The sequence below is a fragment of the Chionomys nivalis genome, chromosome 9 (assembly GCF_950005125.1).
Source record: "Chionomys nivalis chromosome 9, mChiNiv1.1, whole genome shotgun sequence".
Taxonomy (NCBI): Eukaryota; Metazoa; Chordata; class Mammalia; order Rodentia; family Cricetidae; genus Chionomys; species Chionomys nivalis.
Genome location: NC_080094.1, coordinates 47,617,188 through 47,728,247, shown reverse-complemented (window position 1 = coordinate 47,728,247; position 111,060 = coordinate 47,617,188). Strand labels below are relative to the sequence as shown.

Below are 111,060 nucleotides of genomic sequence, written 5' to 3'. Positions count from 1 at the left end.
GTGCGGCCATAGGGAAATTGTGCACCCTCTCTATGCCTGCTTCTTCATATGAACAACAAAGATCCTATGTGGGACTACAGGATGAGGACTGGCTGGATCCCGAAATGTAAACAACAGTGCCGACAACACTCAGTGAGCTCCGACGATTCCCATCCCTGGAACTGGCGAGCATCCTGGGGGCTTGCCAGGTTCTGTATCACAATCAAGTTTAGCTTCCTATCTGGAGAGGTTCCCCATGTCATTGTTAAGAATATTCCCAGTGCACTCCAGGTCTGTTCTTTCCATTACTCACCCCCCCCCCATACACACACACCCTGTGCGCTTTCTGGTACCTTCTGCCCCACCCAAGCTTTGCTGACTATTCCCTTTGTAGTCTTCTCCCCGCTCATAATTTCACGTTTTCTTTCTTGCCTGTTAGATGAGAAGCCCTGCAGACCTAGCAATCATACCACCTTCTTCCTACCCCAGCAGACTCCTAGAGAGCGCTGTTTATGCTTACTAAGAGGTTTTCATTTGGTGGAGAGCTGGATTTAGGTGCCCTGGAAATTAATAACTTAGATGTTCCTTAACTTTATGAGTGATTCTTTCCTGGCCACTGGCCATGCCACTGGAAACCACAGGGCAAACCACAGCTTTAAGGTGCACTGAGAAACATCAGGATATACTAGCTAGAGCTGTCAGAGAAACAAGAACTTCTTGGGAGAGATATGGACGAATGTTGTGAGTGAACAGATTCTAATTCATACAGAGAACAGCCTCAATTTTTATTGGCGTTAAGACAGAAGTGGATAGTTTTCTAAAAAATATTTGGACATTTGAAAAACAGAACTCTGACCTGCACAGAGCCAGCCCCACATACTCTTACCTGGAAAGCAGGTAACATGGGAGCACAGTACCTCTCTGTAGCAAGAACTTCAAATATTGACTGACATCAGCTTTTATTTTTGCTGGGGTGGGGAGGGTGTGGATTCCTCAACAGATGCCCCTAAGTCTAGCATTTCATACCCCCTTCCTCACCAACTGCAGAAGGCAGGGCAAACAAAGGGCCAGGGTCTCCTTCCCAGCAAATTTCCTGGCAATGTTGGGCACAGAACAACCTTGATGTTTCAAAAACAACCACACCCTTGGCTATTACTTAATACTCAAGATGCTGAAGGTTTAGAACAAGGAGAGAACACGCCAATCATCCTCTAGAATCAGAACTCTTAGGCCTGAATTGCTTCACAGACCTTCCTGTCCAGCCCTAGCAATGGGCCTAGATTGTGATGATCCTCTTTTCAAAATCACAAAGTTGAAGTAATCTCTTTGTCATCTCTGAAGAGAGAATAGAAAGTCATCACCAGAAGAGTACATGTGGCAGCTCAGCCTTCCCACTGAACAGACAGGCAGCTCTCTCAGATTCAGACTGCTCCTCTCAGAGCCTGGGAGAAAGCAGCAGCAGAGCTTCCCACACTGCTCCAGGCACAGAGAGGTCATCAGTTGTTGGCTGAGGTTATCTCAATTATGGGACGGGTCACCATTAACTTAACACTTATGAATCAAAAGCTAACAAATATTTGGGTAGTACTAGGGCTTTCCTCAGATACATAAAAACAGCTATGAATTTGTATGAAAATAGGGAGACAGAGGCAGGCAAATCTCTAAGTTAGAGGACAGCCTGGTCTACAAAGTCAGTTCCAGGACAGCCAGGGCCACACAGAGAAACCGTCTCAAAAAAAAAAAAAAAAAAAGAAAAGAAAAGAAAAAAGAGAAAAGAAAGTAGGAAAAAACAGAAGAGAAGAAAAGAAAGAAGCCAAGCAGTGGTAGTGCACGCCTTTAATCCCTGCACGTGGGAGGCAGAGACAGGCAGATTTTCAAGTTCAAGACCAGCCTGGCCTACAGAGCAAGTTCCAGGTCAGCCAGAGCTATGTGGAGAGACCCTGTCTCAAAAAAAAAAAAAAAAAAAAAAAGAAGAAGAAGAAGAAGGCAAAAAACAAAAAGTAGAAAAGACATATTTATAATTTCACACTAGGGAGGTTATGAAAACCTCCATCCTGAAGTATGAGCTGCGTCTGTCGATTCGAGGGAGGAAAGCTGGATGTAACGGTTTGAGTGGGAATTAAGCTAACAATGCCTTTCAAAGGGACAGCGGAACAAGTCACAGAAAGAAGCCAGCTAGGATGGCGGTCTCTCTGGAGCTTGTGCTGCCAGTGGTGACGCAGAAACACAACTGAACAGGATCTCCTCAGCAGCAAACTCCTCCCATGACAGCTGCTTCCATGTACTTTTACTTTCTTTGGGTCCTGACTCAAGTCAGGAGACTAAAAACATCAGCCACCCCTGCCCTCAGACTAGGCTCCATTGGCTGCAGCCTTCTTCACAGGCTCCTAAGAATGACTTACTCTCCCGTGGTCCCCACGGGCAAGGTGAAGGTCACAGACACCTCTGGCTGTGTGAGAAATAAGCTTTCGTAGCCCAAGGAATCAGAAAGAACTTCTTTTTTTTTAATGGCCTTTCCATCAAAGTCCTCCATCCGGTGGGGAGCAAGGCAGAGTTTTCACCTGGGCCAAAAGGTTGTGGAATTCCTCCATGGCCTGTGTGTGCGCCACTGGATTCAGCACCAGGTGTTGGAAAAGATTGACGGGCTCAGCATTCCGGAATGTCTTAGGGATCGGGATGGTCAGGGGCAGGAAGGTGTTGCCAATGAGGAAATGATGGAGAGACCTTTGCTGGAGGCCCTGGCCTAAGAAGCAGAGAAGGTCCTGGAGCCGCCGGGACAGCATGCCGTGCTGCCAGTCTGTCAGAGGCCTTTGGAGCAGCAAGTGCATGAGGGCTGTTTTGAAGTGGTAGGAGGTAAGGATGGGGCGGGTCGCTCCCGGGGGTAACCTCTTGTGGTCCTGAAGACTCAAGATGATCTGCAGGCACTTGAGGTGGCAGGTGTTCTCAGGGGCAAAGCGTCCCACCAGCTTCAGAAACAAGTGCTCACAAGCCGCGAAGGACTCAGGCCAGTCCACGCTGGTGAGCTGTTCCAGCTCTGGGGCCTGACTCACCAGGTAGACCAACGTATCTTCCCGTTGCACCCCAAGAACCAAACTGATGGATAGGAAGCGGCCTGAGCGGTAATCCAACCTGAGCTTGCAGGAGGTGGTAGATGGTGGGAGGGTGAGCTTGAAGTCGTATTTGTGGGCCACTAGGGCCCAGGCGTTGCCCACCATGTTGCGGAACCACTGCACGGTCTTACACACGTCCAGGTGCGAGCCAGTGCAGAGAGCCGCCTTGATGGAGCTACACTCGTTCAAGATGGCTGAGTGGTCCCTGCGGTGGCACACCAGACACAGCACATCCCCCAGGAGCTTCTCCTGTTTGCACCTGCATCCCGAGTCCACCCTCACAGAGCCGCAACGACGGCCCAGGGCCGGATCTCTCATCTCCAAGACAAACCTAGTGCCCTGCGGAGGGGCAATGGGCACCAGGACACCAAATTTCTGCGTCTCGTGGAGGGTCCCCCACTTCTCAAAGGCAGCTCCAATGCCCTGGCAGTCCTCCAGCTGCGGGTGAGCCTCCTGGCGGCTGAGCACCCGACAGGCCTCAATGAGATCGTCCACAAAGCTCTCCACAAACTCACAGGTGCAGGGCAGGTCACGGATGGCATTTTGGATATAATGTTTGTAAAAGGACTCCAGGGCTTCCTGGGAGGGAAAATCAGAGAGCCAGGTGTAAGAGGTGGCAGGCACGATGCGGATCTCTTCCTCTTCCTCCTCGCTGCTGGAGTCAAAGGCTGGCTCGTGCTGCATGTTCTGTCGCAGGAGCTCAAAGATGAGAAAAAGGCAAAAGAGGCCTGCGTTCCACAGGTTCCCCAGCATCCAGCGCAGAGGCCCCCCATCTTGGTCACTGGCCTGGAACGGCCATCCCATGTCCTTTTTCCCCAGCACTAACTGATCAGTGGATGTGTCTCCTCTCCAGAAGTTCTCTGCTTTCTGCTTCTGCTCAGCGGCTCGCCTTCTCTCTTCAAACTCTATTTCTAGCTGCCGCATCTCCTCGCTCATTCGCTTCTCCAGCTGCCGGCTCCTGGCCAGTGTGTCCAGGTCCATCCGGTCACTGACCATCAGGGGGTGGTGAACAACGTACATCACTGCCAAGAAGAGCAGGCTTATCACAGCCATGGAGGCCTCTGCATCTGGAGAAGAAGGGTGGGGGGTCAGTGGTGACTTTCTGGCCCCATCAATTATCCAGGACATAGTCCCCAGAGCCCTGGTCCCTCAAATCCTGGATGCCAACTACTCAAGAGGAACAGAAAGTGCATAGAGCTGGGTTTGGACGGAGCAAGAATGGTCGGCCTCAGACGAGGTTTAGGGAAGGGGAGACTGCAGGATGTACCCTGCCTGAGTCAACTGCTTTCCTTCCACATCCTGTGGGTGCTATTTAGGCTGCCAGAGGGTGAACATGAGTCTGTTTTTTTTTTTTATTCCAGTATAATATGGGGAGGGGGACCCTTACAGTGGGGTGGCCTCACCCGACTCATCAGTCCACCTTGGGCACCAGATATGCCCTGCCAGTCCCAGAGGCTCCCTTCCACAGGCAGAAAACACAGAATCTGTCCGGGCAATATCTTCCCCATCCTTGGGTAGCCAGCCTCAGTCCCTAGCTGCAGCATCCCACTTCCTCTGTGACTTCACAACCCTGCCCTGTGTCATTAGACCATTCAGCCTCAGCACTCTGCCCTGCAGGAGCCAGACAGGCACGGTGCTGAGGTTCTGAGGCAGGCTAGCTGATGGCCATCGGTCCAGCCACACTTCCCAGCCCAGGAAAGTACCTGCAGAACCGAGTGGCCAAGACCCAGCTGACAGACAGTAGCAGAGATTCCCTGGCCCTCCCACCAACCACTGAAGCCTGAAACTTCCGGCCTTCACCCCAGTAATTCACCAGCCACTAGGCTTCCTGAGCCATGAAGGGCAGGGCACTGTGGACACGGAGTTCAGGTGAGGGGCTCTTCTCCCTTTGGAACTGAGCCCAACTGCCCTTTCCATGAGCCCTGCTCAAAATTACCAGGGCCGCAGGGATCTGCCTAAAAGTGGAGTCCCCTCTGCCCTCAGTAACTTCCCCAAATTCCACGCCCAGACAGTGCATTCTCACCTCTCTCGTGCCTCAATTAAACACCCAGACTAAGGGCTTCTCTTGGGATTAGGGGCCACCTTACTCACGGTCTCTGTTAAGAGCAAGAGAGCATTCTTAAGGACACAGCGCGGCCTGGCCCCCCCTGCCTTCTTCCGGGCGTGCACGATGCTCCCAGTTCATAGTCGGCACCAACTACGGGAGTGTTCCCGACGTGCTCTTTCTGGGGTACAGACTATGTCTCCGACAGACCAGAGTCTGCGGACTGTGGACTGCTGCGACTACCACGCGGTGCCAGTCGCGAAGAACTCGTGCAATCCACAGCGGTTCCCGCCTCAGGGGTTCCGCCCCGGCAAGCTCCACCCCTTGCTCAAAGCCACGAGGCGGGGCCTGGGGCAGAGGCTCAACGAGAGCTGAGGCCCTCCTGCAGAGCGTACACCTTTCATCCCTAGCCGGTCTCCCTTGGGTTTGAAGGGACAGAAGAGCATCTGTGGCTACCCTCCCATAGTTGCTCTACTTCGTTCGGTGGCACAAGGCTGAACTGCCTGCTGCCACCCTCACCAAGTTCCTTCCTGGACAGTGTATACTTACTGAGAATTTGGGTGGGAAGACGGTGGAGACAGAACTAGGAACCACGCGGGGGGTGGGGGTGGGGGGTGAAGCTAGTCTCACTTCCCTCTGGCTTATGCAAGGTGAAAAAGGAGATGTGTTTAGGCACCCGGTAATAAACATCATTTGATGGGAAAGATGACTCAGTGGGCGGACTGCCTGCTGCCCAAGCTTGAAAATGTGAGTTTGGGTCCCCAGGCATATACCTCTAACCCCAAAGTTGAAAGGACACACTAGGTAGGTCCACTGAGCTTAAGTGGCCAATGAGTGTAAGGTTTAATTAAGAGACCCCGTCTCTTGCCTTTAATTCCAATACTTAGGAGGCAGAGGCAGGTGGATCTCTGTGAGTTCGAGGTCAGCCTGGTCTACAGTGTGAGCTTATGATGTTGACCTATGGCCTCCACAGGTACACAGGATGCAGGTGCACACACCCATGCAACACCACACAAACATGCACATACACAGGTATATGCATACACCACTACAGACCTCACCTCCAGACCATGCCCAGAATCATGAATCTTTCCCCAATCATAGTGACTCTTAGGAAAGGAGATCTATCGCTCAAAGGCCTGCCTTGGAGCTTTGTTTGCCACTCACTAGTCCCATAAAAGTAAGAATCCTAAACCCAGTTAGGCAGTAGTGGTATCCACCTTTAAACCCAGCCCTCGGGAGCAAGAGGCAGGCAGATCTCTTGAGTTCAAGTCCAGCCTGGTCTACAGAGTGAGTTCCAGTACAGCCAGGGCTACACAGAGAAACCCTGTCTCAAAAAACAAAACAAGCCGGGCGGTGGTGGTGCACGCCTTTAATCCCAGCACTCGGGAGGCAGAGGCAGGCAGATCTCTGTGAGTTCGAGACCAGCCTGGTCTACAAGAGCTAGTTCCAGGACAGGAACCAAAAGCTACGGAGAAACCCTGTCTCGAAAAATCCAAAACAAAACAAAACAAACAATAACAGTAAAAGAATTCTAATCCTTTGATTAGATTTGATATGATCATACATCATATCAAAGAACGTCATAAAGTATAAAGGCTAGATAAGGTTTAGTACACGTTAAAAATGCCAACAAGGGGCTGGAGAGATGGCCGGATGGTTGAGAGCCCTGACTGTTCTTCTGAGGGACCCAGGTTCAATTCTCAGCACCCACATGCGCTCACAACTGTCTGTAACTCATGCATGCTGTGCATAGACATACATAGGCAAAACACAAAAAATAAATCTGGGGAGATGGCTCAGCTGTACAGGACACTTGCCCTTCCAGAGGACACTCGTTTGGTTCCCAGCACCCTTAAGGGGGCTCTGTAACTTCAGTTCCCGGGAACCCAACAATCTGACACCCTTTTCTGTCTCTATGGACTCTAGGTGCAGAATGCCTTTCCACACAAGTGGGCGAAACACACATAAGCAGCTTTTAAAAGTAAAGCAATCTTTTCAAAAGGGAGATGCCAACAAGCTATAAAACTATTATTCGCCGGGCGTGGTGGCGCACACCTTTAATCCAAGCACTCGGGAGGCAGAGGCGGGCGGATCTCTGTGAGTTCGAGACCAGCCTGGTCTACAGAGCTAGTCTCCAAAGCCACAGAGAAACCCTGTCTTGAAAAACCAAAAAAAAAAAAAAACAAAAAACAAAAAACTATTATTCTACTTAAAGATCATACTTGACCCCAGCACTCGGGAGGCAGAGGCAGGCGGATCTCTGTGAGTTCGAGACCAGCCTGGTCTACAGAGCTAGTTCCAGGACAGGCTCCAAAGCCACAGAGAAACCCTGTCTCGAAAAACCCAAAAAAAAAAAAAAAAAAGATCATACTTGAATTGACAAAATCTCAGTGTCAAAAATCTTTGGGTTTGTTTGTTTGTTTTTGTTTTTTCTTTTAACTTTGTTTCCCAACTTGTTTTGTTTTGCAGACAGGGTATCACTATGTAGCCCTTTACTGGCCTGGCCCACAGAGATCCACCTGCCTCTGCCTCCCATGTGCTGGAATTAGTCTGTGTTGCCATGCCCAGCTCCAAGATGTATTTCTGTATTTATTTGTTTGTTTAGAGACAGGGTTTCTCTATGTTGTCCTGGCTGTCCTAGAACTTGCTCTGTAAACCAGACTGGCCTCAAGTTCACAGAGATCTGCCAGTGTCTGCCTACTGAGTGCTGGAATTAAAGACATATACCACCACCACTTGGCTCTATTTTTAATTTTATTTTATTTTTTGGTTTTTCAAGACAGGGTTTCTCTGTGTAGCTTTGGAGCCTATCCTGGAACTTGCTGGCTATAGTCCAGGCTGGCCTTGAACTCACAGAGATCCAAGTGCTCCCAAGTGCTGGGGTTAAAGGTGTGGGCCACCACCGCCCAGCTTATATTTATTTCTTATGTGTGTGAGTGTTTTCCTGTGTGTATGTATTTGCACCATGTATGGTGCCTGGTACCTAAGAAGATCAGAAGATCCCCTGGAATTGGTGCTGGGAACTCTTCTCAGATCCTCTGCAAGAGCAACAAGTGCTCTTAACAGCTGAGCATCTCTCTAGACCCCTCCAACCTGTACTTTGTAATTTAGGAGTGAGGAAAAACAGGAAACCCTTCAGAGTTTGTGCTGATGGCCGATGTCACAGGAGTGACAAGTGAAAGTAGCTGTAACGCGGCTCCTTTAACAAACCAGCTCTAGCACTGTGGGTACTCCCCCTTGCTAGGCAAAGCAATACGGCAGATTTTCTGTGGAATAGATTTAGCTGTAGCCTTTAAAAACTTTTATTGTAAGCCAGACATCTTTCACAGGAATATAACCCCAGAATTTTGGGAGAGTTGAGGCAGGGGATAAGATCAAGGCCAGTCTAAGCTACGTGAGAGACTCTGTAAAAGCTGGGCAGGTGCTGGGAGCACAAAGATCCCCATGCTCACAGATAAGCATTAGGGAAACCAGGAATGTTAAACAGACAGGGCTGTCTCTTCTGTAGAAGAGATGTATAATTGATTTCTGAACAGAAGGCTGGGAATGGGGGTGGTTAATAACCCAGATAATCCTTGCTCTGTTCATATTGGTTGGAGCTCCCCCAAGCTCCGACAACCAGCACCAGAGGCAGCAAATAATCCAGATGACCTCTGTGCTGTCTGTCTGACTGAGACTACACCAGATCCTCCCCTAGGCCCTGATAGCACCTGCAGCCTATCGCTAAAACCCATCTTCGTGGAAGAAGTAACTCGTGCTTTGAGAAAAGTTCCTGTGTAATCTTGCCTCCTTGTGCACAGGGAATTGTGTTATACCAGGAACTCCCCTGCCCCCAGATTGTACCGTACTTAAATATACCTAAAATAAACTGCCTGGTGTCAGACGCTAGAAGTTTGAACCAACACCAGATACTGAGTCGTGTTAAACCGGATTTCCTTCTTATCTCGCATGGATCCTCATTTTCGCTGGTGGTGGCGTTTGCAAAGACCCCCTCCCCGCCGCCACACATACACACACACACACACACACACACACACACACATATACACAGAGAGGGAGAGAGAGACTGAGCAGATGGTACATTTGGTAAAAAGTGCTTGTTGTGCAAGTATGATGATCTAAGTTCAAATCCCAGTACCTTCCCTAAAAAGTCAGAAAAATGGGAGGTCTGGAATCCCATTGCTCATTCATGGAGATAGAAAATAAGAGACAGAATCACTGGATGCTCAGGGGCCAGCTAGCCTGGTGAACACAGCACAGAAAAGACCCTGTCTCAAATTTGTGTAGTGGCCCACATACACAAAACGCACAAGTAAACCACACCAGAAAGTTAAGAAATAGCCGGATATGGTGCTGTGCAAAAAATATAAAATTAAAAAATTTAAAAAAGACTAAGAAGAAGAAAGGAGGAAGAAGTGTGGTGGTATATTATTTGTGTTTTTAATAAATAAAGCTTGCCTGAAGATCAGAGAGCAAAGCGGCCATATTAGTCTGCCATACAGACCGGGGAGTGGTGGCACACACTTTTAATCTCAGGACTCAGGAGACAGAGACAGACTGATCTCTGTGTGTCCAAGGCCATCCTGAGCTATACAAGATTGAATTTGTCTAAAGGAGAATCAGAGCTCGTACAAAGGTGATCCCAGAACTTGGAATCACATGCCTTTAATCCCAGCACTAGGGAGGTGGAGAAAGAAGCAATATGACTCTGGAGAGAGGGAAAAAGGGGAAAACGGGAACTCAGTGTAGTGTGGAGTTTGAGGATTTGCGGAGACAGGATTTTTCTCGCTCCTTCAGTCTGAAGATTTGGGAGAGGTAAAAGGTCTCTCTAGTAGTTGGCTGCTTTGCTTTTCTGATCTTCAGGTTGAACCCAATATCTGTCTCTGGGTTTTTATTATTCGTGCTACAAATAAGAAAACTTATGAAATGATCATTATAAACAACATAGGAAGTCGCTACCAACATAAATGCCTTGATTCCGCCTGTTTGCCATCAAAACCTTAAGCTTGTTTAAAACCTTTCTCCTTTTGGTGAGAACAGTTGCTTAAAGACTCAACATTAAGAGAAATATCAAGAAGCATTGCTTAAAGATGATTTATTTCCAGTTTTCCTTATTCTCAATGAAAAGATTATTGGTACACTTCAGTTGTTGCTTTTTATCCATGAGACCAGAGTTTATAATTAATGAAAAATTAAATGTTGCATATAGTCTGTGTCTGAGCCTGCTCCAACAAAGTCAGCTGGGGTACCTGGAAGGGGGCACGAGGTTGAGGACATGGCAGACTGAAAGAAATTGAGACAGAAAACACAGAATAGTTCAGGAAGTCTGTCAATCAATGCTGACCAGCCCAGAGTTTATTTCAGAATTTGCTTTTATATGGATTAAAGTCAGAACAAAGAGCAGTACAGTCAGCTAACCACCTCCCTGCACTGTCCTCGGGAGAAAACGCAAGCAGGCTTGTTGCCTATCATATGAGTCTTGCTAGCAGCAAGCAGTTTCTGTATCTATCCGGATGTGCCTTCGGCTGGCATTCACCAGCCTAGGTCTCCGTAAATAATGTGTTCTTTCTCATGGGCAAAAATGCTCTTTCCCATGGGCTTAATCAGAACATTTTCACAGCCCTCGATACTAAGTCAGAGTTGACTCCAGATGGAAACTGAGTCACATGTGGGCTCCCACAGGTCTGGAGGAGTTAAAGAAAAAATTCCAAGATTTTTTTTTTAAAGCCCACCCAAACTCAGTAAGATCTGTTGTGGAATGAGCTAAGATACATTGTAATTAAGAATATATGAGAAGCAGCAGAAGGTTTAGGTGGGTGAATTCCCCAGGTGATGAAAGTGCATGTTGTTTAAAGCCTCGGGTTGTTTATTGTAGTATTTAGCAACAAATATCTTGTGGGAAGTATTTGAGAGTCTTTCATGAGTCAATGGTGAATTTCATAAACTCTCGTGGACTTGAAAATCAACAGACTCGTACATTTTTGTTAGAAAGGAAGCTGAGGGTGCTGGAGAGATGGCTCAGCAGTTGGGGGCACTTGCTATTCTGGGAAAGGGCTAGGGTTTGGTTCCCAGCATCTACACTGTGGCTTACAGTCATCTATAACTCCGCTTCCAGAGGACCTGACACCCCTCCTGACTCCGTGAGCACCAGGCACACACATGGTGCACATCCATCCAAGCAAAACATTCATATCCATAAAACACAGAATAAACAAATCTAAAATAAGGAAGCTGACTGTCCTCACTTGCCATCACACAATGTTTTAGTGACTCAGTAGTTTTAGTCTTGTGTGTCTGTGCATGTAAATATGGAGATTGAATACGGGGCCTTATGTTCAGAGAGCACAACCTGTGAGCCTCACCCAGTGCTGTGGTGCTGCTGGTGGTGGTGGTGGTGGTGGTGTTTTTTATAGTTTTTTAAATTCACAACTAAGAAGATAAGCGTTTCCAACAAACACTTTTGGAAATTATGTTTTGTCATAGAATTGATACTTTTCTTGTTTGAAACTCTGTAGCCTTGATTGTCTCTGAGTTCTCAGGGTGGAACAAGCTAGCCTTGAACATATCATCATTTTCCTGCCTCTGCCTACCAAAGGCTTGCACCACCATACCTTGCCAGGTTTGATACTTTTTTTGGGGTGGGCAGGATGTAGACAGGGTTTCTTTGTGTAGTTCTGGCTGGAACTACAGAGCTGGAACTAGCTCTATAGACCAGGCTAGACTTAAACTCAGAGATCCACCTGCCTCTGCCTCCTAAGTGCCTGAGAGCTGGGGTTCAGCCCCAGTGCTAGAATTCAGCTCAGCTTAGACTTGATACTTTTTAATGTAAACAAATCTCAAAGGATAATGCTACATGTAGGTGAAATTTATTACTGGGATGTCACTTTCTTTTTTTTATTTTAGAATATTTATTTATTATGCATACAATATTCTGTCTGTGTGTATGTCTGCAGGCCAGAAAAGGGCACCAGACCTCATTACAGATGATTATGAGCTACCATGTGGTTGCTGGGAATTGAACTCAGGACCTTTGGAAGAGCAGGCAATGCTCTTTACCACTGAGCCATCTCTCCAGCCCTGGGATGTCACTTTCAACATTAACTTTTGACTCATAATATCAAGCTGCTAAAGGCATCAGCCACACTGTGGAAAGTAAAAGATGTCAGTTTGTAGCCGATGTTTTCTGAGGTCAAGCCTCCGTCCCAGACAGATGTGTCCAATATCACTAAAGTGAAAAAGGATCATCCTGCATTCTAAACTTAGTTTTGCAATCATGGGGATTCCATCAGACCTTCAATTAGGAACATTTAATCTGCAATATAATAACATATTAAAACAGTGCTGGGCATGGTAATGCATACCTTCAAACCCAGCACTTGTGAGGAGGGGAACAGATGCAGGCGTATCTCTGAGTTTGAGGCTAACTTGGTCTACAGAGCGACTTCTAGGATAGTTTGGGCTACACAGAGAAACCTTGTCTCGAAAAAAAAAATTATATAAACACTTTCCTAATGGAAATCATGGGTTTGAGGATTGATACCAGTTTTGGTAGTATTTATGGAGACACTCCTCAAAGAATAAATAAATAAAATCTCATTAACATAAATGTTTCCAATCAATTTAGGTGATAGGAATGAGTAGAAATCCCCAAAATAAACCACATCTGCTCTGAAGACGCTAAAAGGATAAATGACTGGATTGAATTTAGTGATTGTGAAAAATTCAAATGTTAAAGAGCCAGAGCCAAATCATGGCGGGCCATTTTTAGTTCCTTTGAATGACATTCATTTCTCATCTCTGTATCTGACCTAACATCCTTTTGTCTATCAAACCCTTTAAAATATAGCTGGCCGGTGGTGGCGCATGCCTTTAATCCCAGCACTCGGGAGGCAGAGGCAGGTGGATCTCTGTGAGTTTGAGGCCAGCCTGGTCTACAAGAGTTAGTTCCAGGACAGGCTCCAAAGCTACAGAGAAACCCTGTCTCGAAAAACAAAACCAAACCAAACAACAACAACAAAAAGAGTTTATGCGCCTGACTATCAGGTCCTAAGGAAGATGCATTTTCTCCAGAGACATCATCCAGATTAGCACCAGGTACCAGCATGGGACTCTCTGTGGCCATTCATTCTTGAATGCCCCATTGGTTGGATGTTGGTGAGGTCTTTCTGGGGCTTGGGGGCCAGTCAGTTTAATTAAAGGGCCACTGATTTATCCTGAGCTGGTTGTTTGAATATTCTATTTTTTAATTTTTTGTTTGTTTTTTAAGACAGGGTTTCTCTGTAGCTTTGGAGCCTGTCCTGGAACTAGCTCTTGTAGACCAGGCTGGCCTTGAACTCATTGAGATTGTGTGCCTCTGACTACCAAATGCTGGGATTAAAGACGTGCACCACTGCCTGGCTGAAAATCCTCCTTGAACTCATTGAGATTGTGTGCCTCTGACTACCAAATGCTGGGATTAAAGACGTGCACCACTGCCTGGCTGAAAATCCTATTTTGTTTTCAGCTTTTTTCCCCCAGAGCATTCTATTATTTGGAACCTGTTTTGTTTTCAGATAATTTTGTTTGCTTTTGAAAAAAAATAGACATAATATACTTACCAGTACTCAGCTTCTTTTTCCTGCCACTCACCCATTTTCTAATTCTGAATTTTTCTGATTATTGCAACCTTACCACTTTTAGTTTAGGAATTCTATGAACAAATGATCATAAAGACATGAAAGATGCATTGTGCCCTCCACCCCAGTAGGGCAGAAATATCACAGAGAACATTTCGGAAAGTGTAATACCCTCGTAGGAAAACCCAAAACTATATGGTATTTCTTGGTGGGAAGGCACCTTACTAACTCAGCCAAGAAGATACTAATGAAGGTTGGTCACTCAGCCTTCCCGTGTTGTAAATGTGTAGGATCAGCCAGAGACACATTAGGAGGAAGCAACCTCTAGATGAGAGTCGCTCTTCTAATGAGAAGCACAGAAATCCGATCCACACCACAAATCCCATTGTTAGCACAGGGAAGTTTTTCCAGAGAAAAATGCTAACTGAAGGAAGGAGTGACTATTTGAAGAAATTTGGTCCTCCAGCTGTTGGACAGTTATGGTTAATAAATCTACAAGTATTTGGGGAAATGGGAAAACAGAACTAGAGGTCACTTGGCTTTACGGTTCACCCAATGAAGAACATTTGATATGTCTATTTTTCAAAGATTATATTTTATGTGCATGTGTGCATGCCTAAATGCATGTATGTGCACCATATGTGTGCACGTGCCTGTGGAGTGTAGAAGAGGGCATTGGATCCCCTTGAACTGAAGTTCAGAAGCAGTTACAAGACTCCTATGGGTAAGCTGGGGCCTTTGCAACAGCAGCAAGTGATTTTAAACCACAAAACCATTTCTCCAATCCCATATCTGATTATTTTTTCTGCATGTTATAAGCTGGAAGACCTAGACTGGAGCTAAAGATTATAAAGGCCTAGTTTAATTTGAATTTTAAAATGTTTAAGAATAAGAACAATGAAATTTCTAATTTACAAAAAATAAAAATTGAGGTTGGAGAGATGGCACAGTAGTTAAGAGCACTTCTTATTCTTCACCTGGGTTCAGTTCCCAGGACCTACCTGGCAGCTCACAACTGTCTTTAACTCCAGTTCCAGGGGATCCAACGCCATTTTTTCTACCTCTGCCAGGCTCCCTGTAAGAGCACATCCGTAATGCAGGCAGAACACTCACACACAAAAATAATAACAAATTAAAAAAAACCCAAAAATTTTGGAAACTATAAAATTAAGCAGATATTAAAAATAGGAAATTAACCAAAAAAAGCCTTACGGGTTGTGTCAGGAGTGAACATAAACTGTGGAGCCTCTAAGTAGTCCCCCCCACCAATCCACACTCCACTGGCACAGCTGTCTTTCCTTCTTTACCTCCAAGCACAACAGAATTCTAGATCAGGGAGAAAGATTTCTATGGTCTGTTTTAAGAGGGAACCCTGAGGGGGAAGCCATTCCCATACTATAGGAATCCTGAGAGGAGGGTAGAAAGACAGACTATTACAGACTGTTTCGTGGGAGAACAAGGATCCTCTTACCCCAAAGTCTTGAAGACTCTAGCTGGCTCAGAGTGAAGAATTCCAACACAACCTGCATTTTCTGTGATCATTGCCTATCTAGACACGACGCTCACTTCAAACAACTTTATGTCTTTATTTGTATTGTGTGTATATATGTGACTGACACATGTATGTCACAGTGTTCGCATGGAAGTCAGAGGACAACCTGGGCGCGTCTATTCTCTCCCTTCCCCCGTGTAGGTCCTGGGGATTCACTCAGGTCTTCAGGAACCTTTGCCCACTGAGTCATCTCACCAGTCCACAGTACTACTTTCTTAGATGTTTCAAACAAGGATGCTAAAACATCAATGAACCACATTTAAAGGCTAAGTGTAAATGGCTTCCTTCTTTTCCCAGGTATAGCCTGCAATTTCCTAGGCCTCTTATGAGAACCCATATTTGTGATAAAAGACAGATCTTAAACCCTTGTGCGATCTTTTTGAATGCGTGGTTTTAACTTATCAGATTGCAATCCTAACTAAGACACCAGTGCAGCTAGCCTATAGTTTATCAGAAAAGATGGAGAAAATGAAAAAAAAAACAAAACTTAGCAAGATGTTGAGATTTTGCTTATGATCTAGAAAAATTGTATTTACAGCTATTGCTAACAGACACGTAAGCCCAACTCTGTCTTGAGAAGCCCACATCTATGCTTGTGTCTGACTTGTCCTTTCTCTAAGGACCTGTGCGTTACTCTCTATGCTTAAGTCTTTTTTCAGATCTCTTCTTCATGAAAGCCAGTACTGTTTCATCCGGAAATTATTTTCTACAGGAAAGTCAAGAATACTCAAGCAGTGACTTCCAAGAGATCTCCTCAGGTTGCTAAGATGACACAGGGAATCCTGTCACCAGCCCGTGCCCACCTACTGCTGATCTCATTTGTGGAGACCATGAAGGGACAGTTATTGAAACGGTGAATTTCCTCGAATTGCGATTGGGTGCCCCACCGTGCTATTTCTGAAAACTTCATACGTATTTACGATATATTGCGGTCATAGTCACCCTCCCCCATTAGGAAGGATGACCTTGAACTTCCTTAAAAATTTCACTTAGTTGACTGTGGTGATATCTTGTTTGTACTTTAACAAATAGAGCCTGCCTGAAGATCAGCGTTTTATTAAACCAATACAAGTGACAAATTTTTGCAGTGTACAAGAGTATTATCCCACAGCAATTCCCCTTTTTTCAAAACAAGACCCTGAATCTAATCTTTGTTTAGTTTATCCCTGACTATTACCTATAACAACTTGTAACTTACATGCTAAACAAAGACAAACATCCATAATCAATTTTGGGGGGGAGGAATGTGGGTGTATTTTTCTAGGCTACTTCTTACTGATTGGGGGCACAGATTCTCTGTGTATTTTCCATGTCGTATGTGGCTTTTTATTTTACTCTATTTTTTTTTTTTTTGGTTTTTCGAGACAGGGTTTCTCCGTGGTTTTGGAGCCTGTCCTGGAACTAGCTCTTGTAGACCAGGCTGGTCTCGAACTCACAGAGATCCGCCTGCCTCTGCCTCCCAAGTGCTGGGATTAAAGGCGTGCGCCACCACCGCCCGGCTTCTATTTCTTTTATTTTAATTTTTAGTTTTTTGAGACAGGGTTTCTATGTATATCTTTGGCTGCCCTAGAACTCACTTTGCAGACCAGGCTGGCCTTGAACTCACAGAGATCCGCCTGCCTCTGCCTCCCAAGTTTTGGGATTAAAGACGTACACCACCACTGCCTAATTAACCCATAATTCTTACCTATGTTTAGCCATGTGGCTTGGTACCTTTTCTCATCTTGCTTCCTCTGCATCTTTTTGTTGTTGTTGTTGTTTTTGTTTTGCTTTTTTAAGACAGGGTTTTTCTGTAGCTTTGGAGCCTGTCCTGAAACTAGCTCTTGTAGACCAGGCTGGCCTCAAACTCATAGAGATCCGCCTGCCTCTGCCTCCCGAGGGCTGGAATTAAAGGCGTACACCACCACTGCCAGGCACTTCCTCTGCTTCTTGCTGACGACTATGTCTCTACCTTTCCTCTTCCCAGAATTCTCTTAGTCTCATCACCCCACCTATTCTTCTTGCCTGGCTCCTGGACAATCAGCATTTTATTAAACCAATACAAGTGATAAATTTTTGCAGTGCACAAGAGCATTATCCTATAGCAAGTTACTGCTTACTGTGGGGAATGATAAGGAAATATTCATGATGGCTGGGGCACTATCATCTTCTAGGTAATAAAGGTACTTTTGCATTTCATATCATAGAAAAAAAACTTGCATTTACACATTTAAGTAGCTCAGCATGTACATTACTAACCATGTTTGTTCTGAGTTAACCAGGAATCCAGATGGCATACCAGGAGAATGCAAGTCACTGTGACCTACAGAGCATGTGGTCCTTGTCCATGCTGCATGGAGAAATACCATAATAGGAAAAGGTGCAGGAGACCATAAGGAGAGAAGTGGCAACATGATGAATCTCAAAGCCAAGGTTGGCCACCTGGCCACTGGGACAAGAATAAACTTTGGAGTGACTGCTTTGTGTTCACTCAGTAAAACTTGCTAACTGGAGAGGAGATGTAAGTCAGAGGCTTTGGATGTTAATTCATTGTATTCTCAGATATTTGGCACTTTGAATAAAGTCCTATTTTTTTTCATTTAAACTTACTCTGTGTGTATGGGTGTTTCGCCTGCATGTTTATCTGTGCACAGCATAAATGCCTGGTGCCCTCAGGAGTCACAAGAGGGCATAAGATCCCTTGGGACTAAAGTTTCAGATAGTTGTGAGTTACTGATTGAATACTAGGGGTCAAATCCAAGTCCTCTGGAAGAGCAGTCAATGCTCTTAACTACTGAGCCATCTCTCTAGCCTCATAAAGCCCGTGTTAAAGATTCGGTCCCTGTCTTTGCTCAGTGGCACTTGTGAAGACAGGCAATGCAAACTCTGATGTCTCATTTTCATGTGTAAGAACTAAACTATGGCCGGGCGGTGGTGGCGCACGCCTTTAATCCCAGCACTTGGGAGGCAGAGGCAGGCGGATCTCTGTGAGTTCGAGACCAGCCTGGTCTACAGAGCTAGTTCCAGAACGGACAGGCTCCACAGCCACAGAGAAACCCTGTCTCGAAAAACCAAAAAAAAAAAAAAGAACTAAACTATGAGCTGTGCAGTGGTGGCGCACGCCTTTAATCCCAGCACTCGGGAGGCAGAGGCAGGCGGATCTCTGTGAGTTTGAGACCAGCCTGGTCTACAAGAGCTAGTTCCAGGACAGGCTCCAAAACCACAGAGAAACCCTGTCTCGAAAAACAAAACAAAACAAACAAACAAAAGAACTAAACTATGTGGGAAACAGCTTGTAAAATAATTACTGAGTGCCCTATAAAAACAAAACCCTACAGAAGCCATCTCTGCTCAAGGGAGACCATACACACTTACATGGGGGCTTTTAAAAATCATAACTAGTGCCAGAAAGCTGGCAAGGTGTTTGCTGCCTGGTGACCCGAGATCAACCCCTAGAACCCACAATGTGAAAGGAAGGAATTTATCCCTGCAAGTTTTCTTCTGACCTCTACACAGGTACCGTGACCTGTAGGCACATGTGCACACACATGCACACATGCACATACAATAAATAAATGAAAATGTAAGTTGTTTTGTTTTGTTGTTTGAGAGATGGTTTCTCTGTGTAGCCCTGGCTGTCTTAGATCTTTCTTTGTAGACCAGGTTGTCCTTGAACTCACAGAGATTCACTTGCCTCTGCCTCTCAAGTACTGGGATTAAAGGCATGCACTACCATTACCGGGCAAAAATGTAACTTTTTAAAGACAAAAATATTATAAGTAGAAGAATTAAAACCATGGCCTCCTAAGAGACAGGTAAGTAATGAGCCATGTGACCTCTGATGATTTCATCAATTTACAAATCAAAGAGTCCCACACCAAGAGTCCCTTTGGCCTGGATAGAAAGGACCCCTTCAGGTACTTCTAATCACGTGTTCTGCAAAATTGCAAGAGTTAACTCTTAGATTTCTCAATCTATGCTTGTACGCACTTTGGCGGACACATCCAAATGAGCCCCAGAATAGCTGGGTAATACCCACTTTCATCCACAGCAATGACTGAGCACCTGACTGACTCAAACCACTCTCGCGATATTTACATCTCTCTTCCTATATTTTTCAAGACCCTTTATATTTTGATATTTAAAAAATATCTAAGCTAGTCTGGGTAATGGTGGCCCATGAGACTTTAATTCCAGCACTCAGGAGGCAGAGGCAGGCATATCTCTGTGAGTTTCAAGGCTAACCTATTCTATCAAGTGACTTAGAGGGTAGCCAAGGTCACACAGAAATCCTGTCTCAGAAAATAAAATGAAAATTGTCTAAGTTGTTTGGAATTTTCCTTGCTGTGTTTCCTGAATGATGAAAGCAATGCGATGCTGGTGGGCTGGCTCAGTGGCTAAAGGTGCTTGCTGTAAAATCTGATGACCTGCGCTCAATGACCAGAGGCTACATAAGGTGAAGGGAGAACTGACCTCACAGTGTCCTCCTGCTGCCAGACACACCGCAGTATCTGCACCCCACACCCCGCCTCACACACATCATATACATCTATAAAAAATCTTCAAATCGCATAAATTTATAAATGAAATATAAAAATATACACACCACAAAGAAATTTAAGTAATACTAATCTTTTTCTTTTTCTTCAAGATAGTGTTTCTCCATGTAGCCGTAGTTGTCTTGGAACTTGCTCCGTAGACCAGGCTGACCTCGAATTCACAGATATCTGCCTGCCTCTGCCTCCCAAGTGTTGGGACTAAAGGTGTCGTCTTGGGAAATAATACTAATCTTGATTTTAGAGAAATTACATATGAGAATATTATCTCTTATTAGCCATGGTTATGAACACTTGGGGCTCTTTCAGAGGACCTGGGTTTCAACCCCACCACCCCCATGGCTACTCACGACCTATCTGTAGCTCCAGTCCCAGCGGATCTAACACCTTCTTCAGACCTTCTTGGGGTCTGCCTATATATGATACACAAGCATACATTCAGACACAGACATAAGTAGCTAAAACACCCATATACATAGAATATAATGAAAATAATGATAAACCAAACTAAAAAAATGCCAGCAAGATGGCTCAATGGATTAAGACATAGACTTAAGGCTCACTCGTGCTTACTAAACGGAAAGTAGAAATCGCTGTTTTGTTTTCGATGTAGAGAATTATTAATACTAGATATGACCATTACATAAAATGTACCACTACTGCTTAATAAATCAAAATAATATATCCAGGCATGACTTATTTTTCATATATTTCTTTAGTAAAACAGCCGTCTAGATGTAGCATTTGTGCCACATTGAGAACAAAAAAAGTGCTCATTCATATATAATTGTGCACACCTATAATCCTGTCACGGTCTGTGACAGATCATTGGGTGCCAATATTTCTTCCTTCGCCCGCTGACATAGGGATTGAGTCTTGCGTATTCGGGTTTGGGGTAGGTTGAATGGGACGGGGGACATTTCCCAATACGGAAGAGAAATCCAGCCAGTTAATAGACTCTTATGTTAACTTGCTTTTCAGTTTCCTTATCCTTTTTTTGTTTTTGTTTTGTTTTTCGAGACAGGGTTTCTTTGTAGAGCCTCTCCTGGAACTAGTGCTTGTAGAACAGGCTGGCCTTGAACTCACAAAGATCCACCTGTCTCTGCCTCCCAAGTGCTGGGATTAAAGGCCTGCGCCACCACCGCCCGGCCAACTTCCTTATCCTTAATAAACGGAGCTCCTGAGCTTCCGTTGTCTACATTCCTGCAGGACGGCTAGTCTGAGAAAAATAAAAGTACTACAGAAAGGGACTTTTAACATCATTCTGTAAAGGGTTTCGGTCTTAGCCCTGCCGTACGTATAGCTGCTCGGTACCATAGTACTCAGGACCGTGTGTTTTGTCGGTCCACCGGACCCATGAACCGGATGTACTATCGTCCGCAAACTCCGCCCAGAAGCCGTGCGTATTCACCCGAAAATATCACTTTCAGCGTGCGTCCCGGAAACGGAAGGAAGTCCGTTTCTTTTCTCTGTCCCGTACGTCGGTCCTGCGTCGTTCCTGCCGGGCCGGAGCGGTTTGTCGAGGCGGTTCGCAGCGTGTGGAAGAGTGGAACCCTGAGTTCCAGGAACATCGGCAGCCATGGCGGATGTGACTGCCCGCAGTCTGCAGTACGAGTACAAGGCGGTGCGTGAAGTCTCGGAGGAGGGTTGCGGGCGAGGTAGCTTGTGGAGAGGCACAGACACGGAGGGGAAATCAGGTCTGGGTGAAGCCTGGATTAAAACATGACCGAATAACCCCAGTGGAGTTTAGGGCATGTGCGGACTCAGGAGATTCCCCTCCAACACACACACACACCCCAGCTCCTGAGCGCTAAACCGTCCCTTCTACTTGTTATCCCTAAATGTGGGTTATTATGGATACTGTTAGGAACGTTGTTCGTTCACTTTACCAGACAGTCCAGTGCTTGTATATAGCGTTATGTGATACTGTTTCCCTATTAAGGAGATTTTATTTATTTATTTTGGTTTTTTCGAGACAGGGTTTCTCTGTGTAACAGTCCTAGCTGTCCTGGAACTAGCTCCTGTAGACCAGATTGTCCTCAAACATACAGAGATCCGTCTGCCTCAGCCTCCCAACTGCTGGGATTAAAGGCGCGCGCCACTACTTCCCGGCTAAGGGGATTATTTTTTTATTCCAGTATTTTCCCATCTTCCAGTGTTACTGTGATAACAGGAATCAAAAATATATATCAAAGTTTTGATTAAGGTTGATCTTTTCAGAACTCAAATCTTGTGCTCCAAGCTGACCGCTCTCTCATTGACCGGACCCGCCGTGATGAACCAACAGGAGAGGTTCTGTCCCTGGTTGGGAAGTTGGAGGGAACCCGTATGGGAGATAAGGCTCAACGGACCAAACCACAGATGCAGGAAGAAAGAAGGGCCAAGTAGGTATCAGTGGGATGTTGTATTTTCTCCTAACCTAAAGCCCAACTTTAACTTTTGAACAGTTTTTTTTATTGAAATTCCTGTGGAAGATCAGCAGCGTTTGCCTAAACACACTGAAAACCTCTTTAAGATTTAAAGCTTTTTTGGACTTGGGTGCAATGAATCTATTGATACCTTTTGTTTCTGATTCATGGGTAGATGCTAATTTTCTTCAAGCTATTTTTTTAAAGGTCTGTTTTATTTTTAATTATGTGCATGTGTGTGTGGGTATGGGCACACGCATGCAAATGCCTGTGGAGGCTAGAAGACGGTTTGAGATCCCCTGGAACTGGAGTTTCAGGCAGTTGTGAGATACCCAGCTTGGGGCCTCGGAACTGAACCCTGGCCGTCTACAGAAGCAGTGTTGCTCCTAACTAGCCTTCTCTCCAGGCCATCACCAACTAGTTTCAAGACTCTTGTTACTCTTTTGTTTTAGTAATTCAACCCCACCATCCCTGTTACAAACTTCTTACCCTGACTCCCTGCGGTTGTTGCCCACTTTCTGGTGCTTTTGTTTAGCTGTTCTTCCTTTTTTCACCTTGGTAGATTCATTTCAAAAGTTATATATTCTCTGACTGTGTTTTCTTTCTCCCTTTTCTTTCTGTGAAGTCTCAGCAGTTCCCAGGCCCTGTTTAGTTTGAGTGGTTATAATCGAGAAGAGTTGTTGAAATTTGAGAGAAACAATGTTCCTTGGTCCTTTGCTTTTTAGAATCTGGCTTCTTTTCTATTTATTTATTGGTAGTCACTAGTAGTAGATTCTTCTGGAGCATAGCCTCTCTGGCTAGTAAAAGGTTAAAAAACCAAAACAAAAACCAGTTGAAATAGCATCATATAATCACCTCCCGAGGATAAAGAAATGCTTCTTCAAATGATGAAGAGGTCAAGCGGGAATTACTTCTGTTGACTTGTGTTCCTGCCTCTACATATCGGAAAGGGGAAACTTGGCTCAGGAGCGGAAAGTTCTCCCATTCAGCATCATATTGTATGTCCACTAGGAGGCGAAAGCGTGACGAGGACCGGCACGACATCAACAAGATGAAAGGCTATACGTTGCTGTCGGAGGGCATCGATGAGATGGTGGGTATCATCTATAAGCCCAAGACTAAGGAGACTCGGGAGACCTACGAGGTGCTGCTCAGCTTCATCCAGGCTGCTCTTGGAGACCAGGTGAGTCTGGAACCAGAGGATGAGACCTTGTGTTTGGAAAGAAAAAGGGTGGTAGCACAAGACTTTTGGTGATGTTATGAGTTACATGCATTTATCCTATGTGTGTGCCGCAGGATGCATGCGGAAGTCAGGACAGCTTTCAGAGTTGGTCCTCTTTTTACTCTGTGTGGGACTCAGAGATCAAACTTAAATTGTTGGACTTGGTGGAAAGTACCTTTACCTGCAAAGCCATCTTTTTAGTCCAACTAGAAGAATCTTAATCTGAATTTTCCCAGCAGGGTACAGAAGGCAATACCATTTTGTAGAAATGGCTAATACTTCCTGAGCACTTAGTGTATACAGAATAGAGTGTTAACCATGAATTTGTGCTATTAACATTCATTTTCAATTTCATAGAAGAGAGACCTGAGATGCCTAAGTCAGAGAGACAGCATTTGTCAGTGAGAACATAAATTCAAGTGGTCTCTACCCCAAATCTGCCCTGAACCATCGCACACTTAGGATTAGATTGGGAGTCCCTACGAGTTCTCTAGTGAGGTGAGGAGTAGAGGGTGTGTGAGCAAAGAGTTAGTGAAAGTGTGACAGGATGGGGAAGGTTGCTGAGTGCCTCTTTCACATGGAGATTTGTGGCCAACTGTTCTGCTTTTGAAGACCACCTTACTACCTAGTGTCTCACCCCACTTTCTGCGGACCGACTCCAGGATTTCATCCTTAGCAGATACCTATTAGTCTTTTTGTTGTTGTTTATTTGCTTGCTTTTTTCAGTACAGGGTTTCTCTGTGTAGCCTTTGCTGTCTTGGAACTCACTCTGTAGACCAGGATGTCCTGGAACTCAGAGATCCATCTCCCTCTGCTTCCTGAGTGCTGGAATTAAAGCTGTGTGCTACTACTGCCCTGCTGTCTTTTTTTTTTTTAACCTAATTTTTTTTTTTTAAAGATTTTATTTATTTATTATGTATACAGTATTCTCAGTACTTTGCCTGCAGGCCAGAAGAGGGCACCAGATCTCATTATAGATGGTTGTGAGCCACCATGTGGTTGCTGAGAATTGAACTCAGGATCTTTGGAAGAGCAAGCGGTGCTCTTAACCACTGAGCCATCTCTCCAGCCCCTGCCCTGCTGTCTTTTTAATTTTTAGTTTTGTTTGTGTGAGACAAGGTCTCACGTAGCTCAGGCTGACCTCAGATTCACTGTGCATTCAAGAATGACCTTGAACTTCTGGTCCTATTTCTTCCCAAGTGCTAGGAATACAGGCACAGGCCACTGTATCTTGTTGATGAATGTTGTCAAAGCCTAGGATACTGCAGATTTTCCTTTTTTTTTTTTTTTTTTATTGTTTACATTGCTTTTTATGTGACTGTATCTTGTTGATGATGTCGTCAAAGCCTAGGATACTGCAGATTTTCCTTCTTTTTTTTTTAATATTTATTTATTTATTTATTTATTATGTATACAATATTCTGTCTGTGTGTATGTCTGCAGGCCAGAAGAAGGCACCAGACCTCATTACAGATGGTTGTGAGCCACCATGTGGTTGCCGGGAATTGAACTCAGGACCTTTGGAAGAGCAGGCAATGCTCTTAACCACTGAGCCATCTCTCCAGCCCCCTTCTTTTTTTTTAAATTGTTGTTTACATTGCTTTTTATGTGTATGATTGTTTTGCTTACATATGTGTGCGCGCGCGTGGCGCCTGGTGCCCTTGAAGATCAGGAAAAGGCATCAGATCTCCTGGAACTTGAGTTATGATTTTTTCAGCCTACAAGAGCAACAAGTACTCTTAATTTTTGAGCCACCTCTCCAGCGCATGTAATTTTGAAGATATGTTTCTTTATTTCCTATTGCCACAAATCTGGTCAGTGACCTTCTATATATCATTGTAGTAAATGTCTGTATTTTTTTCTTCAGCCTCGTGATATCCTTTGTGGGGCGGCTGATGAGGTTCTGGCTGTCCTGAAGAATGAAAAACTTCGAGACAAGGAGAGAAGAAGAGAAATTGACCTGTTGCTGGGTCAGACAGATGACACCAGATACCATGTGCTGGTAAACTTGGGCAAGAAGATCACAGACTACGGTGGAGACAAGGAGATCCAGAATATGGGTACCTGAGCCCTCTGTGTGCTGATGACATTTTGTGACTGTTGGTCTTTCTTAGTGAGCACTCAGTGTCATTGTTAAAATTTCAGAATAGCATTGTTTCCATAACCTATTTTATGCTGGCATAGGTTTATAATCCCAACAAGTCAGCTTGGTCTACATAGCAAGTTCTAGGCCTACTGGGGCTCCATAGGAAGCCTCATCTTTGCTGGGCTGTGGTGGTGCATGCCTTTAATCCTAGCATTTGAGAGACAGGTGCATCTTTGAGTTCGAGGCCAGCCTGGTTTACAGAGAGAGTTCCAGGATAGGCTCCAAAACTACACAGAGAATCCCTGTCTCTAAAAATACAAAACCAAAAAAACCCCCATCTTTAAAAATAGAGAGACAGTAATGACTGATAGGCACTAGAATTCTTTGAGTCCAGCAGCCATTTCTTGGTTTTGGTTGTGAGTCTTAGTATTTAGTGGTTGAGCTATCTATTCAACGCTGGCAGCCATTTTTTAAAAAAATTTACTTGTTTTTATTTTATTTATTTATTTATTTATTTTTAAAGATTTATTTATTTTTTATGTATACAACATTCTGCTTCCATGTATACCCACACACCAGAAGAGGGCACCACATCTCATTACAGATGGTTGAGAGCCATCATGTGGTTGCTGGGAACTGAACTCATGACCTCTGGAAGAGCAGTCAGTGCTCTTAACCATTGAGCCATCTCTCCAGCCCCCTGCTTGTTTTTATTTTATGTGCATTGGTGTTTTGCCATGGGCATCGGGTCTTCTGAAACCCAGAACATAAATTATAGACAGTTGTGAGCTGCCATGTGGGCTTTGGGAATTGAACCCAGGTTCTCTGGGAGAGCAGTCAGTGCTCTTAACCATTGAGCCATCTCTCCAGCCCCCAATGGCAGCCATTTCTTATTCTGAGATTTATTATGTAGAGTGTGGGAGAGAGCAGGGAGGGTTTAGGAGCTGAGCAGGGCAGAATCCAGGTTGGCAGGTTGGAGAGGCCTGGGTGCTGGTTTTCATGCTCTTTAAGTCTGTGTGTCTGACCTGAGAGTAAGCAAACCAGGCAGTTGAGAAAATGGGCCCAAGTGTCTCCACTATTCACTGCCCTCTCTTTGTAATTCCTTATCTCCTCAGATGACAACATTGATGAGACCTATGGTGTGAATGTGCAGTTTGAGTCTGATGAGGAGGTGAGTGACTAAGTAAATACATCCCATCTGTTTTGCTTTGTGAAGTTACCTAGGTGATGGGAGCCTGTCTCGTGTACTGAAATCCTTAGCTTAATATTTTATAGTGTTTTGTGTTCAACTTAGAAAGTTTGTCTTATTTTGATTAAAAAGTTATTGTGGTTAACTTTAGTTTTTTGCTTTTTTAAAAAGTTAATTTAAGCCAGTAGATGCAAATTAACAGCTTATAATAAATCAGATAGACCAGAAAACTAGGGAGAAGAACTGAAAAATGCCATCCTCTCGGCACAACACAGCTATTGGAATCATGAAGTCAGCCAGCGATGGGGCTTCTCTGTCCTGCCTAGCTATTGGTTATTGATAGGTGATGGAAAGGAGGTCATTGTCTTCAGTTGTGTAGCCTCTTCTGAGCCTCTGGCTTTCGATGGATAGCCTCAAACCCATGGCTACAGACAGCCGTGATTAAATTCAATGGGGCACAAAATAAACAAACATGGATGTGAGAAACAGATGTGTAGGAAAGAGGAGGATAAGCGGAGATGGGAGGATGAGGTACGATTAATCAATATCATCTACACGTGTGAAATTGTTGAGAACACGATAGAGAAGGAAAAAAAGATCTAGCACATCTTCAGTGAGGATGTGTCCTGCTATAGTGTTTTTGCCTGATTGTAATAATTTGTTACGTTTTTAGTACTGTGTGTTAAAGGCTAGTTTCAAAAGAAAGCATGATTCCCTACGAGTATGGACCTAGTTTGTACTTGGCTATTTAGCTGTTACAGCAGCTGCTGGGGTTAATGCTTGCCACTTCTAGATTATAACTAAATAGGAATGAGTGGGGTGGTTAAAAAAAAAACACAAAACAGCAAAGTTAAACCAGGAATAGTAGCAAGATGCCTGCAACCCCAACAGTCGGGAGTTGAGGCTAGCTGGGCTACATAGTGAAATTCTGTCTCTAAAATGTAAAAACATTGTAGTTTAGAGTTTTCATTGGATGAGTTTGGTTTCTGAAATTTGTAACCAGAGAGGAAGAAGGGCTGACACAGGAGAGTCAGAGGGCAGAGCACTGAACTGAGAGTCAAGCAATCTTGAGTTTGAGCCTGTATCTAGGGGCAGGTCATTTTGCCTCAGTTTCTCTTTTTGTAAAACAAAATGATTGCTATAGATGGCTATGTCCCTTCCTATGGAATAGTTAATTGGTAGTTTTAATTAGGAACAACCTGACACAGGATTTTTTGCTTACATTTATTTCATGCTAATTATTGAACATGATGCTATTTTAAGTACACACTCCGCGATGTGAGTATATGCAGTGATGAGCAAGTTAAGTATGGTGTCTGCAGTGCCGGCTCAGTCTGTTTCCTGTGTATCCATCTTCACAGCTCTTCTGCTAGCCAGTAGTCTTAGTTTGAGATTGTCTGTGTCCGGGTGTTTGTCACTGTGGCAGCTAAGGTGAGAAGCAGAAAAGAGGACAGACACATCTAACAGGCCCATTCCAAATGGTCGTTCCTCTAGTGTTCCTGGAGTTTGGGTGATCCTGCTTTCAATACACAGGTGGTTTCACTCCAAAGCCATTGTTATGACCCCAGAGCTCACGTAGAGTGATAGAAAGACAGGGTCTGTATGACGCAGAACCTGTCCCACATCTGTATTGAGATGGAGTTGTCTCCGTAGGAAGGCGATGAAGATGTGTATGGGGAAGTCCGCGAAGAAGCTTCTGATGACGACATGGAAGGGGATGAAGCTGTTGTGCGTTGTACCCTCTCGGCTAATGTAAGTACAGACTCTGTCCTGCTGTGGCCGGCTTATTTCTGGATGTAGCACTTCCTCCTACTGAAATACTCACTGGGCCGTGGTTGTTTTTGTTTTTTTTTTTTTGGTGGGGTTGAGGGGCGCGGAGGGGGGTACTGGAGACTAAACCCAGGGCTTTGGGCATGCTGGGCTCTGCCACTGACTGATTCTCATTTTTCTCATCTTTTTGAGTTGTTTAGAGTTTTATTGAGACAGGAGCTTTCTCTGCAGCCCAGGCTAGCTTCAAACTTTTAATATGTCTTGCTCTCAAGTTCTGGGATTATGGGCATGCCTGTGTCTGTTTTCCAGACTTCCTTTTGATGGATAATTTGATTTTTAAAAATTTGATATGTAAATACCACTGCAGTGACAACACTATTCGAGTATCTTTGTTTGTTGTCTTAGCAGTTAAACTTACTGATTTATGCATAGTGAGTGCTAAAGAAACTTTTTTTTTTTTTTTTTTTTTTTTTTTTTTTTTTTGAGAAAGAGCCTGAGTTGCTCAGGCTGGACTTAACACTTACTGTATAGTCCATGCAGGCTTGTACTACTAGCCTGTGTGTGTGCGGTGTGTTTTCTGAGGTAGAACCTGATGGACAGCTCAAGCTGATCTGGAATTTAAAATTTTCTGCATCAGCCTCCTTAGTGCTGGGATTACAGATGTTCCACCAAGCCTAGTTTGAGCCTTAAACAGTTAGCATTTTGATTTTTTTTTTTCAGAATTTTAGTCAGTTGTTACTCTTCCCAAAGATGTGGCCTAATGAAATCTTATTATGGTGTGATCCTGAATTCAGTGTTATAGAGCTGTTTCCTTCTGGAAAGGCCTTAGAAGGCAATTGTAGGTAGCTTTGTTGCAGCGTTCTGAAGAGCCCTAGTGAGCCGAGTGCCTGCTCTCCTCCTTAGCTTGTAGCCTCCGGAGAACTGATGAGTTCAAAGAAGAAGGATTTGCACCCTCGGGATATCGATGCGTTCTGGCTGCAGCGACAGCTCAGTCGTTTCTATGATGATGCCATTGTGTCGCAGAAGAAGGCAGATGAGGTGCTGGAGATTTTGAAGGTATGGCCTAGATGATATTTCTATTTCATGTGTCTTGTCAGGAAGGAACAGTGTTTGTTCAGGGATACCAATGCAAGGACAGTGTTTGAAGAAGCAGATGGCTCTATTCTGACTGTTGGTGTTATTTGCTCTCTCTAGACAGCAAGTGATGACCGAGAATGTGAGAACCAACTCGTTCTGCTCCTTGGTTTCAACACTTTTGACTTCATTAAAGTGCTGCGGCAGCACAGGATGATGAGTGAGTAGACCGTGCTCTGCTCTTGCTTGCTTGGAGTGTGTGTGTGTGTGTCTGCATTCAGTTGTGGCCAGATAGTGTGTGTGTGTCTGCATTCAATTGTGGCCAGATTGTGTGTGTGTGTGTGTGTGTCTGCATTCAGTTGTGGCCAGATTGTGTGTGTGTGCCTGCATTCAGTTGTGGCCAGATAGTGTGTGTGTGTGTGTGTCTGCATTCAATTGTGACCAGATAGTGTGTGTGTGTGTGTGTGTGTCTGTGTCTGCATTCAGTTGTGGCCAGATTGGTGTGTGTGTGTGTCTGCCTGTCTGTCTGCATGCAGTTGTGGTTGGATAGTGTGTGTCGTGTGTGTGTGTTTTCATCTGCATGTTCAATTGTGAATGAATTGTGTTGCTTCTTTGGCTTCAGCATTTAATTATCTTCTTTATATTTAGAAATAAAAGTTGATTTTTTTTCATTTTCTCTTTTACACTTCCTCTCTGTGCCTGTTGTGTTTGGCAGTTTTATACTGTACCTTGTTGGCCAGTGCTCAGAGTGAAGCTGAAAAGGAAAGGATCATGGGAAAGATGGAAGCCGACCCAGAGCTTTCTAAGTTCCTCTATCAGCTCCATGAGACTGAGAAGGAAGACCTGATCAGAGTGAGGGCTGGTTTGTTTTCTTTCTCCTTCCTCTTTCAGTGTCTGAGGTAATAAAGCATATCTTTGGGTTCTCTGGAGCTTGTCAGGGTGCAAAGTAGAGTCAGCACACTCATTGCTATGGTTGTGGCACTGTCTTCACCTAGCACCATGGGGGCCTGTTTATTACCATCCAGGAACGGAGCATGTTTGCCTCATAGAGAGCACCATACTTCAGGCTTTAGGTGTAGCCTCGGCCGTTAGTTGTAGGCTGTCTACTACTGACATCCTGGTCAGAACATTGCACCTTCATTGTGTTTGTTCCTTTTTTTTTTTTTTTTTTTTTTTTTTTTGGTATTTGTTCGTTTGTTTTTTGCAGTTTCTTTCAGGTTTCAAAATAAAGTGATATTTTGGGTCTGGGGACACATGAGTTAGCGCCTGTGAGTGAAACCCAACCCAGAAGAATTTAGAAGGGACAACAACCCAGGAGAGTGATAATCATTGTGCCTTTTCTGTTTCCATGCTTCAGGAAGAAAGGTCCCGGAGAGAGAGAGTCCGTCAGTCCCGAATGGACACAGATCTGGAGACCATGGATTTGGACCAGGGTGGAGAGGTGAGTGCCCGGCTGATCCCAGGCTGTGGTGGGTGGAAAGCTCACCTGCTCAGCCTGTTACTGTTTTACCTGTTCGCAGGCTCTGGCTCCACGGCAGGTTCTGGATTTGGAGGACCTTGTTTTTACACAAGGAAGCCACTTCATGGCCAACAAACGCTGCCAACTCCCTGATGGGTCCTTCCGACGCCAGCGGAAGGGCTATGAAGAGGTGCACGTGCCAGCCTTAAAGCCTAAGCCCTTCGGCTCAGAAGAAGTGAGTGAATTGCTTTTCTCAACTCTCTGTCTTTCTCTTTTCCAGTTTGGCTTTTAGCCATTGACTAAGATGTCAGCTGTCTCGAGGATACTTTATTTTAGAGGTGGAAACTGTTCCAGTGTTTTCCCGTTCTGAGACGAGGAAGCATTAGTGATCTCTCTGTACAGGTTTATAATAGAGAATTATGAACAGTGCTTGCCAGAGAATGAAATTATGGGGAATCATGTCATGATATCATGGTAATCTTATAAGAAATCTTACAAGAATGAACAGCCTGCCTCTGGAACATTCCTTCTAGCAACTGCTTCCTGTGGAGAAGCTGCCAAAGTATGCCCAGGCGGGATTTGAGGGCTTCAAAACACTGAACCGGATCCAGAGTAAACTCTACCGTGCTGCCCTGGAGACAGATGAGAATCTGCTGCTGTGTGCTCCTACTGTAAGCATTGCCCGCCTCCTTTTTCTGTCCTGAAATGTTTTGGTGGCAAGTTGAATCTTAATCTTTACACCAGGCTTTTCTTTATGGTTTTTTTGAGACATGGTCTTACTATGTAACCCTGGCTGTCCTAGAACTCATTGTGTAGACCAGGCTACCCTTAAACTCACAGAGATCTGCCTGTCTGTGTCTCTGCCTCTGACTCCCAAGTGCTGGGATTAAAGGGGTGGCATAACCATGCCTGGCTATTCTCTATTCTGTTATGGAAGACATGGGCAATCCAGAGGTCAATTCTTTCTCTGTTTTGGTTCTAGCCCATGGAAGTCAGGGCAGTAGCCATAGCAGATGAATAAACTTCGTCTCTGACCTGCCTCTAGGGTGCTGGGAAGACCAATGTGGCCCTGATGTGTATGCTCCGGGAGATAGGGAAACACATCAACATGGATGGCACTATCAATGTGGATGACTTCAAGATTATCTACATAGCTCCCATGCGGTCCTTGGTGCAGGAGATGGTGGGCAGTTTTGGAAAGGTACGTCATAGCTTCTCTAGAAGATAGTAGCTGCAGCTGTCCATATCGGGAGGGGGAGGGTCTCTGTATCACTGTTTTTTTTTTTTTTTCTTTTGGTTAGGGAATCTTTGGATTTTTTTTTTAACATTTTTACCATTCCCAAGGTAGAACTCAACCCATGTAATTTCTGAAACAAAAATGTCTTGGTCTCTCTTACACGGACTCCATCTTTCTTTGATCATCTCCATAGTGGTTTTGGAGTGATGCATCTTGAAGTATTTCTGGCACATGAATATGTTTGATAGCTGTGGGCTGTCACTCCAGTTCCATTTTCCTACTTCGTGTAGGGCTCCTCGAGAGCCTTTGCCTCCTCCCCCCGAGTGGAACTGAACTTGTTTAATATTTGTTCACCTTTCCTGATTCTTTGGATACTTACCTTCTACTGGTCCCCAGCCCTTCAGGCACCATCTAGCAGACTTCTGCACACAGTAGGCAAACTCCCTGCCCCTGAGCTGACCTTGCAGCCCATCACGAGTTTGTTGCTGGTGTCTGTTCTTCCAGCGCCTGGCCACATATGGCATTACTGTTGCTGAGCTGACTGGAGACCACCAGCTGTGCAAGGAAGAGATCAGTGCCACACAGATCATTGTCTGCACCCCTGAGAAGTGGGACATCATCACACGCAAAGGCGGGGAGCGCACCTATACTCAGCTGGTCCGCCTCATTGTCTTGGTGAGTGGAAAGTGAAGGGAAGGAGAGATCACCTATGTCAGGGAACCTGGTCAGGCTGGGTGAACCTGGGAGAACAGGGCCTAAAAATGAGACGGACTAAAGCCAACTTTATTCACAACATCAGACAGTTTATCTGAGAGTTAAGAAGATCACATGACTAAGGTGTTCAATCACCAGGATAAGCCACACGTGGCAAAAACATGTTTTTCCATAGAGGTATATAAATAAAAACAGCTGAAGTAAGCTTGCTTCTACCTGCTACACATGGGAGGAGCATGAAAACACATTCCAAGAACAATTCCATGTTTTTGAAGAAACTGAGGGCACTGGTGTCTTGTTTCCTTGGAGTTTTTTCACCAGCGACTCAGAATTCTCACATGACTCAATTATTGTATTGGACTGTGTTCCAACAGGGGAGGATTTGCTGTGTTTATCAGTTCTGTTCCTCAAGGCCTTTCTATGTGCACATTCCGTCATATGAGCCATTAAGAGCTTTACTTTGACCATTGACCCAGAATCTGCATGTCCCAGAAGCTTCCCTTCCAGTCAGTGCGTGATGTTTGCCTTATTTATTTATTTATTTATTTAGAGACAGGTCTCTCATGTTCTGGACTCACTCTATAGAATAATCTGAAATAATTTGAATCAAATGGAAACACAAAAATAATTTTTCCTCACAAAAACATTGAAATGCTTTATAAATAATCTATTGTCAGACAGAACAAGTAAGAAATTGGGACATTGCTTTCCATTTACATAGAAGGATCTATAGGAAATGAACTTTGAGCCAAGTGTTGATTTTTTTTTTAATTGCATTTTTTAAATTTTCTGTGATGTTATATAGTGTGTGTGTGTATATATACACGCGTGTAGGTTGGTCAAAATACAACTTGTGAGAGTCAGTTCTGTCCTTCCATCATGTATATTCTGGGAATCAAGTTCAAGCCATTAGGGTTGGTGGTAAGTGCCTTTACCCACTGAGCCAATTCACTGGCCTCTGAAGGTTGCTTCTTTATGGTGTCTAAGAAAGTAGTTCATGTTCTGAGTTCAGAGTGGGAGTTAGCAAATTGTGGCTACAAGTTTTTGTTTTATTGAACACAGTTGTGTAGATTGGTTTATGTACTGCTTCTAGCTCCTCTTGTCCTGCGTGTTGCTTTGGCAGAATTGAGTATTGTAACAAGAGTTGCATGGCTCACAAGCCTGTGGTACTGCATGTGTGGTACTGGATGTCCAGCCCTTGAAGAAAAGTTTGCTGACCTCCTTTAGAGCTTCGCTCCTCCATGCTTCTACAGCAGCCCACATAACTGCTTCCTAGGAGTGCCGAACCCCTGGCCTGCCCATGCCTTTGAATTCCATTTTCATTTCCATAAAACCTTCAGGTCTTCAGTGCTTACAGTATCTGAGAAGCACTGTTCTTGGCAATGGGAGCTTTATTGTAAATAAAGCCTGATAGTTTTTGTTCTTGTTCTTTTTTTTTTTTTTTTTTTTTTTGGTTTTTCGAGACAGGGTTTCTCTGTGGTTTTGGAGCCTGTCCTGGAACTAGCTCTTGTAGACCAGGCTGGTCTCGAACTCACAGAGATCCGCCTGCCTCTGCCTCCTGAGTGCTGGGATTAAAGGCGTGCGCCACCACCGCCCGGCTTTGTTCTTGTTCTTGATGAAGAGTCCTGTCCAAAAGTGAAGACCTGTTTGATACAACCTGGTTAGAACCATCATATATGTGTAAGATTTATGGTAAAGTTGAGGACTCACTCACAAGTGCCTAAGCAGTCTATACTCAATGCTAATTCCTACTAAAAGCTGTGTTAGTTCTTTAGGACTCTGGCTTGAACTTCTGTTTTTATCTTCACTAGGTATCTTAGGCTATATACTTCTATAACAGACTAATCTCAAGGGAGGATGCTATATCTCTGCTCTAGCTTTCTGTTTCGCTTCCTTAGGATGAGATCCATCTTCTACATGATGACAGAGGTCCTGTCTTAGAAGCTTTGGTGGCCAGGGCCATCCGAAACATTGAGATGACCCAAGAAGATGTCCGACTCATTGGTCTTAGTGCTACCCTCCCCAACTATGAAGATGTGGCTACCTTTCTGCGTGTTGACCCTGCCAAGGGCCTCTTCTACTTTGACAACAGGTAGAAGAGACAGTCTTCCTGTCCCCTTCCTGTCTCTAAGGAGCATACTAAATGAGTTTTAGGGGTCCTGTGTGTATTCTAAAAAGCATTGTTGCTTCTAGATCAATGGAAAGTTAACTTCTTTCCTCACAGTATTCTCTGCTGGAAATGTCATTTGTCTAACTGTTGAACTTTTAGCTTCCGCCCAGTGCCTCTGGAACAGACATATGTGGGCATCACAGAGAAAAAAGCTATCAAGCGTTTCCAGATCATGAATGAAATAGTCTATGAGAAAATCATGGAACATGCTGGAAAAAATCAGGTCTGTTGATGGTTCTTGAACTTTTTCTGTTTTTGACATAAGCAAAGTTGACAGGGTAATAGCATGAATCACCAATTGTCATAAATGACATGAATTATTACTGCAAAACTTGCCTTCAAATATGGTCAGGAGCTAGCAGAGTTGGTACAATCCTCTAATACCACAACCTAGGAGGCTGGGGCAGAAAGACTTCAAGCTAGCTGAAGACCAGCTTGGGTTATACAGAGACCCTCCCCTCCAAAACAAAAGAAAATAAAAGAAAATCAAAGGAACAGTTGGGGACTGGGGTAGAACACAGTGGTAGAGCATAGACATAGCATGTGCGAACCCTGGGGGTTCAATTTCTATTACTGCATAAATAAGAGATGGAATACTGTGAATAATTCTGCACTCAGAAATTGGCCACCTTCTGGGCTGGAGAGATGACTGGCTGCTCTTGCAAAGTACCCAGGTTCAGGTCTTATCACCCACATGGAGGCTCTGAGCAGTCTGGAAACTCCAGTTCCAGGGGATCTGACTTTCTCTTCTAGCCTTTGTGTACATCAGGCACTTACATGGTGCACTTACATACATCCATACAAAACATTCATATACATAAAATAAAAATAAATAAACTGGTAACTTAGAAGAAATGGATCATTTCCTGAAAACAGCTATTACTGTAGCCTAGATGAAATACCATCTGAATAGTACTGTGGTCATTAATGATAGTTTTATAATTAATATTCCTCTCCTTTAAGGTAGTGGAACTAGAAAAATTAGTCTGTCTATAAGATAGTAAAAATAAAGCTGCAAATTAAAATCTAGTGAAAGCAGCTGGACAGTGGTGGTGCACACCTTTAATCTCAGGACTCTGGAGGCTGAGGCGGAGGATCTCTGTGAGTTCGAGGCCAGTCTGATCTACAGTGTGAGTTCCAGGACAGCCAGAACTAAACAGTGAAATTTTGACTTGAAAAACTGAAGAAAAAAACAAAAGAAATCTAGTGAAAGCAGGCCAGTGAAATGGCTCTGCAGCAGACAGTGCTTGCCTCTAAGAATGGTGACCTGAGTTTGATCCCAGAGCCCACTGGGTAGAAGATAACTCCTCTGACCTCTACAGGTGTGCTGTGGCATGCATGCGTGTCTCTCTCTCACACACACACAATAAACAATTAAACGAAAAAAACCCAACAAACTGTGGGGCATGATGGTGCATGCCTTTAATACCAACTCTTTGAGTTCAAGGCCAGCTAGGGGTACATAGTGAAATCCTGTCTCAAAACACTAATGAACGCACATTGTATTTAGAAGTTGAACAAAGGTTAGTAGGTTTAATACGGCAAGATGTAAGAGATTATGCATTTCTTTTTCTGATAAAAAACACAGGAATTTATATGACAAGACTTCAGAACACTAAATCTTAGGACTGTGTTTCTTATAATATGGTACTAGTTTCAAACTTACTTCCTAAACATATTTATAAATAATTGTTTTGCTATTATATTTTTTAAAAATTCATTTTTATTTTATGTGCGTGGTGTTTTGCCAGCATGTATGTCTGTGTGAGGATGCCAGATTCCCTGGAACTAGAGTTACAGACAGTTGTAAGCTGCCTGTGGGTCCTCTGGAAGATCACCCAGTGTTCTTAACTGCTGAGCCACCTCTTCAGTCCCATAGTTTTACTATTATCTTGCAAACACATCTTTATTTGGCTTAGACTTGGTTTGGCTCTGAACATATCTTATTTAAGGTCTCTGAATCTTCACACACTGTATACTTAAATTTGCTGTTCAAGGTAGAATTCTAGGGTTAGTTTAGTTTCTCAGCTGAAGGCTGTATCACTGTCCTTGGTAGATTCCTTCCCCTTGAATTGTTCCGTTTTGTTTTTTGAGACAGTGTTTTGCAATGTATCCCTGGCTAGGCTTGAGCTCTCTGAGTAGTCAGACTAGCCTGGAACTTGGCACAGCCTCTAATGCAGGGATTATAGGTGGAGTCACCATACCCGCCTTCCCTTTGGGTACCGTCAGCTGTGTTAGACTTCTTTCCAAACTAGCATGGCTTCTAGTTATAGTGGAGCAGCCTCTGCTTCCTACAGCTAGTGCCCTGGTGCTATGAGAGTAGCTGCTGAAGGTCCATCCCTTAGCTATAGTCCGATTCTCCGTAGGTTCTGGTGTTTGTCCACTCTCGCAAAGAAACTGGGAAGACGGCCAGGGCAATTCGTGACATGTGCCTGGAGAAGGACACCTTGGGTCTGTTTCTTCGAGAAGGTTCTGCCTCCACTGAAGTCCTTCGTACAGAAGCAGAACAGTGCAAGGTAAGAAAGGGCCATTTACTTCTTGGGGCTTGTGCCTGGTGACTGGTTCCATATTGCTGGGTCGATTGCTTTGGGACTATGCACCAAGTGCTGCTGTTTCTAGTAGGTTTAAAAGTAGTTGGGGACCAGGGAGATGACTCAGATAAAGATGCCTGTGCCAAGCCTAATGGCCTGAGTGCAATCTCAGAGACTCACATAGTGAAGGTTGTTCTCTAACCTCCACATGCATGCCACACACAGGCACACATACAAACCTAAGTACATAGATTTTTGTAAAAAGCCACAATATGTGATTATGGGGACTCCTGTGGAAAGGTTTCCTTTGGCCCTGGAGGAGTTCCACAGGGAGGCTTCCTCATTTCAATGGTCTTTTTCTGTTTACAGAACTTGGAGCTGAAGGATCTGTTGCCTTATGGCTTTGCTATTCACCATGCAGGCATGACCAGAGTTGACCGAACACTGGTAGAAGATCTTTTTGCTGACAAACATATTCAGGTGAGGAGGGGTAAAACTCGGAAGAGCAGGTGATGTAGACTTTAGAGCATCTGAAATGTCAATAGCTCTGCCCTTAGTAGGATTCTTAGACTTTTTTCTTTTTTTTAACATTCATTTATGTGTGTGTGTATGTTTTTCATGAATTTATATACACCACATGCAGGTGCTCTCAGAGGCCAGAAGTGGACACTAGATCCCCTGGAACCTGGAGTTAGACATTGTGATCAGGTGTGGGTTCTGGGACCTGAAACCCAGTCCTCTGCAAGAGTAGTCCATGCACCAACCACTAAGCCACTCTCCATCCCTAGACTTTTTGATATCTGGACCAGCTAGCCCAGTCTGGAAGGTTGTGGTAGTTATGCTGTCTCTCCCAACACCTCATACACTGCATGAGGGAAGATGGCCAGATGGGTGCTTTTTAGAACTCTGCAATGTAATTCACAGGGTCAGGATCACAGGATTTTTTTTTTTTTTTAACACAAGACAGGGTTTCTCTGTAGCTTTGGAGCCTGTCCTGGAACTAGCTCTTGTAGACCAGACTGACTTCAAACTCAAGAGATCTGCCTGCTTCTGCCTCCCAAGTGCTGGGATTAAAGTTGTGTGCCACCACCGCCCGGCTAGGACCATACTCTTTCCCTCCTGAGATGATGATTTCCAGTATCTTGCAACTAAGTTGTTTATATAGGTTTAAGCTTCTGACCTATACGTGTCTCTGGAACCTTGGTGTATTCTTAAGTATATAAGGAACTGAAGCAACTCTTTTTTTGCTCCAGTGTCACATTGGGCCCCGAGTCATATATCCACTCCTACCCCCAGCTAAGTTCAGAAGCCAGACAAGCCAGGCATGTGACCCTGTTTTCCTCATTGCCCTCCTTTGCCTCTTTAGGTTTTAGTTTCCACAGCAACTCTGGCTTGGGGTGTAAATCTCCCTGCACATACAGTCATCATCAAAGGCACCCAGGTGTACAGTCCAGAGAAGGGGCGTTGGACAGAGCTGGGAGCACTGGACATTCTGCAGGTACTGAGCCTCTGAGGGTGATTCCCAATGGGATCAACATCCTGGCCTGGAGCACAAGGATGTTGGAAAGATGGCAGATCAAGGCCAAGTTCTAAGTGTGTAGACTCCTGTCCAAAGCTCTGCTATAACATTTTCTTTTATTGCTTCTGACTTAGATGCTGGGCCGGGCTGGACGCCCTCAGTATGACACCAAGGGTGAAGGTATACTCATCACATCTCACGGAGAGCTACAGTACTACCTCTCCCTCCTCAACCAGCAGCTTCCTATTGAGAGCCAGATGGTATCAAAGCTGCCTGATATGCTCAATGCGGAAATTGTGCTGGGGAACGTCCAGAATGCAAAGGTAGGGCTGGCTTTGTCCTTGGGGCTTTACACTTTTCCTTAATGCCTTAAGAGACTTGGAGTGGTGTGCCCCTCCTGTGAGGATATTGAGGGCCAGCAACAGTGTCTCAGATTCTGCACAACACTTCATTCAGGGCAAGCTTCTTGTGTAAGTGAATGCGTATTCGATCGATACACTAACCAGACCAGCTCAAAACAACAGATATAATTTAATAATTGAAAAATGTGGAAACTCACGCGACCGGAGTAAAAGGTCCGAAGTCCAAACGGGTCAGGCGAGCCCCGCACAGAGAGCCTGCGCACCTGTCTACCCCCATTTGTCTACCTGTCTCCAGGTGGCCATACCCAAGCCAGATGTGATTGGCTGAGCTTCCCCATCATTCTTGGGTTTGTGGCAGATAATTCCTTTTATGTTTAACATACTTCAAAAGATTATTTAAATTGAAATACTGAAGACATCCAGAAGATACTGTACTGTGTGTCCTTGTCCTTGAGAATTCATGTCCAAGCTATCTGTGGGACTTCTCTTTGGACACTAGCAGTTCTTTGTGCTAAACACCATGAACTGTCTTGCAGGATGCAGTGAACTGGCTGGGCTATGCCTACCTGTACATCCGAATGCTCCGGTCCCCGACCCTCTATGGCATCTCTCATGATGACCTCAAGGGAGATCCCTTGCTGGACCAGCGCCGACTAGATCTTGTTCACACTGCTGCCTTGATGCTGGATAAGAACAATCTGGTCAAGTATGATAAGAAGACAGGCAACTTTCAGGTGATTAGCATGTGATTTTTGAGACTGTTTTAGCAAAATTTAGGTCCTTTAATGTATGTAATGCCTAATTACCTTTTGTCTAGATTGGGGAATAGACTATACTCTTTGAGCTATGAACTTAACTTTCCAATTTATACTTTTAAGTGAGGCATTGGTTGCCCTGTGACTGGAGATGGTTGTGAGCCACCATGTGGGTGCTAGAAATTGAACCACAGGTGTTCTGAAAGAGCAGCCATCCCTCATCAACCATCTCTCCAACACTTAGACTTTAAAAATGGTAGCTGGTTCTCCAAGTTTGAGTTGCGGAAGGTCATTTGACCATCTCATTACATGAGCATCAGTTCTCCGTAGGGCAGTTTGTTGTGCCATCTTCTTTTTGTGTCCGAGGCGCTTGATTTGGCAGGCAAAGGTACCCCAAGGAGTTTATCCGCTTGTCATCTTAAGATGGTCACTTGATGTTAAAAGTTGCGGGCTGGGGCTGGAGAGATGGCTCAGAGGTTAAGAACACTGACTGTTCTTCCAGAGGTCCTGAGTTCAATTCCCAGCAACCACATGGTGGCTCACAGCCATCTATAATGAGATCTGGTGCCCTCTTCTGGCATACAAGCATACACGGAAGGAATGTTGTATACATAATAAATAAATCTTTAAAAAAAAAAAAAAGTTGCGGGCTGATCACTGGTCAGCCTTGCACTGAGTCTTCCTTCTTTCTAGGTGACAGAACTTGGCCGGATAGCTAGTCACTACTATATCACCAATGACACTGTGCAGACCTACAACCAGCTGCTAAAACCCACTCTGAGCGAGATTGAGCTTTTCCGAGTGTTCTCCTTGTCCTCAGAGTTCAAGAACATCACTGTGAGAGAGGTGAGCCGATGAGTGTTTTGGGACAGGAGTTGGGACTCCTGCCAGGCTGCTGGATAACTTCTTTCCTTCATCATTGCCCTGTGGATTTCCTATGACCTGTCCTTCCTCATGGCAGGAGGAGAAGCTGGAGCTGCAGAAGTTGCTGGAGAGGGTGCCCATCCCTGTAAAGGAGAGCATCGAAGAGCCCAGTGCTAAGGTAGGCATGCCTTTACTTTCAAACATGAACATTCAGTTTCCGAAAGATGAACTTTGAACTTGATTTCATACATGGTAATATATTGTAATTATATTGTATGAATACATACACGATTCTTTCTACTCCTAGGAGGGTATTTGGGGTTGACCTATCATGTGCTGGACTACTGGCTGTACCCCCACCCCCAATTTCCCTACTCTGCTTCCTTCTGACGTATGGTTTATATGGAATAATAGTTATTTAACATGTAAATCAAGAACATGGAAGATCCTTTTTGGCACATGTACCAGAGCAGAAAAGCAGATAATTGATTGGTCTTTGCTAGCTGTCTCTGCTTCTTTGCAGATCAATGTTCTTCTCCAAGCCTTCATCTCACAGCTGAAACTGGAGGGCTTTGCACTGATGGCTGACATGGTATACGTGACCCAGGTGAGGACAAAGTTGCTCTGAGTGATGAGCAGAGTCCAAATAATTCCAGTGCCTTCTCTGCTGTGTACCTTGAAGAAAGGAGGCCTGATGTTGCTGTTCCAGCAAGCCAGCTGCTTGCTGCCACTTGACTTTGCTGTGCTGATCTTGAGCTTGTGGGAAGGGCAGGCCTTACAAAGTGCTAAGAAGCTCTGTAGGTGCTTGTAGAGACAGGTCCACTGGGCATGTCCAAGAAAAACGGTCCCATTGTAGCTGTGGTGTGAAAAATGACAAAATATTTTATTAATTATTCTGTCTTAACCTGAAAGAGTGGGAGACAAAAACTTGTTTGTTTCGGAATTGGTATGAGTGATCGCATCAGATCTTGAGGTCATCAGGCTATGGTAGACAGGCCACAGAGGTTTCACGATGGGAACACTTGTCTTTTCTCAGTCGGCTGGCCGGTTGATGCGTGCAATCTTTGAAATTGTTCTGAACCGCGGTTGGGCACAGCTTACAGATAAGACCCTGAATCTCTGCAAGATGATCGACAAACGCATGTAAGGACTCAGTGAGCTAGAGGATGGTCATTGTGAATTTGGACCTCAGTGCACTTGATGTCCAGTTCTGGTGCTTGAGATGTGGCATAGACCTGGGTGAAAGTTGGGAAGTGGATTGGCCCTCTAGAATGTAGGGCTGGGAGGTTGGAGACCAAAGAAGACCTTTTCCTTTAATGGTAGGGTCTGTGTGGTTATTCTAGTGCTGGACACTGGTGACAGCAGTTTTTTCACAGCCTTACGGAAAGAGTGAACCAGCTTGTCTCTTTTCTGGATAGGTGGCAGTCCATGTGTCCTCTTCGTCAGTTCCGTAAGCTTCCTGAGGAAGTAGTGAAGAAGATCGAGAAGAAAAACTTCCCCTTTGAGCGGCTGTACGACTTGAATCATAATGAGATAGGTGTGTGAAGTTCTTGTCCTGTCTTGCAGCCCAGGCCTTTTTCTGTCAACCTACGCCCCAGGTCCTACACCCTGGGCACTGGTACTCTATGCTTGCATCCTGCTGTTGTACAAGCTCACTGTTAGACTTTGAACCGTTAGTACTGCATTGAGACTAAAGTGAGGAGCCTGTCCACTGGTGTGGAATCTGCTCCTTTCCCACAGTTGCCCTTTGGCCTTGATTGTAGCTTTGCTAGGCTGGCCAGCAACAGCTTTTATTTCTCATAGGTGAGCTTATACGAATGCCAAAGATGGGGAAGACCATCCACAAGTATGTCCATCTCTTCCCCAAGTTGGAGTTGTCGGTGCACCTGCAGCCTATTACACGCTCTACCCTGAAAGTAGAACTGACTATCACACCGGATTTCCAGTGGGATGAAAAGGCAAGGCTTTGTTGGTTAGAGGCTGCAGTTGGAGTTGCTTAGTCCCCTCATTGCCCATTCTTATTTCACTGGTGCTTGGGTTGGCAGGTCCATGGTTCCTCAGAGGCATTTTGGATTCTAGTGGAAGATGTGGACAGTGAGGTGATTCTGCACCATGAATATTTTCTACTGAAGGCCAAGTATGCCCAGGACGAGCACCTCATCACATTCTTCGTCCCAGTCTTCGAACCACTGCCCCCTCAATACTTCATCCGAGTGGTATCTGACCGCTGGCTCTGTGAGTGTCTTCTGAGTCCCCTAGGAACATACCTTCCAAGGATGGTAGTAGACTTCTTGTCTCTATCAAGAGAGTGGTACAGACACAGCCTCAGGTCTCTGGTGTTGATGAATGGGGCTGTGGAGGTCTGCTGGAGATTGTTCCTAGTGTCCCATTTCTTCCCTGACAGCTTGTGAGACCCAGCTGCCTGTCTCTTTCCGACACCTGATCCTACCGGAAAAGTACCCACCTCCAACTGAACTGTTGGACCTGCAGCCATTGCCTGTGTCTGCTCTAAGGAACAGTGCTTTTGAGAGCCTTTACCAAGATAAATTTCCTTTCTTCAATCCTATCCAGACTCAAGGTAGGTGTTTGAGTCTCAGATATTTGGTTTCCATGCATGCCTTTTTTTCCCTGCCCACTGACAGGGTTTCCCTGGCTGTCCTGGAACTCACTCTGTAGACCAGAGTGGCTTCTGTCTCATAGAGATCCCCCCTGCCTCTGCCTCCCAAGTGCTGGGATAAAAGGTGTGCGCCACCACCGCCCAGACCATGCATGCCTTTTAAGGTTACCTCATAATAAGTGTGTTGGGCAGCTGGCAGAGAACCAGGTACTTAGTGGCCTGGAGCTCAGTGGCCTGCCAGATGTTTTTCTTCCTAAAAGTCCTTGTTCACTGTTAGATTTGCTTTGCCGCTCTACATATCTCCCTAAGGAGGATCAGGAGAGTAAGGTCATTCTGTGATGTGTTGTCCTTACTCCTGCTCCAAGTGTTGAGCCAGAGTGTGGTGTTGATGAGACCTCACTTCATCATTAAAAATAATGACTGTGTTCACAGAGCAGGCACTAAGTACTTGGCTGAGCACAGGACCAGTGTTTCCTCCTCTGCCAATCCTTTGAAAGGGTTACTATTTACTGCTACAGTTAATTGTGCATCTCATGATGAGGGAACTGAGGCATAGGAAGGAGCCCTAATTAAACCAACTGGTAAATAGTTGAGCTTGGGTTTTTAGCGTAGTTTTGACCCCAGGGCCTGGCCTTACCTTCTGTATTTGAGTATTTCTAAAGAATGCGGGAAACTGCTGAAAGGCAGAGATAGGTGTCCTGGTTTTGTTTGTTTGTTTGCTTTATTCTGGTCATTGACAGGTAAAGATGCCAGATTTCTTGTTGTTGTTGTTGGTTTTTTTTTCCTCATAAATCTCCAGGAGATCTGAAGCTGATCTTGGACTTTTTCCTTCCCTGCTTTGCAGGAGAAATTATGTGAGACACAGCCAGCAGGGCCAGTGTTCCAGGCTTCTTTTTGTACTGCAGCTGATTGACTTTGCATCTCATGGTATTCATAATCTTGACGAATGATTTGTTTCATCCCCACTGGTGTTCACTCTATACCTTTGGTTTCCAGTTTTTAACACCGTGTACAACAGTGATGATAATGTGTTTGTGGGGGCCCCCACGGGCAGCGGGAAGACCATCTGTGCAGAGTTTGCCATCCTGCGGATGCTGCTGCAGAATTCTGAGGGACGCTGTGTCTATATTACCCCCATGGAGGCTCTGGCAGAGCAGGTGTGTAATATATTGTGGGACTGAATTTTCCAGAAGCCATTCCATCTGTGATTCCAGATAAAGGCTTTCTCATATCCGACAACTGCATGTCATTTCTTAAAGAAAGGCTTCCCTGCTAGCTTAAAAGCTGGTATAGACTGGGCAGTATCATGAATAGAGTATGGCGGGTGGTGCATGGTTGTCACTCCAGCTGCTTAGGGGGCTGAGGTGAGAGTTTCACTTGAACCCACAAGTTTAAGGTCAGCCTGTGCCCCATCTCATTTTCCTCCTATTAAGTGAGAGATGTCCATGCGACCTACTGTTATTATCCCTCCCACTCCTGCCCACCAGGTGTACATGGACTGGTATGAGAAGTTTCAGGATAGGCTCAACAAGAAGGTGGTGCTGCTGACGGGGGAGACTAGCACAGACCTGAAGCTTCTAGGCAAAGGCAACATCATCATCAGCACTCCTGAGAAGTGGGACATCCTTTCCCGGAGGTGGAAGCAGCGCAAGAATGTCCAGAACATCAACCTCTTCGTGGTGGATGAGGTCCACCTTATTGGGGGCGAGAATGGGGTAGGTTTGACTTCACAGCATAGAGAAGGGCTGGGACCCACACAGTGACCTTATATTGGGCCCGGGACTAGGGTCTCCACAAAGATTTCTGCCTGTTGCCTGCCTTGTTCCAAAAGGGTGATCTGAGTTTTTTTTTTTTGATAGAACTCTTAAGGAACAGTGTTGCTTAGTGAAGGTTGTCTCCTGGGGCAGGGCAGCCACAGACCGGAGAGTCCATAGTTGGTTCACAAAGGGAAGCTCAGGCAGAAGATGGCGAACCTGAGCCTGGAATGACTCCTTCCCTTTTTCCCAGCCTGTCTTGGAAGTGATCTGCTCCCGGATGCGCTACATCTCCTCCCAGATTGAGCGGCCCATTCGAATTGTGGCACTTAGCTCGTCACTGTCCAATGCCAAGGATGTGGCTCACTGGCTGGGCTGTAGTGCCACCTCCACCTTCAACTTCCACCCTAATGTGCGCCCTGTACCACTGGAACTGCATATCCAGGTAGGACCCTGTCTACCTTCTTCCATGGCCTCGGGGATCCCTAGTCATTCAGGTCTAGTGAGCTCAGTGTCTTCTGCCTTTATTTCCAGGGCTTCAACATCAGCCATACACAGACTCGCCTGCTGTCTATGGCCAAGCCTGTGTACCATGCCATCACCAAGCACTCACCCAAGAAGCCTGTCATCGTTTTTGTCCCATCTCGCAAGCAGACCCGCCTCACGGCAATAGACATCCTTACTACCTGTGCAGCAGACATCCAGCGACAGAGGTGGGCTGTGCTCTAATTTCTGGGGTGGCTGGCTGCATGAGAATCCTGTTACGTGAAGGTGTCCCTGTTCTGGGTGTCCTGGGTGAGGCTGGGGCTAAGGCTGAGGGCAGCACAGACTGAAATGCCTCAGACCTGTGCTTGTTCTTGTTCTGCCCAGGTTCTTGCACTGTACTGAGAAGGATCTGATCCCTTACCTGGAGAAGCTAAGTGACAGCACGCTCAAGGAAACACTGTTAAATGGGGTGGGCTACCTACATGAAGGGCTGAGCCCCATGGAGAGGCGCCTGGTAGAGCAGCTCTTCAGCTCAGGTAAGAAAACATCCAAAGTCTCACGGGTGTGTGTATTAGACTGTAGGGTGTGGATGGCATTTCTCTGTTGAGTAGTACTCATTTTCACAATGCTAGCTGTCTTATCTCATTAGATTCCTCCTAGACACTTGTGATGTAGTTGACAGAGATACCCCTCCCTGCTAGATTAGAAAACAGGCAGGCACATCAGCTGGCCCCATTACAGAACCTGGTTTTCTGCTGTTCAGGGTTCTGTGTGGAGACCAGACTGGTGGGGTTAGAACTTAAGAGATGGCTGTGGATTTGTGATTCTCTTCTGGTTGGTTGCCTCTTGCTTGCTGCTGTTAGTTGGCCTGTGGCATTTTATGCATCGTTCACTGTCCTGGCACTGTATGACAGAGCTCCCACCAGGCGGTCAGTCTTCGAATCTGTCTGGTTTGGTGTGCTCAGAGTAAGTTTGATTTTGCTGCCATGGGTTGAACTAACTGTGGTTGGGTTGGTGTTAGCTTTCACCATCAAAGGGCTGATCCTCCAGGCAGTGCTAGTCTTGCTTTCCTTGAGTTTGAGTTCTCCAGAATTGCTTTGTTTCTTCTAGGATAGTCTCAGAGCAAAAGGCACCAATAGCATGGTACTGCCTTTCACTGCACTTCGTTCCTGTCAGACCTTGTTCCTAGGGCCTCACGCTGAGCTTTGAAATGTAGCACATTGTCGGCCGCTGCCTGCCAGTGAAGCAAATAGTTCCTGGGAGGCCTGCCCTCAGTCTTCCTCTCCCTTCCTCCGCTCAGGGGCTATCCAGGTGGTGGTGGCTTCTCGAAGTCTCTGCTGGGGCATGAATGTTGCTGCTCATCTGGTGATCATTATGGATACTCAGTACTACAATGGCAAGATCCATGCGTGAGTACAGTTGCTGTGGACCTTAACAGACCTCCCTCCTAAAGCGAGTGCAGATCTACAAATACAATACAGGGAACTAAGCATAGAAGAGTCCCTCCCAGTAGATCAGTGTTCATTGTTTGGTCTCAGCAGTTTGGAGAGAGGACCTTACAGACAGGAAGAAAGGGGCTTGTTGTTACCGACTTCCCACAAGGTCACACCTTTGTTGTGACAAGAAGCCCAAGGGTCAGTGTTTGTCAGAACCTGAATAATTTTTTTATTTTTCCAAAATACAAATTATTTTAAAATTAGTTTTATAAGTTTAGAATGCCAGAATCTGGTTTTTGCTTTGATTTTACATTACTTTTGTTTTGTTTTGTTTTTTTGAGACAGGGTTTCTCTGTAGCTTTGGAGCCTGTCCTGGAACTAGCTCTTGTAGACCAGGCTAGCCTCAAACTTACAGAGATCTGCCTGCCTCTGCCTCCCGAGTGCTGGGATTAAAAGTGTGTACCACACCTGTCTGGCTGCGTTTTAGATTACTTTTTAGTCTGTGAAACATAACAGCTCTTAAGCTTGACTCTAAGTTTGGTCCTTTAATGGGATGTTATTTTGCTTCTAGCCTTAGATAGGTTTGTGGCTTTGGTTCAGGTTCATGGGGTAACACATTCATGACTCTTTTACTTAGAAACTAAAATAATGTGTGGGTAAGCATGTGAAATGCATCGCTAAGCACACAGGCTCATGGAATCATGGCCGGTTTTGCTGCAGTCTGACCTTACCTCCTTGTTTGCATCATCCGCCCCGTGACTGCAGGCAGGCCTCCTGACATGTTTCCTCATTTCTCTCTTCTGCCACCAGCTACGTGGACTACCCCATCTATGATGTGCTTCAGATGGTGGGCCATGCCAACCGCCCCCTGCAGGATGACGAGGGGCGCTGTGTCATCATGTGTCAAGGCTCTAAAAAGGTCAGTTATAGGAAACTGAGCTTTTGAACAGATTCTTGAGTCTGAGTCTTTTTGTTTTTGTTTTTGTTTTTTTACTGTCTTTAATAAACTTTTCAGTCCTTTCTGCCAGTTGCTTTTGTAATAAGCTAGAGCCACACAGAATCACAGAATTTGGTTCCGTGTTTTTGCTATTGTTGGTGATTCCATGTCTTTCTTCATACACTGCTTACTGCTCTATCTATGTGGCTTGGCATGTCCCATTCCTGCTTTGCATTCTATGATACTGTTTTCTAAGTGTTTCTTCTATTTGGCTATTATATATATCATACAGAGAAAATACCCTGTTGGATTGCCCTTGATCCCTTATTACCATGTTGTCACTGATTCTTTTTTAATACCTACCCCTCCCCAATCCACAGGATTTTTTCAAAAAGTTTTTGTATGAGCCATTGCCGGTAGAGTCTCACCTGGACCACTGTATGCATGACCACTTCAATGCTGAGATTGTCACCAAGACCATTGAGAACAAGCAGGATGCTGTGGACTACCTCACCTGGACCTTTCTGTATCGCCGGATGACACAGAACCCAAATTACTACAACCTTCAGGGTTAGTGAGCTGAAGAGCACACACTGCCCTTGCAGGTGTCCCAGCCCTCGCTAGGCAGTATCCTGAGACTTCCCTGTTGCGTCCCCACAGGCATATCCCATCGTCATTTGTCTGACCACTTGTCAGAGCTGGTGGAGCAGACCCTTAGTGACCTGGAGCAGTCCAAGTGCATCAGCATCGAGGATGAGATGGATGTGGCCCCTCTGAACCTCGGCATGATTGCTGCCTACTATTACATAAACTACACCACCATTGGTGAGGGCCAGTGGTGCATGGGCTTCTGGAGACTGTTGGGATGAGATGTGGTAGCCAGTATTTGTCAGAGAGGTGATATGGCAAGAAAGCAGTACAGCCCACACTATTGATTCTGGTTACTCTGTTCCTTTTCCCCCACTATTGGCTCTTTCCTCATTCTCTCTTTTTCTTTCAGAGCTCTTCAGCATGTCTCTCAATGCTAAAACCAAGGTCCGAGGACTTATTGAGATTATTTCCAATGCGGCAGAGTATGAGAACATTCCAATTAGGCATCATGAAGACAACTTGCTGCGCCAGGTGAGGGCATTGGTTTTAGAAGAACATACAGGAGTAAAAATTTGGCCCATGACTTCCTGTCACAAATCCCCTCATATATTTCTTACCTCTCTCAACCTCATACTTCCTCCACACTTATCTGCAATTCTCCATCCTTCCCTCTAGAGTCTAGCTGGGCCACATGGTGTATTTGGCCTGAACATGTCTCAGGTAGGGTCCTCTGTTTATCTCTAGCTTTTTAATTTTTTTCTTTCACATTCTAGTTGGCTCAGAAGGTCCCCCACAAGCTGAATAATCCCAAGTTCAATGATCCACATGTGAAGACCAACCTGCTGCTACAAGCTCACCTGTCCCGCATGCAACTAAGTGCCGAACTACAGTCAGACACAGAGGAGATCCTTAGTAAGGTAGTATGGGTGGGACTTGGAGGTTCACTGGCCACTGGGGGCCTTAGAAGACTGAGTTCCCAGCCTACATGCTCTTACACTCCCTTTCCATACAGGCAATCCGACTCATTCAGGCCTGTGTGGATGTACTCTCTAGTAATGGGTGGCTCAGCCCTGCTCTGGCAGCCATGGAACTGGCTCAGATGGTCACCCAAGCCATGTGGTCTAAGGACTCTTATCTGAAGCAGCTGCCACACTTCACCTCAGAGCATATCAAACGTTGCACAGATAAGGTGAGCTAAGACCCGGAGTGCTGGATGATGAGCCTGAGAACAAAAAGTCCTAATCTGCAGGTAGATTGTGGGAGGCTATAGCCTATAAGCAGGGGGCCCTGGTTCCTTTGAAGGAGTTCCATCTGAATCGAGATGGTGAGAGGGGCCAGAAGTGGTCTGCATTCTTTCTAAAGCTGTGTTTAGATGGCTTGGCAGTATGGGAAGTAAGATGATCAGTTCTTTAGAGCCAGTGTTACTTGCTATGGTATGTGTTTTTGGCTCCCCTGACCTCTGCATACCCACTGTAGGGAGTGGAGAGTGTTTTTGACATCATGGAGATGGAGGATGAAGAACGGAACGCATTGCTTCAGTTGACTGACGGCCAGATTGCAGATGTGGCCCGCTTCTGTAACCGCTACCCGAATATTGAACTGTCCTATGAAGTGGTGGATAAGGACAGCATCCGCAGGTGAGACAGGAAGCACCAGGAGTCCTGCCCTGGGGTCTGCACACAACCACAGTACTCATACATTGTTCTGCTTTCCCCAGTGGTGGGCCAGTTGTGGTGTTAGTGCAGCTGGAGCGAGAGGAGGAAGTCACGGGCCCTGTTATTGCACCTCTCTTCCCACAGGTATGTCCTAGCAGCTGGCTGTCAGGAGGCCATTTGAGGCCTTGTTCACTGGTTGGGTCTTAGGTATAGGATATAGTTCCCACCCAGGGAGGGTAGTCTGGGGGTAATGAACTCACAAGACGAGTATTAATCTCAGAACTATGAAGTATTTTTCTTCTTTGTTTTTAAACAATTTAGATGACTGATCATTGTTTAAATACATCAGGCAGTGTTATTCTCTCTGGCTCATAAGATCCATTTCTCTCTACACATGCTTCAGGATACTTGGACTTTTCTACTGTCTTTCCTCAGTTACATTTCACTTAGGTTCTAGTTGCATATTTATCTTTGTTTTTTGAGACAGGGTTTCTCTGTGTAACAGTCCTGGCTGTCCTGGAACTTGCTTTGTAGACCAGGCTGGCCTCAAACTCACTGAGATCTATCCACCTGCCTCTGCCTCCCAAGTGCCAGGATTAAAGGCGTGTGCCACTGCCCAGCTGCATATTTGTTTTTGAATCAATAGAAAGGAAATCTCATCTTCTTTATGTGAGATAATTGAAGATTGGGCACAGATGCTAGATGCTTGTGTGTCTATAGACAAGTTATTCAAATTTCTAAGGAAATTGGCCACTGAAGCACACGGGCTCTACTGTGGCCAACAGAGAGGGCATCTCCAGAGACAAGATGTCAGAAGAGGCTCCATGGGCTTGCTTTTTATTCTCTTTGTTGCTGATTCATCTCCACATTAAGATTGTTCAGTTAGCTTGCCATCTAAGTTTCTTAAGAACTTGAAGCTTCTATGCTGCAAGGCTAAATATCTAAAAATGCATTTTAGATTCAGTGACAAGCATTAAATAAAAAAGGTGCCTTGGGTTATAGAATTGAGGTAGAACTGAACAATTAGTTTATCTACTTATTTGAAGACTAAGTCCTTAGGGGATACCTTTAGATTGCTTAAAAGCTCTTAAGTTTATCAAGTTGTGTTTCAGGAAGCAATTGTGGAGAGCTTTAATTTGAGTTCTGTCACTCTATTTCATAATCAGTCTCATAGTTGCTTGTAACCATCAAGTTTTCTATGCTCAAGTTCTTGGTTTTGATCCCTGTAGAAACGTGAAGAGGGCTGGTGGGTTGTGATTGGAGATGCCAAGTCCAACAGCCTCATCTCCATCAAGAGGCTGACCCTGCAGCAGAAAGCAAAGGTCAGTGTGCATTTAATCCGCATCTATTCCTTGGGGTTTGACAGACGGATTGCCTACTCCCTGGTCCCCACTAACTCAATTTCTTCCTGTTCTCTTTAGGTGAAGCTAGACTTTGTGGCCCCAGCCACAGGTGGCCACAACTACACCCTGTACTTCATGAGTGATGCTTACATGGGATGTGACCAGGAGTATAAATTCAGTGTGGATGTGAAAGAAGCTGAGACAGACAGTGATTCAGATTGAGTCTGGGGTATTCTTACGTATAAGGACATTAAACCTGGAAACAGGAATGTGGAAGTTCGGGAGGGAACTGGTTTTGGAGACCAGGTCTGTCAGCCTGAGGTCTGACCATTCAAGCTGCTGGTGTTCTCAGTCTACATCCAGTTACTTTCCCACTTTGGACTGAGCAGTTCAAGCTCTGGGTCCAGTGTTTTCAAATGTCATGTCAAGCATAAACTGTACAATAGTTGGTGGCATTCTTATTATAGTTCCTTGAGTCAGACATTCTAATAAATAATTTGGAGAAACTATGTCCTTAACAGTGATACTAAATTTTCTTCAACCAAAGGTCCTGGCTAGAAAAGTCCTCATTTTAGCTAGCACAAAATCTTCCTTTTGAGTATGTGGAAGACAAACTTGCCCTCTACCGAGGGACAAAACAATGGTCGTGTGAATGACCTCAGCCTCCTTTTTGCTGAACAGTGGCAAACTTAGTGACATGGGAATAGGAACTGATTCCATCTTGGGCAACAGGTAGGGCCTCTCATGATCTATGTTCTGAAATTCTTCCCTTGCAGGAGGCAACCCTAGGGATGGTTAAGATGCACCAGTAGGGCTGGGCAATGGTGATGCACAGGTTTGATCCCAGCCCTTGGGAGGAAAAGGCTGGCAGACCTCTTGTGAGTTTAAGGCTACCCTGGTCTGCAGGACAGCCAAAGCTACACAGGGCAACTGTTTCAAAAATCAAAACAAAACAAAAGATACACCAGGTAAGTATGACTAGTCTCCTTAAAATGTCCTCTTTCCACAATCTCAGACCTACAGCTTCAAATGTTGGCTTTCTGTCTTGAAGAAATGTGAACAGTGCTGAAAGGGGATTCATTTTCCCTCAGGCCAGCAGTTTTCAAATGGTGGTCTCAAGACCCCTTCCCCCTTCAGAGAACTAGGAGCACAGCCTCGGAAGCTTTTATTATCTAGGTTATACTCATTGACACTTATTATATGAAAAATTAAGGCAGTCCATTTCAAAATAACTTCATTAACATATTTTAGGAAAAAATAAATTCTGGGAAGAGCATCATGATACAGTGTTGCAATCACTTAATGGAAGCCAGTTAGGATCTTTAGCCACTTCTGTACTGTCTATAATGTGGTCGAGTTAATAGCTTCAGAGAAAAGAGAAGGGTTTTCACATAACCGTGGAAGTTTCCTAAAGGCAATCTAGGGTCTACAGCTGCACCCATGCATCTTGTACTATTAAACTCACTGCCCTATCTTAGAGTCACTCTCTGAATGTAATACTCTCCAAATGACCACCTACATCAGTACATGGTTCACTTGGAGACTGACCCATGAAATTCCACAACTCTCCAGATACCCACAAAGTTCACTACTCAATTTCATCTTTCTTGTCTAAGAAGCTGGCTTCATTCCTATTGTGGGAACAAGACAGTGAAGACTGATGGCTATTTAACTGGTGCCACTGCTTTACCATGTTATAGTGTTGACCCTTTAAGGGTCCTAAGACTCCCAGGTAGCTGCTGATGACTGTAGCCACTACTGCTTTGAATACTGCTTCTGCTGTCTCTCAAAAGTTATCTAAGGTCAAATTGTACAGTATCAAAAATTAAGTGAAGGCTCCAGCTTTGTAGACAATCCTCACCACTCTTTAAAAGGCTTATTAGGCTTGGTGGTGGTGGTGATACACACTTTTAATCCCAGCACTCGGGAGGCAGAAGCAGGCAGATCTTTTTGTGAGGCCAGCCTGTTCTGCAGAGTAACTTCCAAGACAGCTAGGACTACACAGAGAAACCCTGTCTTAAACAACAGCAACAAACTCACTAAAACAAAAAAGGCCTTAAAAGGCTTTAGCCTGAAAAACACCAGATTGGCAGCACACACAATCGTCTTTTACTTTTTTCTTTTCTTTTTTTGAGACAGGCCTCTGTCTTCCTGGCTGTCATTTTGTAGATCAGGTTGGTCTGCCTCTTGAGTAGTGGATTATAGGTATGTGCCACCACACCCAGCCTGCTGTTTTTTTTTTTAGAGGGCCACAAGCTATTGTCTTAATGTTTTCTGCCCCTCACTGAAAACCAGTTCTCTTTCGGGGGCTTTAGTTGCTACCACAGCATAATGTCTCGAGGCATATGAGGGTTTCTAAGGAAGAACAGTGGTGTTCCTTTACTCTGAACAAACTTTGAACGTCTTTTTGCTTCAATATCCCAGGCTAGCTTCAAACTTGCTGTGTAGCCAAAGATAACCTTGAGCTTCTGATCATTCTGTCTTTGCTAATTGAGTACTAGGAAGATGCCACAACTAGCTAGAATGTCTTAAATGCAAGAACTTCTCTAGAAATTGGGAAAGTGGGACCTACTTCAAATAGCGGAATTATAAATGATAAATGACCTTATTTACAAAACAGGAAGTGTGGCACAGGTGGATTATTTCTATAAAGCTCACAATTTCAGAAAGCTCTCAGACACATTCTTCCGTGTACATACATCATGATTATAAATACTATATTTACCCCAAAATGTAACCCCATGCCCTAAATCAAGCAAAAATTGTAGTACAACATACTTCTGTCCCATGGCTCCCTCACACCAATGAAGGGAAACAGTGAATGGTCCTGTGGCTTCTACACATCCAAACAAGGCATAAAGCTAAATGTAGATCAAGGATCCTTCAGGTCCTCTCGATGACTAGGAAAGTCTTGGCAAGTCACACTACAGTTCAGAGGCCTGCAGGTTGGTGATACTCCCAGAAGGCCACCTCCCCATCATCACTACAAGAGGCCAGGAGCCCTGGTTCCTTGGGATTCCAAGCCACACAGTTGACATCCTGGGAGTGCGCCTGGCGCATATGAGCTGTCAGAGAGAAGGTGGGCTGCTGTGGATCTGAGCCGGGATCCTCCTCAAACACTCGGATGGCATCGTCTCCACAAGCTGTAGCCAGGGCCCCTGTCAGCTGACACCTGGGAGGAACATACCGTCAGTGGGAAAGGAGATGACTCCTGCCTCTCCAACCTGGCAGATCGGGAGACGGAGACGTGTTCCACAGTCCCGGGCCTACTTTCTTCCCAAACCTCAGGTCTCAGCTAAGCGTCTCACAGAAAGAAAAGCTTTCTTTCCTAAGCCATCACACCAACAAAAGGCCTCCTAGTCCTCAGGTGTTGCCCATGTCACTGCATCCTTAACCTCCTCTTAACACTGACATTAACAAGTTTCACCATAATTTAGTCCTTTTTAAAGTCGAGAACTTACTTTAAAATAAACACTGAAGATTCCCCCCATTGCCCATCTCTGTATAAAACTTGAATCTGGAATGTTCAACTGCCTATTCATTTTAGTAAGTTTAAAAAAAAAAAACAGCAAGGGGCTGGGGAGATGGCTTAGAGGTTAAGAGCACTGACTGTTCTTCCAGAGGTCCTGAGTTCAATTCCCAGCAACCACATGGTGGCTCACAGCCAACTGTAATGAGATCTGGTGCCCTCTTTTGGCCAGCAAGCATACAGACAAAACACTGTATACATAATAATAATACCCAACAACAAAAGTTTCAATTGTCTAGCAATGAATGTTTGAGATCTCCCCTAACCCCACCCCCAGACAGGTTTCTCTGTAACTGGCTGTCCAAGAGCTCTCTTTGTGAACCAGGCTGGCCTTGGCCTTGAACTCAAGAGATTCACTAGCCTCTACCTACCAACTGCTGGGATTACAAGTGTTAGCCATCACCCGACTAACATTTTTTTAATGGTTGTAAGATTTATATGTATAGATGTTTTGCCTATATGTATGCCTGTGTACCATGTTTGTATTAGTGCCCACTGAAGCCAAAAAGGGTGTCAGATCCCTTGGAACTAGAGTTACAGACCATTGTGAGCTGCCATGTGGATGTTGGGAATTGAATCCAGGTCCTCTAGCAGAGTAGCCAGTTCTCTTAACTGCTGAGCCATATATCCAGCCCCAAATAAGTCTAAATTTTTTGTTGTTTTGATTGTTTTTTTTTTTTTCCAAGACAGGGTTTCTTTGTGTAGCTTGGCTGTCCTGGAATTCTGTAGACCAGGCTGGCCTCAAACTCACAGAGGCAAATAAGTTTAATTTTAAGCCGTTAAGTACCTCCCCTCCAAAAAACCAACTCCTAGCTGGGCAGTGGTGGTATACACCTTTAATCCCAGCACTCGGGAGGCAGAGGCAGAAGGATCTTGTGAGTTATAGGCCAGCCTGGTCTACAGAGTGAGTTCCAGGACAGCCAGGATTACACAGAGAAACCCTGTTTTGAAAAACCAAAAACAACAACAAAATCCCATCTCCTTAGCTAAAAGTAAATTTTAGCTTCTGCACAAAAAAATGCCATAAATTTAATGCCTTGGGGGAGAGGAGCTAATTCTCCATGAAGTCAAAATACTCAGGTCCAATTTCATGGGACAGACATTCCCCAGACATTTGATATAAATAAAGCTTAGATATGTAACAGATTTTTTCATTGGTTTGGAATTATTTCTAAGATCCAAGACTCAGGTCAAGAGCCTCCAAACTCCACCCTTCTAAGAATGGAGCAGCTTTTCTAGTCTCTGTAAGAGTCCATTACTGAGCCGGGCGGTGGTGGTGCATGCTTTTAATCCCAGCACTCGGGAAGCAGAGGCAGGAGGATCTCTGTAAAGTTTGAGGCCAGCCTGGTCTACAAAAGCTAGTTCCAGGACAGGAACCAAAAGCTGCAGAGAAACCCTGTCTTGAAAAACAAAAACAAACAAAAGTCAATTACTAAACCACACAGTTCACACACAGTTCATAGTTACAAATGTACATATTCCATCATCTCAGGATTGCCCAAATGCCATGTAAATCCTAAGGGTTGGTGCTGCCCTCGAAGCCTGGGATCTTATCCCAGAAACAGTCTTAGGTACAGTCATCTTCCTGCTCCTAGAAGCCTAGGCCAGCCAGTTATAAACCAGAACGGTAGGCCTAACTGAACAATGCAGAGCAGCACAGGTCATTCCGTTTCTAAAATCCCTGCTTGAGGAATGGGATTGAGGTCTTACCAAGCAACGTCATAGATGGTCCTGGTGTGGAAGCCTGACAAAGTGCAGACACACTTCCAGCTGGGGTCAGAGCCACTGCATGCCACCCCTGTGGGACACAATTTTCTTAAGCCCAAGGCATTCTGTGTCCTGATAACCTCTACCATTGCAAAGGAGAACCTAATGTGCCTTTCCTCATCCCACTGCCAATCAATGAGTCCTTGTTCCAACCCTCCTTATCTGCCTTACACACTGTTGCCACCCAAGAATTCTGAGAAGGAAGCACCCCTATTCTACTGCAAGCTGTATCTAACAAGTTAATCTGCCATTTAAGGGCACCCACTAGCCAACCCAACCAATTTCACTCTTTCTAACCCTCTGCCTTGCCTCAAGGAATCCCATTCTTCACAGTCAACTTATGCTGCTGGGTTTTCTTTTCTTTCTGGTTTTTGTTTTTGTTTTTTTGAGTCAGGGTCTCATGAGCTATGTAGCTCTGGCTGGGCTGTTCTGGAACTCACTATGTAGACTAGGTTGGCCTTGAACTCAGGTTCCCAGCTTCTGCCTCCAGAGTACTGGGATTAAAGGTGTGCATCACCACTGCTTGGCAGCTTTTTTTTTTTTTTTTTTTTTTTGTGGTGTGGGGGGTTGCTGGTAGGCTTTCAACTGGGAGTCTTTTGCTTTTCAAGAAGGGTTTCTCTGTGTATCTGTGGTGGTCCTGGAACTCACTCTGTAGATCAGGCTGGCTTCGAACTCACAGAGATCTCCCTGCTTCTGCCTCCCAAGGGTTGGATTAAAGGTTTGTGTCATCACTGCTCTGCTCAACTGGGCATCCTACGTTACATTCCCCTGCTACAAATTCTACATGCCCTCTTCAAATCTTGTTGGAAGGCTTTGTTCCACAAAGCTATCCCTAGTTCTTTTGATGCTTCTCTGGAGACCTCCTACAAAGCATTGAATCCAATTTGTGATTTCTGGCAGACTATATCTTGGCAGACTATAAAACTCTAAGGAAAGGAGTCTCCTTTGACTCCTGGACCCTCACCTTGTTCATTGCCTGGTAGATATTGGCGCCAAATGCGCACAGTACGGTCATCACTGCAAGATGCCAGCCGCTGGCCACTGGGGTCGAAGGCCAAGCTCCATACAGTGGACTCATGACCTTCAAGGGTGGCACAGCAGACCCAGTCATCTCCTTCTTCCCGGTACAACTTCACTGTGTCGTCATAGCTGGCGGACGCTAAAAGCTGAAAGTGAGAAAGGAGAGCCAGCATTTGTTTGTATGGCTCTAACACGAAACCCTGCTAGGACAGGGCAGTTCCAGAGATCCCTGTAAGAGTGAGGGTGATGTTGACGAGTGCCGGCAGGCTGGGCACCAGCCTCCACATCACATCCTTTCCCGCCTCGCCTGACTCTTACCTCCTGGCTCGGGTGCCAAACCACGTGTTTGACGTCCTGTGTGTGAGAGTTGAGGACACTGACACACTCATACTCATCCTCTTCGTCAACTGTGGGAGAAAAAAAGAACCTAAGAGCTGACCCTGCCCGGAACAAAGCTGAAAGTCAGGGATCGGGTTTTCCACTGTAGCCAGAGGCACCTGGACTGACCTTCCCAGACCCACACACTCTTATCTCTGCTGCAGGTAGCCAAGAGGTTGCCAGACGGTGCCCAAGCCACTGACTTGACCTCATTTTCGTGACCCTCAAGAGTGGTTACACACTGCAAAGGGAAAAAGATTGTGAATTAACGGCAGCTAAAGGTCTTAGGCTCTAGTAAAACATCCAAGATCACAATTTTGTTGTTGAGACAGCCCAGGATGACCTTGGAATTTTGGGAATCCTCTTGCTTCAGTGTCCCAAATGCTGGGATTAGTGTCATGAACTCCCATACCCAGCTACCATTTCGACAGTATAAGCATTAAGTAAAGGCTGTACTCAAACGGTCCAGGGTGACCCAGTCTTGGTGTGCAAACATCCAGCCTGGTTACCTCAAAGTCATCCTGGTTCTTCTTCCAAATACAAGTGACAGCATCAAAGCTGGCAGAGGCCAGGTAGTTTCCACAGGGGGACCATGCCACTTTCCGAACAGTGCGCTGGTGGCCTTCAGAAAGGACAGACTTGCAAACCCAGCTGTCACCTACAGGCAGAGAACAGGCTAGGCTCTGGAGCACCATCAACCATTTCGGTAACTGGTACTGAAGGTGAAGCTCTGTTGAGGGGACAAACTCATGCACCGTTACAGCGATGCAAGCGACTACTTCCTTAAAAGCATCAAACTGAGTTTCAGACTACTTTTCTCATTTTTCTTCCTCAGCAAATACCCCAGTTGCCGCAACAATCCCCCAGACTAACTGTTGACGTTTGCACACTCCTTCCCCCGACAAACCCTTTTCAGAATAACGTCTCCCTCGGCACCAGGGTCACAAAGCCAAACCAGGCCTTACCCTCGGTGCCCCAGATGCGGATTTTACGGTCGCCGCCGCACGAGGCCAGCAGGGTCCCCGTGGGGTTCCAGGCCAGAAACCAGCAGCGGGAGTCCGGGTGTGCCTGGACGCGGCTCCGCAGCACCAGCGAATCCTTCATGACGGAGGCCTCAGGGTAAGAAGGAGGACACCGAAAGCAATGTGCAGAACGCGGTGGCCACTGTGGGACCCCCGAGGCCGCCAGGGCCCCAGTTCCTGCCAGATGTGTCGCCCTGGGAACTGAAGCACCCGCTGCTGAGGTCGCACGGCCTTCTGGGACTTGTAGTCACTTCCTTGCCCCCTCCACAACAGGAAGCCTCACGGGACTGTCCCGAACTACCAGTCCCCTGATGCCTCGCGCGAGAACAGGCGGCGCGCGCACACAGTGACGCGCCAAGAGGGCAGAGCCGTGAGCCGGAGGAGGAGGAGGAGGGGGTGGGGTGGGGTTGGAGGAAGCCGGAAGTGCATCAGTCTGGGTCCGTCTGGGCGTTGCGGGATTGGGGCCTGGGATCGCTTGGCCCGGGCAGCTGAGAAGCCCGTGACCGGGCGGAGCGGCGCCATCCCGTCCCTGAGATCTACTGATCGGTGAGGAGCAGGGACTAGAGTAGGGAGGGTCACTGTGGTTTAGGTCGCACCTCAAAGTGTGGGTTCCGGATCCCGGCGGCCCCTCAGCAACCCTCTGTCCATTAATGCCTGTCTAAGTCTCCTCCGCCCCCTGCGCCAGTAGCTGACCCCAGTACCTGCGCCTGTTCATCTTGGCATGTCCACGGCCCACTTAGTCCCTTGCCCTCTCGGAGTCCTGGTCCAGCACCCCTCATCCAGAGCCCTCGGTCCCCGCCCCCCGAATTCCCGCAGTCCTTCGGTCTGTTCTCAGCCCTGGGTCCCACCCCGCAGTCTCTGGTGCGGGCCCTGACACCCCCCCGGGCCAGCTGCCCATTGCATTGCTCTCCACCCGGGTACAGACAGGCTCTGCGCGCCCCGCTGAGGTCGGCGGCCATCAGCAGTGACTGCAGAGCTACGGCGGGCGGCCCCGGGCATGTATGCCCCTGGAGGCGCAGGGCTGCCGGGAGGGCGCCGGCGGAGGAGTCCGGGAAGCAGCGCTCTGCCCAAGCAGCCAGAGCGGAGCCTGGCTTCGGCCCTGCCTGGCGCCCTGTCCATCACGGCGCTGTGCACTGCCCTGGCGGAGCCCGCTTGGTTGCACATCCACGGAGGCACCTGTTCCCGCCAGGAGCTGGGGGTCTCGGACGTGCTGGGCTACGTGCACCCGGATCTGCTGAAAGGTGAGGGCACTGAGCTTCTCCTCTCCCGGCTTGAGGGGTGGTCAGAACGGATATGGGACTGGCTGAAGCACAGATAACCCGAGGCAGTCATTTGGTAAAGGCTACAGCCTGGTTCTTGGTATTCACGCCCACCAGGTGGCTCTGTTTGGGGGTCTAGCCCCTCATGAATTCTGATTTTATTCAGCCAAGCACCTAGGTAGTCCTCACCCTCATGCTGGTCCAGAATGCTGCTGTTTTAGGTTTTTTGCCAGAGGAAGGGCCCTTATAGGTAGAGAAATAAGGTCTTAGGTATCACAATTAGCCACCCCCTTCTAACAGACCCTTGAGATGCAGAAAAGTTGTTTTGGGGTCGCTTGATTGATGGAGAAAAGAGAACTGTGATTATGACTAATTGTAAGAAATATTTTAGTATTCTGTGATAATTGGACTTATCGAAGAGGGTGCTTGTGGCCTCCCAGGGCATCAGACGTCAGTTCCATCGTCACACTCAACAGCTGAAATTTGGCTTTCCATGCCCTTACAGGTATGCCTGCCTGGCTGAGATGGTTGCTTTATTCATCTTTAGTTCTGGTTCGTTCCTGTTAGATGTGTGCAAGGTGTCTCATGAGGGCTCAAGCCCTGGAATCTGATGAAAGGGCAGCGTCCCCCTCTAAATTGGAATAAAAACACTGCTGTAGGTCTAAGCTGAAAAGCCGTGTCCCGGCACCTAGTGTTGTCTTTCTTGGTGAGTTCTCTTAACAGTTCCCTTCTCTTTGCACATTCAAGGCTTTAGAATGATTTTTTTTTTATTTATTTAATAGAGAACATGGTGGAGGCTTCTGGTTTGAGACTTCTTTTTTCACCCTCTTGCTGAGTTTGTCTCTTTAAGACCAAGGTTATGCACTAGATGGAGGCCTTTTTCTCAGCACCTGATGACACAAGGCTGTGGAGTTTGAATCTGGCTGCTTTCCCATTTCTTGCACTCACCTGCATTCAGGCCTTTTTGCATTTGATGCCATGGATGTTTCTGTTTCAGGAGCTGACTGTTTCAGACACAGACTGGGAAAGAGTTTATGATGATTGTCCTTTGTAGGTCATCCCTGGAGTGGGAGGGTCATAACGTTCAGATGGCGTGGAGAGAGGTAGTCTGATCTTACATCCTTGTTTCTGAGATCCAGGAAGAAAAGCGAAGCGAGCTCCCAAGGCTAGCCCTACTGGTCACTGATACTGCTTCCCATCTGTTGGCTAGAATAAAATGGTGCTGTCTCCTTAATTATGTTTATCCCTTGTTTTACTTCGGCTGTTGTAAAGAAGGCTCTCAAGATAAATACCCTGCCTTGGTGTACGTTCCTGTCGAAGGCGTGTTAAAATAAAAATCAGTTCTCGGTTCAAGTTTTTGTTTGTTCACAGATGCATTTGCTCTCTCTAAGAAATTATTCAGACCAATTTTGTCCTTTTCAAATATGTTGTCTTAACCTTTACATTGCATTTGCTGTGTGTTTAGATCTCTTAGCCCATGCATGGTTTGCCTGCGCTGCTCACCTCCTTGGCCATCGTAAGCCAGGATCACTTAGCTCCTGTCTATAAATAGAAGCATTGGCATTGGGACCTTGTGAGCCACTGCAGAAGGCAAGGAATCTGGTCTCTTGTAGCTTCTCTTCTGCTGCTCTCTACCTGAGTGTTTTGTGTGCCTCGTGGACCTTCAGGCATATGGTGTCCTTTGTGACTGCTGATTTCTGGTCTACCAGATATCTACCCTGGAGTCCTGGAATAGTCCAGTGCAGGAGGAAGTAGAACTGTGCTGGGCAAAAATGGTGCTTATAGATGCTTGCAGAGGGAAACACCCCTGCTGGGTTTCTGCAGGTAACAGAGTGAGGTTACCACTCTCAGAGGGCTCCAAAGCAAGCCTGTGTACCAGGCATGGAGCTAAGCACACTTCACATTTCCTTAATTTGACCCTTATTTACAAAGGCCCCAGCTCAGGGAGAGCAGGTAATGTACTAAGAGACACAGCCAGCCAATCTAAGTTACGACTCTGAAGTCCATGCTCTTCTTACCACCACCCCCTTAGTGCACTGAGTTCCTTTTTCTTTCTGTTAGAGCTGTATGAAACTTACCATTTGCTCTTCTGATTGAGTGGGGGTTTGTTGTTGTTGTATTTTGCCAGTGAAAGAAAGCTTTTATTAGGCGTGAGGAAATGCACACACACAACAAGGCACACACCAAAAAAAGACCTTTTGCAAAGCAGAAGGGAGATTTGGGAAGCCGAAGCCTCTCTTGTTGTATTTTTATCACAAGCCCAGCCAGAGCTGTGCTTTTTAGTGCCTGAACTATCTCTCAAGTTTCAGCTCAGCTTGGTGAACCTGAGGCAAAGCCACTCACCCTTGCTGTGTGACCAGGTGCATGAAGGCTTTAGCAAATGTCAGCTCAACAGATTCTGTTCTGAATCCTCTCACGTAGCTTCTCTGGGCTTAGGTCCAGAGAAGGCTTAGAAATGCCTAGACTTTTAGGCCTGAATGGCCTTTGCCTCCCTAGTGTGGCCAGCAAGGGCAGCTCCGCCACCAGCTTCAGGAAGCAGTTTTGGAGAATGAGTAAGTTGGGATTTGATGTCAGGTGACTCAAGATTGACAACAGCTACTGAAGGACAAAGGATGGAGGGCCTGTGCACCTGTTGGGTGGTGACAGATTCTGATGTCATCGCCAGGCCCTTGGGGGGCTGCTCTTGGGTGGCTTGCCTGGCACCATTGGCATCTGTAAGATGGCCCATCTGTAAGATGGCCCAACTAGTGTGCCCTGTTGGTGGTCTGTGCCAGATTGGCTGACAGCGAAGAGTTCCAGTGAGGAATGCCGAGCTGAGGAGAAGGTGCTCAGAGAGATGGGGCAGTGAGGAGTCCTCCAGCCCACAGGATCCTTAGTGAGGAAGGAGGAAAGGAAGAACAGCAGGAAGCTGGTGTGAAACCACTTTAGCTTTTCTGCTGTCAGTCCACATAGGTCAAGAGGGGGTCAACCACAGACACAGACAGGTAGATGGGAAGGGCCAGAGCATTCAAAACAAATCCAGTCCTGTGACTCACCAGTGACCTTGGTCAAAGTCAGTTCCTTAGGATCTGATTACATAGCAGCTGCCTGCTTCCCTGTTGACAGGAAGGGACAGTCAAGCAGTGTTTACCAAAATAAACAGGTCAGAATACAACTGCTGTCTATCTGGAATGGAGTGTAGAAAACCACTGGCTCAAATTTTAAGTCAAGACCCTGTCCCACGGACTGGAGAGATGGCTCAGCGGTTAAGAGCACTGACTGCTCTTCCCGAGGACCCAGGTTCAATTCCCAGCACCCACATGGCAGCTCACAACTGTCTGAAAATCCAGTTCCAGGGGATCTGACACCTTCACACCAATGCACATAAAATAAAGTTAAATAAATTAAAAAAAAAAAGACCCTGTCCCACATGGCATTTCTCTCCCACAGTAAGTCACTCATACCTACCTAGTCTTTGAGGCTTTAGTGTCTCTGGAAGGCCCCTTGGGGAAAGGAGGAGTGTTATTTGCCCTCCCTAAGAAAGGAAGTCAGGAGAAGGCTTGATCAGGGATGCTCTTGATCAGAGCTGTCTTTCTGTCTTACCTCATGCTAAGACACTGCACCCCTATTTCTCTCTGGCAGTGTTAGCACCACCCAAAGGGAAGTTCACGTTTGGCTTTCCCCTTAAGCTAGCAGTTCCCCATATGTGGGTTACGACCCTTTTGTGGGTCCACCGACCCTTTCACAAGGGTTGCCTAAGACCATTGGAAAACCAGATATTTACATTTCATTTCTTAACTGTAGCAAAATTACAGTTATGAAGCAGCAATGAAAATAATTTTATGGTTGGGGTCATCACAACATGAGGGACTATTAAAGGGTAGCAGCAACATTAGGAAGGCGGAGAACCATGGCCTTAAGCACTGTAGCTTTGGAGTAGAGGAGGGCAGTGGGAACAAACATGCTTGAATTTGGTGTCAGAAGCCTTTCCTGTCCTCCATGCAGAGCTACTCTGTTCAGTCTGCCTGAACAGGGGACTGCGTTCCCTGCTCGCACCTGTCTGTGGGGGAGGCAGGGCCTTTGAGACAGGCCATCTACTGACTTGCTGAAGATTGACTGTGGCCTGTGGTAGACCTAGTGTTTGACTAGGTATAGAGTTTTTCTGTGTTTTAACTCCTGACCAGAACTGTGCTCAGATGCCCTCGGTGCTGTAGGGGTTTAAACACCATATGAAGCCAGTTTTGCCCGACGTTCCTGTGTGAGCACTGCTCATCACTAGTGATCCACACCTTTCTGCCTTTTTGTTGTTGTTACTGCTGATGGAATTTGAGTCCTCAAGCTGCTGTTTTCATGAGCTCAGCAGCTGCTGTCTTGGATAGCGTTCATGCTAGTTCATCTGATCCTTCTTCTCAGTACACCTACTTAGAGTTTGATTGATTATCTCCATCAAGGAAATAATAAAAGCCGCCAGTGGGTGCTTAGCGGTTTCTAAGCAGCACAGTGCAGTGTCTGGGGGTCATTGTGTGATCCGGAGGAAGTCATTTAACCTTTCGGAGCCTCTGACTTCTCATTTGAGCTGTGTGATGCAGTGTCTGGGGGTCACTGTGTGACCTGGAGGAGGTCACTTTCTGACTCCTCATCTGAACTGTGTGATGACTTCCAGGGTGGCAGTCAAACTTGGCAAAGATAATGCTTGACGCATTTGTGTGCGAGCATAGGCTCCTGTACCTTCAGCCATGCTTGCCTCTAGAGAAAAGCGGGGGAAGGTGGCCTCTTTCTTGAAGCTTTTTATCTTGTGCATATCTTGTTTATTAAAATAAAAGTATTCTAAAATGTAAAGCACATAGGCGTGGATATATCAGGCGCATCTTTAATATGTTCACCCATCATCAGAAGAAACAAAAACCCGTGTCTTTGAAGCTTCTCGTGTCTCCTTCTTCACACAGAGTGCCTGGCTGCACAGAGTAATGCAGGTGAGCTGCTGCAATGTGGCCTGTGATGTCACCCCTTACACCCTGTCTCAGGCAGGCATTCTTGGTAGCATTAGAACACTGAATCCTGCCCCAGCATTCCCACATGCCATGCAGACCCCAAAAATAATTGATTCAGTTTTCGGTAATGTTCACATCAGAGCCAGGTGTCAGCCCTTGCTCCCTCAAACCTTTCTTCCTAGACCCCTCTAGAATCTTTATGCTGTTTGGAGTAGGCAGTACTGGAAGCAATGAGGGCAGATGCTAGCTTCTGGCAGAACTCATGGATAGGCAAAGTCCATGGCAGTAGGAAATCACCCAAACTGGATGCTTGGGCCGTCTGCAGTTAAGATCATAACAGATAGCTCTGAAGGCAGCCAGATGGAGGCACCTGAGTCTTGTCTGGGCTCAGCCAGCTTCTACCTGGAGAATTTTGAGTCCTAGGCTGAGTACATATGTCAGTCACAAATGCTTAGCATCTCCCACTGCTCAAGATTCCATCATGGCCAGCATCTGCTGGATTGAATTTTTTGTTGTTGGCAGTGTGTCCACCACTTAGCTTCTTGGTTTTCCTCCATCTGTCTACCTTCCTGTGGTATCTAGTACTGGTGTTTTTGGGGGACTGGAGACTTGGACTACTTGTATGGGGATTTTCTGTGCTCCCAGACCCTCTAGGAGCCTGGTACATGGTTGCAGCAGCACTTCAGTGATCGGGATATGTGCTAGAAAGTGAAGATTATCACCTTCAGATTCTGAATTTGACATCAAAATTCAAGAAAGGAGCCTGTGAGTTTGACCAGCTCTATCCAGTTTTTCCTAAATCACTCAGTGACCTATGGCCTAAATGAAAGCACTTGGCAATGGCTGAGGAAGAGGAGGAAGAGAAAAGTGAAGACTTGTTTCCTTCTTTAAACTTTTTGTTTTTGTTTTCAAGACAGGGTTTCTTTCATGTAGCCCTGGCTGTCCTGGAACTAGTTCAGGAGACAAGGCTAGCCTCGAACTCACAGAGAGCCTCCTACCTCTGCCTCCCAAGTGCTGAGATTAAAGTCATGAGCCACTACCACCTGACTCCTTTTTAAATTTTTCTTTCTTACCTCATGCTAAGACACTGCACGCCTGTTTCTCTCTGGCAGTGTTAGCACCACCCAAAGGGAAGTTCACGTTTGACTTTCCCCTTAAGCTAGCAGTTCTCCACGTGTGGGTTGCGACCCTTTTGTGGGTCCACCGACCCTTTCACAGGGGTCGCCTAAGACCATTGGAAAACCAGATATTTACATTTCATTTCTTAACTGTAGCAATTTTTGTTTTCAAGACAGGGTTTCTTTCATGTAACCCTGGCTGTCCTGGAACTAGTTCAGGAGACAAGGCTAGCCTCGAACTCACAGAGAGCCTCCTACCTCTGCCTCCCAAGTGCTGAGATTAAAGTCTTTCTCTCTTTCTTTCTTCTTTCTTTTTGGTTTTTCAAGACAGGGTTTCTCTGTAGCTTTGAGCCTGTCCTGGCACTAGCTCTTGTAGACCAGGCTAGCCCTGAACTCACAGAAATCCACCTGCCTCAGTGCTGGGATTAAAGGCGTATGCCACCACCCAGCTTCATTGATTTTTTTTTTTTTTTTTTTTTAAAGCAGGGTCTCACTATGTACTCCTGACTGGCCTAAGACTCACTATGTAGACTAGTCTCTAACTCAGAGAGCTCTGCCTGAGCAAGTCCTGGTTTTAAAGGTGGTCACCAACATGACCTGCCTTTGGCTCCTTCTTTGATCAGCTTTTATTCCATTCTGTGCTTCAGGAAGCCGTCAAAGTTTCCATAACTTTCAAAGAGATCGACAGTATTGTTAATTGAAAATTTTTAAAGAAGCTATTTAATTCCTTGTTTGGTACATGCTTGTCACCCTGGGGACTCCTTGAATGTCGCCTCTCCTGTTTTAGCGCTTCCTTTTGCTTGGTTTACTCCCCTATTTTGGTGGCATTTGCATGCTGTCGTTTCCGAGCTTTCCAGGGCTCTCATGGTGCGACTTCTTAGCTTTCCCCGCTGCCTTGCATTTCAGCTGTCTAGTCCTAATCGAAGTCTCCTCCTTTTGAGGGTGGTGATTGAGAGGGTGGTCTCAGGAAGCCCATGCTGGCTTCAGGTTTGCTAAGTAGCAGAAACTGGGCTTGGACTCTTGACCCTCATGGTAACACCTCCCAAGTGCTGGGATTACAAGGGTGAAGCACTGTTCAGCTCAGTGGCATATTTGCGTCATTGTTAGTCTTCATTACCGTCCATTTCCAAAACTTTTTCATGACCTCAAACTGAAAACTCAGAATCAACCCACACCTTGCCCTCCCTTTCTTCAGCTCCTGCAGCCACCATCTCCTCTGTGTTCGTGATTCTGACTTCTTGGTGTCTCATGAGCAGAATCACAGTGTTTGGCCTCTGTGTTTGACTTAACTTACTTCACTTAGCTCAGTGTCTCTAAGTTCCATGTCTGCTTTAGAATGAAAATGGAAGGAGTGAGTGAGTGGAGAACGGGAATTGACCACTGGCCTTGGTCTCTCTGGCTGTTCAGCTCAAGAGTCACTAGCCTTTCCCTGTTGGTGCAAAGGATCCTTTAGCAAAATAGCTGAACATGCCAGCTTGATTGTCAGGATCTTAAAACATGGTCTGAAGCTAGGTCTGGTGTAATTATAATTCCCAATACTCAGGAGGCTGAGGCAGAAGGATCATGAGTTTGAAGCTAGCATGGGCTACACGTTGAGATTGTCTTAAAAGCAAAGTGAAAGGGAGAGAGGGAGGAAAAGAAGGAGGGAGGAAAAGGTGGGCACTGGGCATGGCACTCAGTTTGTAGAGTACCTAGCATACAGGATGCCTTGGCTTGTGCCATAAAATTATGTATGGTAGCCGGGCGGTGGTGGCGCACGCCTTTAATCCCAGCACTCGGGAGGCAGAGGCAGGCAGATCTCTGTGAGTTCGAGACTAGCCTGGTCTACAAGAGCTAGTTCCAGGACAGGCTCCACAACCACAGAGAAACCCTGTCTCGAAAAACCAAAAAAAAAAAAAAAATTATGTATGGTGGTTCATGCCTGTAATTCTAGCCCTCCAGAGGTGGAGGCAGGAAGGTCACAAGTTCATGGTCATTCTCTACCCCTGCTCAGCAAGGTTGAGGTCAGCCTGAGACGCATGAGACTGCCTCCAAAAGAAATAGAGAAGAAATATACAGTCACCCTAGACTAGTTTTGTTGGAAAAAAGACTTGAGGTGTATAGGTGACTTCTGTTTGCAGCATGGAAGTCCCCTGCCTCTACCGAGCAGCTGGTGGCAGGAGCTCATACAGAGCCCCCAGGGCTTCTGGCTCCCAGAGACTGGGGGTTAGGTACACTGCCTGCCTCGGGGTGTTTCTTGGGCATAAAGCTTCCATTCTCTCTCTACAGATTTCTGCATGAACCCCCAGACAGTGCTGCTCCTGAGGGTCATTGCTGCTTTCTGCTTCCTGGGCATCCTGTGTAGTCTCTCTGCATTCCTTCTGGACGTCTTTGGGCCCAAGCATCCAGCTCTGAAGATTACTCGTCGCTATGCCTTTGCTCACATCCTCACTGGTAAGGCCAAGGTCTACTCATGTGGGAGAGGATCCCCGGGGCATAGTGGTCCATGGGATTGCTTCTCTGTGATAAGCTCTAGCCTTTCAGGGCATGGGGTGCCTTAGTGTTGGTTTCTGTCATTTGTGAATAATTTGCCTAGGACTAGAGGGAATGTTAGAATTCCACAGGAATCTCATGGCTCTCTAAAAATGACAATTGAAGTTCATAGAAATTCAGGGCTTGGTGTAAGCATGGAAGGAGTTGGGCTGTCTTGCCAGACTTCTGTGTATGGTCAGTTTCTCCCACCAAGTCTACCTCCCTGCCAGGTTTGCCTTCTCCGCTTGTATGTATCTACTTTCCTCACCCAGGCCTGGGCTGGAGTGTCAATTTGGCTTTTGATAGTGATTGACTTCAGTTCAACTCAGTGTCTAAAACTGCATGATCTTACCTGTCCTTCTCAGCACCCAGAAGTATCCAGGAGCCTTATTATCTAATTGTAAATCCCTTCTTTTCTTTTTCCCTTTTTTTGGACGGTATGGATGGTACTGGGGATTGAATCCAGGGCCTTGTGCATGTTGGGCAAGCTCCCTACCATTGAACAATAATCCTTCAAGTAGACCCTTCTAGTCAGGATGGTTGGATAACTCCTCAGTTCCAAGCCAAGAATCTCATAGCCAAGGAAGTTCTTAGGACCTTGGGCCAGACAAGTCCTCTGAGAACCGGGTGAGAGAGGCTGTGATTGATTCCTTACGCATCCTGACTGCTGATCCCGTTCTGTGCTGTCCCTCTGTCTCCCAGTCCTACAGTGTGCTACTGTCATTGGCTTTTCCTACTGGGCTTCTGAGCTCATCCTGGCCCAGCAGCAGCAGCATAAGAAGTACCACGGCTCCCAAGTCTATGTCACCTTTGCTGTTAGCTTTTACCTGGTGGCAGGAGCTGGTGGAGCCTCAATCCTGGCTACTGCAGCCAACCTCCTGCGCCACTATCCAACAGAGGAAGAAGAGCAAGCCCTGGAGCTCCTATCTGAGATGGAAGAGAATGACCCCTACCCAGCAGAGTATGAAGTCATCAACCAGTTCCAGCCACCTCCAGCCTACACACCCTAATGCCAGCCTGGGCTCTCTTCCTCAGCAGCCCTTCCCCCAGTGCCACAGCTCCTCTTACACCCAGAAGAGCCACTTCCCCCAGCAGGTCTCACCGGTAGGACCCTGACCATCTTCACCAAATCTTTCCCAGCCTTTAGGGTTGTCCATTTGTCCCTGCTCTGCAGAGCTGGGACTCTAATTTTATACAATGTACTCTTTCCCCTCCCAGAACCCTCTGCTCCTTTCCTATTCACTAGCTCCTTCTACCCAGGGATGGTCAGGCAAGTTTCCTCCCTCCGTGGGCCGTGGTTTTGGAACTGGGACTTTCCTTGGGTTGCTGCTGGTAGTGGATAGTCTCTGAGAGAGGTGCCAAAAGGGCACAAAGGGAAGGGGACTGTGCCAGGTAGGTTCACTTTGCCAGGCCCAGCATTTGTACCACTTCTGTGTGTGGGCTGACTCATTCCTTCTAGAGTGCCCTAGACCCAGCTGTCCACTTTGTGGATCCTCTGCACTTTAGCCTCTGGGCCACTCCTCATGTGTGCTCTGACTTTCTGGAGAGAAGGGATTGCTGTTGCTCTCCTGCCCTGCCCTGGCTTCTGGTGGTTGGAGCCAGGCAAGGAAGCAGAACCAGACAAGAGACTGATCCTGTTGAGGACCCCAGTGAAGGGGACTGAGTGCCCCAGCCCCTTCGTCTTTTAATGTGAGTGGTTTTAAAAGGAAAAAACAAAACAAAACCAAGCAATAGCAGCCATGCTTTCTAAAACATGGATATGGTTGTTGTTGTTCAGAAATGGAGCCCATCCCTTAGACTCTGCAATATTTTGGACCATAGCTCTCTCTAAGCCTATAGTTACTTCTCCCAGTCTCTCCAATAAAATGCAGTCTTTGTGTCCTGACTTCTTCCAGGCAGCTGTGGCTCCCTGCGGCCTTTCTGTGGAACTAGGGCCACATGGCCCCCGCGGGGCTGAGAACTATGGCCTGGCTGGCTGGCCAGCGTGGTGCTCCTCAGAACTGTGGCACTGAGATGTAACCTGGCCTCAGTTCAGGCACAGGGGCCAAGCAGGGCAGGACCCTCCACTCTCCACAGTAGTACTCCACACAGAGGTGCATCAGGTTGGTGTCAGGACCCTGTCAGATGTGCAGGCCCGACTGTAGCCTTCAGAGTCAATGTGTCCCCTAGCCTGTGACTTGGGGCTACAGCTTGCTGCATGCCCCTCTCCCCTTCTGGAATGTATGCTGGTCTTGCGGTGTGCTACTGGGCTGTTACTCTAGCTATTTTATTTGCCTTGGGTCCAATTTTATTGTTTATTTGTCTATTTTGTTGTTTTGCCTGGAGACCTGGGGCATAAGGTAGGTGGGACTTGAGAGGCCTGCAGCTTGGATCCAGATAGGCAAGCTGTTCTTGTTTATTGATGAGCTCCTTTGGAGTGAGAGTCTAGTGCTAGCTGAAAGAGAGCTGGATTACAATCTCTTCTCACCCGTAAGACAACAGACATTTTGAGCAAGAATGGAGACTGAATACAGTTACTGAACTGTGACTACAAGACTGTCACCTCCCCGTTCTTTGGCCAGAAGGAGTGGGGAATATGTGGACAAATGGCTGTGCAGATGAGGACCAAGTGTGCCCGTAAGAAAGCGTGTGCTTGGAGCCCCCTGCTGCAATGCCAAAGTGTGCCCCAGTGTGGCTCTCCCATTCTTCCAGACCTTCTCTGAGGCAAGAAAGCTGCCAGGTGAGGCCTGAGCACAAAATCAAGGAGCTAAATTAAGACCACCTTTCTGTGAAGTCCTGAGCTCATCATTGGCAGGTTTCTGAAGTGTGTAGCCAGCTCTCTCTACTGTGGCATCTGAGGGAGCAGGCCAGAAGACCAGGCACCAAACATGCATGCCAAAGTGAATGAGGACTCGCCCTGTGGACTGTTCCTTGTGATTTGGAATCCACTTTTTACTAGCTTCCCATTCCTCTAGCCTTTCTTTCTCTTTCCCCTTCCATTCTGACACTATAGTTTATCATATAAATTTCTCTGGTTGTGTTTTTCTTTTCTAGGAAAAAAAAATTAAAAGGCAAAACAAAACCTTGAAACTACAAATGAGAACACAAATTCCAGTGGCTGCCTGTCATTTTTGTCATAATTTTCCAGATGTTTGTTCTCTTCCTCCCAGAGAAGTAGGAAACATTCAGCGATGAAGCCTGTAACGGAACACAGTTAGTAGGAGCTTGGCATTTTGATCCTTCAGAGCCTCCCAGTCCTGACACCTTTCACAGAGGAAGTTCCCAAAGCCCACAGCTAGAAACAGCAGGTGCCTCTGCCCGAGATGTCTGCTACGAACCTTGAGCTGCCCTCTCTGCATGTCCTGATGAGCTGCAGAAGGGCTGTTTTCAGAGCTCTAGTGGTGCTTCCTGGAAAAAGTCTGAGAATACAAATGATTCCGGGAGCAAGACTTGCAGAGTTGCTCTTCCGGGCAGCTGATGGGTGAAACCTTAATGGCTGCCCATGCTCTCGGTTCATTCATTCTCAACCGGTCTTGGGGCCCCAGGTGTATATTTGATGAAAGCATTTAGGGCCCTCTTTGGGAAGTAGTCCATTCCTAGCAGGATACGTATCTTTCCTGGAAACTGATAATCTCATTTTGTGTCCAATAAGACATTTCTGTGAGGGCCCATTAGATTATGCACAAAACACTGAGCCCCATGAAAGAGGGTATCTGACAGGACCTTGTCTCCAGGATTGTCTTTCCTTAGCTCAGGAGACAGATTCCCCCATCAGGAAATAGTGAAATGAATAGTCTCCTGGACACCTTGGGAAAGTCCTATACTGGAGATGGGAGGCTGGTTCTAACCAAAATAATTACCAACAGCTTTCTGAAAGGAGCAGGTAGAGCTGGGTTGGTATGGGAGAGCATTTGAAGGAGCAGCCATTCCCTCTGAGGGACTGGCATGATGGCCAGGGTGTGGTGCAGAGTGAGATGGTGAAGGCCCATCTGATGTTCCTCAAGCAGCAGGAAGCCACAGGAGGGCTCCGAATACGCACTGCTGGTGGTGTGGAGGGCTGTGATGTTAAGTAAAGCACCAGAGAGTGTGGGGATTGGGGAGCAGGTGGACATGTGTGAAGGACCCTCAGGCCTGGTAGAATCGGGAGAGAGCCCAGGAACTCCAACCCCGCCACAGTGCACTAGAAGACGGGATCAGCCTTGTAACTCAAGAGGGCTTCAGAGGAGAGGCTGTGTTGTGTTCAGGATGGCAAGGAGAAGTCTTGGGAATCACAAAATGGCTGTTGTACCTAAAGGAAGGGCAGTTCTCTCCAGATAACCTCAGAATCCTCAGCTGGTTTCTTACTCAGAGATGCCCATGCCCTGGGCCATGACAGTATGGAATACAAGTTTCTGTGGGGAGACAGAAAAGAACTAATAAACTTTATAGCCTTTGTTTTCAAATGGTCTGCAGTCTTCCTGTGCCTTTCTGTGGGAGTGCCATTCTAACAGGGGTCAGGCAGAGATGACTCCATTTCGGATGGGTCTGCCTGAAGTGAGGCAGGAACTTTTTTTTTTTTAAAAAAAAAAAAAGATTTATTTATTTATTATGTATACAATAATCTGTCTGCGTGTATGTCTGCAGGCCAGAAGAGAGCACCAGATCTCATTACAGATGGTTGTCAGCCACCATGTGGTTGCTGGGAGTTGAACTCAGGACCTTTGGAAGGACAGGGAATGCTCTTAACCACTGAACCATCTCTCCAGCCCTGAGGCAGGAACTCTTTTTTTTTTTCCCTTAGTGATTTATTTATTTTTATTTTCTGTGCGTTGGTGTTTTTGCCTGCATGTATATCTGTGTGAGAGTGTCAGATCCTCTGGAACTGGAGTTATAGACAGTTGGGAGCTGCCATGTGGGATCTGGGAATTGAACCTGGATCCAGAGAGCAGCCAGTGCTCCTAACCATCTCTCCAACCTCGAGGCACGAACTCTTGGGGGCAGTGGTTTGACAATTAAGGTGTCAGTTCCTCACCTGTGAGCTGTAGGGAACATGTTTGACTTAAGTACTGGGGGAGACAGCTCTTTCCTCAGTAGAGATTTGAACTGGCCTGTCCATTCTGCCAAGGAGGAAATCCCAGGTCTGGAGAGGAGCCTTTTCCAAATACACTGCAGAGGAGGTAGAGGCCTCCTCTGCCAACCATGTGTCTGAAGAGTTAGAGAATAAAAGAGCTTTCAAAGAGGCAGGTTCCAGTCCACTGTTGACATGGGTCTTTCAGAGTGCACGGCCTGTTTGTTTTTTGTTTTTTTTTGTTTTTTTTTGTTTTTTTTTGTTTTTTGTTTTTTCGAGACAGGGTTTCTCTGTAGCTTTGGAGCCTGTCCTGGAACTCCCTTTGTAGACCAGGCTGGCCTCGAACTCACAGAGATCCGCCTGCCTCTGCCTCCCGAGTGCTGCACGGCCTGTTTGAAAGACCTTGTCCTGACTGTCACTAGAGGATGACAGCTGGCTTCCTAAGAGAACACTGTGGTGAAGTGGACCATGTATGCCATATGGTCGCCTGTTCTACCACCTTCTTGGAGGTGGCAACTCTAACTTGACTATTTGTGTTGGGGTTTTCTTTTGTACAATCTTCAGGGTGGTGGGTGGATTTGTGTGTGAATGAGAAGGATGCCCCTTATTCTTCTTACAGTCTGTCCCCTTACAGCCTAACAGGATAGCAGAGAAATTTGCGTATGCATACATACTTACGTATATATACGTATTTCTCTTTTGTTGATAGGCCCAAGTTCTAAATTCATTAGACCAAAGGTTAGACTTTTTTTTTTCTTTTGATGTTTTGAGACAGGGTTTCTCTGTGTAGCCCTGGCTGTTCTGGAACTAGCTCTATAGACCAGGTTGGCCTCAGACTCAGAGATCTGCCTGACTCTAGCTCCTGAGTGCTAAGATTAAAGGCATAGACCACCGCCTCCATCTTATTTGGCGGGGGGGGGGGTGTCATACATTTTAGTTTATTGTTATTTTTGAGAGTATATCATGTAGCCCAGGCAGGCTCCAACAGGCTATATAGAAGGGATGACCTTAAACTCCTGGTCAGCCTCCCTCTACTGAGTGTTGGTATTATAGGCTGAACACTCGGTTTTATGTGGTACTGAGGTCAGATCCAGGGCTGTGTGCAAGCTAAGCAAGCACTCTAGCAACATATCTACATCCTCAACTATTATTATTATTATTATTATTATTATTATTATTATTATTATTATTATTATTATTATTTGTAGATAGGATCTTACTGTTCAACTCTGGCTGGAACTCAATATCTAGACCAGACTGACTTCAAGCTCCCTGAGAACCACCCTCCTTTGCCTCCCCAGTGGTAGGACGAAAGGTTTGTGCCTTCATGCTTGACTCTTTTATTTTTTTGTTAACATTAATTCAGCAAATACCTGAACTCAAAGTGTTTTGTGGAGGATACAAAGATACCCCAAAACTGTGGTTATAGTTGGTAGAGGGTTTGTCTTTGCACGGACAAAGCCCTGAGTTTGATCCCCAGTAGCACAAACAAAGTTATTAACCCATATAGTTCTTGTCCTGAAGGCTTTCTAGACCAGCTGCCAGGACAGAAAACCTGATGACAAAACCTGACAGTCACAGAGAACTCTACCCAGTGAGTGCAGTGCCTCAGTCCTGTGACCCCAAAACTTAGGAAGGAGGTTGAAGCAGGAAAATTGCCACAAGTTTGAGAGCAGCCTGGGCTACATGGGGACTTGCAGTCTAACCCAGACTATAGGGTGAAGCTATCTCAAAAGATGAAAGGTAAAAAAGCAAGGCTTCCTGAAGAAGGGGCTTGAGGTTTTGAAGTGTGATTAAGCTTTGTTGAGAGACACGCTGAATGGCAGTTGTGAGCCACACGTGGGTCCTGGAAACTGAACGCTGGTCCTCTGAAAGAACAAATGCTGCTAACACTGAGCCATCCCTCTAGCTTCTCGGGTTTTTTTTTTTTTTTTCTATTTAAGAGGGAGAAAAGGTGATTAAAGCTAATCATTATTCCTTATTTCCTATTTACAATGTCCTTTAAAATATATTTATGGGTGTATGTGTCTGTGTGCAAGTATATGCCATGTGAGTGCAGGTGCCCTTAGAGACCAGAAATCAGAGCCCCTGAAGCTGGAATTACAGGAGCTCGTGAGTGGCCCGATATGGGTCCTGGGAGCCAAACCTGGATCTGCTGCAAGAATATCAAGTGGTCTTAACCTCTGAGGCATCTCTGCTGCCCCCACAGTGTACTGTAACTTACACAATCTCATTTGAACAGAACAACCCCAAAACACAGGGCTGCATCATTAGCTGTGCTTCAGGCCTTAACTGCAGTGGTTTAGAGAAGGGGTGTAAAATAAAGAATGGAAGAAGAGCCACCACAGAATCACTGTCCTCTCACCATGCAGACAGTAAACCAAGATCGACACTGCCAAGTCTGGCAAACACTGAGTTTTAAGTTTGGAGTTTATGGCTCATTCCATGTGTTCCTCTGCTCCTGCTAGCTGGCCCAGACCTCAGAGAATGGAATGGATTATCAGTCCTTTAAGTTAAAAACTAATTGTAGCCGGACGGTGGTGGCGCACGCCTTTAATCCCAGCACTCGGGAGGCACAGAGGCAGGCGGATCTCTGTGAGTTCGAGGCCAGCCTGGTCTACAAGAGCTAGTTCCAGGACGGGCACCAAAGCTACAGAGAAACCCTGTCTCGAAAAACCAAAAAACAAACAAACAAAAAAAAAACCTAATTGTAGCTAATGTTCCAGATGTGGTTTGGAGCAAACTGGTGCGTCCCCAGCATGTAGTGATCTGATGGTGATCAGCGTGTAGTGATCTGATGAATGTCTTTGCCCTCAATGACTTTCAGTTAAGACCATCAAGAACAGGCTGGGTGGTGGTGGCACACGCCTTTAATTGGTCTCTGTGAGTTTGAGGCCAGTCTAGTCTACAAGAGCTAGTTCCAGGACAGGCTCCAAAGCTACAAAGAGAAACCCTGTCTCGGGAAAACAAAACTAACTGCTCTTGGAACTGGCAAGATTAGAATGGCTCATTCTCACAGTTAGGAGTCTCTCAACCCCTGTACCTTGTTACAGCCTTGTTCCAGAGACCTTGTTCTTCTCTGTGCCACACTGGTCTATATGACACTGGTAACAGGCTGATTGGAATTAGCAACTATTCCAACTACCTTGACAAGAAATGTGTGCTGAAGAGGAATTCCTCGAGAAGTCCACAAGACTTCTAGAGTCCTATTAGTCTAGGGCAGTGGTTTTCAGCCTTCCTAATGCTGTGACCCTTTAATACAGTTACTCATGTTATGGTGACCCCCCCCCCCAACTATAAAACTGTTTTTGTTGCTACTTCATAACTGCAATTTTGCTACTGTTATGAATCACAATGTAAATATCTGTTTTCTGATGGCTTTAGGCTCCCTGTGTAAAAGGGTCGTTCTACCCCAAAGTGGTCACAACCCACAGATTGAAAATGACCGGTTGAGGGTGTAGTGAGCTATCAGTTTCTTTCTTTTAGTCTTAATTAGTCGTATGTGGTGTGTGCGCCATGACCCTTGTGGTTAGAAAATAACTTTCAGGAGTGAATTTTCTCCTTCCTCCGTGAGGGTCCTGGGCATTGAACTCATGTCATCAGGCTTGGTAGGAGGCACCCTTACCACCAAGCCACTTTTGTTTTTCGAGGCAGGGTTTCTCTTTGTAGCCCTAGCTGTCTTGGAACTCGATTTGTAAACCAGGCTGGCTTCCAACTCAGGTAAATCCTCCTGCCTCTGTCTCCTGAGTACTGGGACTAAAGTTGTATGCCACCACACCCAGCCCCACCAAGTCATCATGACAGCCTGAGCTAGCCCTTTCAAGGTAAAAGACAGGTTAATGTGTCCCACCCCCACCATTAAGAAAGAGGTATGAAGCCAGGTGGTGGTTCACGCCTTTATTTTTATTTATTTATTTATTTATTTATTCATTCATTCATTCATTCATTCATTCATTTATTTATTTATTTTTTGGTTTTTCGAGACAGGGTTTCTCTGTGGTTTTGGAGCCTGTCCTGGAACTAGCTCTTGTAGACCAGGCTGGTCTCAAACTCACAGAGACCGGCCTGCCTCTGCCTCCCGAGTGCTGGGATTAAAGGCGTGCGCCACCACCGCCCGGCTCTGGTTCACGCCTTTAATCCCAGAACTGGGGCAAGTGGATCTCTGTGAGTGCCAGGACAGCCAAGACTGTTACACAGAGAAGTCTTGATAAGCAAAACAAAACGAGGTACAGTGTGTAGTTCGACTATTTCTATCCTGCCAGCCAGCTCCCAAATAAGCACATGGAGATTCTTATTAATTAGGAAAGCTTGGCCATAGCTTAATCTTGTTACTAATTAGCTCTAACAACTGAAATTAATCTATATCTTTTAATCTATGTTCTTTTATGTTTCTTGGTTACCTTTACTTTTCGTGCTGCTTCCTCTCCATATGGCTGGCAACTCTCTGAATCTCCACCCTTCTTCCCAGCATCCTCTCTGCTCCCAGAATCCTATCTAGCTGTTGGCTGTTCAGCTTTTTATTAAACCAATGCGAGTGACAAATCTTCACAGTGTACAAAAAGATTACAACAGTACCTAGTGACTTTGGATTTGGAGGCAGCACACAGCTCATTGGATTCTTCTCTGATCCATCTTCTGAATACTCCAAGTTGTCAGTTGTGAGTGGGTGTCTGAACAGAAAGTAGCATTCTGAAGTTCTGCATGCCCAGCAAGCCACTTGGTCCATTGCTATTTTATGTGTATGGGTGTATTACCTGCGTGTATGCATGTGCACCATGTGCATGCCCACTCCCCAGGGAAGCCAGAGGAAAGTGCCAGATCCCCGGAACAGGAATGACAGTTGTGAGCTACCATGTGGGTGCTTGAAACCAAACCTGAAAGAGCAACCGGTGCTTTTATCCACTGAGCTTCTCTCCAACCCCTCAGTTTTTCTTTAGATTTTTTTTATTTTTGTTGTTTAAATTTGTGTGCCTGTATGAGAGTATGCCACATGTGTATGTGCACGCCACAGAAGCCATAAGATGGCATCAGATCTCCTGGAGCTGGAGTCACAATTTGGTGAGAACTGGACTCTGTAAGAAAGAACAGCAAGCACTCCTAGCTGCTCAGCTATCTTCCCAGCTCCCTCAATTTTTAGTTCTAGAACTACTGGGATAAAGTATCCAACATCAGTGAAGTCCTCAGTACTAGAATAAAACCTATTTGGAAATTTTAAAGAACTTGTTTTTCATCTGTTATTGTTTTGGGCATGTATTCTTGATGACTGTAATCTTGAATAGTGGAAAACATTTTAAGTAAGTTTTAACTGCTAAGATTTATCCTCTTATATGAAAGATGCATGTTCTGGAGATATTCACTCAGGATTTGCTAGTTGCAGTTGCTGTATTCTCTTGATCTCAACTGAAAAACCCTTACTCCTCGTAAGGCCCCAATATTCCTGGAAAACATCAAAGCCAGTTAGGTGGGAGACTTTTCAGAGAAGACAATTTCTCCATTTGTTCTATGAGGCAGATAGCAACCCCAAACCATGGATACATTGGGGCTTTAGCAGACCTCAATGGCTTCTGTCAATCAACGGAAGCAGACAGCAACAAACTCCAACCTTCTCATTGCTCAAGAGGCCACTACTATTTTCTATTACAAATTTCCCCTTAATTTGCTCTTTAGAAGAAATAAACACAAAACCAATTTTTAAACTAAATTCAGCCCAGATCGTGCAGGAGAGGTCTAATTTTCAGTCACCAGAAAATATCCTTCCCCCTCAACCTTTGGAGAAAAATTTATTTTGGTACAAATATCTAAGAGGCACACACTACTGAGGGTATAAGTAAAATCCTAAATCCTATGCAAGGAAGTTTCTTGTCCACAGGCAGGGAGAAGCTGCTGCCCCCTACTGGCAGCAGAGCGGACTACTACATTCTCTGCTTCTAGGCCTTGCTCCCCAACAGCTTTCTTTTTTTTTTTTTTTTTTTTTTTTTTTTTTTGATTTTTCGAGACAGGGTTTCTCTGTGGTTTTGGAGCCTGTCCTGGAACTAGCTCTTGTAGACCAGGCTGGTCTCGAACTCACAGAGATCCGCCTGCCTCTGCCTCCCGAGTGCTGGGATTAAAGGCGTGCGCCACCACCGCCCAGCTCAGCTTTCTTTTTTTTTTTTGGTTTTTCGAGACAGGGTTTCTCTGTGGCTTTGGAGCCCAACAGCTTTCTTTTGGGTCTTTATCAACAAGGTCTCACACCACAGCCCAGGATAGCCTAGGGTTCTAAGCAGTCCTTCTGAGTGCTGGGGTTGATTATATGTAGGAGCCATAACACCAGACTTCTCTGCCATTTTAAAACTTATTCTGGGGGCTGGAGAGATGGCTCAGTGGTTAAGAGCATTGCCTGCTCTTCCAAAGGTCCTGAATTCAATTCCCAGCAACCACATGGTGGCTCACAACCATCTGTAATGAGACCTGGTGCCTTCCTTGCCAACAGTACATTGTATGCTTAATAAATTAATCTTTAAAAAAAAAAAACTTATTCTGTGTGAAAAAGCATGAGTTAGCACTGCAGGACCGTGCCCACCCACAGACAGAATAGCAAGTCTCTACAGTATAAATATGCAAGTGCCTCCACACTCCAAATTTACTTGTTTGAAGAAATTGTGTTGGGAGCTGTCTGCAGGTTCTCCTTGTTAGAAATGTTTAGGGTCAGTCAGGTAGTAGTGGTGCATGCCAGGAGGCAGAGGTCAGCCTCATCTATAGAGCTTGTTCCAGAACAGCAAGGGCTACACAAACACCGTCTCAAAAAAAAAAAAAAAAAAAAAAAAAAAAATCACAAAATGTCTAGGGTCGCAAAGAAAAGAAAAAGACCACCACTGAAATTGAAGTGTGTGGACAAGGCAAACTACTCTTGACCAAGAGGGCTTAATCTGAAGAAAATGCACAGATACAAAGTGCACTTGTTTTTTTTCTAACCCAGGTGGTGTCTTTTCCCCATTGGCAGAGGGCCAACCTCACTCTTTTTTTTTTTTTTTTTTTTTTTGGTTTTTCGAGACGGGGTTTCTCTGTGGTTTTGGAGCCTGTCCTGGAACTAGCTCTTGTAGACCAGGCTGGTCTCGAACTCACAGAGATCCGCCTGCCTCTGCCTCCCAAGTGCTGGGATTAAAGGCGTGTGCCACCACCGCCTGGCCCAACCTCACTCTTGTGCAATTGGGTAATCCAAAGAATTAGCACACAGAACTGCAGGAAGGGGAAAGGAGTCGCTGCTCCAGGTCATCAAACCCCTGGAATAGAGCAGTGGGCCCCCGTTAAAGGTTTTACTGGATGGAGAGGATTAAAACGTTTATATGAAAGTCTTCCTTTTTTTTTTTTCGAGACAGGGTTTCCTCTGTGTATCTTTGGTTGTCTTGGAACTCACTCTGTAGACCAGGCTGGCCTCGAACTCACAGAGATCTGCCTGCCTCTGCCTCCCAAGTGCTGGGATTCCACCACTTCCCAGCTAATAAGATTCTTAAGTTTGTTTTTGTTTTGTTTAAAAAAAGACGTCACAGAAGCAACTTAGTGTAAAGCTTCTTGGGGGACAGCTATCACTATCATTTTAAGATTGGACGTAGAATTTTTATTGACTTATTTACTTTTTGTTTGTTTGTTTATTTTGAGACAGGGTTTCTCTGTAGCTTTGGAGCCTGACCTGGAACTAGCTCTTATAGACCAGGCTGGCCGCAAACTCACGGAGATCCGCCTGCTTCTGTCTCCTGAGTGCTGGGATTAAAGGCGTGCGCCACCCCACCTCCTCCAGCTGACTTATTTACTTTTGAGCACACTTTTGAGAAGCAATGCTCCTGTCTCAGCCACCAGAGTGCTGGGATAAGAGGCAGGAGCCACCACGCCCCATTTTGGAATAGTGATGTATCCAGAGGCTCCATTTAGCAACCGTTAGCACTCGGAAGGCAGAGGCAGGCGGATCTCTGTTGAGTTCGAGGCCAGCCTGGTCTACAAGAGCTAGTTCCAGGACAGGCTCCAAAGCTACAGAGAAACCCTGTCTCAAAAAACAAAACAAAACAAAAAACAAAAAAAAAAAAAAAAAAAGAAAAGAAAGAAGAAAGAAAAAAAGAGAAAGAGAAAGAAGAGAAACCGTTAGGTTGCACATGGCAAAGTAGGTTTTGGGAAACCTGTTTACTTTCCCACCCTGTTGCCTCCTTGAGTCAAACGGAGACTGGAAGGCAAGGCCTAGCGCATTTTCAGATAGCAACAGGTCACCTGCCCTTGTGGCATTCTCTACAAGGTGTTCCTCGGCCCCGAGGATGGGCCACTGTTCCTCTCTCGGAGGTTTTGAAGAATCCCGTCGAGGAGGTCCCGGAAGGTCTCGGCGGCAGGTGACCCCAGGCCGGCAGGTCCCTGTTCACGTAGGGTGTGCACCGCCCTCCATAGTACAGACCCGCCCCTCCCTGCACTGTGGAGACGGTCAACAGGGCGGGCCGCTCAGCACAAAGGAACAGCACACCTGACCGCGCCTCTCCGGCGGGCGGTCGGGGACGTCCCCAAATGGCGGCCGCGCCGGGGTCCGAGGGTCACTGTTCGGGCGCCCTTGACGGGCCGTCGCGCCGCGCCACCTAGCTTGCTAATTAGCGGACGGGGGGGGGTGTAAGGGCGGAGGAACACTCGGCTCGGCCAATGAGCGCCCGGGTCTCTGGGCTGCGTCCAATCAGAGCGCGGGCAGGGGAGACGGGTTGGGTTGCGCGCGCTCGGCGCGAGGGGCGGACACGGGCGCTCTGGACCTCTGCTGCTGCGGCCCGGGGCGCCCACCTCTCTCCTTCCCGCGCACCGGATGCGGGGACTCGGGAGCTTCCGCACACGCAGACTAGCGGGTCGCCAGGAGCGAGGAGGCATCGTGCAGCGGCGCTCTCCTCCGAATCCGCGCTGCCTCAGCGGCTTCTGCAGAGAGGCATGAGGGCTGGCTCCTGGCCTCGGGAGCGTGAGGCCGCCTCGGGATCGGCCAGTTAAGGGAAGTAAGCGGACGGCCCGGCTCCCCGGCCCTTCGTCTCCGGGGGGGCCCTAGCGGCAGGCGCGAGGACCCGCAGAGGCCGAGATGTTCCCGCGGAGGCCCCCGGCCACCCTGGCCGCCTGGCTGGCGGGCGCGCGGGGCGGGGGCCTGCTGGCCATGCTGGCCAATCAGTGTCGCTTCGTGACGGGCCTGCGCGTGCGGCGAGCTCAGCAGATCGCGCAGCTCTACGGTCGCCTGTATTCGGAGAGCTCGCGCTGCGTCCTGCTCGGACGCCTCTGGCGCCGGCTGCGCGGCCCTCCCGGCCATGCCTCTGCCTTGATGGCGGCGCTCGCCGGTGTCTTCGTGTGGGACGAGGAGAGGATCCAGGAGGAGGAGTTGCAGAGGTGAGCCTCTTGTCTGCAGCGGCGACCCTGTTCGGTCGAGAGGGGTGGGCCTGGGCGAGAGGTTGGTGGGCACCTCGGGTACTGCCCTGTCGTCAGTGCCCCGTTTGCCCGGTGGTCTTTTGAGTGACGATGCAACAGACTGAACCCGTTTTAGCACCACGCTAAAATTATTGCCTCTTGCCTGTTAATTCCATTTGTCAGGTTAAAAATAACTGGAAGCGGGGGTGTGTGTGTGGGGCGCTTCTAATGGGTAGTATGGCACTAAAGAAATATTCCAAAACCAAATTAGATATCTAAGGTATAGAGGCTGTTTTTCTGGTAATCAGCATACCCCCCAAAAAAGCGCACATTGAAATCGGGCTTTAAAATATGCCCAAGGGTGTGAGTGTGTGTGTGAGGTACATCTTGCCATTTATAAAATGACTGCAATCCAGATGGGACTCGGGCTTTGCGCGGCCAGCCTCTGTCACTGTGACTTGTGTCTTGGCACATTTAAGAAGCTGGGAGGTGTTTGCCTTTTGGCACAAAACAGTGCCTCGGACATTCTAACGTGTAAGAGTTAGGTTACATTTTTGCTGCTTTGGAATTCTTCGAATACTGTAGCATTAGGCTTTGTCTGTGGAAAAGCTTATTAGCATTTATTTTTGTTAGTCTGTAGTTTGTAGCGTTAGAGCCTGTCCAGGAACTAGCTGGGATTAAAGTGCGCATGATCACGGCCCAAGGCCAGTCGTCCCCCCCCTGCCCCCCCCCACCCGAGAGTCTGTTTCTTCTAAATATTTCTTAAACAGGGAGAGAACCCGTTTTACTGTTTTTGCTACATTAAAAATGAGAACAGAACAGTAAAGTTTATAGTGTGACCTCTTTGGGATATATAATACTCAAATGTCAACCAGTGATTTGTGCAATCCTGAATTGAGAACAAATATTAGTCTCTCTTAAGAACCGGGCGGTGGTGGCGCACGCCTTTAATCCCAGCACTCGGGAGGCAGAGGCAGGCGGATCTCTGGGAGTTCGAGGCCAGCCTGGTCTACAAGAGCTAGTTCCAGGACAGGCTCCAAAGCTACAGAGACTCGAAAAACCAAAAAAAAAAAAAAAAAAAAAAAAGAAGAAAAAGAACTGGGACTGTGTTCCTAGCAAGAAAGATGGCTTTTATAATAGTTGAGTGTGTTCAGGGTAGTATGGCTGCAGACAAAAAAGGTGACTTTGTTTTGTTTTTTTGAAACAGAATTTCTCTGTGTAGCTCTGGCTGTTTTCGAGCTCACTCTGTGGACCAGACTCCTGAGTGGGGTTAAAGGCTGCAGCACCGCCACCCATCTCCAAAGAGGACTTGAGTTATAATCACAAACGAGTCTATGTATAAACACGTTAAAGAATGAAAGCATGATAGTAGCTATTTTGGTAATTCTTAATATTTTTTCTATTTAGTAATTTGTGCCCCGCCCCCTCAGTTTTTTGAGGTGGGATCTGGCCACTTTCCGCCTAACAGCCTTGAACTTTAGTTCTTCTGCCCCAGCCTTCGCAGGGCTGGGGTTGCAGGTGTGTGCCACTACACTTCAGCCTCTTATTGACTGTCGCCACACCTGGAGCTGCAGCCTGTGCTTTCTCTTACGTGATTTGATTTGTTTAATGAGGAAAGAATAGCCTCGCTTCCTAGCTTTTTGGTGCTTAAGAACCTCTTAGAGGTTGGGTATGGTGGCACACACCTTTAACCCCCAGTGTTCGGGAGACAGAAGCAGTAGGAGCTGTTAGTTTGAGGCCAGCCTGTTCTACATAGTGAGGTTCATCATGGACACCCAGAGCTACATAGAGGCCCTTTCTCAAAAGAAAAAAAAAGAAAACATCTTACCAAATCCAATCTTAGTAATCTTATTTAACCTTTTGAATTTAGCCTGAGGAGGACTGTTCCTAGTTTGAGGCCAGTATAGGCTATAACGTGAGTTTCAGGACAGCCTAGGCTATAGAATAAGATCCTGTCACACGTTGGGTTAGGGGATATTCTAACAAAATGATTTCTACAGCTGATGTAGCAATGATTCAAACCAGGCAATGCTGGGAGGCAGAGACAGAGGCAGGTGGATCTCTGAGTTTGAGGCCAGCCTGGTCTACAAGAGCTAGTTCCAGGACAGGCACCAAAGCTACAGAGGAACCTTACTCGAAACAAAATAAACAAAAGAAATAGATCTTTCTCTTTTTAGAATTTTATTACATGTATGTATTAGCGTGTGTGGGGTGTGTTGCTATTAAACACTACAGCCTTTGTGTGGAGGTCAAAGAATAATTTGTGGGAGTTGTTTCTTCTGTCATGTGGGACCCTGGGATCAAACTCAGGTCTTCAGGTGTAGGGGCAAATGCCCCACCCCCTGAGCCATCTCTTTGGTACTGAAGTCAGTTCTCTAAATACTTTTTAGTATTTTCATCCAGTTGGCTTCTTAAGCAAAATAGGTTTGTGGACTGTTACTGGTGCTAGCCTGTGTTCTGTCAGACTAGGACAGATCTCATGGGAAAATACAGCAGTTTTCTTTTTCACTTTTTTTTTAAGTTACAGAAACAGAAAGAGGAAGGATGTTAGGAAATAGGAAAACTTAGGGGGAAATGTACCATTAACTTTTTTTTAAAGTTACAGATCACTACTCTAAAAGTTTGAGTAATTCTGATTAATGAGAAATTAGTGTTAGTAAATTTTCACAAGGAAAATTGATGATTTCTCCATTTCTGTCTTTTTGGGCATTTAGAATTAATTAAACTTTTTAGTGTGTTATTAGCTAGTGAAAAATCCTTCTGGTTTAAAGGAACTTAATGACCATAGTCACTTTGGTGCATTTTATAGATAAAGCGCTTAAGTCAACAAAAACGACATAGAAGGGACTTGAGATTTGTTGAATTTATCTGTTATTTTAACCATTAATTAGCTGCTTTTTAAAAAGTGCCATAAACTATTTTATGTCTTATTTCAAGATCTGTTTCAAATTAGTAGTAGCTGAAAATCCCTATTTCTGTTTTGTTTGCTTTTTTGTGTGTTTGTCTCGAGACATGGTCTCGCTATGTAACGCTGGCTGTCCTAGAACTCACTATGTATACCAGGCTATCCTTGAAGTCATAGAGATCAACCTGCCACTGATTCCCAAACCCTGGAATTAAAGGCATGTGCCACTGTGTAGAGCCAGAAGTCTCTAATCTCGACAGTAGTGTGGAATTTGAGGAGATTTTGTTAGGTGAAGCAGTTGTGTTGAAATCCCTACTTGCGGGGGTGGCCCTACCAGAATTATTCTGGAGCCTGGGTCCCTGGTTTGTGGTAAGACCAGTGCTCTGACTGAATTACGTGTTGGTAAGCCTACTCTGTTCCATTGTGTCTCCGATTTCCTTAGTCGTCATGGCTTCCCTTTCTCAAATGTTTTAGAGAGAGGAAAGCAGACTCTCTCCTTGATCCTTGTACTAATGTAATCTGCAGATTTGTTACTATTTCAGGAATAATCTCTTCTGACCTTTTCTCTCTTATTAAGTCTTCTTAGATGGGAAGGTTTAGACACTTACCCTGTCCCAACAAGATTAGATACATAGGAAAGAGGTGTTTCCTTTCTCCACATGCTATCTATGATACTGTTTGTCCCTCTTGTGTGTTTTGTCAATTGAAACCCTGCAGGGCAGTAATGGTCAAGTCTTCCTCCGTCTTTTGCACTGTGCTTTTCCAAGAGTGCATGTATACTGGATGCTGTAGCCTAGCTGGCTTTGAACTTACTTTGTGCGTAAGGAGAGCCTTGAACATCATATTCTCCTGTTAATACCTCCTGAGTGCCGTGATTACAGATATGTGCCAGTATATATGTGTTTTGTGAGGTGCTGGGGAGTGACTCGGCCTTACGTGTATATGTGTGTTTGTTGGACAAGAATAGCTCTGGTTGTCCTGGAACTTGCTGTAGACCTGGCCTCAAACTCAATGACAACTGCCTCTGTCTCTGAGCGCTGGGATTAAAAAGGTGTCACCACCACCACCCACCCTGAGCTGTATCACTGGCCTTAGTCCCTGTTTGTTGTTTACCAGGGGAAACAGATTTATGCTTCTCTCATTCAGGAATGGTGCTTGATATTTAAGAATACATTTCTAGCCGGGCGGTGGTGGCGCACGCCTTTAATCCCAGCACTCGGGAGGCAGAGGCAGGCGGATCTCTGTGAGTTTGAGACCAGCCTGGTCTACAAGAGCTAGTTCCAGGACAGGCTCCAAAACCACAGAGAAACCCTGTCTCGAAAAAAACCAAAAAAAAAAAAATATATATATATATATATATATATATATATATATATATATAAGAATACATTTCTAAAGAACATGCCTTTTTAATCCCAGCACTCTGGAAGCACAGGCAAGTGTATCTCTGAGCTAGGTAGAGGCCAGCCTGATCTACATTGCAAGTTCCAGGACACCAAGGTTCCATAGAGAGACCCTGTCTCAGAAGAATGCTTTAGTGTCGAGAACAATGCCCTTACTTCTTTCCAAGTCAGGCCTGGAATTGTTCTCTAGGCAAGTGGTGCTGTGATTGTGCTCTTGATCTCTTCTGCAAGATCTAACTGCCTGCATTAGGAAGATGCAGCCCATATTCCTATACTTACACCTTTGCAGGGCTAGCCTTGCATTACATTTTGCAACTTCTAATTATAAACTTTCCAAAAAAAAAATGATGAGACTACCCCACACCCTAGATAGGGTTTCTCTGTGTAGTCCCAGATGTCCAGGAATTCACTCTGAGGGCTGCTTTGAACTCAAGAGATACACCTGCCTCTGCCTCCCTAGTGTTGGGATTAAAGGTGAGCACCACCATGCCTGGCTCAATATAAATCTTGTTACCTAAGTCTAAAGTTTAAAAAAATTCTTGTAACTTGGAATTATAGAGTTAATGAGAACCTTCAAAAAAAGATGTCTTGCTGGGTGGTCGTGGCGGCGCATCCCTTTTTAATCCCAGCACTTAGGCAGAGGCAGGAGGATCTCTTGAGTTCGAGGCCAGGTCTACAGAGTTAGTTCCAGAACAACCAGGGCTACACAGAGAAACCCTGTCTTTGAAAACAAAACCGAACGATAAAAAGAAAAGATGTCTTCACTTTACAGGTAAAATGAAATCTTAGAAGATCACACAATCAGTTGGATTTAGAGCTAGAACTACAGACTGCTCTCAAGGACTGCTAAATTGCCCAAAATTTAGTCTTGCATTGCCAATAATTTAAGTTTGAATCTTCCTTTTGTTCATTTTTTAGTTTTTTTTAAATATTTATTATGTATACAATATTCTGTCTGCATGTATGCCTGATGGCCAGAAGAGGGCACCAGACCCTGTTACAGATGATTGTGAGCCACCATGTGGTTGCTGGGAATTGAACTCAGAACCTTTGGAAGAGCAGGCAATGCTCTTAACCTCTGAGCCATCTCTCCAGCCCCTAGTTTTTTTTTTTTTTAATTTATTTATTATGTATATAGTGTTCTAGGCACCAGATCTCATTACAGATGGCTGTGAGCCACCATGTGGTTGCTGGGAATTGAACTCAGGACCTCTGGAACAGCAGTCAGTTCTCTTAACCTCTGAGCCATCTCTCCAGCCCCTTGTTCATTTTTTAAAAAGCATTGTGTGTATCCCTGGTTGGCCTATGGTCTAAGATGACCTTAATCATTATCCTTCTACCTCAGTTTCCTTAATGTGGAGATTACAAACATGTGACATTGCTCCTGGTATGTTTTTAGCTTTGAAAGCAGCATATTAATGTAATGTTTTACTGTAAGAATTTGAATTACTGAGGTCTACTGTATTTTCATTTACTCAGTTTATTCAACAAATACTTGTTGACTATTTACACTTACCATAGAGATACTAGGAGTTGGAACAAAAGAGATTCATTATTTAGCAAAGGCGGCAGAAATAAAGATAGATTATTATAGTGTACGTGATTTGTCTCTGTAGAGAATAAAAGAAAATTCATGTCATTAACTCTGTAGGAGTTACCCTTATTTCAGTATGTTAGTAATTGCTGTTTTCCTAGTCTTTTGTTGTTCAATGCTGGAGCTCAAACCCAGGACTTGTATACACTACGTAAACACTATTACCCTATATTTTTTTTTGTTTCGTTTTGTTTTTTGAGACAGGATCTTATGTAACTCAAATTTACTGTGTAATTCAACAGTTGAAGTGGCTTCAAACTTTCCTTCTGACTGCCTCCCAAGTGCTGTAATGCAGGTCAGGCGTGTTAGGCTACACCCTTGGCTGGCCTCAGTCTTGAATTGCACCCTTTTATTTGCAGTCAACCAGCAGGTTTTCTTTCCTGTTTACTATTTAAAGTTGTTTACAAGATACAAGCCATGTTTTGTTTATTTTTTTTGACAACTTCAAACATGTATGTATACATTGTATCTTGATCATATCTGCTCCTACCTCTGCTGTCCTGTTCCCTCTAGAACCTACTAGGATACCACTTTTTCCCCTTGACCCACTAAGTCTAGTTAGTACTGCTTGCATGGATGCGATTGTGAGACCATTCATCAGAGCTTGAGCAACTCCAGAAGACAATGACTCCCTCTAATGACTCCCTCTCCCTCAGCAGCCATAAACTGCCTGCCACTAGCTCCTCAGCTAGGGTTGGGGCTTCATGAACTCCCACCTGTCCATACTGGAATGTTGCCTGGCTTGATCTTCTGCAGGTTACCACAGCTGTTGTAAGTTCATGAGTAGAGCAGCCACATCGTGTTGAAAATAGCATTTCTTAACTTCCGAGCTTTGTATTAGAAATAAGTCAGGAGTGGCAAAGAAAGAGATCACCACTCTAATTAAGTGTCTCAACAAAGCAAAATTTTACTCTTCATCAAGAAGGTGGACTGAAGCCGGGCGATGGTGGCGCACGCCTTTAATCCCAGCACTCGGGAGGCAGAGGCAGGTGGATCTCTGTGAGTTCGATACCAGCCTGGTCTACAGAGCTAGTTCCAGGACAGGCTCCAAAGCCACAGAGAAACCCTGTCTCGAAAAACCAAAACACCAAAAAAAAAAAAAAAAAAAGAGGTGGACTGATAGCCAGGCAGTGGTGATGCACACCTTTAATCCCCACAGAAGCAGGTGGATCAAAGCCAGCCTGGTCTACAGAATGAGTTCCAGGACAGGACAAAGGTACACACAGAGAGAAACCCTGTCTCAAAAAACAAACCAAAAAAGGGGGGGGGGCACTGCTCATCAAAGCAGAAGAGCAGGAAGTGTGCTAACACAATTGGTAACTTTATCTTTTCTCCCATTACATTAACTGGGGTTCAACCTCACAGTCTTTCCAGATTGGCAAATACGGAATGGAAAAGGGTTTACTGATCCAAGGAGAAAGAAGTCATTGCTCTGAGGGGGTTGGGAGCACTGATCCAGGCTACTAGGTTCTTGGAATGGAACAGGAGCCCTGTGTACTGGGTGGGAAAGGATCAAAACATTTGCATGTAGGAGGGGAAGATGAGGAAAAAATTAGTATCTAATGTTTCTTACACTTGTGATACAGATGTCTCATTTAAGACTGAGTTTTTTCAGCACTTAGAGTCTCTGCATTAGGTGCCACCCACTATAAAAAGAAGCTTCTCTGACCTCTGACAGAGAGAACAGTTCTGCTCTGTGGGTATAAGCATAAATATTTACCATTTAGCAAAACTGAAAGTAGTAGATTTCCCCCTAGGGCCTATATCCTACCCCAGCCAGGAGCACCAGTTTTGGAGTACCATGTTAAAAAAATTAATCATTTTCTTAAAATGTTTCAGATATAACAAGATTAAAGAATAAAAGACATTAAATATATAACATTTAAGAAATAAAGCCAGGGATATATGCCTGCAACTCAGCATTTGGAAGGCTGCAGCAGGAAGATCAGGAGTTTGAAGCCAGTCTAGCGAGATTCTGTCTTAAAAATAAAACAAATAGCACCATCAATAACCCAGAAAAACGCTGGGCGGTGGTGGCGCACGCCTTTAATCCCAGCACTTGGGAGGCAGAGGCAGGCGGATCTCTGTGAGTTCGAGACCAGCCTGGTCTACAAGAGCTAGTTCCAGGAGAGGCTCCAAAACCACAGAGAAACCCTGTCTTGAAAAACCAAAACAAAACAAAACAAAAAAAAAAAAAAAAAAAAAAAACCAGAAAAACTACAATAGAAATTCTTCTTGTGAATTTTCTTTACCCCCATAGACGTGCCTACAAACACACTTTGTTGGGTGTTCTACTAATCTGCGTCTTTATCCCTGAGCATAGATCATCAAGGATTATGTAATCATACTATGTCGTATCACATTTTAGGATTTTATTTTATTTTGGTTTGTTTTTCGAGACTGTCTCTGTGTAACTTTGGAACTTGTTCTGGAACTCGCTCTGTAGACCAAGCTGGCCTCGAAATCACAGAGATCCATCTGCCGCTGCCTCCTGAGTGCTGGAATTAAAGGCATGCACTACCACTGCCCTGCCAATTTTAGGATTTTATAGCCCTTTGTGCAGAAGTACTAAAAGACTGAATCCAACAGCATACAAAATTAATTTAATATGGCCCATTAATGGAATAAAATACAGGAGCTGGGACATAGCTCACTTGATAGAGGGAGTATGTGCAAAACCTAGGTTTAGTTGCCATCACTATTTGACCAAGTATGATAGCACAGTCCTGTAATCCCAGTATTCAGAAAGTGGAGACAGAAAGGTTAAGTCTAAGGTCATCCTTAGGTACAAATTGTGGCTAGTCTGAGCCATGTGAGATTATCTCAAAAAAAAAGAGAAAGAAGGGACTGGAGGGTGGCTCAGTGGTTAAGAGCACATGCTGTTCTTCTAGAGGTCCCAAATTCAGTTCCCAGCATCCACTTTGGGCACTTCACAACCCCCTGAAACTTGCTCTAGGTGATCCCATGCCCCCTTCAGGCCTCTGTGAGGACTACACAAATACATGTGTATATATACAACTTGAGACAAAGTTTCTTTATATGTATATACACATGTTGAGACAAGGTTTCTTTTTTCTGTGAAGTAGCCTTAAAGTTACAGAGATCTCTCTCCCAAGTGCTGGGAAAGAAAAAAATAGAGAAAAAGCTTATAGAAGTAACATTTGACTAATTCTAACCTCATTTTGTGATACAAAAAATATTTACAGTAGCTGAAGAAATGACTTAATGGTTAAGAGCATTGACTGCTCTTCTAGAAGATCTGGGTTCAAGTCCCAGCACCCACATGATAGCTAACAGTAATCTGTAACTCTCATTCCAGAGAATCTAGTGCCGCCTTCTGGCCTAAGAGGGTACTAGGCACTTGGCGTGGTAAACAGACAAAAGTACAGGCAAAAGCACCCAAATACATGACCTTTAAAAAATAGCACTCAAAGCCGGGCGGTGGTGGCGCATGCCTTTAATCCCAGCACTTGGGAGGCAGAGGCAGGCGGATCTCTGTGAGTTCGAGACCAGCCTGGTCTACAAGAGCTAGTTCCAGGACAGGCTCCAAAAACCACAGAGAAACCTTGTCTCGAAAAACCAAAAAAAAAAAAAAAAAAAAAAATAGCACTCAACAGATTGGGAATTAAAGGGAAATTCCTCAGGTTTATATAAAGGGCATCTAAAAATAGCTCTTAGCATGCTGAGAAAATAAAACCTTCCCTCTAAGTTCAGCAACAGGACAAGCTACTGCCCTCACTCCCTCCTTTGAACAGGGAAGTTAGGAGGAGAAAGATGAAAGGTACCCAGACTGGAAAGGAAGAAGTAAAACTACATCAAATATTACCTTGTGGATTGAAGTACCAAGGAATTTTTGAAAAACTGTTAAACTTAGTAAACTGTTCATACTAAGAGTATAGGCTAAACAGTCAGTAAGCAGTGAACAATCTGAAGATGAAATGAACAATTCCATTTACAACAGCATCAAAAAGAATAAAATTCTGTGTGTGTGTGTGTGTTTGAGTTTGAGACAGGGTTCCTGGCTGTCCTGGAAGTAGCTCTGTAGACCAGGCTGGCCTCAAACTCACAGAGATCACCTGCCCCTGCCTCCTGAGTGCTGGGATTAAAGGCCTGCGCCACCACTGTCCAGCCGCAAGAAACTTTAAAACACAGAAATCTGCCGGGCGGTGGTGGCGCACGCCTTTAATCCCAGTACTCGGGAGGCAGAGGCAGGCGAATCTCTGGGAGTTCGAGGCCAGCCTGGTCTACAAGAGCTAGTTCCAGGACAGGAACCAAAAAGCTACGGAGAAACCCTGTCTCGAAAATAAAAAAATAAATAAAAAAACACAGAAATCTATAAAACATTATTGAGGTTAAGTGTGGTGGCACACACCTTTAGCACTCAGGAAGCAGCCGCTGGTAGATACCTTTTGAGTTCAAGGCTAGACTGGTTTACTTAGTTTCAGGCCAGCCATTGTTACACAGTAGGATTTTGTCTCAAAAATGAAACATTGTTGAGTTTTTAAAAGGCAAGTGGGGCCAGGCACCTTGAGCTCAAGCCTAACATCTTGGGTTTGATGAGACACACATTTTTAAAAAGCCAGGTGTGGGGTTGGAGAGGTGGCTCAGTGGTTAAGAGCACTGACTGCTCTTCCAGAGGACCCTGGCTCAATTCCCAGCACCCACATGGTAGCTCATAACTGCCTGAAACTCCAGTTCCAGGGGACCCAACACCCTCACACAGACATATATGCAGGCAAAACCTTGGTGGTTAGCATTTGAAGCTGACTCAGCTTCTCAGTCTTCTTGATTAATGTTGTCTCTGTCTCACTTTGCTACTCCCCAGCATGATTTCTAGTTTCTGACCTGCCTTTAAAGACCTGTCACTCCTGGACTTGAAGTGCAGTTATGTGACAGGAATAAGGCACCTACACGTGTACTGTGTGCATGCAAAGAAAAACTACCCCAAATAGCTGGGCGGTGGTGACGCATACCTTTAATCCCAGCATTTGGGAGACAGAGGCAGGCGGATCTCTATGAGTTTAAGGCCAGCCTGGTCTACAGAGTGAGTTCCAGGACAGCTAGGGCTACACAGAGAAACCCTGCCTCGAAAAACAAAAAAACTAAAAACAAACAAAAACCCGAATAAATGCCGGGCGATGGTGGCGCACGCCTTTAATCCCAGCACTCGGGAGGCAAAGGCAGGCGGATCTCTGTGAGTTCGAGACCAGCCTGGTCTACAGAGCTAGTTCCAGGACAGGCTCCAAAAAACCACAGAGAAACCCTGTCTCAAAAAACAAAAACAAAAAAAAAACCCGAATAAATGTTAAAATTTTTATTGTAAGTTATTTAAGGCTCTGTGCCAGGTCTTGTGCACTTTTTGTATGCTTTCATGACTAGCTTGAAGTAGGTACTAATATTTTCTACATTTCATAGATTTAGAAATGGAAACTGGTTAAGTAATTCTAATTACAAGTTTAGACTTGTATTCAAGCTTAATTCAGATTTTATTTATGTTCATTGAGATAATATGCTGTTTCCCACCACACCTCATTTTGCAGGTCTTTGGACATTTCATTCATTTCCTGGACATGGTGCCTGTTTCTATCTTTCTAGGTCCATAAATGAGATGAAACGGTTGGAGGAAATGTCAAATGTATTCCAGAGTTCTGGAGTTGAAAATCGCCCTCCTGAACCAAAGACCCCAGCAGAAGGGAATGAAAAGTCGAAGGACAAAGAAGAACCATGGGAAATGGTGATGGACAAGAAACACTTCAAGCTGTGGCGGCGCCCAATTCCCGGCACCCACCTTTACCAGTACCGAGGTGAGCCATGTCTGCTGCCTTTGACATGTGTCCATGGTGCCCAGGCATGTGGCACTTTGTTCCTTGTACTTCCAAAACTGTTTTAGCCTTTTTGAAGAAAATTTGCCAAACTCTTGTTTATTTTCCTCTCCCAGATAACAAGCTTTTCATATTCTTCCTTGATACATGTCATCTGTGCCTTGCTTTGCTGCTCCTGGGATGATTTTTAGGTTTTGATGTTGCCTTTGAGACCTGTCAGTCCTGTGGACTTAAAATGCAGTTTAGGGGACAGGGCATGACAAGCTTTCCCTCCTCCCTCTTGTTCTAGTTTTTGGAACATACACAGATGTGACACCTCGGCAGTTCTTCAATGTTCAGGTGAGTTTATTCTTTCCTGATTTGGAGCTTCCTGGTTCCCTGAATACCTATAATGTCAGCACTTGGAGAGGTGAGGCAGGGGGTTTGCTGAAGTTAGAGGCAAGCCTGTGTTGTGTAACACATATAAGGCTAGTCAGACCCTGTTCCAAGAGGTAAAACAAACAAATTGGAAACAATAAAAGAATTGGGTGTAGTGGCACATTCCTTTAATCCTAGCACTTGGGAAGCAGAGGCAGGAGGAGGATGCATCTCTGTGAGTTCAAGGCCAGCCTGGACTACACGACTAATTCCAGGACAGCCAACTAGAGCTACATGATTAGAGACCCTGTCTCAAAAATAATGAAAGTAAAACAGAAGTGAGAGAGGAAGATGGAATCACCAAATGCTAGCAACATAGAACTTTCTTTCATGAGAGTTCCATTTTAAAAATTTAATTTTAAAATTAATCACACCTGAATGTGATGGCATGTACTTTTAACCCCAGCAGATTTCTAGGCTAGCTTGGTCTACATAGAGAGCCAAAGGACATCAAGGACTATATAGAGAGACCCTGTCTCAAAATATACATATAAATAAAATAAGTATACAAAGTATTAGGCTTCTTCTTTTTTTTTTTTTTTTTTTTTTTTTTCCGAGACAGGGTTTCTCTGTGGCTTTGGAGCCTGTCCTGGAACTAGCTCTTGTATTGTAGACCAGGGTGGTCTCGAACTCACAGAGATTCACCTACCTCTGCCTCCCGAGTGCTGGGATTAAAGGTGTGTGCCACCACCTCCCGGCTGTGTTAGGCTTCCTTATGGCATTTTCAAACATAATTTGTTTTGCTGGTTGTCTTCTTCTCCCATATCCCTCTGTCCCCCGCTTTTATATTTCTACCCCAATAACTCCTTTCGACTTGTATGTCACACGTGTTCTGTTATCTTCCCTCTTTCATCAGTACCTTTTCCTTTTTCCTAGACTCCTTTCTGGTTTCATGACTAATACATACACTCACACCCACAAATCTACATATGTGAGCATTAAAGCTAGGATCTGCATGGGGGGGGAGGCATTTGCCTTCTGAGTCTGTTACCTTGCTTAATATAACTTCCAGATTTTCATCTTCTTGAAAGTTTTATAATTTCATTTTTCTTTTTCTTTTTTTTTTTTTTTTTTTTTTTTGGTTTTTCGAGACAGGGTTTCTCTGTGGCTTTGGAGCCTGTCCTGGAACTAGCTCTTATAGACCAGGCTGGTCTCGAACTCACAGAGATCCGCCTGCCTCTGCCTCCCGAGTGCTGGGATTAAAGGCGTGCGCCACCATCGCCTGGCATAATTTCATTTTTCTATGGCTAAATAAAATTCCATTGTACATAAGTACCACATGTTCACTATCTGTTAATTTGATTTAATTTCCTTGCTTTTGTGAATAATGCAGCAGTAAACATTTATAGCAAGGTATATGCCCAGGAGTGGTGTGGCTGGGTCGTATGGTAGTTCTATTTTTAATTTTTTTGAGAAACTTTTGTACTGATTTTTCATGATGGTTGCACCAGTGTATATTTCCACTAACAATGTAGAAGGATTCCTCTTTCCCCACATCCCTGTCATCATTGTGTTGTGCTTTTTGCCAAGCTTTTAGTAACTACTTTGTTGATTATAATAATACTACTAATGCCAAGCCTGTTGGAATAGGCCTGTAATCCTTGCTATTTGGGAGACTAAAGCCTTCCTGGGACATAATGAGTTCAAGACCAGTCTGGTCAACTTAATGAGACTGTCTTAAAAAATAAGAACAATACTTGGAAAATAAAGCATTGTGCAGTATGTGCTCTGGGTTAAATCCACAGAACTACAGCAGTACACTCACTAAGGCTATGCCCACCTAGGCACTGTATTTCATCAGTGTTATGCTTTGTTTTGATGCAGGCTGTACGTCTGCATTTGAAATGCCAAAAGATGAGAAATGCTTCCTGAATTTCTATGCATCAGAGATATGTTCATACTTTAAGACTTTTTTCTGTTTAAAGTGATTTAGAATTGTATCTTTACATATGATAAGTTATGTTCTCTTCATATATTTCCTTTTCTTTCTAACTTTTATAATTGTTACTCTGGGGGTGAGGGTACAAATACACCTTGGGAAGGCCAGAGGACAGATCTGTAGAGTCCTTGCTCCTTTTTCTCCTTCCATATTTATGTGAGTTCTGTGTATTGAATTCAGGTTGTTAGGCTTACATGGTCAGTGGTCTAGTTTCATTCTGTTGCTGTGGTAAAACTCCCTGACCAAAAGCAGCTTAGGGGAAGAAAGGGTTTATTTCATCTTATAGGTTATTGTCAATAACTGAGAGAAGCTGGGACAGGAACTTGAAACAGGAACCATGGAAGAATATTATTTATTAGCTCTCTTCTAGGCTCATGTTTAGCCAGCTTTATTACATAGTCCAGGACCTCCTTCCCAGGGAATGATACTGTCCGTAGTAGACTGTGCCCCCTAGTCAATTAACAGTCAAGACAGTCCCCCATAGACATCCATAGGCCAGTCTTATCTGACTTCCCCTTCTCAGGTGACTCCAGGCTGTGTCAAGTTGACAGTTAAAGCTAATGATAACAGGTGGCAAACATTGTTATTGATAGTTCCATTCCACAGACATTTCAATTGCATAGCTTTTGTTTATGTGTGTGCATATGCATACATGATAATGGGAACTAAGCATGGCTGTCAAAACTTGCTAGACAAGTAATCTAACCACTGTGCTGCATCTTCAGTCTTTTGGGCTTTTTTGTTTTTTTTTTTTGTTTTTGGGACAGGTAGTCAGTCCAGTGTTGCGTTGAACTTTTGATTTTCCTGTTTCTACTTCATGAACTGCTTATAATATAGGCATATGTTGCTGATATCTGGCTGCAATGTAAGACTCCCTGCAAGGGGGCTAGAGAAGTGGCTCAGTGATTGAGAGCACTGTCTTCTCTGGACAACTCAAGTTCCCAGCAACCACATGGTGGCTCGCTCTAGTCTGCAACTCCAGTCCCAGGGGTTCTAAAACGCCATCTTTTGTCCTACATGGCCACCAGGCAAACATGCTGTAGTGCACAGACAGACACGTAGGCAAAACACCATACACACATAAAGTTAAAAAAAATTCTCTCACAGGACTTTGGGGGATGAGTCAGTGGGTACAGTGCTTGCTGATCAAGCATGAGTTCAGATTCCTGTATCACTCATGTAAAACCTGAGTGGGAGCATGTGTTTATAAGTAACCCCAGCAGTAGACAGTTAGGGGCAGTTGGATCCCCAGAAGTTACTAATCAGCCCGTCTAGTCAAATCACTGAGCCTCAGGTTCAGTGAGAGAACCTGTCTTTTTTTCTTTTCCATGATATTTATTGAGCTCTACATTTTTCTCTGCTCCCCTCCCTGCTTCTCTACCCCCTCCAATCCTCCCCCAAGGTCCCCATGCTCTTAATTTACTCTGGAGATCTTGTCTTTTTCTACTTTATACTTCCCATGTAGATTATATCTATGTAAGTCTTTCTTAGTGTTCGTATTTTGTCTAAGTTCTCTGGGATTGTGGTTTGTAGTCTGGCTTTCTTTGCTTTATGTTTAAAAACCACCTATGAGTGAGTACATGTGATAATTGTCTTTCTGTGTCTGGGTTACCTCACTCAAAATAATGTTTTCTAGTTCCATCCATTTGAGAGAACCTGTCTTAATAAAATAAATCTCAGCACTCGGGAGGCAGAAGCAGGTGATCTCTGAGTTTGAGGCCAACCTGGTCTACAGATTGAGTTCCAAGACAGCCAGGGTTACACAGAGAAACCCTGTCTCGCAAATCAAAACAAATAAATAAAAATAAACTGGAGAGTGAGAAAAGAAAGCCAGCATTGACCCGGCCTACATGCATAAGTGCACACGAACATATATGTGTATGTACACACACACACACACATACCCACACACACATGCTCCCCTTCAGTGTATGTAAGAATCTTTTTTTTTTAAATATTTATTTATTTATTATGTATACAATATTCTGTCTGTGTGTATGTCTGCAGGCCAGAAGAGGGCACCAGACCTCATTACAGATGGTTGTGAGCCACCATGTGGTTGCTGGGAATTGAACTCAGGACCTTTGGAAGAGCAAGCAATGCTCTTAACCACTGAGCCATCTCTCCAGCCCCTGTATGTAAGAATCTTAAGAGAATCAACTAATAAACAGCCATGCCTCCAAACGTTGGCACTGTTGAGTTAAATCACTATTTCTCCATAATGTCCTTAAGTCAGAGATCTAGCCTCCAGAGAAACTTGTGCATCCCTGTTTGGATCTTCCCTTTTGCAGCTGGACACAGAGTACAGGAAAAAGTGGGATGCGCTTGTGATCAAGCTGGAGGTGATTGAAAGAGATGTCGTCAGTGGTTCTGAGGTTCTTCATTGGGTAACACATTTTCCTGTGAGTACTGTTACCTGGTTTTATTTCTTTCAAGTCTGTGATGCAGAAACTAATCCCATCCCACCTCCTTTCTTTAGTACCCAATGTACTCGAGGGATTATGTTTATGTTCGTCGGTATAGCGTGGATCAGGAAAACAATGTGATGGTCTTGGTGTCGCGGTATGTATAACTACTGGAACCCTCGTTAAGTTCCATTAGCTGCCTTCACCCATCTGCACCTTTAAGCTTGACCCATGAGTGCCCTGCAGATTTACTAGCAGCCGGTTCCTGTCTATCCCTGCTCCCCGCTCGGGGAATAGGCTGATCTACCAGGGAAACTGAACAAGTATTGCAAGCTTTTGCAGGAGGGTGGGAGTGGGCATTGAGGGTAGAAACTGGAGCCTTACTCATGCTAGGCAAGCATGAAGGTTTGTGAATTTCTTAATGCTGGTTATTTTAAAAGGTAAAACTAGAAATACAGCCTGTGAGCTATATATATTATAATATAACCTGGATTATATTCAGTCATCTCACTGACTGCTTGGTTTTGTTGAGTCAGTGATTTAGAGTCTTGGCCATCCCCTCTTAGCCTTGGCTTACCACTGGTTAATGCAAAGACAGTAATTCCCCTTTTCCTCCTTATAGTGCCGTGGACCACCCCAGTGTGCCAGAGTCTCCAGAGTTTGTCAGGGTCAGATCCTATGAATCCCAAATGGTTATCCGTCCTCACAAGTCATTTGATGAGGTGAGTTTTACTGCATATTAGAGATGGGTGTTGTAGCTTTGATTCCCCTCTCCTGCCCACCCCCCAGGAATGTCTTTTTCTGAACTGGGGAGAGGTGAACTGTCAGGGTGCAGTGTACTGGAAAGAGGTATTAGGGATCAGCCTGCAACTTGTTAGGTACATTATGGGCCATGGTCTCACTGTTCCATTGTTTCAAGGGTGGCTAGAAAATACTTCAAAAAATAAAGGTTTAAATTAATAAATCTTTAAATAATTAAATTATGGCTGGGTGTGATGATGCACGCCTTTAATCCCAGCACTTGGAAAGCAGAGGTCGGCAGATCTCTGTGAGTTTGAGGCCAGCCTGGTCTCATGTGAGTTCCATGACAGCCACGGCTACATAGAAACCCTGTCTTGATAAACCAAAAATAAATAAGTAAACAAATAGATAAATCCTGAATTTTATGGAATTCTAAATGCCACAAGCAAATGACTTTATTATTGTATCTGTTTTTGAGACAGTCTCGTTATGTAGCCCAGACCAGGCTGGCTTGGAACTTTATATGGACTCTAGGCTGACCTCTAATTTGTAGTTTTCCTGCCTCTGCCTCCCAAGAGTCATGATTATGAGTGTGCATGACTGCACCTAGCTCCTTTGTCAATTACTGTTTTCTGAGCTGTTGGAGTTTTGTTGGGAAAGTTCTTGGTTATGCTAGTATCTTGAATTGTTTTTCTCTAGTATTTTCAAAATTTCAGGTCTTGTATTTTTAATTTCTATCTGTCTACCCTTCTGTCTGTCAATTTTTACACAGTGTCTGTCTACTAACCCTGGCTGTCCTGGAATTTTCTATATAGACTAGACTGGCCTCAAACCCAAAGAGATGGATCTGCCTCTGCCTCCCAAGTGTTGGGATTAAAGAAAGCATGCCCAGCTTGAATAAAATTTTATGTAGGGTGAGATCTGAGGTATTAATTTCATTCTTGAACATGTGGGTATCCAGTTTTCCTAGCACTGGTTGTCAAAGAGGATACCTTTTTTCCATTGTGTGTTCTTGACATTTTTGTTGAAACTCAGAGGGCCGAAGAAGTGCATGGTCTTATGTGTAAGTCCTTTTTTGTTCTCTTCTTGTGCTAGTACCATGTTTTGTTAATATGGCTTTGTAGTACGCTTTGAAATTAGAAACCATGATAACTCTGCCATCATTGCTCTTTGTTTATGCCCAGGATTGCATAAACTATGACTGTGCAGATGCTCAGATCCATGTAGCCACAGCCATTTTCACCAATGTTCTACATTGGAAGAGGGTGCTGCATTATAGGCTGCAAGGACCTAAGGCATCTCCCGCTGCATAGTGTTCTGTAAACAGTTATTAGCACTGAGAGCAGAAGGGGAAGGTGAGATCTTTAAGTTGTAAACCTTGGGCATCTGTACTGGGCTCCTCAAGGCTACTCCTACGGTTGAAGACTTGCTAGAAAGACCTTCAGGACTCAGCAAATAATGTACTCCTAGCTGTTTAGGGCAGTAACGCAGTAGGGATACACAGCTGAATAAAGGAAAAAGACACAGAATAGTCTTGAGGCTTGGTTCTCTAGCACCAAGATCCAACAATGTGTGTTTTTGGCCAGCAACCTGTTAGAGATGTGGTTTTCACTAGAAGCTGGTCTCAGCACCGTCTATTTAACATGTAAGTTTTGGACCTCCATGGAGAAAATCCATCTTTCACAGAGGCCACTTGATATTTGTCATGATTTGGGCACAGAAAACTTACTTCATTTACCAAGCACAAGATGGTCAAGGGCCTTTCTCTGAATAAGCAGCCGCCAGCCTTCACTCTCAGTTTTTTTGTGCACAGGGTATTGCACTCTTCACTGCAGTTTTGGGTCATGGTTATTTCTGGTACTGGATGTAGAGTTGCTGTGAGAGATCCAGGTGCCTTCAACTTTGCTGTATTTCTTTTCCAGAATGGCTTTGATTACTTACTGACTTACAGTGACAATCCACAGACAGTGTTTCCTCGCTACTGTGTCAGCTGGATGGTTTCCAGTGGTAAGCAGGGGTATGCATAGGGGGTCTGAACCTGAGCTGAACAATTTGTTTTTTTTGTCTTAATGGCAACAGGAGGGTTGGTACTTAACCATTTTGTAGACATGTTGGGGATATTTGAACAATCTTCCCATTTCATTATAGCCTCTAAGTGGGATTTGAAGGGTAAGAAGCACAGAGGTTCCAGAAAGGATTTTTTTTAACCCAGAGGAGAGTTTTTAAGACACTCACTTTGATGCCTTACATATAGATGTGTACATTGATGTATCTAGATTTTTTGCTCAGTAGTGTTGAATGGCTAGGTTGGTGGTATACACACTTGTAATCTCAGTAGTGGATACAAGGGCTGAGGCAGGAGGATCAGGGTCAGCCTAGGTAACATCTGATAAAACCAAAATGTTGAAGACTGTGAGATCTGGCCAAGAAGACTTAGTTGTGGGACAGTTGCCTAGGGGAATGACCACTACCTAAGAAGGGCTGCATGCCATAGCCATAATCACACCCCTCACTTGTCTTAGGAAGCATTCTCACGTGAGTTTCATTGTTTTGGTTTGATTTTTCTTTTGTATTGTTTTTTAGAAGATCTTGGATAGCCCAGGCTGGCTTTAAATTCCTTTTTGTTTTGTTTTTGTTTTTTGAGACAGAGTTTCTCTGTGTAGCCCTGACTATCCTGGAACTCACTCTTGTAGACCAGGCTGGCCTCAAACTCACAGAGATCCTCCCAAGTGCTGGGATTAAAAGCATGCGCCACCACCACCTGGCTTGGTTTTAACCTCTAGATCCTCCTACTTCAACATCCCAGTTGTTCCAGAGGGGGATGGGAAATTAGATATATATGTGTTCGTTTATCTAAATTAAATGACAGGGTTTTTGTTGTTTTGTTTTTTTTTTTTTTTTACTATATCACTAAGTAATATTTTAATCACCTAGAAGAGGCATTTGGGAATTCAGCGGCCTGATGGAAAGATCAGTTGTGGGTAACTTTCACAGTTTGTGCACAGGGAGCCGTTCTGGGAGGCAGATATCACTCATGGGTTTTCATTCAAACCGTTGTTTGCCTACCATTAGAGAGAATAAGTTCGGATTTTGAACCTGTTATTAACTTGTGTGTTCGCTGTCCTAATTTGCTTTCTGTTGCGCTAATGAACACCATGACTTGAGAGGGAAAGATTTATTTCATCTTCTAGCTTATGTCCATTGAAAGGAAGTTAGGGCAGGCAACTGAAGTGGAGCATTGCTTATTGGTTTGCGCAGCTGTTTTATACAACCTAGGATCACCTGACTGGGTAGGTATGGTACCACCCACTGAGCTGGGCCCTCCCACTTCAATCATTAATCAAGAAAATGCCCCCACATGCTTTCCAAGAGACCAGTCTTACAGAGGCATTTTCTCCTCTTAACTGAGGCTCCCTCTTCCCAGAGAACTCTCTAGCTTGTGTCAGGTTGACAAAAAAAACTAATCACACAGCAGCTTGACCGGCTTCTTCTATATCCTGATAGGCATGCCAGATTTCCTGGAGAAGCTGCATATGGCCACTCTGAAAGCCAAGAACATGGAGATCAAAGTGAAGGACTACATCTCAACTAAGCCTCTGGAAATGAGCAGTGAGGCCAAGCCTACTGCTCCATCCTCCGAACGGAAGAGTGAGGGTAGCCGTGGCCCGGCTCGGATTGAGTATGCTTAAGGCCTTTGGGATGAGGAGAGACAGGCATTCCTGGCCCTGCCTTGCTCCCTCAACTCTGCTGCAGGACAGGGACAAGCCACGCGTGTTAGAAGACATCTGCTGTAAATGTCAGTGTGGGAGAATTAGAACTGGAGTTAGATTTCATTTGGAGCCCTGTTGCTTTTTATCAAACAGAGAACAGTGGCATCATGGAGTCATCGTGTTTCAGGCCAGCTGTTGTGAAATCCAGTATATTATGCTGAGCTAATCTGGAACAAACCTCTTACTTTAGGCCAGAAGGGGATGACTCCTATCTGCCTCCTCCAAGAAGCTTCATCACTGACATTCCAAATGCCTCCATTGGTTGTGCAGCGCTCTGGATATCCTACAGTTCTGTAGGTCGCTTGGAAACTGGTTGGCCCTGAGTTCTCACTAAGGGGTCATTAGGAGTGCTCTTGGTAACAGTCCTATGGTGATGTGAGCACTGGCTGAGCTAAGTGCCTTGTCCTCACCTTGCTTTATCATTAGAGACACGAAGTTTGTACCAAGGGATCCTTGCCCCTACAAAATACCATGACACTGATTCATCTGACTCAAAGCGGTTTTCATCGTAACCGGCCTTTCTGTGTTCATGGGCTGTGCTCGCTGGGTTATGGCCTCTGCCCTAGCCTTAGCCCACTTGCCAGGAGCACCAGAGACAAACCCCTTTAGACATAACTTTCTGTTGATGCCATCCGTGTTTCGATAGGGTCAGTGGAAGTGCACACAAAACATCTCATAAAAGTAACTAGATTTCTTTTTTAACCTTTGTAGCAAAATTGGAGTTGCAGATTTGAGCACAGCTCCTTCATAGTCTTATTTGTTCTGGCGTTATTTTCCCACTGCAGATTGACTGGGCCTTCCTGGAGTGCTAAAGGTAGTGGATTGTGGTTATACCATTTTCTCAGAACTTTTAAAACTGTAAGGTGCCATGTGGGCCAGCAGATGAAGTCTTGCCCCGTACCAATATGGTAGGGATGTGGCTTATGTGACTCTTTTGATCCTCTAAAACATTTCTCTCCAGAACTGACATAGAAATAAGACACACAGTTTGGATAAGATCACAACCAGATGATATGAGCCTGGCCTTGATGGTTTCTTTATGGTAAATAGGGATCAAGTTTTAAATCTTCCTCCCTCCCTTTTTTCCCTGGAGTTTATATAGCTGAATTTCTCTTTTTTTCTTGCTTGCTACCCTGTTGTGGTGTTAAAAAAGGAAACTAAACCCAAGGTGAACTTAACCCTTTTTTTAAAAAATTTCTTGTTGCTTACTCACTTCTGTGCCAAGAAAACAACTAACTCCCCCGATGTTTCATGTCTTCTTGATTGCTGGCAGAGCGGAGAGATGCATTGAGCAGTCCCAGTGTCTTTCAGTGAGCGTTTCTCCCTTCTCCCCAAGACCTGACAGTAACCTTTTATCTGAATTTGGCACATGTAGGTGAATGTGTGAGTGTGTGCGAGTGTATGCCGGGTGCGGGTATTAAGCAGTATGGTTGCCCTTGTTCTGACTTAACAGTGATTTGACTCTGTACAGTTACCTGTGTCATCATAATGAGTTTGCTCCTAACTGTGACATTTTTATCAAATGTGTGAATAAATAAAGATTGCTACAGAAGAGTATTTACTTTTGACCACGTAATGGGGAAATTGTGTATGTTGGGCTCTTTGTCATCCTAATCATAAAGTTGTTATAGGACATTGGTGGGCCTTTTTCTTTCTTGGCAGGCAATGAGTGATACAGAGCCTAGCCTCCTTGCAAAGACTGTGGCCCCTAAGTGACCAGCTTGGGAACTGAAAATATGTCTCTACTCTGGTATTTTGATCTACTGACTCATAGATCAGGTAAGAACAAGGTCTCACTAAGAGAATCAGTGAGTTGGGTGGTGCTTGCACACGCCTTTAATGTCAACGCTCAGAGTGCAGAGGCAGGCAGATCTGTAGCCCACTTGGTCCCACAGCCATTCAGTCCCAAAGAAACACACAAAGTCTTATCTTAATTATAAACCATTTGGCCTGTTAGCTTAGGCTTATTAACTAGCTCCTACAACTTAAATTAACACATAATTCTTGTCTATGTTTAGCTATTTGGCTTGGTACCTTGTCTCAGAGAGGCATTCTCATCTTGCTTCCTCTATGTCTGGCTACTGGTCAGTCAACGTTTTATTAAACCAATATGAGTGACAAATACAAATCTTTACAATGTATGAAAGCATTATCCCACAGCAGTTCCCTTTTTTTTCTCTTTTCAAAACAAGACCTTGAATCTAATCTCTTGTTTAGCTTTTTTTCCTGGCCTTTATCCCTAACAATTTGTAATCAACACACTAAACAAAGACAAAAACATTCATAATTTTTGGGGGGAATGTGGACATAGTTTTCTAGGCTACTTCCTGCTGATTGGGGCATTGGTAATCTTATGGGGACCCAAAAAAATTTAGGATTATGGTCAAGTCCTGATTGGAGTATTCTGTGAGGCTTGATCATCTTAGCCAGAAGCCTTGAAACTGTTCTGGATGCAGAACTCAGAAGAAACTGCAACAAGTATCTCTGTGAGTTTGAGGCAAGCCTGCTCAACAGAGCTAGTTCCAAAGCAGACAGGGCTACACAGAGAAACCCTGTCTTGAAAATGAGAGAGAGAATCACTGTCAGGTCTGTAGACAAGCTTGGTAGAAGATGGGTTACCTTATAGGCTCTTTTAGGATCCAGATTTCTTCAGGGGGAGCGATATGTTTGAGAAGTTTTGGAGCATCGAAGAATTTGGATTTGTACTTGGTTTTGCCTGTGGATAATAATGCTAGTGGAATAGATAGGTGTACCTGGCTGAATGGAACTGCATAGACATACAAGGCACACTTCCAGGGCACAAAGCTCCCTGTCTCTTCACAGGACTGGACCCGTCTTCATTGTAAGCTGCAACTGCAGTGGAGCCTGGCCCTGGTGTTGTACCCGCCTTTCTCTCTAGCTTACGCTTCATCTTTATCACTGTGTTCCCTCATTCTCTTCCCCTGGCCAGAGAGTAGTAGGCAGACCAGTGGGCTCCTGCCAGCATGTTATAGGCTTTTTCAGGATGAATTAGTGTGCCACTGATTTGCTTTATCATAGTTTTTGAGCTCATTTTTCCATAAGTCCTGTAGGTTTATATTTGTTTTATCCACTTATTTATTTACCCATTTCTTGTTTGTGAGTGTGTTGGCTAGTTTTATGTCAACTTGACACAAGCTAGAGTTATTGAAGTTAGTTTGTTTATGAGTGCTCCATATGCATGTATGACTTTATGCCAGAGGAGGGCATCAGATCCCACTATAGATGACTGTTGATTGACGGGGGGGCCAGCCCACTCTAGGTGGGAACACCCCTAAGTTGGTGGTTCTGGGTTCTAAAAGCAGGGGTTTTGAGAGATGACTCAGTGTCTAAGAACACTGGCTGCTCTACCCAAGTTCCTGAGAGCTCAATTCCCGACAACCGCATGGTAGCTCACAACCATCTATAGTGGGATCTAATGCCCTCTTCTGAATAAAGTTGTGCATGTAGATAGAGCACTCAGAAATAAATAAATCTTTAAAAGAGGGATGGATGGAGGGCACAGTCTTAAAATACCATATTGGAGCCCAGTGTGGTGACTTGCCTTTAATCCTACTATTCACCCTGGAGGCAAAAGCAGGTGGAATTTTGAGAGTTTGAGGTCAGCCTGGACTATCCAGGTCAGGCCGGGCAGACTATCCAATGATTAAAACACAACTTAAAATTTGTTTATTTCAGCCGGGCGGTGATGAACATAGGAGGTAAATCAAGATCTGCCTACATCTACATAGCCTAACCACACCTAAAATTGCAGTGCAAGAGCTTAAAAAGCAGTTTTTTTGAGCATTTAGGCAGTTAATGCATTCTTCATGTCTTAAGGCTGTGCTGTGCAGGTTAGGATTATGGTTTCATGTCAAGGAACAGAAAGAAGTATGACTGAAATAAATCTACCATTTGATCTCATGAGTGCAGCCAGTCCACCAGCACAGTGGCTTTGTGGTTCCCCAGTCCCAGGCTCCTGCCCTCCCTTGGGGTAGAATCAGTTACTGCATGTCAGGGGTGGGACCCAGCATCCTGTGTTATGTTCCCAGCATTCCTAATGGACAACATCTGGAAACACCAGTGAGATGTCTAAAGGGCGGGCTCTGGAGTCGGAGCCAAGAGCTGCGTGAATTCCGACCGGTCAGACCTCTGCTCTCCACATCAGACAAAGTGAAAGTGCCTGCTTGTGTGCGGCAAAGATGAAATGGTACCGTACAGTCTGGGGACAGCCTTGGAGGTGGAGGCACTAACTCTCGCATGGTTGACCTTTCTTCCAGAAGAATCACCAAGAACCTGCCGTTGACTAAAGCCTTAACTGGTAACAGAGCTGCTAAACACATCTTGTGTGCTACATACATGTGGGAAGCTTGGGGAGGGGATCTTCTGACTGTACTAGGGTTTTTGTGTTTTTGTTTTTGTTTGTTTTTTTAGAGCTAAACTGTTTAGGGTGATCATTGTCAGGGAGTTCATGAGGCCTTTATAGTATAGAATGTGGGGTGAGGCCTGGAGAGATGGCACAGCAGTTAAGAGCACCACATCAGGTGACTTCCAGCCTTATGTAACTACAGTTCCAGGTGACCCAACACCGCTGGTCTCTGAGGGTGCACACACATAGACATGGTTTAAAATAAAAATTAAAGAACGCAGGATGCTTAATTTTATGTGTCAAGAATTCAAACTGTAGCTTCATGTTTGTTTCTCCTTTGCAATTGACTCTGCATTTGTGTGCGTAAGTTTGATAACTTTCACCTTTTTAGTTCTTTGGGGTTTTTTTTGTTGTTGTTGTTGTTGTTTGGTTTTGTCTTTTGAGAAAGGGTTTCTCTGTAACTTTGAAGCCTGACCTGGAACTCACTTTGTAGGAGACCAGGTTGGCCTTGAACACACAAGAGATTTGCCTGCCTACTGAGTGCTGGGATTAAAGATGTGCACCACCATCACCCACCTGTGTGGGGTTTTTTTTTTTGTTGTGTTTTTAATTAAAGTTTTTCTCAGTTCACTCTCCCTCCCACCCTCCCCCACTTTTCTCCCCACTCTACCCCCCCATCCACTCCTCAGAGGTAAGGGGAGTCAACAAATTCTGTCCTGTCACTTAAGGCAGGACTAAGGCCCTCCCCCTGTGCTGAACAAGGGAATGGGCTTCACAAAGCCAATTCATGCACTAGGGATAAATTCTGGCCCCACAAACTGCCCACCGAAGCCACACAATTGTCACCCACATTCAAAGAAACTAGTTTGGGGCTATGCGGGTTCCCCAGCTGTCAGTCTGGAGTCAGTGAGCTCCCGCTAGCTCAGGTCAGCTGTTTCTGGGGGTATCCCCATCATGGGCTTGACTCTTTGCTTATGCTATGGCTCCCCCCTCTCTTCGACTGGACTCCAGGAGCTCGGCCCAGTGTTTAACTGTGAATCTGCATCTGCTTCCATGAGTTGCTGGATAAAGGTCCATGATTACAATTAAGGTAGCCATCAATCTGATTACAGGGCAAGGCCAGTTCAGGAACCCTCTCCAATATTGCTTAGGGTCTTAGCTGGGGTCATCCTTGTGGATTCCTGGGAATTTCCCTAGTGCCGGGTTTCTCGCTAACCCCATAATGGCTCCCTCAATCAAGATGTCTCTTTCCTTGTTCTCCCTCTCTGTCCTTCTCCTAACTGGACCCTTTTCCTCATGTTCTCCCCCCTCCCCTCCTGAATAAATTGGGAGGGGGGGGCTGAAGGGGCCGGGGTGCGGGGAGAACAGAAATTTTTTTTGTTTCTTGAGGCAGGGTTTCTCCATGTAGAGGGTTTCTCTGTATCGTCCTGGCTGTCTGGGAATTCACTCTGTAGACCAGACTGGCCTCAAATTCACAGAGATCTGCCTGCCTTTGCCTCCAGAGTGCAGGGATTAAAGATGTGCACCACCACTGTCTGGCTAAGTTTCAATTTTTTTATAGTAGATTTGTGTATATTTTCTTAAGATACAGTCTTCATCTTCACTATTTAGCCCCAGCTGACCTGGGACTTGATATGTAGACCAGGCTGGCCAGACTCACAAAGCTCTGCCTGCTTCTCTCTCCAAATGCTGGGATTAAT

At 45.3% G+C, this 111,060-nt stretch overlaps 5 protein-coding genes across 7 annotated transcripts; 3 read left to right on the top strand and 2 right to left on the bottom strand.

Annotated features, from left to right (window-relative positions):
• Positions 1-1,804: 1,804 nt before the first annotated feature.
• On the bottom strand, positions 1,805-5,412 carry Itpripl1 (ITPRIP like 1). 3 transcript variants are annotated; one of them, XM_057781174.1, is made up of 2 exons: positions 5,181-5,412; positions 1,805-4,156 (listed from the first exon to the last, which is right to left on the bottom strand). In XM_057781174.1, exon 2 carries the CDS (start codon positions 4,140-4,142, stop codon positions 2,499-2,501), a length of 1,644 nt encoding a protein of 547 aa, XP_057637157.1. In that variant the 5' UTR covers positions 4,143-4,156; positions 5,181-5,412; the 3' UTR covers positions 1,805-2,498. The 3 variants fall into 3 exon arrangements, with proteins under 3 accessions (XP_057637157.1, XP_057637159.1, XP_057637158.1); XM_057781176.1 differs by having other exon boundaries at positions 1,805-4,150; XM_057781175.1 differs by lacking the exon at positions 5,181-5,412 and adding an exon at positions 5,113-5,176.
• Positions 5,413-21,308: 15,896 nt separating this feature from the next.
• Positions 21,309-53,057, top strand: Snrnp200 (small nuclear ribonucleoprotein U5 subunit 200). Its single transcript, XM_057780261.1, has 45 exons — positions 21,309-21,462; positions 22,059-22,222; positions 23,258-23,429; positions 25,336-25,528; positions 26,670-26,725; positions 28,397-28,495; positions 29,417-29,569; positions 29,708-29,807; positions 30,303-30,439; positions 30,945-31,028; positions 31,108-31,281; positions 31,580-31,717; positions 32,092-32,247; positions 32,788-32,958; positions 34,896-35,089; positions 35,267-35,390; positions 37,534-37,683; positions 38,068-38,178; positions 39,065-39,196; positions 39,352-39,540; positions 40,116-40,313; positions 41,028-41,180; positions 41,296-41,376; positions 41,722-41,805; positions 42,235-42,341; positions 42,617-42,735; positions 43,002-43,156; positions 43,244-43,433; positions 43,603-43,776; positions 44,812-44,972; positions 45,303-45,530; positions 45,823-46,014; positions 46,104-46,282; positions 46,440-46,591; positions 47,356-47,464; positions 48,302-48,410; positions 48,809-48,998; positions 49,089-49,253; positions 49,429-49,550; positions 49,793-49,936; positions 50,032-50,208; positions 50,496-50,656; positions 50,737-50,818; positions 51,904-51,996; positions 52,096-53,057. The coding sequence occupies exons 1-45, from the start codon at positions 21,418-21,420 to the stop codon at positions 52,237-52,239; spliced, it is 6,411 nt and encodes a 2,136-aa protein (XP_057636244.1). The 5' UTR covers positions 21,309-21,417; the 3' UTR covers positions 52,240-53,057.
• Positions 53,058-53,234: 177 nt separating this feature from the next.
• Ciao1 (cytosolic iron-sulfur assembly component 1) lies at positions 53,235-59,978 on the bottom strand. Its single transcript, XM_057780262.1, has 7 exons — positions 59,677-59,978; positions 59,221-59,369; positions 58,841-58,952; positions 58,652-58,740; positions 58,278-58,479; positions 57,257-57,344; positions 53,235-55,189 (listed from the first exon to the last, which is right to left on the bottom strand). The coding sequence occupies exons 1-7, from the start codon at positions 59,813-59,815 to the stop codon at positions 54,949-54,951; spliced, it is 1,020 nt and encodes a 339-aa protein (XP_057636245.1). The 5' UTR covers positions 59,816-59,978; the 3' UTR covers positions 53,235-54,948.
• A 163-nt stretch (positions 59,979-60,141) lies between these two features.
• On the top strand, positions 60,142-73,995 carry Tmem127 (transmembrane protein 127). Its single transcript, XM_057781716.1, has 4 exons — positions 60,142-60,279; positions 60,657-60,974; positions 69,349-69,513; positions 70,294-73,995. Exons 2-4 carry the CDS (start codon positions 60,731-60,733, stop codon positions 70,599-70,601), a joined length of 717 nt encoding a protein of 238 aa, XP_057637699.1. The 5' UTR covers positions 60,142-60,279; positions 60,657-60,730; the 3' UTR covers positions 70,602-73,995.
• A 9,335-nt stretch (positions 73,996-83,330) lies between these two features.
• Stard7 (StAR related lipid transfer domain containing 7) lies at positions 83,331-106,551 on the top strand. Its single transcript, XM_057781552.1, has 8 exons — positions 83,331-83,980; positions 95,496-95,704; positions 96,012-96,061; positions 100,370-100,480; positions 100,558-100,640; positions 101,106-101,205; positions 103,147-103,231; positions 104,729-106,551. The coding sequence occupies exons 1-8, from the start codon at positions 83,682-83,684 to the stop codon at positions 104,911-104,913; spliced, it is 1,122 nt and encodes a 373-aa protein (XP_057637535.1). The 5' UTR covers positions 83,331-83,681; the 3' UTR covers positions 104,914-106,551.
• The last annotated feature ends 4,509 nt before the right edge of the window (positions 106,552-111,060 follow it).

What these genes read in the sequence shown, in the direction of transcription:
- Ciao1 (XM_057780262.1), bottom strand. Translation starts at nt 59,815, where the DNA reads ATGAAGGATTCGCTGGTGCTGCGGAGCCGCGTCCAGGCACACCCGGAC. An exon ending in CCGCATCTGGGGCACCGAGG is followed by an intron (nt 59,370 to 59,676) that starts GTAAGGCCTGGT and finishes CTCTGCCTGTAG; the next exon opens with GTGACAGCTGGGTTTGCAAG. An exon ending in TTTGGCACCCGAGCCAGGAG is followed by an intron (nt 58,480 to 58,651) that starts GTAAGAGTCAGG and finishes TCTCACTTTCAG; the next exon opens with CTTTTAGCGTCCGCCAGCTA.
- Tmem127 (XM_057781716.1), top strand. Translation starts at nt 60,731, where the DNA reads ATGTATGCCCCTGGAGGCGCAGGGCTGCCGGGAGGGCGCCGGCGGAGG. An exon ending in GCACCCGGATCTGCTGAAAG is followed by an intron (nt 60,975 to 69,348) that starts GTGAGGGCACTG and finishes CTCTCTCTACAG; the next exon opens with ATTTCTGCATGAACCCCCAG. An exon ending in CTTTGCTCACATCCTCACTG is followed by an intron (nt 69,514 to 70,293) that starts GTAAGGCCAAGG and finishes TCTGTCTCCCAG; the next exon opens with TCCTACAGTGTGCTACTGTC.
- Snrnp200 (XM_057780261.1), top strand. Translation starts at nt 21,418, where the DNA reads ATGGCGGATGTGACTGCCCGCAGTCTGCAGTACGAGTACAAGGCG. An exon ending in AGAAGGAAGACCTGATCAGA is followed by an intron (nt 30,440 to 30,944) that starts GTGAGGGCTGGT and finishes TCCATGCTTCAG; the next exon opens with GAAGAAAGGTCCCGGAGAGA. An exon ending in CAATCCTATCCAGACTCAAG is followed by an intron (nt 43,777 to 44,811) that starts GTAGGTGTTTGA and finishes TTTGGTTTCCAG; the next exon opens with TTTTTAACACCGTGTACAAC.
- Itpripl1 (XM_057781174.1), bottom strand. Translation starts at nt 4,142, where the DNA reads ATGGCTGTGATAAGCCTGCTCTTCTTGGCAGTGATGTACGTTGTTCAC.
- Stard7 (XM_057781552.1), top strand. Translation starts at nt 83,682, where the DNA reads ATGTTCCCGCGGAGGCCCCCGGCCACCCTGGCCGCCTGGCTGGCGGGC. An exon ending in GGCAGTTCTTCAATGTTCAG is followed by an intron (nt 96,062 to 100,369) that starts GTGAGTTTATTC and finishes TCCCTTTTGCAG; the next exon opens with CTGGACACAGAGTACAGGAA. An exon ending in ATTGGGTAACACATTTTCCT is followed by an intron (nt 100,481 to 100,557) that starts GTGAGTACTGTT and finishes TCCTTTCTTTAG; the next exon opens with TACCCAATGTACTCGAGGGA.